This window comes from Rousettus aegyptiacus, unplaced genomic scaffold, assembly GCF_014176215.1.
Source record: "Rousettus aegyptiacus isolate mRouAeg1 unplaced genomic scaffold, mRouAeg1.p scaffold_m13_p_6, whole genome shotgun sequence".
In the NCBI taxonomy this organism is placed as follows: Eukaryota; Metazoa; Chordata; class Mammalia; order Chiroptera; family Pteropodidae; genus Rousettus; species Rousettus aegyptiacus.
The window spans coordinates 53,722,323-53,866,501 of NW_023416309.1; the positions used below are offsets into that span (position 1 = coordinate 53,722,323).

Below are 144,179 nucleotides of genomic sequence, written 5' to 3' on the forward strand. Positions count from 1 at the left end.
GCTCACATAAAAGGAGCAGGGCGGGCTTCGGGTTGGTTGATGTCATCAGGCTCGTGATACAATTGAGACCCAGGCTTTGTCCGTGACTTTGCTCTGCTGTCCAGGGTCGACTGCATTCCGAAGCTGGTGTTCCTCCTGGTTATAGGGTGGCTTCTAGCAGTAGGGTGGCTTCTAGCAGCAACCAGGACTATAGTCTCTCTTGTCCCCATATAACAGGAGAAAGGGAAAGTTACTCCTGGAGGTCTTACAGAAGGTTCCCAGAAATTTTCGGCAAAATACTTCTTATATTTCATGATCCAGAAGCATATCTCATACCACTTCCTGACCCAACCACTGGCAAAGAGGAAAGGTTCTCACCTGGACTAATCAGGCCCCTGCCTAGAGCCAAGAAGGGTGGTAAGGTCAGCTTTTCCTGAGGCATGAGGATTTTGGGGGAAGAGGTAGATAGCTGAATCAAGTCTGAGCTCTATTAGACGAGACGCAGGGAAACACGTCACTAGGCAGGCATGCGTTTAGCGCAGGTTAACTAGCTAAAAGTTTGAATAGCCCACTTTCTTTCTAGGTTGCAGTTTCAACACCAATACGCTTTCTAGTCCAGTCCCTCAATTCCCACGTCTGTATCTGCTACGGATGGAATGTTTGTGCCTCCCTCCCGAACTTCATAGGTGAAATCCTAACCCCCAATGTGATGGCCTGAGCAGGTGGGGCCTTTGGGAGGTAATAGGTCATGAGGGTGGAGCCCACGTGCAGGATTAGAAACCTTATAGGAAGAGACTTGAGAGAGCTTGCCCGGCCTCTGCTCCCTCCCAGGTGAGCTCACAGTGATGATCCAGGAAGGGGCCCCTTATCAGACACTAGGTCTGCCAGTGTCTTCGTCTTGGAGTTCCCAGCCTCGGACTGTGAGAAATAAATATTTGTTGTTTAAACCACTCAGTTTATGGAATTTTTGCCATATCGGCACAAACTCATTAAGACAGTATCTCTCACTCCATCATAAACGGGAGGAGCCCTCATCAGGAGAGGTGGGTGGTGAACTGTTCACACTGTCCTGGGAGCTGTCACCAGGCTTGTTCCTGTGGACCCTCGGTGTGGCATCGCGAAGTCCCATCTGGACAAGGCCACTGGCAGCAGCTCGGCACCGAGTATACTAACTGAAGCAACACTTCTCATGTTCTAGTGTGCAGAAAAATGTCGGGGTGCGGAAATAGCCCCACTCAAAATGCAGATCTCTGAGCCCAGCCGTGGCGATTCTGACCCATTACATCTGCGTGAGACTCAGCAATCTGTGCCAGACAAATACATCATGAGATCGGAGGCAAGTCTTCTCAGGATCCCACTGGCCATGGATGACAAATATTTGAACAACTTTATGTGTGTGCCCCTTGTAGGTTTTGGTTGAGGTTTCCGGGTAGAAATTATAAACATCCTCTTGGGAAGGAAGGCCATTTTCAAGGACGGGGGATCATGTACATAACACCCTCACTTAGGGCCCCACCGGAGACTGCGGCTCAGTACACTCTCCTGTGTGGCCCTCTAATCTGAGCCCCAGGATCTGCAGTTGGCTTTCATGTTTTGTTTTAGGGAATCTCTAAAGCCTGGGGACAGTCTAACTTTCATCTCTCTGGGAAGAAATCATCCCCTCTAGGAGTCAGGCTACTTCTTGAGCATCTACGTCCAGCTCTAGCAGGAATCTGGGATGTTGGGCCATCTGTGGACACAGAACTGAGGTCACTGCTGTGGCTGCAGCACAGTTTAACTCCACCCTCTGCCCAATCTGTCTCTGATGCCCCTTGATGCAGGTGTCGATCCCGATAAATACTTGGCAGATCAAGCCCCATCTCAGCATCTGCATTAAGAAAATGCTACCTGCCACAGACATCAAGGAAGGCTTTTTGGAGAAAACATTTCTTTCGCCGAGTGCTGAAGAATTCATAGGAGAATTAGGCAGACAAATGAGAAAAGGAGACGTGGCATAGATCATAGAAGTTCAATTCGAATTTCATCTGAGGCTCCTGTCCCGTGTTGAAGGCTTTCTTGCTAGTATATGGGACAAAATGTAGTTAATTTACTCCGTTAATGAACATTGAGACGGTCTCACAGGATTGGGGGAGATACATGGATAGACCTCGATGACTGGACCCAGGATATGCATATATTTGTGCCTCATGAGAATTCGCAACAAAAGTTACCCTCTACGACAGAAGCTCTTAATGGTGGAGGAAGGGAGGATGCCAGCCGACGCAGCAAGCCCAGAGCTTTCTCGTGACGGAGAGGCTATGCGTGGCTCAGCTACACGGACTTCCTCTCTCTAGAGACGATCTTGGCACTGCCACTGCTGACTATGCAATTCAATAGCAGCCTCAACTTAACGTAAAGCCCCAGGAGGGTGTAATAATCCGGCAGTCGGTTGACCACCCCAGACTCTTTCCATCATGGGAGGGCAGAGACTTCCCCACGCTAGAACGGGCCTCTTTCTGGGTTTCGATTTGCCCTCCCTGCACTCCCTGCTTCTGCCAGCAACATTCTCCATGACTTACCGGGTGTGTCACGGTAGCCCACACATCGTTACCTTTGCCCAAGAAACTTCCTTCCTGATAAGTGTCCTTGAGAGACATATGGGTCTGAGAAGCCCATCATCCCATCTGAAGCCCAGGGTTCTGCTAATATGGAGAAATTGGGGCTGAGTGGAGTGTCAGGTTGAACCACGTGAAACTTAGGATAGTCGACCATTTTTTGACCTACCAAAATAGCAATTTCATATGATTCGAGTCAATAACTGGTGGGATTTTTGTGAGCCTTTCCCTCGAGAGTACACTGCCATTCTGAGTTATGAGAGAATATAGAACTGTTAGGCAGGAGCTATTATTTATAAGTAAAAGCAGCGGAAGATGCATGGGTTCCTGGAAGAACAGATCATGCTAGATAGTCATCGTTTTTTATTGCCCAGCATCCAAACGTACTTTATATGTTCACAGTGCCAAGCTCATGACCAAGCATAGCCAACTAGATGCTTCTGTCTGGGACGTGGAACCTTGAAAGAGTTAGACATTCAGAGAATTTTTTTTAATGGTGGTGGTTGTGGACTAGAGTCCACTGGTGTGGAAGTGAGTCATGTCACAGGAGGGAGGTGTTCAGAGGTGGTGAGGCCAGCGGCAATGAGTGTCCAGCTGGGGAGCACTGCAGTCCTGAGCAGATTTCCGGGGGAAGTTTGGCTAAACTCTACCCCCTTTTGTTCCTGTTTAAATCCAGCTTTCCATTCTTCTATCAGTGTAGGTTTCCAAACACTCTTAGAATAAATCCCTTTCCTGGTTAAGTTAACCAGAGCAGGTTTCGTTGTTGGCAACTCAGAACAGTAATAAGTACACTGTCTTTGACCAAAGGTTTTACAATCGTTTCTAGATGATAGTATTTATCAGTTCTTTGACAGTAAAGGAATTTATCTGTAGCAAGGGCAATAAGGTGAAGGAGGGAAGGTGTATTTCTTTGATTTATTTCTCCTTGGTTATTTGTCTTTTCAGATTAAAAAAAATGTATTGTGGTATCAATTTGTATTTTTCAGAAACATCATCCATTTTATTTAGCCTTTCAAACTTTTAATATATAAGCATTATGGTACTTTAATTTTTAAAAATATTTCTATTGCCATAACTCCATGTTTATAATTTGTTTTTTTTCCCACTTAAAAAAAAATTTGCCAGAGAGTAATCCATTTACAGTTGTTTTGATTTATTAATCGCGCTCTCGTTTTCTACTCTATTTTTCTTTTGTCTTCATTATACCCTCTTATTTGGTGGGAGGAATTTATGTTTCTTTTCTAACACCCTAATAAAATGCTTAATTTGGTCACTTTTTCTTTTTTTGTATAAATAAAAGCATTTAAGTGAATTAATGTGGTTTAGTTCAAACATGTATGGAGGGCCTACTATGTGACAGGCAGAGAGAGGTCTGCAGAAGAGGGTACAAGGTGAATAAATATGAGTATGTATCCCCAAGAGGCCTGGAGAAGGAAATGGACATATTTAAAGATACTTTTTAAATGATATGAATGTAATAGTTATCTTTAGCTGAAACAAATACTGATTTTTCTCTTTTATATATTTTTGCATTTATCAATATTTCAGTAACACATTTTAATATTTACCCATATTTCATTTATGAATACATGCTCTATATAATCAGAATACAGAAAAAACATACTTTTTTAAAAAAGAAAAAAATATGACAGCATAAAATTGTGGTAGTCAGCCTTGAATCTGGAGTTTCTAGAAAGACCTCCAGAGAAGAAGACACCAGATCTGAGTTTTAAGGGAGAGGAGGAGGCATTCAAAGACAGACAAAGGGTTTTCTGGGTAGAGGAAGCAGCATAAATGAAGGCCCAGCAGTGGGAGAAAGGAGGCTTTCTTTATCCTGGCTGACGGAGCTCCAGGAAGCCTGCCTCTGTCTGCTTCCTTCACTGCTGTAGCCCCAGCAATCAGGGACGGGCAGATGGACTCCAGCTGAGCCCCTAGAGCTAGCCTGAGAGGTGCTCTATGAGCAAGTGTGATGCTGAATGAGGATGGATGAGGTAGGGGTGGGAGAAGGGCAGCACCATTGTCTAGGAAGATGGATTTGATCCGGGAAGCCATTGGGAGCCCCTGTGGTTTTGAAAGCATAAAGGAAATTTTTACTGCACCTGACATGTTCTATTTTAGAAGAATAGGTGCTGTTCAGGGATAATTTCCCCACAGTTTAAAAATTGATGCTGTGTTATTATCACTTCCTTAAATCACTAAAGTTCATATCAAGGTACCTACCATCTCCTGTTGTAGATTAATGAGCCCTAATGCAAATTCTCCAATGCCAATAAAATCCCTGACATGAACATACTACCAGGTAAAGACTGCCCTTATGGGCTAAATAAAGCAGAGAAACAATGGATTCCTCAATCACAGACACCATAAATGTCTTGGTTAATGGCTACTCTCCTGGCCCTCTCTGTTCTGGCTCTGAGCAGTAACACAACTTCCGCTTCCAGAGAGTGCTCAGCTAGGAAAGGCAGGACTCAACATAAGAACATTTTAATATCATCGACATTTTATTAGATGGCAAGTGACGATGGTAGGGACGAAAATACTTTTTACATATTTTTTTGTATTTGTGATTTTTATATATATCATATGTAAATGATATATGTGACATATATATAATCAGAAATACAAATTTCCATTCATCGTACCACTCAATAAATAGCAGTTATTCAGCTCAACAGGTTTATAGAATGCCCTTTCCTACAAGTATGCAAGAATCCTAGCAGTTTTGCTTTTTAAAATATTAAGTGAAATTTAAGCTTGATCCCTACAGAGAATTAACTTTTATAACTGCTACATTCTGCCATGAGGAAGATTAATGATTGTTTTCCTCCTCTGTGTTCTAGTGCAATCCTTCATGCAAATGAGACAGATGTGAGAAACTTGGCACATAACGAAGTGAGGTATTACTTTCTGAATTAATTTGGCTGTAAAGCCCTGGGCATTAACTCCGCCCTCAAAAAGAGCATCCTTCAAAGGTAGGAGCCAAATTCCCTGAAATGAGCTTGTTTGTTGACCACCAGCTGAGTCTGCCTTGAGGTAGATGCATGGGTCTGGGGGCAGCCTCTGGCCACCTGGATGAGCCTCGCAGATGTGGGACTAAATGACTTGCGATGGGCCAGGAAAGGCAAGGGGAGGCTGGGAAGCCCAGGTCTCTGCAGGGTCCATGTAGATTGTGAGAACTGATTCTGGGAGATGGCTTCTGCTACACCTGAGGCCAGTGAGAGTAACAGGAAGAGCGGGAAGGAGGGACGACACCTCCTAGGCCTAGTATCTGGCTCAGCTCCAGATGTGGAGTTACCTCGGGACTTCAGAAAGGGCTCCTTTTCTTCAGCTTCTGCAGCTGACACCTGGCCTAGAGCCAGATGTGCTACGAAATTCAGAACCTCATGTTGTGAAATGGTAGCCTCGCAGACAAGCAATGCAAGACGTGTTTTCATTGTATCACTGTAGGAAAGGGGCATTTTAGCCTGTTAAAAAATGTTAAATTTCTATTTCAAAGGTTAAATCAGGAAAAATATTGCTAATGATTATATCCGATCATTGAATAGGAAAGAGAATAAAAGTAATTCTTATATTATGACCCCGATTTAATGAAAAATAAACAAATATGTATTTTCATTATATTTTATTTATTTGTTTATTGATTGATTGGTTGATCATCTTCACACATCTATTTCAGCACTAACAATATTAGATGTTAAAAATCTGTTCGTATATCTGTTTCTCCCACTAGGCTCTGTGCTCTTGGCAAAATGCACATGGCACATAGCAGGTAGTTAATATATGTTTATAAACTAAATAGAAAGGAATGCACTTTATTCTTCTTTGACTCTAAGCTTATTTCCATTTTGTTTTCCCTAATTTTCTTTTGTAAAGTTTCTTCAAAGTTTCAGTTCGTTTTAGTGATTCTAAGTGAAACCAGATATGGGATCTCCTTCTATTTCTTATCACTCTTAGTCCAGTTCATAAAAAAGGAAGAGTACTTTTTTTTTGTCACTGATAGCCAACTCAATAAATATTTTTTATTTTTAAATTTTTATTTTTCAAATAGAGTTGCCATTCAGTATTACTTTATATTACTTTCAGGTGTACAGCGTAGTGATTCGACATTTATATAATTTACAAAGTGATCCCCCTGGTAAGTCCAGTCCCCCACCTGACACTTTTAAAAGGAAGTCATAATTAGTCACGTAAAAGAAACCAATCTTACCAGTGATCATAAAATTAAATTTTTGTATTTATGCTTTTCTGAAATTTCCATATTTTCTTTAATAAACATTTATTTATTTTGTTATTTAGAAAAATTTAAATAGTAAAACAAGAGAGTTATACTCACTCCTGTAAATCGTTGTGGGGAAATAACAGAATTAAAACTAACTATAAGCATCACGATATTTACTGCAGCTTTATCTTTGTTATTTTAAAAAAAAATTGGAATTAAATATCAGGCAAGAGTGGAATAGCTCTATAAGTGATTGTATATCCACATTACCGAATATTGTGAAATTATCCAAATGATAAAAATGATCATTATCATTATGATTGTGATAAAACGTTCAAAGAAAAACATTTAACAAGTTGCGTGTATTATGCAACTATGTAAAATATATCTTCATTTCAAGAACCGGAAGAAATGTATAAATATGGCAATAATTACATTAGTAAAAAAGATTATGGATATATTTTTAAATTTTTCATGTTGTTCTTCATATTTTAAAAGAGTAAAATGAGATGAAGCAAACGGTTTCAGTATAAGTCAGGGCACTGAGCCCCCTGCTTTGTCTTAACACTGGCATCTGGACCTCCTGATTCAGGCCTGATGATAGGGCAGATCTGAATTAAAGTCAGCAATCTTGAAATATGTCTTAAATTACAAGTCGGTCATCTACCCTGGGTAGAAACACAGGTATGACCCTCAGAGATTCAAAGTAACAGTGGCCAATTAGAATTTATTTTTAATTGCAACAACTGGAGGACTCTGTGAAAGACCAGACAAGGGGACCCTTCGACCCATTAGCCTGTCTCACAATCAACTTCCACTAAAGTCCCAGCTCGTTAAAAATGAAAAAATCAATAGAGTCACTTTTTTCCCCCAAGAAATCATGATCACTTTTCAGATAAAACCTTGTAAGATGAATCTAATTTAGGAAATGCTATTCCATGAGCATGACGTTAAGACACTGTATATTCTTCCTTTAAAAATCGCCCATAACTGGATAAAGACATTGACAGAGACAAAGTGGCCTCAGGAGTGAGATATGCTGGCAGGTGACATTTGTGGATCAGCTGGAAAGACAGGAAGGGCCAGAACGGGTGACTGGGAGGTGAAGAGGCTGATGTGGCTCATCATCCGTGATCCCCTGGACAACTGCTGCCCTGGATAATCTTACCTGAAATATTTGTATATCCTCGATTTTCCCAAAGTCACAGAGTTAGGGGGCGGCAGGACCAGAGCAGACCTCTCACCTGCCTGTCTAACTGCAAAACCCTTGCTGTTTCTAGTGACTGCCTCTCCTTGTGCCAAGGGTGTAAGGGAAACACATCCTCCACATGACCTACTCAGAAGAAATTAATTTCATCTTGACTGCTTTCCTCAGAAACATCTTTCAGGCTAATAAACCTCAATTACCATGTCGTAACGTACAGCAACCAATCCATCGTAATGTAATAATTACATACAATATGGAGACATAAAAAGAGATCAATAATGAGTAGCCAAATAATAAATCCAACTGATGATTACCCACAAAGAAGTAGGGGTGGGAGGAGGGTGTTTAAGGGACATGCTGAGGAAAAATAAGTAGATGCCAAGTCTAGGCTGTCAAACCAGGACTCCCTCCCAGTCAGCTTGTCAGCTCCTCTGCTGCCAGCTTTGCTCTCTACGTTGCTGGGTCCCTCTCCCTTAAAATGTTTTGGCTGCACCAAGTGTACACTCCTGGTCTGCATTTCATCCCCTATGAGAATTTCATAATCACTTTTAAATCTCACATGAAGAGGAGCCCTGTATCCTGGACAGAGTGAGAAAATCTGGTGCCGGTTTGCCTCTGTCACTGGTAAAGTATGATCTTGGATAAGTCACTTATCATTTCTGAAGCCGAATTCCTTCATCTGGAATGTGGATGTGACAATACCCACCACTGACTAAACGGGGTTGGTTTAAAATTCAAATGGTTTAGTTTAAATAATACAGTATTGACCAATTTAAAATACTAATATTATAGAGGAAATAATCTAACAAATACAGTGAATGTCCTAGCACATCCTGATGCTAGAGTTAGTGCGAGACTGAGGAACCAATATCAGGAGATGGATGTAAGTGAAGACACAGCCTGAGAAGAGGGGCTCAGGGGACCCAAGCCTCGAAGAGACAGGAGGCAACATCATTCTGAAAGGTACACAAGCAGCAGCCCCTTTCCTTTAAAAGCTGACCCCTGCAGCCACCGAAGGTAAGCCCCAATGGCATCTGCTGATGTAAGCAGGTTGTGATCCTTGCCCATGGCTCCTAGCAGAGCATGGTTTGGGGCTTGCCTAGCTGACAGCTCAAACTGCCCATACCTTTGACTGTGTGTGAGGAAAGCCTGATCTTTTTTGTTTTTTAATATTGTCATATTCACTGCATAATTAAAACAGATATTCAAGCATACAGATTAGTTGTTATAACTGTTATTTTATATTAACAAAATAGCCAATCTTGGGAATAAAATAATAAAACCACTTCTATTCAGATGACGGGTTTTTACTACCATATCAAACCAAACAATTTCAGTCTCAGCACATTTAATCTTTCATTCACACTGGAAGATTTCTATCTAGTAAGAGCATATCTACATGAGACACATAAAGTCCACGACGTTTCATATTTTCTGTTAGAATCATAACATAAGTGGATTAATAACACTGTCTCCTAATTGGAGGAACTTTATCTCACAGAAGAGATGGAGGATACTACACCACTTCTTTGGCTCGATAGGATTAGCTATTTCTAGAGCTACTGGTAGCTCTAAGTTGTCAGTAAAAATGCTGATAATTTCTCTAGGTCAAGCCTTTTATTTGGGAATAAATAACTTTCATGATTATTCTTTTGAAATTATACTTGACATACAACATTAATTTCAGGTGTACAACATAGTGATTCCACATTTATATTCTTTACAGTATGAGTGCCACAATAATTCTAATAACCGTCTGTCACCATACCAAGTTAGTATGATAATATTGACTATTTCCCCTATGTTGTACATTACATTCCTGGGGTGGGGGGGGCGGGGATACAAACCTCTAGTTGTTTAAAAAATAATAATAAAGTCAGCCTGACTTTTTAGAAAGAGCTGAGTTAGCCTCTGCAGGCCAAAGTCTGCACAGTCCCTCCAGAACTGCAGTTCCCAAACCCCGCGTGATGTGTACATGCTGTGGCTCCTTAAGCCTTTGTTTCAAAGCTGGCATCTGAAGTTTTGGTATCCTGGTGACTGGCACAGCAATTTCAACTCTACATCTTAAAAGAGGGGAGCTCTTTCTTCAAATTCAAGGTGGTACAGCTTAGGCCAGTTTTGTGAATTAAAATGGGAGGTCTAACTTTGTACGTTAACTTCGTCAGTAAATAACAGGGCACTTAAGAGTCAAGTGCTGTGTTGGGCTCTTTTCATAGATTGTCTAGTATAATGCATTTAATAGTCCAAGGACAGTTACTCGGCTCCTTCTAAATAACAGGAGAAAAGGAGTCCAACTGAGGTCACGTAATCTGCCCAAAGTCACAACAAATGCTCTTCTATTAGTGATGACGACTTTGGGCCTGAAGAAGAAAATCTAGTGCAAAGATTAATCAAAAAAGCTTAGGTCACATGGAAAGTCCCTGGCTCACTACACGGACACAGAGGCCTCTGCAGTCTCAATCTGAAGAAAACAGACATGACTGTAGGTAGCACTACAGCTCAGGCCTCCACAGCAGAGGGACCCTGCAGGAGGCGGAAATGGGAACGGAATGCAGGAACCGTGGAACCTTGGATCCGGCGGAACCAAAAGGCGGAGCCCACGGAGCCACCCGGACTATATTTGGAACGGAAGCGCAGCGGCCGCCACTTCCTGGTTGCCAGTCGGCGCTGAGGGCCGGGTTTAGCCGCGGGGATGTTGCCGTACACGGTGAATTTCAAGGTGTCGGTTCGCACCCTCACCGGGGCCCTGAACGCCCACAACAAGGCGGCGGTGGACTGGTGAGGGCGCCGGGCTTCAAGGCCGCCATGCTCGGCCAGGAGTTTGTGAGGGGAAGGGGAAAGAACAAGAGGTTTCATCCCCCTGGTTAGTTTGGCCTCGGCCAAGACGGGGTGCCGCCCTCACGTTACAGAGATTTTCTTTTCTATGCTGGATTTTTGTTGTTGCTATAAAGGTCGTAATACCCTTGCGGGAACTTGCCCTGTGTAAATATATTTGCCCTCTTCTTCCCATCTTTATTCCTCTTTGCCCTTTTCTCCGCAGCTTCCTTAAACATTCCACTTCCCTCTCTACCTCCTCCAACCTCCAGGCTTCTCTCCCTCTGCCGTCAAATTCCCCTGACCACCTCTTCCCCGGTCTGTCTTTTTCTTCTCCGATCCCAGTTCCTTACCTATATTCATTCTACAATGTGCCTCCCTGTGCTGGGCACCTTTCTCTCTCCTGTCCTTCGTTACACTTTTATCCTTAACACAGCAGCTCTGAAAATTAATAGACTAATATAAAGCAAAATTCTGTAGCTGTGCTTGCTGGGAGTGTTGGGACCAGGACTGATCACAGATTCTATGCAGCATGATCCCAGGCATCTGGAAACTCAAGATTCAAAGTTGAATAAGACAAGGAGTATGCCATCAAAGACAAATAGAAGACAGGAGTTGCTTTATACTTTCTCATAGCTTTTTATAGCTATTCCTTAGAGCGAAAAATGAATTTCAACAAGCATTTTTAAGTTTAGCTAAACCTTTAAATGGAATAATACAAAATACTGGCCTTTGGGCTTAAATAATAATTTTACTAATGATAATACATATTAGATGTTCTTAAATTTTAATATTACTGTTTTGTTAGGGGCTGGCAAGGTTTAATTGCTTATGGATGTCACTCGCTTGTGGTAGTGATTGATTCCAATACTGCCCAAACTCTTCAAGTTTTAGAAAAACATAAAGCTGATGTTGTCAAGGTAAGTCAAATTCCACTTTGATCCTATAACATATTGTCTATTTTAAAGTTTTAAATATCACTAGATTCTCATTAAGTCATGTATAAAGGTTGAGTAGCTTTTAAGTATAATAATCTATTGGGTAACCGAGTATTTCCATACATATGACTTAATATCAATCCAGGATGAGCTGCGAAATGCTAGTTCTTAGGTCAAAGCTGATGGAATACACCAAGTCCACTTTTTCCTGGACCACTTATTCATTCATTAGTTTTGAGCACGTAGCATGTGCTAAGGAGAGAGAGAAAAGTCCTCAAGTAATTCATTGTGTAGAGAGGAAGAATGAAAAGAAAACGCACAGAACAGTGTGATGAGTGAAACTTGCATAATATACTGTGGGAAGACAGAAGGAGCTACATATTTAGATTTAAGGATCTGGGGAGGGTCACAAAATTCTTCATTTTAGGGACTGGAAAACTGTAGTTAGCCAAATGAAAAATTGGGAGAGGAGCACTGCTAAAAAAAAAAAAAAAAGGAAGAATGTAAACAAAGGTAAGTAGTGTGATCAGAGTGGCTAAAAGATGGGATTCACATGTAGGGGGTGAAGGATGAGGCAGCCAGGGAAGTTCACCTGCCCTGAAAGTTTTGTAAGACTATGAAAAAATTTGGATTTTTAGGTAGGAGGTTGATGTAACCATATTTGTATTTTAGAAGAACTTTCCGGCATCAGTGGAGGATCTGTTGGAGACAGAATAGACGAGGTAGTGAGACCGTTTAGGAGACTTTTGCAGTAATTTTTGCAGGAAATTCTAATGGCCTAAAATTAAGTGGATGCCTGAAGGTGTATTATGTAGGAGCTTCTCAAGAGGTAAGCTTGATAGCTTTTAAAGGAATCAGTTTTAAGTGGAAGTCAGAATAGAATGAGTGAAGTTTCAGTTTAAGCAACTGAATGACAGTTGTATGATAAACTAGCCGAGTGTGTTGTGAAGTCAGAGTTTAAGTTTTCAACATGCAAAGTCTTAGCCTCCTGGGGCAATTGAATGATAGGCACCTGAAATTTTAGGAGAGAGGGGAGTTAGAGACTTAAGGTCTTTTGTTTTTGTTTTTTGTTTTCTTTTTTTTTGATAACAGCTTTAAGGTATACCACAAAATTCATCCATTTAAAACATAGAATTCTGTAGGTTTTAGTGTATTCACAGAGTTGTGAAACACAATCGCATAACTCCAAAAAGAAACCCTGAACCCATTAGCAGTCACTGCCCCCCCCCCCCCCACACACCCTCTCTCCTTCCCCTTCCTCCCTAGGCAACCACTAATCTACTTTATGTCTTGTAGGTTTGCCTATTCTGGACAATTCATATAAATGAATTCATATAGTATGTGACCTTTTGTGCGTGATACTTTCACCTACCATAATGTTTTCAAGGTTCATCTGTATTGTGTCATATGTCAGTACTTCTTTAGTTTTTATTGCTGAATGATATTCCACTGCATGAATAATCTACATTTATTTATTGATGAACATTTGGGTATTTCCCACTTTTTAGGTACTGTGAGTAATACTGTATTGAACATATCTGTATAATATTTTTTTGTGCGAACCTGTGTTTTCATTTCTCTTGGATATATGCTTAGTAATAGAGCTACTGACTCATACAGTAGCTCTGTATTTTGTTTTTTGAGGCCACACCATTTTATATTCCTGTTAGGCGTATGTGAAGATTCTAGTTTCTAACTAATACCTATTATGTGTCCTTTTGATTTTAGACATCCTGGTGGCTGTGGAGTGGTTCTCATTGTAGTTTTGGTTTGCATTTTCCTAATGGCTTTTCATGTGCTTATTGCCCATTTGTATATCTTCTTTAAGAAATGTCTTTTTATTCCTTTTCCCATTTTAAAATTGCATTGTCTTATTTTTGAGCTGTAAGAGTTCTAGATATGTTACTCATCAGATGGGTGGTTGGCAAATATTTTCTCTTCTGTGAGTTGTCTTTCACTTTTTGGATGGTATCCTATGAAATAGAAAAGTGTTTAATTTTGATGTACTGCAATTTATTTTTTCTTTTGTTGCTGTATTTAAGAAACCATTGCTTTTTCCAATGCCAAGAAGATTTACTCCTTTGTTTTCTTTTAAGAATTTTCTAATTTTAGCCCTTACATTTAGGTTCTTGATCCATTTTGGTGTAATTAGTATGTGAACCAGGAAAAAATACAACTGATTTTTGTATATCAGCTTATATCCTGTGATCTTGCCGAATTCATTAGATCTAGTGTTTTGGGGGGATCTTTTATATAAGCAATCATGTGATCTGCAGGTGATGGTTCAATTTTTTCATTGATAATCTGTATATGTTCTATTTTTTTTTTTTTTCGATATTTCATTGCTTAACACCTACTAGAATGAATAGGAGTGATGAAAGGATGTTCTTGTCTTGTTCCTGAGCCCGGAAGGAAGCATTCAGGCTCTCACTATTAAGTCTGATGTTAGGTATAGGTTTTTTTGAGAAAACGATCTTCTCTCTCTCCCTCTCCCTCTCTCCTTCCCCTGCTCCCTTCTGACTTTTTGGCATTTCTGGAGTTTTCATTTGTGTAGATCCAAGTTTTAATCTGGTGTTATGTCCCCTTTGCCTGAAAAATTTCTTTTAAGTTCCTAAGGTACATATCTAAAATTGATTGATCCTCTAAGCTTTTATTTGCCTGAGAATGTATTTTACCAGTTTCCTTTCCTTGTAATATTAAAGAGATTACTCTATTGTCTTTTTGTTTGCATAATTTCTGATGAGAAATTCTTGTCTTTGTTTCTCTGTATGCAGTATATCTTTAGTCATCTGGCTGCCTTCAGGATTTTCTCTTTGTCCTTGGTTTTCAGCAGTTTGATTATGACATGTCTAGGTGATTTTTTAAAATATACACTGCTTGAGGCTTACTTACATAAGTGGAATTGAAACACTACATATACATCTCTATAAATACACATACACATGTATATATATAAGTGTGGATTTACACACACGTACAATCAGTTCTTATTCATGGTAGTTTTATTCTGTAAAGTTGCTGCAAACACTGATTAGCAGATATTCAAACATCGATTGCTCCTAGAGGAAATGCAGGGGTAGGTTCCTGTGAGGCTCTAGTCACAATATTTTTGTCAGCTGATTGGTACATAACCTTGTACGTGTTTCTGTTAAAAGACATTTTATTTAACATATATTATTGATTCATTAACATTGAATTCATAGCCACTAGTACTATAACTCATGGTGAACAATGCTTATCTTACATGTAAGGCACGTCACAACTTCTTGCACCTGGTTACACTAGACAGCACTTCAGCATCATTTTAAATAGTGAAATCAACAAAAAGCACAAAAATGCAAAAAAACATGGCGCTAAATAGACCATGGAAAGGACCTTTTCATGTTTGCATTATGAGAGCTGAAACAAGAACGCCTTCTTGGGTCTCAGCTGGGAATGCACATGTTTGCTGGTGACTCCAATTTTTTGCCACTCTGCACATGTCCATGGATGACTGTGAAAGCAAGTATTGATTTTGCAAAAAAATCACAGATTTTAGTGAAGCAAATTCACAATACAGAATCTGCCAATAATGAGAATCTACTGCATATATATGCACATAAAATAAAATAAATATACACTTACACATATTCAAACGTATACATTTATGGATATGTACATACTCATATACACACATTTTCTTTAAAAGAAAAAGCTTTCCTGAGGAAAAGATGTATTACAGTAGAACCTTAAGGCTTATGAACATGGAAACAAGAAAACGTCGTTTCCATCTTTTTCATGAATACCATTGGATTTGGTCAGCATAGTTTCCTACCTTAGCATGATGTATATAGTGTGTTTATGTATATACACTCACTTCTGTATACATACGTTTATATGCACATATAGTTGAAGATTCTGTGATGTTTCAGTTCATTTATTGAACACATATTTGTTGAACACCAGCTTCGGGTACTGTGCTAATGTCTGGTTATTGAATGTGAACAAGGCCTGTACGATCCTGCCCTATGGAACTTGCGGTTTGTGGGCTGGTGATAGGTTGAAATAAATAAATAATTCATTATGATTATTGTGTGGTAAATGCTTTGAAGAAACCCAACAGGGTGCTGAGCTAGAGGAGAGGGGAGGTTATGGCCAAGGAAGTGGCTGGGAAAGAAAGCCGTGGCTCTGGGTGAGGACCGTGTGTTTTATTCCTAACCTTATCAGTATTTGATGCTCAGGCTTAACCTGATTTGCACTGAAATTCTTACAGTTTTTATTTGAAAAATTCTGTTCTTACGATGTTGCTAGAGGTATGAAGCACACATTTTTTTTTTTAGAGAAAAAACGATTAACATTTTCCAAGTTTGTGAAAGAGAGACAGTCAGAGTTTTTTGTTTGCTTTTGTTTTTTCCTATTTTTCCCTGCACATGGTTTCTGTAGCTCTAAGTTGTCTCTTTTTAATTAGGAGAATAGAGTAGAGAGGAACATTCTACATTGTAATTTAGGATTTTAGATCCTCTGTCGTAATTAGATTTTGTGAATGTAATATTTCATCATTAGTATGATCCAATGGTATACCAATGATCATTACCATTTTATGATATAGTGTTTTAGAGTTTTTACTTGAATTTCCCAGAATATTAAGCGGTGCATAATTTTTCTCATTTTAAAGGCAGGAACATAGTGATATTTTCAAAAATATTTTAACTACAACTTAAAAAAATATAAACAAAAACATCAGACTTTCAAGAGGAAATCAGTTTCCTGTTTATTCTTTCTAGATAGTTTTGTACTATAATTATAGAATATTATGTGAGTTCAGGTTAATGTTTGATGAAAATTATGTTTAGTTTTATCCAGTGCAAGTGTTTATTTGATTTTATTTCTTGATACTAGGTTAAATGGGCCAGAGAAAATTATCACCATAATATTGGTTCACCATATTCCCTGCGCCTGGCTTCTGCCGATGTCAATGGAAAGATCATCGTTTGGGATGTAGCAGCAGGAATAGCTCAGTGTGAGATCCAAGAACATACCAAACCCATTCAGGGTGAGGAAAGTGTGCTCTCCTAATGTTTATATTAATACACGTACTCTTAGAGTATTTTCTTTTTCCATTGATTTAATTTTATCACTTCCCAGTTAACTTTGAATTATGTTTAGCCTGTTTTACTGATCTGAATCTAGTTTTTGTTTTTGTTTTTGTTTTTATATCCTTTTTAGTACATTTCTGGGCATGTTTCCTTAAACCTCAGCTGATTTGAGCTTTGGTAAAATGCATTAATTTCAGCATTAGCCTCAAACAAGCATAATGAGAAAAATCAAGCTTTTTAAACAATCTTGCATTCTAACTTATAGTATGAGTAAACTTGGCCAAACTGCTATTTTGTATTAGGGTATGCTTTCTATTAATAGAGATGACCAAATTTTTATTCTTATTCTTATATAGATCATTTGTTTGCTTGTTCATGTTATTGACCTAAAACCAATACAGTATTCTTCAGACTCAAGGCTTTGACTGAGTGACTATTTGGACTGAGATTTTTTAAATGGCTTTTTAAAAAGTATTCATTGAGTACTTAATTATGTCCTAGGTACTGAGCTAGATCTTTATCCTGTTTTTTGTTGTGGGGAAAAAACCCACGGAATTCTGCAAAGTCCCACTAAGTAATTCCTCAAAAACATTAGGAGAGTGTGACATTAGTGATCATGGCTAGGCAGTCTTTGACATGAAGTTTTAAGTAACAATTACTGCTAATTTTCTTGTATTTTCTTTGAAGTAATAATTCAGATTACTTGAAAATTTTGACCTTGAGAATCTAAACTCATTTTTATTTAAAATTAACTTACCATCTGAAGTCTTGACACATATACCCATATATGCAACCTTGGGGCGAGAGAGGGAGTTAAGATTAGAATTATGTAAAAAAAACAAACTAAATATCAAAAACAAACTAAAGGACACATTAACCGAGTGTGTTGAAGTGGATGACTCTGAATTTTGCCTCTATGTGGTCTCTACAGATGTTCAGTGGTTGTGGAGTCAAGATGCTTCTCGAGATTTACTGCTTGCCATCCACCCACCAAATTACATTGTGCTCTGGAATGCAGACACTGGCACTAAACTGTGGAAGAAGAGCTATGCCGACAACATCCTTTCTTTTTCTTTCGACCCTTTTGATCCCTCGCATTTAACTTGTGAGTAATAGTTTCTAATGGAAACCGAGTTGAGATATTTATCGTATAGTTAGTGCTATATACATGAGATACTCACACACACATCATACATCTATAATGTTAAAACCATTGAGCAAAGTGGAGAAGCACATCCCTGAGCTCCTAATACAGCTCCTGCAGTTCCTAATACAGATGCTAAATCATAACTCGTAGCGTTTGTAAGGATTTTGATAGTTAGAAGTTTAAATCAGCAGACTGGACCTTCACTGTGTTGAATTTGTGAATAGAATCCGATTACCCAGAGAGTTGCTGTGCTATTCTAATTCATACTAATTAAATTTGTTTTTCTGGAACATTTAAAGAACCTGAGTTAATGGTTTCATTTAGTCTGTGGCCAAATTCACTTTTTTTAGTTGTTCTAATTCATGCCATGTGTTTTGAGTGCGTAAACAGATGCACGTAAGAAACAGAATAAGCCCAAGGGAATTTTTTCTTTCAGAGGTTGTTTTTGCCAATGTGCTCTCCATGTTTTACTGAGCTACGGATCTAAAAATTGGATTTGTTTTTAGACAGATATTTTTATGACTAAATTGTTTAGAAAATATTTTTCTAAGAAATAAATATCCAACAGATGTTTCTTGAGCTATTAACTATATGTCAGGTACATTGCGGAACTTACAACAAGGTTCTGTGAACCAGGACAAAGATTCCTGCCTTCATCAAGTGTGCATTCTAGTGAGAGGGTGTCATATCCTAAAGTCTGAACATAGTGAATTAATAAAGTCTAGGATATTAAGAGGTCCTAATGGTATACAAAGGCAAAACAGGATAAAGGGGATGGAGAAGAATGAGGGGATGAGGGTGGGCGGGTTGTATCGGGTAGCCGGCTGCTGGTGGCACTCTACTTTTACACTAGATATAATGAGAAAAAGGGTACTTTTTATACCCCCTATGTTTCAATTGATACTCAAGAAGAAAAAAGAAGTATATTTAGACTGAGTGGCTCATGATGATAAAAAATTTGTATCATCAAATCATATATTTGAACTTAATGAAGTATGATATGCAGAGCACCTTATATATGTTTTTTTTTTTTCCTTCTGTGAATTTCATATTTGGAAAAGTATTTGGATTTTTAAGTTAAGGAATATAATGAGGAAAGATTTTTAATGAAAGTCTGTGCACTGAATTACTTGGAAGAACAAACATTTGTGTTTTCTGCCAGTGACCTTCTGGTATCTTTTTAATATAAAATATTAATTTAGAATGCTGAGCTTAGAGGCCTGTGATGAATTGTAATGGGCCACCTGTTTCACTTCAACTTGGAGAATATTCCATTGCCAGCTCTATATTATTAAAGTTATCATTACCTTGCTCTCAAAACTGTATTGGAAAAAAACTGTGCTAAACTTGATTAAACTTTAATTAGCATTTTGCTTCTCTCCATATAGTACTCACCAGTGAGGGTATCGTGTTCATCTCAGACTTCTCTCCAGCCAAGCCTCCCTCTGGCCCAGGGAAAAAAGTTTACATATCTAGCCCACACTCTAGCCCAGCTCATAACAAGTTGGCTGCAGCCACAGGGGCTAAGAAGGCTCTTAATAAAGTAAAAATCTTAATCACTCAAGAGAAACCTAGGTAAGTTCAAGCGTAAAATTGTAAAACTAACAACGTTCACCTGTTTGTCATCAGTTCTCAAAAAAATCATTTTTGAAGATGCGCTAAGATTGATATTCTTCATCTCACTTTTTCTCGTTTTCACTTTTGAATTTTCTTGTCTCCTCCTCAAGAGGAGATTCAGCATTTAACATGTCTCTTTTGTTTCCACTAATTGGGTTAAACTCCCTCCACTGTTTTTTATAGATTAAAAGTTTTAATTTCCTATTTTTACTTTCAGAAATATGGGATGAACATTCTAACATGTGGATCTTGAATACATTAAAAATTGGGAGACAAAAATCAGAATTTTCATTTCAAATACATTTTCCTGAGTTAAATGCTCTGCAATCTCTTTAGCCATAAAATATGGGCGTTTTTCTTATACGTGTAAAGATGATCTTCACCGGTTAAGGGCCAGGGGAAATTGTTGCCATGTGACTCAGAAAATTCTTTCATCTTGCTCACATTTCACTCTCCCAATCTCTAAAGTAATGTTTTAAAGGATTTCATGGGTTGTTGTAAGAATTAATAGCTACAGTAACTTAAGTACTTAACATGGTACCTGATACTTAGTAAGCATTCATCGGGTAAATGCTAGCTATTGTTGTTCATATCATAAAATGCACTTGAATAACATTTTACTTTAACTGAGTTTGTGTATTAGACATAGATTTATTTTTCCTACAGCAATAATTTCCATATTTTTATTGCTTTGGCAGAATTTTTGGCATTCATTTTAAAAGAGCCTCTATTTTTAATATGCTAAAATTATTCTATCTAGACCCTGTGGGTAATTACCTGAAAAATATATGGTAAAATACAAATTGCTCTACAAATGCATTTCTGAATTTATATGTAAATTTTTTTTATATATTAAACCATAGGTTGATTAAGTTCACTAATTTATGTCCCACTCTAGGCTGAAATAATTTAAGATTGCGCCTTACATGTCTTCACAGAACTTTCTATTCATTTTTTATTCTGGCTCATAAATAAATGTTTTGTAGTCTGTATAGTTTTATAAATTATGATTTATGTATGTTACATTTCTCTCATGAGTCATGTTCATCTTGCGTTTTGGGGAAATGAATTATTAATTCCTTCAACTGGAACTATTCAGGGTGCTTTCACATACATTATGATCTTACTACAATCTTGGATAGTAGTACTGGTCCCATTTCATTTTAGAAATGAGGAAACTGAGTCCCACATTATTTTAAATATGTTTCTCAATTCATTGAGCCAGGAAATGGCAGAGCCAGGATTTTAATTCAATCCATATCCTTCTCTCTAGTCCTCTAATCTAACTTAATTTTAAATTTCAAAACCTTTTAATAAAATTATTGTGTTAAAAAAGTACATAATTGTATGTCTATTCCTATTGCAATATATTTAACATAAAAAGGTTGTGATTAAGTATATGCAATAATCACAAACTGATTTTTGAGACTCCTCATATAGTTTTATATATTTTGTTTGCACACAAGAAAATGCTGATAAATGAATAAAATACCCTACTTTTTTAAAAAAAGATTTAAGTCAGATTAAAAGTAACTGAAGGTATAGTAGAGGAGGTGACTTGCCCAAGGTGATACAGGTAGTCCATCGACTCCTCATCCAGTGGCCCCAATCACCCTAAATGTTTTTGTTTTAATCCCGAGTCTTGATTTCAGCAATCTGTTTCGTACTTCTAGTTGCAAAATAAAAATAAGGTTTCCTTTAAATATCAGTGTAGTATTGTCACTTGCTGTTTCATATCATAGACTTTTACTACTTTAAAAATTCAAAAATTTAGAAATACATCTCTGTTCACCCTATGCGATATTCTTGTCATTGGTCGTATAGTTTGGATTTTGGCACATAGCAGAGGTCCAAGTTTTAGATATTAGCTCCTGTTGGTCATTTTAAGAAATGACGGAACGTTCTCATTGACAGTTATGTGGAAGGTACAAAATTTAGTCCATTAATAAGCTTTTCTGTAGGAAGAAAGTCTTTGTCTTATTTCTCAATATTTAAAGTAAATGTTTACTTTCTTCAGTGCTGAATTCATGACCCTCAATGACTGCCTTCAGTTGGCATATCTGCCTTCCAAAAGGAATCACATGTTGTTACTCTATCCTCGGGAGATCTTAATCCTTGACCTTGAGGTGAATCAGACAGTGGGCGTGATTGCAATAGAACGAACAGGAGTTCCATTTCTGCAGGTATCTATAATTTATGAATTACGTACTCAAAAGTTGATTGTGAATGTTATATAGAGAAAAATTATTATCTCACAAAAGTCCTTAGTTTGACTTTCTCCTTTCTATTGATTTAAAGATTAACAGCCTTATTTTACATTCTTTATTTTTCTGCACTTTCGATTGGTTTGATTTACCCTAGAAATTCTTCTGACCGATATGGAGATATTTACTGAATTATCAAAGTTACACAGATAAAGACAAATCATATAATCATAAAGAAATACATCTTTTGAATTGTTTAGTTTTAAAGCTTGGGGTTTATTGTATATTTTTGTTTTTTGTTTTTTGCTTATATTCTCTAAAGATGAGTTCATGAGTTTCACAGTATATACTATAATCAATTGTGTTTTTAAAAATAAGTAAATTATCTATTTAAAGGTAATACCCTGCTTTCAACGTGATGGTTTATTTTGCCTGCATGAAAATGGTTGTATAACTTTACGTGTTCGAAGATCTTACAGTAGTGTTTTCACTACAAGTGAGGACCCAGGTAAGTTTATATCTCACAATAATGTTAATTATATTTTTCTTCAGAATTATTTTATAAAACTTCATGTGGTAAATATCAGCCAAATCATAGAGGTAATGCTAATCTTTGCCTTGAGAAAGTAGATTATGGTTGTAATAGGTGTCATAAAGCACAAGCCTAAGACTAATCTTTTGGTGTTATAATAGTATACTTCTTATATACAGCAAAGAAAGGGATATTTTTAATTCCTTGATTGTTTCCATGAGCCAATAGATGTTATCTTTTGCGAATTTTTCTTCAGCACAAGTCCAACCTTACGTGTACATTTATTATTATATCCACTTAGCTTTTCCTCTGCTTTAGGAATTTCCATTATTAAGTGACACAGGTTAATAAGTCTTCAGGTCATTCATTTGTCAGTTTGAGTCTTATTCTGGAGAATAAAATAATGTTTTGTGAAATAATGAACTACGAAAAAGGAAAAGTGACTTTTACATCTTTTGTAAAGTATAGTTATTTTCAGGCTTATTTAGATTTACTATAAATTATGATGGTCTATAGTGCACTATTATTTAATCATTCTGTTGATCACTTTTCAGAGCATTTTCTTTATTTTAAAAATATTTAAAAATAAGCTATTTAGATTGTAGTTGTTATCTTGGAAATTAAACTTGGTGTAGACTGTAATCAAGGTAATTATATTCTGAAGAAATTAGTAATAATTATAAAAAAGAAAGCCATTCTTGACAAACTTTGCATTAGCAAAGGAATGATTTTCTTTTTAATTGAGATTTATTTAAATTAAAGCAAATATTAGTGATAATGATATAGTTGCTTTCTGATAATTAAAGGAAACCAATACTGTTGTTAAGATCCAGATCCCGTCCAGGAGCTTACCTATGACTTACGAAGCCAGTGTGATGCAATCAGGGTGACAAAAACTGTCCGCCCCTTCAGTATGGTGTGTTGTCCCGTCAACGAGAACGCGGCTGCCCTCGTGGTGAGCGACGGAAGGGTCATGATATGGGAGCTGAAGTCTGCAGTTTGCAATCGCAATTCACGGAACAGGTGGGTAGATCAGTGGCATCATGTTTTCTGTTTCCTGTTTGTTTTAAAACTTACCAGCATCATAAAAACAGCAGGGACTTCTTCTAAAATTGTTTTTAAAGTGATAATTAAGACTTCAGATTTTTCGGCAGCTATGTAAACCTACTAGATATTTCACCTGTGGGTAAGAAAAATAGATGGAATGCAGTGATCTGAAATTTGTTATTTGTTAGTTACTAACATGTAATGCAGTTTTAAATATGCAAAAAACATCTAATTATTATGTCTTGCAGTAGTTCCGGTGTGTCACCTTTATATTCACCAGTGTCTTTCTGTGGAATTCCTGTAGGAGTGCTACAGAATAAACTCCCAGACCTCTCCTTAGATAACATGATTGGTAAGCTTTTGTTCTTTCTCTGTCTTTCATGTTAGATATCCTTTTTGATAGGCAAAATCAATAGTCACTGATTTGCAATTATTATAAAGTCACTTAATACTCGAGAAAACTAAAATGAGCCTTGTACCTTCTAGATGTGCAATAAATATTTATTGAAGGAATAATAAAGTGAGCAGTATTCGAAAAAATTATTTTAACATTTTGACCTACATTTTCTTGCTTACATATTGGGGAGTCTTTGAACAAATGTTTATTTGCAGATAAAGTATTGCTTCCAAATTATTTAATTATTATAGAGCCAGTATATATTAAAGGAAAAAAGTCGATTCATGATTTCAAATATTATACAACTAGAAATTGTAAATATTCAAGCAATTTTGATGTCTAATTATCTTAAAATCATGGCTGTGGTTTATAAAGGATTTTCTGTATCATTATTTGTTCTTCCACAATGTAATTGAAAAATCAATATTATTTAGTAGGTTGTTTTTTTAAATGCTAGATAGGTGGTACACTAGAAACATCATTACCTCATTAATCTTAATCATAGATGACATTTATTGGATGCATAATATTGTTAAGTGCTATGCTAAATGCTCTGTGTATTACCTCAAACAGTCCTACAGAGGAGGTAATATTTCCATTTTTATGTATGTGGGAACTGAGACCCAGAGAGATTTAAAAACTTGCTCAAAGCTACACAGTCAGTAAACAGAAGAACCAGAATGTGAACTCATCCCCGTCTGGAGCTGGTTCCTTGGCCATTGCCGCCAGGCCCGGCTGTTCCAGTGTGGTTTTAGGCAAGAGCTTTCTAGACCTTGATCTTCTCATGATTCCTGTAATTTGTAAAATCCTTTTGCTCACTGACACTAACTTTTGTATTTAAAATTCTTTTTCTTTACCTTCCAGACATAACTCCATATGAGGAAGTGTAGACATACGGTTATTTTGCAAAATGAATTTCATCAGTAACACAATTTTCTGGTTAATTGACCTTGTTTGCACTTAGTATAAAATATTAAATTGAAAAGAATTATAAACACACCTAACAGAACTAATCAGTAATATAAAAGAGGTTGAAATTTTATGCTATTTAGGTATCTGAGTGATATAAATTAAATTTTTTAGGAAACTAAAGGATATAGATTATTAAACAGTTCTTGACAATGTAGTTGATTTATAAGTATTAAATAAAGATTGGTTGCTTGAAAACATTTTAATTAAAACTTTTAATTAAACTTTTAATTTGAAATTCACTATATAGTTAGTGATAATTGAAAGCAGTTAAATTCAGAGGCCTGATTTATATTCCTTGGGTAAAGGCTGCTGCTTATTAAGGCCTAATCTGCCAACCTTGTGAATTGCCTCTGGAAGATGCCTGAAGATGGCAATTCTCAGGAGTCAACACCAGGCTACTGAAGGTGGGTACACACGGTACCTACCTGTTGAATTTCCCATTCCTTTAGATCCCATTTTTTGTTACCAAAGGTTAATATTGATTGTGTGGCTAATTCTAAAAAATCTTTTTTTTTTTTTTTGCATTAAATTGATGGCCATTTTTTCCTGTATATCTTATGGATTTTAAAATAACATTATTATTAAAACACCTTTTAGCCTCAAAAGATTATATTCAAAGCTCCATCACCCACTCCTAGTAATTATTTACATTTTTCCCTTTCACAGTATGTGTGTGTGTGTGTGTATACATATATCTGCTCACATATTCTTTATTATGTATTTTTGACAATTTAATCCCAGTAGTCAATAGTGGTTTACAGTAAGAAAATATTTATACCCTTTTTATTAAACGGTCTTGGTTTTGTTGTACTCTTCATATTAATATTTTGTTAGAGTGATTTTTATTGGAGTCATCTTTTTAGTATGAGACTTGATAACCTAAGTACAAATGCTGTATCTGAAAATAATGTCATTAAATACTTAACTCTCAAAAGTTGCAGTTTATATGTAATAATATTAATTAATTTTTATATTTATTTTACATATTTTTATATGAAGTAATTGTGAAGCTCTAATTTTGTAATTTCACAGACATGTTAAGTTTCTTGTTAGAAATCTAAATGAGTTCTTTGAACCTGTTGTTTGCAATTACAAAGGGCATCCATCAAAAGTGACTCTTTAAAAAGGCAGTAGGATGGGACCGCGCTGCAGCCTTCCACTCCACAGAGACTGCCCTCCAAACCGAGGCGCCTTGATTTGCCTTTGGTGCCCTCATACCAGCAACTTTGGCTGACGCATTGTTTCTTAGGAGACAAAGGTCCCCGAATTCTGGATGGCAGAACTCCTGAGTAATCTGTTTTTTGAGATGTCAGTGCAGTTTAGGTCCTATAGTCAAGTGCAGAGCCCTTGCATAGCCAAAGCCCCTGGAGTGCCACGTGACACCTTCTGGACCGGAGGATGCTCTTCTTGGTCTGAAGAATGTTTCCACTGGAATGTTGTTTGAGATTTTTAAGATCAGTACACGTTATAATTAACATGTTGGTATTTTTAATTGCCAATCAGGGCAAAGTGCAATTGCTGGGGAAGAACATCCCAAAGGCGCCGTTCTACAGGAAGTGCACCTCAAATTCCTGCTAACGGGTCTGCTTTCAGGACTGCCTTCACCACAATTTACGGTCCGTATGTGTCCGCCGCTGACCACCAAAAACATCAAGATGTATCGGCCACTGCTTGCTGTTGGTGAGTAGTGGACCTGCTCTTTTAATTCTTCATGCATGTTTTACTTTATAAGACATTTAAGTTTGCTGGTTACTAGAAAATCTTTCTTTCTCTTTGAAGCTAAGTGAAATCTTGTAAATACTCAAAATGTTTTTCTTCTTCTTTTTTCTCTCTCTTGTAAATCCACCCATCTTTTTATTTATAATTTGTCCACCTGACACGGACTAATAGAGACCCTGACACTATGGATGCCTTTTTGGTCAGGAGGGTAGTCCTTGTGTGATGCTGAATTGGACTCCTTGACTTTTCTTGGACCACCCGAAGCTCTTTCTATGCATGTCATTTTGTTAACTGATAAATAGTCATAGTTGGCATTTGAATAACAGCAGTGTTCTTCCTTTACTAGGAATTGCTTATTAAAATTTGTTAAAGATATTTATGGTCTCTGTAAACTAATATTTGCCTCTTGGAATTGCATAATTTTATATTGTAGATTGAAAAATTGGTGTGGGTTTCCACCTGCTATCACATTAATTTCACAGTAATGTGACTAACCTAATTTCTTTTATAGAAGAAAGCAAATTTTAATTTGCTATTAAGTATATAAGGTTAAAATGCATTTGTCTAGAATTTCAAAAAATAGTATCTGTTTGAAATTGCCAGCATTTTTTTAAAGATGCTATTTGTTGGCCTCTGGTTCTCTCCTCAGGAATATAGACATGTGATTTGTGACTTTTTTTCTTTCTAAAATGAAAACCTGACCACATTTGTTTGTTGCTAGTATGTCTCAATTTAGCCTAATGGTTGATTTGTGAATACCAAAGGTTCATTTGAATATTACTATTTCCCATTTTATTCATTACTGTCTTCTGAAAGTGATTTGAATTTTAAGGTTCAATAATCTGTGTGTACATATGTCCAGATTTATATAAATGCAGATTAATGTTTAATTTTAGCTTTAGCAACTACTGATTCATATTAAGCCTCTTATAGAGACTTTAATTAGGGATATGTCGATGTATAGTGTACGTACAATGTCAATAAGCCTAATTTGTTAGTTAGGATTTTATCAATTTCTTAGAGAAAATTACTTCTTGGGATAGCTAGATAATAGCAGATTCAGGGTCTGAGATTTCTATTGTAGAATAAGCTGTATTGTACTGGTACATAGTGAATATCAAGTCACTTATTAAATTTAATATAATAAAGTAAAAGCAAAAATATAAGCGCTTAAGGTTTTGCTGAGTCACTAGGGAAGATAAGCAGAATTCAGTTGTCGATCAGTCTCTTATGGTGCCCCTAGAGTATCAGATCATAGGTTTGTATCATCAAAATTGCAGAATGTAGAAGTCATGTGATTATTATGAAGATCTGTTAACTGAAAGTTTTCATAAATCTTCAGATATTACCGTGGAATTGATAAATATAAACAAGTGTAATACTGTTTTTTTCTAGAATAGGTTTACAAAATATTTCTGAAGCTGTATTTAGCAAGTAAGCTAAAAATTGAAATTTGCCTATCATTTTTACTTCATTATTACTATCACTAAATTTATTAGCATGTCTACATTCTCATGCTTTTTGTGAATTAATTTTTTTAAGTCAGGTACAGTGAGAAAGTGTGATTGACCAATTATACTGTGTACTTTTCTTAATAAAAACATTTTAAGGACTGAAGCATTACTTTCTTAAGTATGGCCATGTCTCTTCTGAGATCATAAAAAGCTTTAGACAAAATAACAACAACAAACCATAATTATAGTAATAACAGATATAGTAATAATCATATACTGCATGTCAGATACTACACTAAGTGTTTTACATATGTCTTCTCCAGCACACTTAATCTCCAGTGGATGAGTTTTCTCTTATACCCATGTTAAAGGGATAAAAGCACAGCTTTCGTGTGGGAAAGTGAGTTGTAAGAGTCGGGCAGAGCCAGGGCTTGAACTTGGGCTTCTTTGTGCAAATCCACAGTTAACCATCATACTTCACCACCTCTTTGTAATTTACTTAATATAAAAACTAAAACCAAAACAAAATCTTTGTAAAGAAAAATAGAAAAATCTGGTTAGTGAGTTCTGCTAGGTTGCATTTTTTTTTTGAAAACTAGCTATAATGAACATTCCAAATTTCAAAAACTATAAACTTCCATGTGTAAAAAAGCTGAGGAAAGTGCTTCTTCAAGTTTTATGTGTATTGAATTAGGTTTTGAAGTCTTTCCATTAAAGTCCTTGATTTAAGCAAGATTTCAGAGCCCAGGAGATTAGGCCCATTTTGACCAGAGGAGAGGTAATAGAAATTGAGTCTTTTTTAACACATAGCTTTGGTCCCTTTTTATAAAAGATGCACTTTGTAAAATTATTAAAATCTTGAGAAATGACTAATTGGAAAGATCTGGAACTCCTCCTAGGTAATACTCTTCCATTATGTCAATTTGATAGGTACAGGTAACGGTTCTGTCCTGGTGTACCATCTCACCAATGGGCTGCTGTACAAGGAGTTGAGCGTCCACTCATGTGAGGTCAGGTGAGTATGCCATTGTGTCAGTGACGTCGCAGACATGCCGAGCACCAGAACAAGTGCTCATAGACCCCCACTGACGACTTCTGCAGTGGTGATTGTTTGACTAAAAACTTCGGGTAATAAATATTCATGTCCAGCTAATGGCTATGCTAATCAAGGTGGGTACTAATCCTTTGCTTTTTATAAAGGACATTATGCAGTGGAGAATTTTTTCTTACTTACGTTGCTGCATCTTAATTATTTCTCCTAAGGTCCAGGCTGTTTTCTTCCTGGAAATCAACTGTGTTTTCTTCCTGGTAATCACTGTGTTTTCTTGTTCAGTTTTATTTAGTTTTTCATGTCTATAAGGATTTCTCAGTCGGACTGCTCCTGAAATATTTGAATAAAGTCAATTTAATTATTAATCTCATTTATGTCTTGTTTAGGCACCATCAGAATAGGACCAACACTATATAGCATTTATTGTCTCATTTTTCAGAGGTGATCTACTTAATGAATGCTCTGTAGGCAGAGATTTGTGGGACAGGGCCAAAATGACAGAAGAATCCCTCTTGCTTTCTGGTTTAAAGTGCATACCTATCTGCTCTATGGCGTTATTTTGTTAAGCATATGGCTATTTTCCTGTTTTGCCCTATCAAGGATGGATTGTGAAGTTATACATGTGTCATATAATGTAATTAAGTTGCCAGTATTTTTTGATGATCTTTTAACAAAAGTATAAGTCAGACCATTTTCTGTTCTCTGTGCATTATAAGTATAGGCCTCAGATATACATTAAAATTCTTAGTGAACCCTTATGCAACACATTATTCTGAGTAAATGCATTTTCTGAATGGGGAAGGGTCAACCCTTTGCACATCACAACTGCCGCTTGTGATGGAAGTTTCTGAAAATTTACATTGCCTTATTCTTGTAGGCCCATTGTTTTGGGGTCCAGCCTTGAGCGACTGTTTATCGCACCTTATGCTGTGCCCTTCAGTGTCTCCCTAAGTACATTTACATGGAGTAATAACGTCTTCGGAAGTGTTAGGCTTTGGGGGCGCAGTGACACAGTTATCTGTTTGGACCCTCAGGCCGCACACCTGCCTTTTCTTCCAGGCCAAGCACCCTGCTGCCACTGCTGGTGCCGTCTCCTTTGCTTCCTGTCTACATTTCTTCTCTTGACATTTCCTTTCACGCTGGCCTTTTGTGTGTAGTGTTTCCGTTTATAGCTAATATCAACCAGTCAAAACTCTCCATTTAATCTATACTTGTTCTAAGGATTCTGTTAAGTGTTAATACTTTGCATGCATCATTTCATCGAATCTCCACTACAATTCCATGCGGGAGGCACAGTTATTACTCCCTATTTATAGAAGAGAAACCGAGTATTATAATCTGTGGAAAGTTAGATGGAACTGAGCTCTTATGGTGTGTGCGCTAGATCTCCAGCTAAAAAACGCACATTTTGTCACTAAGATAAAAATTTGACTGAGCCAGGATCCGTGCTAAGAGTTTCGTACATACTTCTGGAAAATCAAGACATTTTCATTTTTTTCTAAACACCGAAATCTTTTAATAAAGACGCAGTAGCTAGTTTATCAGTGAGATTTGTTTGTTTCTTTTAGTAAGATTTTGCTCAGTTAGGTTGTGTCACTAAATGCATGACTTAACACATGATATAACATTTGTTATTGAGTAACACTGAAAGTATAAGTGTTACTTGGGATACCCAATAACTAACAGACGTGCTACTCAGACAGGCTGGTGGGGTAGATGATCACACAAATGTGTTTCATTTTTTCATATGAACTTTCCCTTTTAATTACCATTTTGAAGCTAACTCACCTTTTGTATCCAGAGCTGGTACCCAAGAATGTGATAAAATCCTGCTGTCTTTATATTTCAGTTAATGCAATTATAGTATTATAATTAAAAACCATTATGAAAATTTTTCAATATGTTAACTTATTAGCAATAAACCCAATACATTCCTATTCACATGCAAATCAAGGGCCAACTTTCAGAAAGTTGTTTTTCTGCCTTGAACTAAATGTGTTTTTTAAAACCACTTAATCTTAAGTGTTTGAATTTTATGCATATGCATGGCCAGGGGCTGCCTAACTGCAGATGGTTGTATCTCTGTGGTTTTTTTAAAACCGTAATGTTTTAACCAGTTATGTTTTAAGAGTAAGTATGGAGCATCTTCAGTATGCTTGCAAACAGACATCTTTGAAGCTTATAATCTATTGGAAGATACTTAAAAGTAAATGAAGTGGAGTGGTACATGTAGGTTTTCTTAGAGTATTAAATTGCTTAGATTATTAGTTTGTGTCTTTGACCAGTAGACTCAATTTATAACAATATAGCCCAATACCATTTTCAGTATCAAAAATTATTAGAACAGTAGTTTATATGGGTATCAGAATGTTGTTGACTCAGTATTGCTTTAAGTAAATTGAGTGATTTTGGAAAGTAAAATGATCTCTATTTTGTTTGTAAATTTGCGGAAGTTACTTTGATATACTCGTAGAACTTAAGGGCCTTTCCAGAAGTGTGTACTCCCCTAGCTCCCGAGTGGGGGTCAACAGGCCCAGCTTGGGGAAGCTGTAGGAGTCGGAGCCCAAATACCCACTGTTAAGGTCGCTCAGTAGTTAGGAATCCTGCAGGGCAAATCTAGATCAAGTCAGAAAATGCGCTAGTGTTCTTACCAATTTTTTATAGAGCTCAATGTGTAGTTTAAACCTAAACAGTAGTTTTCTAATCCTGAGAGCGCTGTGGTGTTCAATTTTGTTTGACAAATTTTCATTCTTTTGAGAAGTAATCCCCTCCTTAATCTACTTTGAAGTCCAACTAGATTATTATTTTCTTGTAATTTTCTTCAGTAGTTATTGGACATATAAGCTGCTGCTGGAATCTGCTCAAAGGCGGCATGCTCAGAATGTTGGGTGACAAATAAGCAGCCACCCCATGTTCTGTTATACCCTGAACACTGGGGCGTCTTCTAAACAGTGGGAGCAGCACTTCTTGAATATGTATGGCACTAATAAACATAAGGAGGCGTGCTGGGCTTTTCTCAAACGTCATTTACTTAATCTAATGGAATTTACTGAGCGCCTCCCATCTGCCCGGCAAGATGTGGCATGACACCTCCTTTCCCAGAGAGCACAGTCCGCTGCAGCCACACTGTTTCCTCGGCTGATCAGGCTGTCGGGCAAAACCCTATTTGCCCTTCGAGGCTCAGCTTTAATGGCTATCCGGGAACCACCCCTGCCTGGCTCTGAGACCAGATTCCGTGTGACTCTTAAAAGCTTCTGTTGAGTTCTGCTAGGTCGTAAGCTCCAGAAGGACAGTGATTATATCTGTCTCATTCACAGCTGGATTTCCAGCACCTAGTGTCCTCGTTGGCATATACTGGGTACTTACAGACATATTTTTAAAAATAAGAAGCAGAGACTGGGAGGACTGGGATTCTTGGTGTCCAGGGATGGGGGCATCACTAGACAGAAGCTTAAGTAGCTCACACTGCCAGCAATAAACTCGGAGAGTATGTCTTAAGGTTCCTGTGGTTTTCTGGTTCCGTAAGGTCTGATTGAAGCTATCAGAGTAACAGAGAGAACAGAATACGTCTAGAATGATTCCTCTCTCCTTTTGTTCACTCTTGAGTAGAAAACTTAATCAGTACTGTTACATGCTAGGGTAAGAGAAGAGAAACAAGAGACAAAGACACTTTTTCAGTGAATAATTAACCAAATTATACTGCATTCACTATAGGTGTGGTTTGAATTTAGTAAATGGGGAGGCCTCATGAACAAGATAGGGCTTGAATTAGATTTTAACATAGTAATACCGATAATGATGATAATTGCTAATACTTAGAGTATTTACTTTGTGCCAGGCCTTCTTTATGCACTCAATGTTCTTATTTTTCACAACAGATAAGATACAGAAACAAATGTGGAGAGACCAGCTAGAGCCAAGACTTGCATTCGAGTAGTATTGAAGAGGGAAAGAGGGAAGTCATGCCAGGCTTAGAAATTCTCAAGAGTACTCAAGTTTCAAGCAGCCTAATCTGCGTGCAATTATAGTATTGGGATTAATACTATATTAATTCAATATAAAATATACAATTTTATATTTAAAGAAATAACTTTAAATATAAAACTAAATGTCAGAACTGCTCAACTCCGCCATTGTGTCATGAAAGCGACCATCGACAGGATGGTAAAAATGCTTGTCCCTTAAGTGCTGGGGAGCAAGTACCTGTGGAACAGAGGTTTAGATTTCCTTCCCAGCCAGCCTCTCTTGCCTTTTAAGCAACACAGGGTAGTAGGACAGTGTTTCTCACTTCTTGTTATGGCTCTGACGGTCCACTTGTCCAGTGTCCGCCCCTCTTCCATCCTCTGCAAGCCATGATGGCGAGTACTCCAGTTATGTTAGTGGGGACAACACGTGGACTCACCTGCGATCAGTCCCACATAAAGGAGACTCCAAGGGCATTGGGACAGGTTACTGTCTTATCAGCATGTCTTTTCTTTGAGATTTTTTCCTTTGTGCTTTTTCTCTAATTGATTTATGATTTGGAACTTTCAGCCACTTCCAAATCTCACTGTTTAGTTTGTATTGTTTGTTTCAGGAATTTCTGCTTCCTAACCAGGAATTTTGATAAAATTCCTGAGTGTGCTCAACTTTAAGCAGTTGACTTAGGATATTTCTATACCATTTGTTTTTAAGCAACAGAATATTCAGAAACTACTGTTATGTGACTCTCCTTTGCCAGATTTTAATAGTTATTTTAATTCTGCTGTAAATACCAGTAACTAAACTACCTTGTCATTACATTTGGAGATAAAGTTTTAATTAGAAATAATTTCATATATGTTAGAAATGTATGGTAATATAGTCTGAAATAAGGTCATATTAATATTATTTCTTAATAAAATTTAAGTCTTAAGAAAACTTATTTTTTTAATTAATTTTTTACTTAAAAGGATATCAGAAAATCTTTGTTTCACTTCTCATTACAGGGGTATTGAATGGACAAGTTTGACTGGTTTTCTGTCTTTTGCTACCTCAACACCAAACAATATGGGATTAGTGAGAAATGAACTTCAGCTGGTTGATCTTCCAACAGGTTTGTGTGTTTATTAAAAGATTCAAAATGGTTTGTTATATCGATCAAAGATGTCATTTATTAACATGTTCCAAAGTATTTTTTTTCACCTGGGAGTTTTTTTCTTGTATTCTGTGTTTGTTTATTTATTTTTTGTTCTGTAATAATTGCCCTAGAAAAGACTCATTATTGTATGCAAATTGTGTTAACACATGTGTATGGTAAAATGGAATACCATTAGCCTGAACAGACAGATTCATAAATAACTACGATATCAGTTCTTCTTTTAAGTTCATTATTATAGTTAACCGAAAGTACAGTTTTAAAACAAATCTTTTTAGTTCAACTTCATTAGAATCTAGTTCAAAATTCTGAACTTTTAGGAAACCCTTAAAAAACTTATAATATGGATTGTTTTAAATGCTAAAATTTAAAACTTTTGATAGTCTCTGGGTGACTGCATAGGGAAATTTAATTTGGAAGTTTAAAGACTGCAATAAAACATTCCAGTAAAGTACCTTGTTCAGAATTGTTAAACCTACAGCCCAATGAGTTTTAAAATGAAAAACTTGAAAATAGAATAGGTGAGCATTTCAAATTATTTTATGGCACGTGCAGTGACTTCAAATAAGTTTTTTTTTACGAAACTGTGGTTTCTTTAAAATGGCAAAGCAGTATAAATACATGTAGATGGTTTTAACCATGAAGATGTGTTTGAGTGTGTAACGTGCAATAAATCACATGTACGGTTGCTTCCTTTTATTCTCCATATATATTTCCAAGATGTAGTTGAGAACAACTGACATACTTTTCAGAGTTTGTTACTAAACCTCAAGGAATTAGTCCCACCTTAGACCAGTGCTGCTCTAGTTTCATTGGAATTGACCTGCCCAGCAACCTCTATCCCAGATTTCTGATTTGCCAACAAATGCACTGGTGCTTCTAGTTGTGTGGGAGCCCAGAGACGATAGGGTGTTTGCTCTTGTCATTCACTAAAAAATCCCTGTTCACTTTTTTCAGTCAGCTCAAGTTCAGGAATTTTAGGTAACTTAAAATCTGTCTTTTACAAATTTATTTTTGAGGAACAAATTTCTAAGTGATAGTTACTGACCTTTTTAAGTGGGACATTTGCGTTCATAGATGATACTTCTATAGCCTTGTCTTCTAAGGAGGTTGGCAGACTCACAGAGTTAGGAAAGGATGTGCAGTATCTGGCGAACCCAAACAGTGAGATTCCATTTGATGCCGGTGAAGAGCAGGGAGGATGCAGGCCTCTTTCAGTTGTCTTTAAATTGAATGTGTTCTCTCTTTTGTTTAATGTAAATAAAAATCTAGGGAAAGATACTAAAATATTTGTTCAGACATAAGGTACAATTCGTATTTTTTTTTTTAATTAGATAATCATTTAACTTCTTGGGCAGCTAACTAATTCTTATCAGTCCCCAATTTTAGTTTATAGAGACCTTTTGATAGAAACATGTCAGAATATTTTAGTTGAGTATTTTGCACATGGGACAAGAAACCTTAAATATGTTAGCATTTGTCCCTCTAGTTAGCGTTCATAAGTATGGGAATGTTTATATTTAAACAGACTAGTATTTACAGTAGACAGTTGCTCTCCTATAAATGCATTTAAACTTTAGAAATTGATAGTTCTAAATTTTTTAAATTAAATTATTTGAAAGACACCATAGAAGGAATTCAGGAACTCTATAACAAGTGAGAATATCTTTTTATAAAATAGACATTTAAATATAAGTAATATATTATTGGTCTTTAACTTGTAATACTTTGGAGAATACTTTCTGAGTTTAGATTATTAGAAACAGCTGAGAAGCAAACGGGCGCATGAATGGGAGGATAGACGGTAGCACTGATGGTTTAGCTTCTTGCATGTTTTATGTGCCGTTTTCACATTCTCTTGAATGTTTGCAATTAAAGGTAGGAGCATTGCTTTCCGGGGTGAACGAGGCAATGATGAATCGCCCATCGAAATGATTAAAGTATCACATTTGAAGTAAGTGTCAACCTAAAAAATTCTATTATATTATCACAATGGGATCTCAAGGATTTTTTTTTAAGAAACTGAGAATATGCTAGAATGCATATAGAATTTCTTAGTGATTGCAAATGGTGATGTGCAGCCATATCTAAGAAAATGCTTTGATGACAGAATTAAGTTACTATTGCTTTCGATGCTACACTTCTGAAAAATGTAACCTTCGTATGGGTCTTAACATTTCATTAGATTGGTAAAACCATCAACCCTGTTTTGTTCTGCTGTTGTTACATTGATATAAATGTCTGTTGCCCACTAAGAAAATGTTATCTGGTGAAATTCTGAAGCACTTCCACCTCGACATGGGTTCATTGACTTAAACAATTTATTTTCTTTATAATTCATACCCATTTTAGTTCCAGTAAGTTTTTTAGTTTTTTGTTCCAAAGCAAAATGCATGTACAGGTGGATTATTAAAAATAGAAACTGAATAAAAACCAATCAAAAGATCAAAGAAAGGAGCAAGTTCTCTAAAATAGTTCTCAAATTTTCTTTAGCATTTCTATAGGTTCTTTGCATTTTCCATATAAATTTTAGAATCAATTATTAGTTTTACCGAAAGAGGTTTCCTAGGATTTTGATTGGGATTGCACTGACTCCATAGATTAAGGTGGGGAAGAAGTCACATCGTAAGTTTTGTGATCCGTGAAATGGTGTATCTCTTCACCTATTTAGGTCTTCTTTAATTTCAGTAATCTTTTGTGGTTTTCAGTGTATAGGTCTTACAAATCATTTGTTAATTATCTTCTGTTTTTCTTTGATGTTATTTTAAGTTTTTTTTTTTATTTTGACTTGCAATTATTTATTGTACACTGAAATAATTAATTTTTTTTATATTGACCTTGCGACCATGCTAAACTTAATTATTTTAGTAATATTTTTGTTGGTATTCTATATAGACACATTGTGTTGTTTGCTATAAAGATGCTTCTATGCCTTTCTGGTCTGGTCTGTAGGCCTTTTTTTTTAGGACCTCCAGTACCAGCTTGAATGGAAGTGATGAGAACTGACATCTTTGCTCTGTGTCTGGACCTTATGAGAAAGTGTTCAGTCTTTAACATTAAATATAACATTAGCTGTAGATTTTTTTGTAGATGCCCTTTGTTGGGTTGAGGGAGTTTTCTAGTCCTAGTTTGCTGAAACTTTGTATCATTAAATGGGCATTGAATTTGTCAGATGTTTTTCTGCATTCGTGGACATCATCATATGATATATTTTTGTTTTGTTCTTTATATTGGCTAATATGATGAATTACACTTGATTTTTCAAACATTAAACCAACTTTACATTCTTGGGATAAATTCCACTTGGCCATCATGTAATACTGGATTTGATTTACTAATATTTTGGTACATTGCTGGGCTTGATATGCTAATATTTTACTAAGGACTTTTACATCTATGTCCTTGAAGGATATTGGGCTAATTTTTGTGTAATATCTTTATCTGGTTTCAGAATCAGGGTAATGTTGACCTCAGTACAATGAGTCGTGACTTATTGCCTTCTTTTTTTTTTCTGGATGAGTTTATATAGAATTGATATTTCTTCCTTCAATAGGATAAATTCACCAGGGAGCCCATCTGGACCTAGAATTTTCCTTGTGGAAAAATTTTTCAGGACAACTTTAATTTCTTTCATAGCTATAGAGCTATTTAGGCTTTTCGTTTTGTTTATCAGGGAACGTTGGTAGTTGGTGTCTTTCAGGTAATCTGTTTATTTCATTAAAGTTGTTGAATATATTGATATAAACTTGTTCATAATATTCTCATTCTTTGATATCTGTTTGATTTGAGTGATGTCTCTTTCATTCCTGATGTCAATAAATTGTGTCAATCAATTTTATTGATCTTTTCAAAGAACTTCTTTGGTTTCTTTGATTTTTTTTCTATGGTTTCTTATTTTCTGTTACATTAACTACCATGCTTATCTTTTTTTGTTTTTCTTCTGCTTGCTTTGGTTTTAATGTGTTCTTTTTCTAGTTTCTTAAGGTAGAACTTTAGATGTTTGAATTATGGTCTTTAAAATTTAAGATAAAGCAATTAATGCTATATAAGTACTACTTTTTCTGTACCCTACAATTTGTTGATATGATAAACTTCTTTTTTAATTTATTTTAAATGTTTTTTAAGTTACTATGCAATATTTATAAATACATTGTTTCATTTCAAAATACTTAGGTTTTTTTCAGATATCTTTCTATTAGTTTCTGTTAGGGTCAAAGCATATTTTATATATATTTGTTTTTTTAAATTTAATTTGATTGTTAAATGGCCTAGAATATGATCTGTCTTAGTGAATGTTCTGTGTGCACTTGCAAATATTGTGTATTCTTCTGTTGTTAGTTAGACTATTTCATAAATGTCAGTTCAAGTTGGTTTATATTCTTTTGTATTTTTACTGATTTTCTTCCTGTTTTTTTCTCTATTACTGAGAGATATGTTAATATCTTGAACTTTATTTATGGATTTATTTATTTATTTGGAAGAACTCAAGTTCTTGCTTTGGGTATTTTAAAGCTCTGTTACTAGGTATATACTTACCTGTTATCGTTCCGTCCTTTTGATTAACTGACTTTATCATTCTAAAATATTCTATTTGTTTTGGTAATATTCTTTGAACAGAAGTCAGTCTGATTTGTCCGATTAGTATAATTACTCCATCTTTCTTTTGATTAGTGTTTGCATGATGTATCTTTTCTCAGCATTTTACATATAACTTATCTGTGTTTTTATATTTAAAGTCGATTTCTCGTAGACAGCATATAATTGGGGCTTGTTTTTTATTTGCTCTGACAATCCCTGTTTTTCACTACAGTGTTTAAATTATTTATGTTTCATGTAATTATCAATATGGCTTACGTTTAAATCAACCATGTTGCTATTTTCTACTTTTTTATTTTAAATGAATTAATAAAGATAGTTTTTAGTTTATTAGGCTTGATTTCTTAGATGCAAAATACCAATTAAAAAACCCATATAAACTAAAGTTCTTTGGGAGAGTTCATCAGTCATGTTTGAAAATGCGAAGTAGTCTGAGATTAGAGTTAGAGAGTTGCTCAGTTAAACTGTGTGGGGTCTGGTCTCTTCTGTTTCAGTCAGTCCTGACCCCACATGTGCCTGTGAATCAGTAAATCTAAAACGATTGATCACGTTACCCCCTACTTCCAGTCCTTCAGCAATCCACTGTTCCCTTCACAGTAAATTTCGACCTCCCCTGGCATGGCACGTTAGGATGTTCGGGGCCTTTTATAATGTGATCCGGCTCTCGCATTCTAATCTTCCTCCTCACGCCGACTGCTCTTGCATACTCTGCCTTGTAGGGAGCCTGTTTTCCCAGACGTGCGGTGCCCTTTCCTGCCTTCTGCCACTTGTCGCATGTGTAATTCCGCCTAGAATGCCGTTTCCCTGCTGTCAAACTTAATCTCCTCTTTCATGATGAATCTTTAAAGCATTTACCAGATTCTATGCTATATAATTTACATATATACCTTTATGTTAGATACAATTAAAAATGTAATATGTTGCATTTGTATAAGCCATCATGGTTTATAAAAATTTTAAATTCTTTTATATGCACTATCTTTTTTTTTTATCCTATATTATTTAGTGAGGTAGGCAAGACAGGTGTTATTAACACCGTCTTAAAGGTCAGTAAAATAAAACTCAAAAAAGTTATATGGTTTGCCCGAGGCCACGTAATTAATTATAAAGTGGCAGACTTGGCCCTGAGGGGGGGAACCTGAGTCCTCTGATGCACCAAATACAGGGATCTGCTTTGTCACATTTCCTCAGTGTTACCCTACAGAAACGTTATAGACTTTTTCACATAATTTTTACCATAACCTGCTTAACAGTCCATCAGGGAAGGCGAGAGAGGCAGGTAGTAGTGTTCTCACGTGACGTATGAGAAAATCGAGCCTCGGGACGGTCGCCGTAAGTCGTAGCACCAGGATGTGCATCCTTGCCGTTCCACACGCCTCCTTCCGAGCTGGGCTCCTTGTCCAAGGGTGGCTGTTTGGCTGTTTGGTCATCGATAAGCGTTTCCTTAAGATTGCTAATCACAGGGCTAGATGTTAGTTTAAGTTGTCTGTGTTTAGAATGTGTCATCTGAATTTTCTGATTTACTGAACTTTCTATTTGTACTAGGGATGGTAAAAATCTTGCAAAAAGGGGTAATTTAGTAATTTTGTTCATTTTAGGCAGTATTTGGCAGTTGTATTCAAAGACAAACCCCTGGAGTTATGGGATGTTAGGACGTGTACCCTTCTTAGAGAAATGTCCAAAAACTTCCCTGCAATAACTGCTTTGGTAAGTTACAGTCAAAGAACTAAGTAGTTAATTAGATATGTACATATGTGGTGAACATTTTTCTTTAGCTCGAATTGAAATTATTACTGTCTTGTATTTTCTTGTTAAAATGTGTGTTCGGTGAAGATCTTAATAAATGGCGATAGCTCTTATTTTCTTAGATGGGTTAAGGTAATATCGTATTAGTGCAATTCCAATTAAAATGCTATTTAGCTATTTTGAGGAACATTATAAACATATTATCAAATGTTTATGAAAGAGTAAAGGTTGTAATAGTTAAGTCAGCCCTGAAAAAAGAGGAGTAATGTGAGAGGTGGGAGAGGGGCCCACCCTACCTGGTAAGAGTTTAGATTACAAAACCAGAGAAATGAAAGCAATGTCATTGGACCAAGAACAGGAAATGAGCTAAAACCGTAAAGAGCTCATTAGCAGACCCACGAATGTTTGGGAACCTAACGTACAGTGAAGGAGCTCACAAATCCATGGGGCAGGACGGGCCATTTAGTAAGAAGTCTTGAGAAAACTCTCACTTTATGGAGGGGAAATACTGAATCTACCTAATATATTCAGAGATGGGCTCCACAAGATTAAAGACCTAAATGTAAAAAAAGTAAAATTATAAAAAATTATATAATCAGGTATAGAAGAATGTTTATGTATTCTAGTGGCACAAGAGGACATCAGAAGCTCAAACCAAAAGGCAAAAAATTAATACATTTAATTACATAAAGATCGATATTTTCTGTTCAATGAAAGATACCAATGTCAATGTTAAATATGGAAGACAAATTTGAAAAAGAAATTTTCCAGTGTCTTACTGACAAAGGACTAACTAATCCCTAGGGTAATGGTGCCAACCTTTTTGGCACCAGGGACCAGTGTTCCTATGAGAATCAAATGTTTGATGATCTGAGGTGGAGCCGAGGCGGTGATGCTCGTGCTGGGGAGCGGCTGCAGATACAAATGAAGCTTCGCTCACCCGCTGCTCACCTCCTGCTGTGTGGCCTGGTTCCTAACAGGCCACGAACTGGTACTGCTATGCAGCCTGGGGATTGGGGACCCCTGCTTAGGGGATTAGTATTGTGGGAACTCTGCATATAAACAATAAGTCAGGAACCCAATGGAAAGGTGGACAAAGCATGTGAGCAATTAATGAATACCAGAGAAACCTAAAAGGCCCACCAGTATATGAAGAAATATTCAAACTTATCAGTTTTTAGAGATGTGTAGTATAAAATGACCATGATACATCTTTTAAACTAACAAGAATTGGAAGACCAGATAGCATCAGATGTGGGCGTAATGTGGGCCACAGGAATTCTTCTGTGCTGCTGATAGGAATATAGACCAACGAAGCCATTCTAACAGCACTTAGGCAAACACTCACATCCTCTGTGCTCCAGCTGTTCAGCTTCCAGTCATGAAGGAACTCCTGTGAGGATGTTGACTGCAGTGCTGTTTGTCATGAGAGTTTGGAGGCGATCTGGGTGTCCTTTGCTGAGAAAACAGACTGAAAATTGGTGGATGCGCCCGTGGAGAATTCTAGAGCATGCAGAAACAACAGAGATGGAATTTAGATGCTCTGTGCTGAGTGAAAAGAGGTAGAAATAGAATGAGATCAGTAGCGCAGTATTATTTATGTAAGTTACAAACACATGCATGTAAAATAACTACATGTTAATTTATATATATGAGAGGATATAGTAAATGAGTGGGAATATAAAAGAAAAAGTAAATGAAATGAGAGGTTTGAGGTGGACCGTGGATGACAATGGGCTGTGATTGGAGGAGCATGATCATCTCACCCTGTGCACCTAGCAGGAGGGGGAGAGGGAGGAGATAGAAGATACCATAATTGAATTGATTATTTCTGTTTTGTAAAAAAAGAAAGCATCGAAAGGTTAGACTTTTTAGAAGTTCGCCATTAAACTCTTTCACCTTAAGGCCTAATTAAAGATTAGAGGTAGCAGGAGGTAGGGGTAGGTTATTAAATTCTTCTGCCTTAAGCTCTAATTAAAATGCATTCATTCAGCCTCTCTATAAATAAAACCTAAGAACAAATTGTGCATTCGTGTGTGGCCATAGTAAGTGATGCTGGGCAGTGGTGAGTGTAACCAGCTGTTCTGGAAGGATTCTTGACAGAAGAAAACTAAGCACTTCAAGGTGTGTCTGTCTTTGCTTCACAGGAGTGGTCACCATCTCACAACTTGAAGAGCCTGAGAAAGAAGCAGCTGGCCACCCGAGAGGCCATGGCCCGCCAGACCGTGGTCTCAGATACTGAGCTGAGCATCGCCGAGTCATCTGTGATCAGGTGCCATGCGCGGTTTCCTGCCACTGGCTTGTGGGAACTCGACAAGTGTTAACCCAAAGGCAGCCCTAGAAGCGATTGCAGTCTGCTTTTGAACATACGTTGTTTGGTGTTTTAGTGCATACCTAGAGTCCTGAAGAGTGAATTTGACTGTCGCATTGCTTAGTGCAGCCAGTAACTCACACAGTGACATCCATGATCATTCTCAGTGCCCTACCATTCCGTAAACTTCCACTTCTGAAATTCAAATGAACGTAGCCTGAACATACCAAGAAATCACATTGTCATTTATGGACACCAAAGAAAATACGTGGAGAATTCTAAATTTGTGTATTGTCCCCCTCCCCCACCTTTTTATCTCTATCCCAAAGCTTGTTGCAGGAAGCAGAAAGCAAATCTGAACTCAGTCAGAACATATCTGCCCGGGAGCATTTTGTGTTTACCGACAATGACGGCCAAGTTTATCATCTCACTGTGGAAGGAAACTCGGTGAAGGACAGCGCTCGGATTCCACCAGACGTGAGTTCAACCCTCGGTTAAGTCTTTATTAAGAGTTCTTGTTAAAGATTTTTTTGGTTGCATATCCAGTGAAGCCATAGGTAAGTTAGAAAGCTATTTCAGAAAGATTAAATGTAAATAAACTTTGCTATTTAAAGCAAATGTTATCATTGATTAAACGTGTCCCATGCTGCTAGAGAATAGCATTGTAACTACTTTGATTAAATACTTATGGTGTGATGCTCATTTTTATCCCCATAATAATCCATGAGGAATTATTTCCATTTTATCTATGACGAAAGAGAATAATTCACTTTCCAAGGTTCCCCAGCATAGTGACAGGGCAGTTTTAAACTCAGGTTTGTCTCCCTGGCCCCAGTATCTCCCCACTTTCCATTTCAGGCATTATTTGACTTAGACTCTGGTGTTTTGGGGTAGTTGTAATCATGTCGTGAGTGTAATAGTATCATTAGTATTTACTAAGTTACGCATATCCTCCTTATGGCCTTTAGAACACCTGGAGGTTTTAGCGTTAATTTGTGTCAGTGTGTGTCTCGCACTTTTTTTTAATGGATAGATTAAGAAAATGTTTTTGTTAACTAACGTTGCTCTATTTCTTAAAATATATTTTATCTAAAATTTTCATCTAAAAATAGAACATTTTAGTCAGCTGTCACTCCCGTTTATTTTACAGGTGGCTCAGGGTCTCAGGAGGTTGCAGTCAGGATGCTGGTGGCAGTGGACGGGTCCACTTCCAAGATGGCTTATTTAATGGCCATTGCACAGTAATGCTGGCCATTGATGAGAGGCCTCAGTTCTGCATGTGGACCTCTCCACGGGGCTGTCTGAGTGGCCTCACGACATAGCTCTGGCTTCCTGCAGAGTGACGTCACGCTTTGTCATTTCTGCAGTATACTAGTGGCTCACAGGTCCGCTGTCTTCATGGTGGGAGGTGACTACCAAGGGACATGAATACCAAAAGGCAGAATCACTGGAGGCCTCTTAGAGGCCGACTGCCACTTCTTCCTTATCAACAACTACGGAAGATTCGAGGGCATTCAGACAACCTTCACTTCTAAAATAGAAGCTAACCTGCAAAAGTGCTCTTCAAACTCTAATTTCATTTTTGCTATTATATAGAACAAGTCATATCTCAGATGTCTATTTTAACTATATCTAGTGTTGCCAAAAATTTTTACTAGTTTGAAAGGATGAAAATAATGATGCAAATTGGAAAGACTGATATTCAGCAATTAAATAAATAGAAAAAGTAACCTAACTTTAAGTGCGTAGAAAGAAAAGTCGTCAGAAGTGCAGACAGACGTACGAGTCACAGCGTAACGTGGCTGTCCGGTGGAGAAACCGCTTTGCTCTCCTAGCGCTGTATCAAGCCCCTGCTTCAGAACCCAGAGAAGGCCCCATCTGAGCTCTTCGAGTGCCACGCAGCTGCTCAGCGACTTTTCTAATCTCTTCACATTTGAGAGTAGAATGTAGAAACAATCCAGTAATTTTTGAGATGCCAGTTTCCCCCACTCCCACTCTCCCCAAAATAGTTTAAAATTTTTGGGCATGCATTTTCCATTTTATAGGTGCTTCTTGCACAATGACAAATGAGCCCTACATTTTTTAAAATTCTAACGCTTTTTGTGAGGGTCTGAAGTCAGGATGAGCAAGTCTCTACTCTGCCTGCCACAGCTAGAAGCAGCTTCCTCAAAGAATGACCAGCCTATCGAGTAATAAGGATCTGGGGTCCAGTGAAATTAGTGTACATTTTAGAGCAGAATATTTTTAGGGAAAGAGAATTGAGCTTCTGTTGTATAATACAAGAGGAATGGCTTTGCTTTTGTTTTATTTTCTATAATTAAAATGGTCTAGGGATTATAATGTAGAATTTAGGCAAAGGTTTTGTTTGCTTATTTTAATCCATTATTTATGTTATCTCCTCTCAAATGTAAATTATGAAACATTTGTTTTGAGTTGAAACTTTCCCTCTGGATTTGGCCCCATAACTATAAAGTATATAAAAATGATAAAAGAGGAAGGGTTGGCATATTTCAATTTATGGTCGTGTGGAGAGTCTATAGTTGACTGCTTTAATTCAGAAAGCTGGAACAGTGGCCAAAAAAGAATCTCTCTGCTTTGCTTCTGATCTTTTGAACATCATAGCTTACATCTAGGCAACATGTTATTACCAACTACTAATACACAATTGAGTTTTCATCTTACATCGATTCTCTTGGGATTATCTGGAGCCACAAAACAAGGTTGTGGCGCATCTTGATATCTCCATGTGGCTTGTATCCCATCATAACCTTTGGGTAGAAAGATCTAGAATGTTTAATTGTACAGTTGTATTAATACATCCCTTGTCATTCTCAGCTGCTAACACTGATTTCTGGGCTAATTTAAACTTCAATATTCTAATTTTTAGAAGTTAGAAAGTATGGTTATAAAATGTGAAAGTTTTCAAGACTAAAAAGTAAATTTAAAGGCAAATTCTTAATTAAACATTGTGGTAATATGGTCAAGAGAATAGAAATAAGATCTTGGTGTGTGCTTTGTATTGTAATTCTATTTATTTAACATTCTAACCTTTTTATTTTATTGACTGCATTAGAATACTCACTTTTAATGTAGTTTTTCTTTTGTTTCTTGACTGCCACTAGGATTCATGTCGTATTTGGTTTGTGTGCTAGTCCGATAGTCAATTTGGCAATACCTGGAGCTTTCCTCCCCTTTACCATGGGTGCCTTGCCAACTAAATGTGAATTTTTATTTTGTTCTATAACTGCAGAAACAAGATTTCTTTTAATAAGTAGAGAAGTAATTGAGCAGTAATGTCATTTAGTAGCTAACGGTGTAATGACTGTTTACTGTGTGGCAGGCATTGTTTAAGGCCTGTACCTGTTTACATTTATTAACGCTAATGGGAACTCCTCAAGTTTCATGAGCTTGCCCTGCTTCATGGATGATAGAAATCCAAGACGCAGAGAGATTAAGTGAGCGTGCCCTGAATCACACAGCAAATGAAGCGATCAAGCGTGGATTCAAGTCCAGGCAGCAGACTCCAGAGCGCAGAGCCCCGGACTGCCACAGCCGCAGTCTCCGGCTCCCCCAGCTCAGTCATTACGATAGTGCAGTCCTTACACTGTGTTTCTGCGTGGAACTTCTTTGTGAAGCTTTCTGTGGATTCAGACTGTGCAGGTGCCTTTAATGTACAGTATCGCTTCACCTGAATTATTCCAGAAGGTCCCAGTGAAACTCTAGATCCTCTTTTTCAGTAGAAAAACTGGTACACAATTGCTATGAAATGGCTCCGAGTCTCCCCTGGAGTAGACTTATTTATCCCGTCACAGGGAGAGATAAGTTGGAGACAAGAGCTCTCTGGAAAGGGTTTCTTTTCCTTCTCTCTCTCTCTTTTTTTTTTTTTTGTCTTTTAATTTTCTTTTCTTTAAGGTATTTCTTTCTCAAAAGACAGCCCTTCTCTATAAATCTAGTCCCGATAACTAATGTCTGTCTAATTAAATCTGTGTTTTCATAGTTGAAATCGATGTGCCAGAGAGCTCTTAGTATCCACAGTCCTGTCAGCGTTTGGTGGCATTTGTAAATAAAGCGCAGCCATTTATAACTCAGCTTTATTAAAACATCTTTATTATTTTCATCACCATTACTAAGTAAAAAACATTGCTCTGATATGACAGCTTGTAAATAGCAAAATTTATGTGTATTTGTTGCTGTTCTTTTCTAGGGAAGTATGGGTGGCATTACCTGCATCGCTTGGAAAGGTGATATGTTAGTTCTTGGAGATATGGATGGAAATTTACATTTTTGGGATTTGAAAGGCAGAGTATCCAGGTACGAGCTAGGAATGCAGTCTTGTTATTTGCTTAAAAAACACAAATGTAACCTTGATATAGTTCCACTGGAGGCTTGCAACTTGCTAAGCAGGATCACTAACCGTGGCCTATCGTTTGGACGCTAGGGTCTCTTGTCACTGAACTTGAGAAGAAGGGCCTTAAGCCAAGCTCTGAATCATTCACATCTGCAAGTGGCCCCACAGAGGGGTTGGGACGTTATTCTAGCTGTCGTTAAAGGACAGATGCAGCCCTTGTCCCGGAAAGTGAGGTGGTTCTCCTGTCTCCAGACCTTATCAAAAACGGAAGTAGAAAGAAATGTTGGACATAGTTTCTGCTGATGAGAAAACAACCTCTGTTTCATATTGGCGTGTTGGTTTTTGTTGGTCCACAGAGGAATACCTACACACCGAAGCTGGGTGAGGAAGATTCGTTTTGCCCCTGGTAAAGGAAACCAGAAATTAATAGCCATGTACAATGATGGAGCCGAAGTGTGGGATACTAAGGAGGTAGGCTCAGCCCCCGAGTGTGCACCGCAGGCGATGCTGCTGCTCTTCCTTCAGATTTGGAAATGAATGCTGTAGTGGGTTTGCCAAACTTGAAACAGTTTTCTTCTGAAAATTATTATTTTACAGTGTTTCTGTTCCAAAGGTGGCAGCTCAACAGATTTGTTGTTGTTGTTGTTTCAATGTCGTCACTGTTGGGACCCTTAAGATGTGGCCCGCCTGTGGGAGATAGCTCACCCAAGACTGTTCAGTTTTAAACCTCCACTGGGCCGTTGCCATGGGCACCGTCTTTCTTTGATTATGTAATTCAGAATGATCAACATCTTCCTTTTCTTTCTGAAAGTGACAACCAAATTCACTCTTGAAGGTTCAGATGGTGAGCAGTTTAAGAAGCGGAAGAAATGTGACCTTTCGGATATTGGACGTGGACTGGAGTACATCCGACAAAGTGATCTTGGCATCAGACGATGGGTGTATCAGAATTCTCGAGATGTCCATGAAGTCTTCGTGTTTCAGAATGGATGAGCAAGAGTTGACTGGTATGGAACTCCAATGAAAGGAGGCTTTGCAGCCTGTCTTTGCTTTGCACAGAGTGCTCGCTCTCTTCTGGGGGCAGAGCTGCTTCTGTTCATGTCAGTCTTGTTTTCTAAGAATCTGAGTTTTAAGAAAATATGTTAACAGGCTTGAGTGTTTTTACCATGGAGATGCTGGACTTTGTAATGGTAGGTGTCAATCACTCTCCAGTTCTGGTTTGTAAGTTCCCTTTTTTGGCCCTTTTCTGAGTGCTTTTTCAAAAGGTCCAGGATTTTACATCCATAAAAATGGCTCATTCGGAATTTAGGAGGACTTATCGGAGGACATGAATCTAGTGATATGGTGCTGCTGGCTTTTTAATGATGAGCCTTGCATCTTTTGCAAACATATATCATTGATAAGTTACTTTAGAAAGTGTTCTGAGTCTTACGAATTTTGATGCCTGTCTTATGACTTGTTAAGTGGCCAGTCAAAACAAAATTATATGATTGCCAATACCTTTTCTTTCATTGTATAGTTTTTTAAAGTTTTTTTTTTTTTTACCAGAATGAAAACATTTTAGCACAAATAACCTCTTATGTGACTTTAAGAAAAGAATGAGAAGATTGACTACATCCATCAGTCGCTTTGAAAGGCAGCTTTTATCTGATTTAATGCACTGTCAATTCTTGCAAGATACTTTCAGATAGAGACATATTCTGACCCCAAGTGGAACAAAGCAGGAAACCTCCTAGATTAAATATTCTCCAAACGTACCTTTAGTGTACACTTTAGGCTGTCTGGTCTGTAAAAAAAAATTCACAAGAGACTCGTTTAGTCATTTACTGAGTTTCGGCACAGAACTGTCAGGTCTGGGAGTTGTCAGTACCTTGGTAAAATCAATCTTTGGCACATTCAGACGGTAAGGATTTGAAAACCTCCTTACTGTTAGGCTCATGCTTGAAGCATCACCAAGTTGCTGCTGATAGTGGCCAGGCCGCAGCAACTTATGTTAGGTGGGTTTCGCATTTGTCTCTGCCCTACCCCTGCCCCTGCATTTGGGTACCACCACTTCTTACTGTGCACCTGTCACTGCCAGACGGTGAGCACTGCAGCCCTGTATCTGTCCTTAAGACACTGCCAGCTCTGCCGAAATAGCAGGACCTCCTCCCAGGGAAGAGCTTTGACAGTCATCGTAAACCTAAAAGTACTAAGGAAACCAAGGGAGCTTCCAGGATGATTTTTCTTTTCATTTCGTTACTAGTGCTAGGTGAAGAAGTGTGCAAATATGAATGTTTGAGAAGCTTTTCTTTGACCTTTAATTTAAAATTTGAATCCAAAAATCTCCTTTAACTGATGACAGAGTTAGAGCCTATCATTTACCTGTGCTAGCTCCACGCTTGGACATCTGACCCGCAACCGGATTTTAGATCGCATGTTCCTTTTAGCGTTTTTGTGATATTAAAAAAATATATATTTCTATTTAACCTCTGGTGGTTCAGCATTAGCTAGAAACAGAAACATTTTTAAATAGTAGTGGAGAAAGGTCAATAAAATTGTGCCTACATTCCACAAATTGAACTTTAAACTCAGAACAACACTCGATACATGTTAAGAATAAAAACTGATGATAGTGTAAAGATGGAGTTAGGAAAAAGATGTCTGTGTTTACCACCAGATATCTGGCTGATTTGGTTTTGGAAAAATATGAAAATATAATATATTTCTATTCTGGGGAATTAGAAATGTATTTTTGACTTATGTGGTATAAAAGTAAAGTCAATTTAGGTCATATGCATTAATATATCTTATTTAATATATTTTCTTCAGTTCTCCTTGATAAGTAGAGAATATCATAAAGTATTGATTCATAAAACAGCACAAAAAATCTTAATATTCTTTTAGCAGCATCCGAAAGAAATCCAAGAGTATGAGCTTCTTAGTAACATTCTAGTATGATGCAGTTTCCACACTTGAACTAGTATCGTCGTGGTGTCAGACTCTTTGGTCTAACTTCCTCCCCAAGTGTTTGAGCAACTGCTGAACACAATTTTCCCAAGTGAGCTCATGTAGAAAGAAGGTTTTTAAAATCAGGCTTGTGTACGAACCTTTCCTCTTCTCTGCCTCAGGTTTCCACGGTCATTTCTAGTAGTTTCTGTTTGGGGCATTTGGAAATGCATCATGACTTACTCGTGAGTATGGAGAGGTCCAGGGATACTAAAATAACATGCCATGAATGGAGCAGTCTGGACGAAGAAGTGTTCTGCCCAGAATGGCAGTAGTGTCCTTTGTCTACCCTCTCATTGAGTCCGGGGAACAAAGTCCCCAAAGCTGGGTCCGCTCACTGCCAGCGTGCCTGCTTACCTCGGTGTTTGTCACCTCCAAGTGGAGGAGTAATTTTTCTTCCACTTTTCTTACTGGCTCTTTAGTTCCCGATTCTCGCACTGCTGTCATATAGGCACCCAAAAGCCTGCACGTGTGTCTGGCTCTCACCTCAGATAGCTACGAGGCAGGATGATCAGTGATGCCCGCTGCCTTTTCACTCTTACCTGTGTAATTCCCAGAAGTGAGTGAGCTCTGGCAGGTGAGCTTCTCCAGCTGTGAGATGATCGCCTATTTTTCATGGCTGATCTTTGCCCTTGAGAAGAAAGATTTAAATGCATTTGAGGGTGAGAGATAATAGAGTTCACTTTTAGTTTGTGTGTGTTCATGGGTATGCTATCAACAATAGTTTATCTGAGAGAAATAACACATATTTGCTTTTTAAAATAAGACTTCTTTCGGTTTTCTCAGATTTTGTAAATGCCTGAGCTCTCTCGTGCCTTTTCGCTTATCCGTCGATTAAGGAACTTTCACGTAGTTTCCACGTTGCCTGGGAACTTTCCTTAAACCACTCGAGTTTATGTTATTGTGTTCTGTAACATTTACTATTTCCAGACATTTTGGGACTTAATCCCAGCAGCTACTCCTGTCTGATAGTGAAAGGGGCTGACTTGAAAATTTGAGAATCATAAGATTGCCGTCTATTAGGGGTGAATAGAAAGAGTGAACATTCAGTAAACTACCCGCCTTCCTCCGTTTCAGTGGTTCTGCAGATAGGTAGGTAAGCCTCGTTCCTACCAGGTGCATTCCTTCCTTTATAACCTGGGTGTGAAAGAAAAATAAATTTGACTAAGTGGGAAAAAAAATTTCTGTAGCAAAAGAAACTATAAGCAAAACAAAATACAAATGTTAACTTGGTGAAAGTATATGCAGGTCATTAGCAGATTGTCCACAGGGAGAAATAAAAGATATTCAGATAGCCCTTCACCATGTGGAAAGATATACAACTTCATTCATAATAAGAAAAATGCAAATTAAAACTACTAAGGAATCATCTCTCACCTATCAGATTAACAAAGATTCAGAAGCTTGGAAATCTCAGTGCCAGGCCATGAGGAAGCGCACGGTCACACCGTGCTGGTGGGGCAGGCCCGTGGGAGATGCCCTTTCCTGACTAAAAAGAACCATGGCGATAGAAAAAAAATCTAACTGTGGGAGTTGAGCACACAGTGTAAATGTAAATATATGCCGTACTGTCGAAGTATACAGCTGGAACTTACTGGATTTTGTTAACCAGTGTCACCATAAAAAAATAAATAAATTTAAAAAATAAAAAAATAATAAAAATAAAAAGAATCAGGGCTTCTCGGACAGACACTTTATTCCAGGATAGAAGCAGAGAAGACGCAATATGAGTCTGGACATCGTGTGGTTCCAGAAATTAAGGAAGGAGTTGAAAAACCAATGGGAACCTGTTGTAAGGATACAGAAACCAGCTTTGAGGGGCTTCAGTCAAATCCAGGGGACTCTGAACATTGCAAAGATAATTGTAGTATTGAAGTCAGTGTTGAATAAAAAAAGTCCATCATTTCATAGTAATGCTCAAAGGGAAGGGGAGTGGGCAAGAAGGGACGGCTTGTGCTTATAGAAGAAAGCCAGTTGATAAACGCAGGCAGAACGGTAGAATCATAAAGTCACCAGCTTGTAACTCCTAATGTGATATTGATTCAAGCAAGGATCATAAAGCGGCTGTCAGATCACTGGGTAAGTGGACGTTTGGGGACAGGAAGTTCCGCCTCACAGTCTCTCCCCCGCATGCTACCTGCCAAAGGGGGAATGATGCCCTGGCGAATTCCTTAGTACGTAGACGGGCGCGTGCAGTGTCACCAGAAGGGAACCAGCCCACGTGCTTCCCATGCGGACGCAGCGGGCTGTACTCAGCCTCCCGTGTGTGGTGCTCTCGCCCAGAATAGTTAGCCTGAGTCCGATGCCCAGAAACACACGAATCAGAAAGTAGGCCGTTTTCTGAGACAGCTGACGCTTCAAAACGAAAACGTCGTGTAAGAGCAGAAGCGAAGTGCGAGGTCTGTCTCAGGTAACGGGAGGGTGGAGGTGTGACGGCCAGTGCGGGCCAGAGCCTCGACCTTCGAGTTTTGAAAAGAACACTGCCATCAGGATATCTGGGGCCAACAGAGGACTTTTGGAAATGGGCAGATTTTTCAGTGATGTTATTGAATCAGCTCTTGGTTGCGAAAAATAGAGCAGTAGTAGAAATATTCTTGACCACTTTCCAACTTAGAATTGAAAAGTCCATATGAAATATTTATCTATGATCTAATTCGTACTTAATTACATAGAATGAAGTTCTCCAAAGCAGTGCTGTCCAATAAAAATATAATTTGAGCCACACATATACGTTTAAATTTTCTAGTACCCACATCAAAAAGATAAAAAGAAACAGATGAGATTGATTTTAACAAAAATTTCGTTCAAGCCAGTATACCCAAAATTTTGTCATTTCAACATATAATCAGTATTAAAAATTACTAATGAGATATTTTACATTTTTTAGTACTTAGTCTCCAAAATCCAGTGTGTATTTTACATTTAGAGCATATCTTAATTCAGAGGACAAATTTTCATCAGAAATACTTGATTTGATTTTATGTAATGTACTGAGAAAATTGTCTTGTATCCAAGTTTTTCTAAATATTCTTAAAAGTTATCCAATGACTGAATCAAATATTAGTTTTTAAATTTAACTTAAATAAAATTAAGCATTCATTTCCTTCATTTTATTAGCCATAGTTACAGTGCTCCGTAGCCATGGAGGGCTAGCGACTCGTGCCATGCAGCAGAATGTGAAGTCTGGTCACCTACGCAGGCAACGCCGCCATTTGTGGGTTCATGTCATTTTGTGTAGTTGCGTCTCTCCAGGGGCTCCGTGGAGGAAGGCTCTGCAGGAGGCGGGAGGACAACGAGGCTGAGTTCGTAAAAGCCGGCAGATCCCAGGGAACTGAGTGTAAGGTCTACAGTCTGACAAGTGGGGCGTTTAGGGCGTCAGATCTCAGCTTCCTGGGTTTAGAGCCTCTGGGTCTCCTTCCTATGCACTGGAACTTGCTGAAAAACAGCTAAATCTTGTTTGTTGCACCCTAAGTAAGCCAACTGCTGCCTGTGGCGGGTGCTGGGGTCCAGAGCCTTCTAGGAAGGTAGTCATTTTGTTCAGAGGCTACCTTTATAGGTGAGACCTGAGAATGCAGTTGATCAGAGGTGGCCTGATCCCCTTAGTGAGAAACTCAGGGTTAATGGGCCATGTTAGTTTAATAGTCTCAGAAAAGCACATACATCGAATGGTATAAGATGATACTGGTAAATATGATTATTAGTAGTATTTCAAAATAATGAGCTATGTTCATGCTGTACTGAATCTTTTATCCAAGGAAGGTGGTGGTCGTGTACCATATAGACAACCTAAATCTTCGAAAGGGGAGAAACATATGTTGGTCGTGAAGAGAATCTCTCCACTCCTAGCCCGCGCGTCTCAAGTGGTGATTACGTCGAATGTCCTCTCTCTCGTGCCACCGGATGTGCACGCTGGTCTCTGCTGACTTCTCTGTAACCTGTTATAGCTGAAGCCTCACAGTGGTATAAAATTTAATTTGATTTTTTTTCGTTCGGTCTAGAACCTGTGTGGTGCCCTTACCTCCTTGTCCCCAGGGCCTCCCTGGCCTTGAAAGCTTTCTTACTACACCAGCCTTGGAATGGGCAGTATACTTTGGATATTTCTCACGTGTAAGTTTTTTCCATTTTTATTTTCCCTAATTTCCTTGAGGTTGAAGGACACCCATGAAAATCAGCAGTGACCTGTACCCTAGCATTTAAAAGGATTGAAACCTTAAACCAGCAGACACACTGAGACTCGCTGGTCTACCTTTATTTTCTGCGTCTCCGGGGCCTTGGCGGGGGTGTGCTGCTCCCCGGTGGCCATGTGGCTGTCGCACATGGGACGTGGCAAAGTGAGTGTGAAGGGGGCCGGTGGAGGCCAAGAGGAATTTGAGGCCAGGCCTAATTCTTTTTAAAAGCAGCAAGAATGAGCCTACTTCGGAGGTCTTTTGTGTTTTATAAATCTCAATGCCTGCCTCGTTGCAAAACTGTCTACCGCAACTATTTTTAGTAGTTATCAATCTGGTAAGTCTTGCTGAACTTAAACCATGTGGAATGCACACGGGTAGGCATGGGGTAGGGGAATAAAAAAACAGCGTGAGGATGTGTCCGTGCTCCAGGAAGTATCTGCTTAGAGAAGCGAGTGTCCATTTTGCAGAGCCAAAGAGTGAGCAGACTCCTTCAGTCATCGCTCAGTTCCTTATTAACGTGAATCTACACCTGATAGTTTTTAGAGCCCATTGGTAAATTTTTTGGTTTCTTGAAAGCCAAAGAGACTTTCTTTACTCATTTCTTTGTTTTGACTAAATCAGGTAAAAGCAGACATTAAAGATGTTTGGTGGGTTCCTGAGTAGAATGTTGCTTTTTAACCAAGGACTACAAAGAGGTTGTTTCTCTAGTAACAGTTATTTTTTCTGGTGAAGAAATAAATGGTTCTAAGTGAAGAGATAATGAATGCATTCAAAATCTTTTCTATACAGCAATTATCCAGAAAATGAAGAAATAAAGAATCTTCTTCAAGAACAGTTGAATTCGTTATCTAAGTAAGCACTCTAACTATGTTTTCTTAGAAGATAAGACTATGAGAAAGAAAAATGCAATAATTTAGGCTTTTAAAAATTAAAGTAAGTTGCATTTTAGGAAACAGCGGCTCAGGGAGAGACCAGTTTCTGTCATAGAGGTTCGTGTCCCTTTAGAGTCTTCGTCTTGTAGAAGTGGTCATTTCAGGCGCACTGATGGAGCACCTGCCTTCAGCAAGTTCTGGCCTCCTGTCTGGGCAGCAGGAGGAGCTGTGGTGTGAGGTCCTCACAGCTCAGGCCGCCTCCGCCACACACGCCTGTAGAGCCTCACGTGAGGGGACGAACAAGGGGCTTGCGTGTCGGCTTCCCGCTTCCAGAGCGGGTTCTCGGTGTCAGGTGCCGCGCGCACAGTTCAAAGAAATCAGTGTGTTCCCTAAGCCAAGAACATTCAAAAGTACGTATTAGGAAGCATATTGCAAAGGAAGTAGGAAAATATAGGTCCACAAGAAGTTCTTTGTAAAACGTAACACATTTTTACAATCTAGTATCTGTCACATGTAATCATAAATATTTAATAAATTAGCTGTAATAGATTTTTTTATCGATGTCAAATTCGAAATAATTACTTTGTTTTCTCAATTCAAAGATTAACATTTGTGTTTAAATGGAAAAGAATAGATTCAAAGAATATCTTTTCCTCCCTCCCTGATTTATGAATATTCTTCTATATTTGGCTATTTTAGAAATATTCAATTTCTAAAAACACTAGCCTTTTTTTTCCTAAATATTTTATTTTTGAGATATTCTCAAAAATAAGTTCTGAATGCATCTTCTCTAAAGTATGTACTGTTCCAGATGATTAGCAAAATCATTTTATCAGCAAGGACACTCTCATTATTATGCTCAGGAAACTGTTGCAGGAAGGTCAGCAAGAATCAGAGCGTCAGAGCCCCTGAGGTGGTTGACGGGTGGTTTCTCCGGGCCCCGGTGCGCACTCCGTACCCTGTAAGCTTTTGTAATGTCAGGGTCATAGCAAAGGAACTTCCTTTGTAAATTCTAAACAGACTCTTTGAGTGGAATTTGGAATTTTCCATTTTTAGAGTATATCGATTTATCTCCTTGCTTTATTGTTTACTTAAAAATTTTTGTCTTGCCTTTATCTGGATTCCTGTTTGCAGTGACATAAAGAGACTCTTGCTTGATCCAGAATTCACTCTCTTGCAGAGATGTCTGCTTGTTTCAAGGTAACACTGTTTGAAGTATGCTGTGCAAAGGACAGAATTTCAGTTTAACTCATGTCTCTTATCACAGAGTTTTAGTTAAAACCAGACTCTTAAATTTTAGAAAAATATTTTAGTTCATCCTTTACATATGACTTAATTAATTAATTTTGAAAGGAGTAATACAAATATGAAAAAAAATACATTTTATATGTAAGATCTAGGTCTCTATTGAAAAGATTCCCTCATACATCTTTTTAAAATATGAGTTAAAATATCAGCTATAAAGGGCATGTCCTTAAATATACCGATAAGTTATATTTAGAAGCAATGACCTGTACTTCTTCACTGTACAGTAGAGTTGTCACTTATAAAGAAGACATTTCCCTCCACTTCTTGGAGAATAAATTGCAGGTCATCTCCACACGTCACGCAGCCAGTTATCCCAGAGGAACTTCTTCAGTGAGATGCCGTGGTCCAGGCTAAAGGTTTTCTGACAGTAAACCGGAGAAATAACACAGAACGGAGAGGCTTGGGGCGGAATGGCCCCCGTGCCATCAGCCTCCTGTTTGTCTGGGCCCCGGGAACCAGGCGGGAGAACTTGCTGCTTAGCACTTTGACCCCGCTGGGGACGTGGCAGCACTGTGCTCCTAGCACATCGGGCCACTCCGGGGAGCCCCTGCGCAGGCCCTGGTCTGCCGGGTGAGTTCAGTGGAAACTTCGCTTCCCCTCCTCAGGCTTTACGGCGATGAGTCGGAGCTGCACTTCTGGACCGTTGCTGCCCACTACCTGCACAGCTTGTCCCCAGAAAAGGCAGCGAGCACCCCCACTGAGGAAACTGGTCCTCGGGGCAGAGTGAACAACCCGCTAGATATATGTTACGATATACTCTGTGAAAATGCCTATTTCCAGGTATTATGTTTCATACATTAGCGCTGTAAAGTTGTCATCTTGATTACTTACGTCTTTGTAAGTATCTCACACTTGGGGAATGTTTGGAACCAAGGTCCACATAATAGAGATGAGCCCCTGACAGATTTGCATAAAAAATGCCTGACTCAGGGCTCAAAAAGGGCATAAACAGTTACTGAGGTTTTTAATACACATTGAAATTGTATTGTCTTTTTTTTTTTTGCCTAAAAATTTTAACTTACAAGGTTTATTTTCATTCTCTTATTTTATTAATTTCTATAAATAACGTATTTCTTTCACTTGGTTTGAATTTGCTGTTTTATGTATAAAAATATAGTTTCATAATTTTATAATCTATAGCATATTACTTTAGTGCACACAGAGATTTTTCATCCAGCTCTACTCAAGTGCCAGTTTCTATAGGGAGGCAAACTTGCACGCACATGATAGTACATCTCAACATTTTTTTCTTTTCAAATTCTTACTAAACTGTTGGATTTCTGTAAAGTTGATTAAGAACCATGCAAGTCAAAGTAATGTTTATTAAAATGATTTTATGAAGTACAGTAAAAGTTAAATAACTTGTAAGGCTTATAATCCAGGCTTAGTTTTCCTTTTTTTTTTTTTTTTTCCTACTCTAGAAATTTCAGCTGGAAAGAGTTAATCTGCAGGAAGCAAAACGGTCCACTTATGACCACACGCGGAAGTGCACTGATCAGCTGCTTCTCCTGGGCCAGGTACGTCGGTTCTAATAACTCTTCTCAGGTTTCACGGAGTCGCTCGTGGATTAGTATTTCAGAGCATCACACCTCTCTCTCTCTCTCTCTCTCTCTCTCACACACACACACACACATACACACTTAGTGTTTCTCTGAATGTTTAAGTGTAAATCTAGGCTTTCTCTCAAAATAAGACCAGCAGATATTGTAAGAAAGTGAAATATGGTTAACCAGCTTGTAAGTTTGGCTTCCGCAATGCCAAATGAGGCCTGTTTGTTTTGTTTTTGTGTCTCCGAATTGACTGGTACAGAGCTCACATAAGCAGTCGCTGGAGCACCTATATAAACCAGACTGTGGTATTTGTTTATCCACAAGAAGCAGTGAAGCACTTTTGTTCAGGTTCTGTGTGTGTAAACAAAGCGTTCATGAGCAATTTTTGAAAATGAGTCTGCTTTTAGCTATAAACTACAGGGTTGCAAATTACGAAGTAAAAAGATTAAGTTGGAGGGAAATGATGTCATAATTAGAAGAACTGTTTCTTTATTAGACAGACAGAGCTGTGCAGTTGCTATTGGAAACAAGCGCAGATAACCAGCATTATTATTGTGATTCACTGAAAGCCTGTTTGGTCACAACTGTCACCTCGTCAGGCCCCTCCCAGAGCACCATTAAGCTGGTGGCAACTAACATGATTGCCAATGGCAAGTTGGCAGGTAAGGCATGTTTATGGGTATATTTGTCAATACTCCGGAAAATCAGGCGCATTCCAGCAAAGGATTTGATTATTAAGGATATTTCTTCCTTTTTTATGTATACTGGAGAAAGATAAAAGATAATTGCTAGTTCTTTAGAAGATAACCGTGTAATTTAATCATCTAAACCAGGACACTTTTTAGAGCGAAAGGGGGCGCTGTCACTGTTTGGCAAGACAGTAGGCATAACTTGGACAAACCTGGGCAAACTAAAACGAAGAAAACCAGCGAGTGAGACATGCTCTCCCTGTGTATTTTCTGGACTGTATCGTGCTTCCCATCTGGTTGCTTCGTAGAATTCTATCTTAATGTGTTATTTTAAAATGTTAGTGAGGAGTGTCTCCAGCAGGTACAAAACGCACAGGCTAGATGAAGTCAGATGGTGATTTCACCTTTAGTGGCTCATCCCGGAGCTGCAGTGTCGCTTGAGGGGGCTGCCGTTTTGTCTTCCAGAGGGTGTTCAGTTGCTCTGCCTGATAGACAAAGCCGCAGATGCCTGCCGCTACCTGCAGACGTATGGCGAGTGGAACCGGGCAGCGTGGCTTGCAAAGGTAGGTGACTCGGTAGGTGCCTAGAGCATTGCAGATGGATTTTTCCATCTGGAATTTTTCGCTTACAATTTAGAAGCATTTTTTTGGCTGCAAACCGCTTTGCAAATATTTTCTTATAACTGTCATCCTATTCTTTATGAGTAAAAATTACATTTCTTCTTACTGAAAGAGGAAGTTTGCGTTGGTAGCAGTTAAGTGAAAGCAGCTGCCTCCTCTCCCTGCTGGGGTGGGAGCCCAGACGACGGCCCAGAAGTGTCGCCAGGCCCCCAGGCCCCGCCGGCTCAGGGCAGTATCGGGGCAGTGTGCTCATTAAGCAAAGCCCGGCATTTGTTCCACGCACACAGACGCCACTTTGATTGAATTCCTCCTCCTCTTTTTCACACATGGTGCAGCGTACCTTTGTCTTTAACGTGGCGCCTTTCTCAGGTCCGGCTCAGTTCTGAAGAGTGCGCCGACGTTTTGAAGCGCTGGGTGGACCACCTTTGCTCCCCTCACGTCAACCAGAAGTCGAAGGCCCTCCTGGTGCTCCTGAGCCTGGGCTGCTTCTCCGGCGTGGCCGAGACACTCCACAGGTGCGCCCGGGGCACGCAGCTGGTTGGCGCGGCCGTGGTCAGCCTCGCCGCGCTCGCCGAGGCGCCACCCCGGTGTCGGCGTCCAGTGCCTGGGCCGAGGAGACGCGCGCACCCCGGGTTTACCTAGAAACCCGAAGGGAACGGAATAATCCGTCTTTATTACCTCCTCCTTCGCTCTAGGGGCTTCGATATTCCCCTGCCCATGTACTGGCCAAACCCACGGGCACCTATTTAAAAAGAATGCGACAGAAGTCTTTAGAGAACCGGAAACAAGTCAGCTTTGAATAGAGTGGCTGAGATGAGGGCCAGCGAGCGATGGGAAGGGCGCCAAGTGTGGCAGGTTGGAGAAGTCGTTCCTGAACACCTTGGCGAGCGCTTCCCGTAACCTACCGTGAGACATCTTGGTTATTTAAAACTAATGGAGCGGGGTTGAGGCAAATATAGCAGAATATTACTTGTTAAATCCAGACAGTGGGTACATGGATACTTGTCCTGTCCGTAGATTTCTCTTCTCAACTCTTTCACATTTTTCAGTATTAATGAAACAGAGATTGGGATTAGGGACCAGAGAGCACACCCCTCCCTTCTCGGCCAGGACTGAGAAGGTGCCCGTGTAACTTACAGCACAGTCTCTACTAGAAATAAGCCCGTGGCTGGTTCTGTAAACCACGAAGCCTAACTCTTACTTTGTCCTGTTGAACAGCATGAGATACTTCGATCGAGCTGCCTTGTTTGTGGAAGCTTGTCTCAAGTATGGTGCGTTCGAAGTCAATGAGGACACAGATATCCTTTGCCAGACGTTTATGCTGAGGGGGAAGCAAATGACCTGAGTGGGTTTTAGGATTCCTCTTAGTCATGCGACCTGGGTGGGAACTATGTTATATCTAGAAGGAGCCAAAGGCTGATTCTCCAAAGCCAAGAAGGAGGGCTAAATGTGAGGGAAAGAATGGGAAGGAAGGTTGTTGCATCGCTGGCCTCAGCTCTGCGATGGACGCGGAGACAGGCAGGGCTGTGGAAGGAGGGACGTCACGTTTCGTAACATTTCGTTTGAACTTAAAAAGATAAAGGAAATAATTTGGGAAAGATATAGGAGCCTGCTCCTTTAAAATGGTACTATTTCAGAACAATGCACTCCATGGAATAAAAGTTTATGTATTTATCTGGAAAATATATACAGGAATAATACAAGAAAGGCTCACTGTTATCCATAGTGACAGTCTGATGTGGAACCAGAGACAGCACTTCAAAGAGATGTGGCCTGTAGGCAAGTCACTGTGGTCCACCTGTAACCGGAGCACCTTGTTTCTTCTGGACATCAGTCGAGTTGCATTTTTTTTTCTTAGAAAGGATGGGCTTACGAACAGGACTCCCGTGCCTTGTGTTTGAGAGCCCCGCTTGTCCTCACTGCACTTTTTCGTGACTTGTTACGTTGTGGTTTCATTTCTACATGTCAGATACTTAACTTTCCTGTATATTTTTTTATAGAAAATTAAACTCAAGCTCGTATCTAGGCACTAGGAGAGTTGGCTCTAGTTCGAAGGAGCCATTTTGAGTATCAGGACACAGTGGAACAGGGGCCCGTAAAACCCCGCACCCAGATGTCCAGAGCCCCCGCCTGGGCCAGGCTGGGAAGTAGAACCTCCCACTGAAGCTACGTCTGCCCCTGCCCACCAAAGTGCCAGCCACTTGGACTTTGACATGGCACGAGGGCGTGTGCTAGGGTTCCTCTCCTGTCATCTTTCTTGTTCTAAGTCTTTAGTTGTGTTTAGGTCGTGGGAGAATCTGGGAGGGTGTTAGTTGGGTCTCCTGGGAGAAGGAGGAGCTTTGAGCTCAGCTGGCACCGCTAATTTGAGTGACGTTACACATTGGGACATGGCCTTCCCCAGCTGGGCACGGCCCTCCCCAGGAAGTGGTGCCCCCCCTCGCCCCGTGCTGCCCCGGGGGATACACTCAGTGCCTCCTGGGCCTCCGGCAGGGCTGGGCCTCGCCCGCCACCGGGGCCTGGGTGATATGTCCCCGTGCCCCCGCGGCCCCCACTGGCCCCCGCTGCCCCCGCTGCCTCGCTGCCCTTCCTTAACCGTGGTTCACCGAAGCTCATCTCCGCAATATATGCGGATTATGCCCGAAGCTTGAAGAACCTCGGCTTTAAACAGGGAGCACTTCTTTTCGCTTCGAAAGCCGGAGCGGCCGGCAGAGACTTGCTGAATGAGCTGGAACCCCCGAAGCAGGAACCAGGAGAAGAGTGACAGGTTTATACGTCGTGTCGGGGAACCGGACCCCGCAGGCGGGTGGGGTGGGGTATTGGTCTGGCTGTGGTCAGGGTCACAGCCAGCCTAATGGGGGCACTGTCCCTTCCAGGGTCCTCGTGAGCTATTTCGCCGTGTTGCTGAGGCCCCATGCACACAGCAGACACTTCAGATTTTGACAGTGTGTGTGACATTTTATACTTTTGGAGAGAGAGCTTTAAGAGTCCCTGGAAATACCTTTAATTTTTTTAAAGTTAAAATTCAAGTGACTGAATCGCTTTTTTCATTGACTAGTGAAAGAAGTTTTAGACTGATTGTCAGGTAGATGCTGTGGCTGTGTATGTACGCGTTCAAGATGCAGACAGCAGAAACATTTCAGCAGTGAAGACGACTGACCAAAGCATCCTTTGAAAACACAGGACTATTCATTCCCTCGTTGAAGCAGTTGTTAAACTTCGTAATTTCAGGCTCATTGGGAATTTTAAGCTTTGTTTTGTTTCAGTATGTGGGGTCTTTGATATTTTGAATTTTAACTCCTCTGTGAAGCATTACAGAAACCTCCTTTTTGAAATCTTCGTGCTTTAATTTTCTGTCTTTGTGTTCTTAATGTGAGCTGCGACTATTATAGACGAATGCTGAGAACGTAAATGTTCATAATTTACAGAAACGGTAAATAAAGAGGAGATCCCAGCCGGGCCGCGTGTGCTCTGTCGCCGTGTGTGAGGCCAGGCGCCGTGCCGGGCTCAGTTCTGCCGCCCGCCTTCCCAGGTCCAGGCTGCTCGCTGAAAGCAGAGGAACTGGGCTGTGGGGCTCCCCGGGGTGCGGCACGGAGCAGGACCGCACACCTGCACGCCGGGCAGGCCGGCCTCCGCGTCCCACGGGAGCAGGGTTCTGTGTGGCTGAAGATGAGGCGCAGAAGTGACATTCCCGTCTTTTGCCTCCTGGGTGTCCAGGGAGGCGCATGTTCTCACCTCCCTCCGCCCTTCATGAGTAGAATCACAGCCTCTGGCTCCTTGGATGAACGGAGGTCTGTGGAGAGGAAGGGCTGTCCTGGGAATGCTGGTTCCCAGGCTGGTGCTTTGGCTGAGTGTCTTAGAAGACACCCCAGGTCCTGTAACTGGCTCAGTTCACCTGCCCTTTCTTTGCCTGGGCAGCTTACAGCAGAATGTCTAAAGCCCACGGGCAAACACAGCTCTCCTTGTGTATTATTTAAATGATTGTCCAGATACATTTTACTTATTCAACCACCAACTAGCTAAAGGAAAAAAAGCATGCTGGCCTTAGTAAGCAGAGAGAAAAAAGGAAAATTTTTGTTGCAAGACATTTTGAAAATTAAGTATGGACTGAGGCCAACAGCTAGGTAGTGAGGCGTCTGACTGGGAGAGGGAGAGGACCGGGCACAGCCGCTCGGCGGGGGCCGCCGAGCAGACGGGGAAGAGCCTGGCCTTGTCCCAGTCCAGCTGGTTAGAAGGGCAGCCATTCCTCTTCAGGACAAGACGGAGGCTGAATCAGTGTCAGGATACTGGTGGAAGTCCTGTCCCCAACAACTCGCACCTCCCTCTCCCCGTTGACCTTGTGGGCTCAAAGCTGAAACTGCCGTCTCCCGCCTCCCCCTCGGGTGAGCAGGGGCGGGCAGGAGCGACGAGTACGGTCACTCCCACAGTCAGCCCTGTGAACTCGGCTCGTCTTTCTGTGGAGCATCTATAAGAGCATCGTGTCATGGACCTGTTGGCAAAGGGGGCTCCCCAGGATGAGACGAGCAGCCGGAATTGGGAAGGAGAGTGACAGTGACCTCAGGGCCGCGGGCGCTCTCCGTGTGGGCCCCGACCGACCGCCTGGACGGAGGGCGGAGGGTGGAGGCCTGGGCCGGGGCTTCTGCAGGGGGAAGGCCCAGCATCCCCTCCCGGCTGGTCTCAGCAGAACCGCTTCCGGCTCGCTGTTCCCGGCCGCCGTTCCGCCCGCTGCGGCTGCTTCCGCTCTTACCATGGCTTCAGAGGTGGTGGCGGGACTTGTGTTCTTTGAAAACAGATCAGAGCAGCAGCCTCAGCCTCACGTCTCCCGCGAGTGCGCCTGATCTGGAATTCTCACCAGAACAGACTGAAACAAATCCTCTCCCGGCTACGTGTCGCCTGGACGTTTCATCTTTGCACAGGTCCGTACACTGCGGAAGGGAGGAGGGAAGGATGAGGGCCTAAGAAACAAAAGATTTTTTTAAGGCTGATTTTGGGGGAGAAATGACTTCTCTGAAAAACTACCTGTCCAACAACAGACTTTAGTTCTGCAGATTAAGTTCATTCCTCAGTGGTTTTCTAGGATGCATATCAATTGGGAATTTAAGTGAGTAACAGGTCTTTGCCTAAGTTGCTAATCTTTGCCAAGAGTAGCCCAAGGAAAATATACCTTGTCCCTTTAAGTAGCCAGAATGCTGTCCTAGAGGTCAGCATTCTAGCAAGACCAGCGCCAGTTAATTCAAGGGGTGTTAAAGATCTGACCTGGGCTCTGCTTTCTAAGGGAAGAAGACTCAGCCGGCCAGTCCGCAACCTCTGACGTCTTTTCTCTGGGCTCGACCCGCAGCCCACCCGGAAGGTGGAGTCCCAGGCGCCTTTCCCTCTCCCGGAGCCCCGGGACCACCCCCTTCATGGGATGCGTCGTCACACTGCTTTGTAAATCTCCCTCCACCCTCGCCGTGGCGTCCTGTTTGTCAGAGCGGCCAGAATGTCTTCTTCGAAGCCCTCATCACAGTTGTGACTAATTAATTTCAGCTGATTCGCTTTATGTGCAGTTTCTGGTGAATGCGTGAATGAATGAATGAACTCAAGGCAGCACTCTTAGAAAATCCGAGTCCCGGCCAGGACGATGCCTGCCCTGAGATGTCTCCCGCGGGAATGCAGAAGTCCAGCGAGGCTCTGTCGTTTCCTGGCGTGGCACACGCAGCTCCCAGGTCCACCAGACTCCCCATCTGTCCCCGAGGGGGCTGTTCTCTGCAAAAGCTCCAACCGAGCCCATCTGTGCGCTGTGCAGTCAACGTTCTCACAGGACAGACCGTCCCAAATAGAAACAAAGACAAAGTAGTCGCACTTCTGCATTTTTTCCCGTTTTAATTTCAAAGATGCACGATATGATAAGAGAGTCCGTTCCTCCTCTAGACTTCTGTTTCCAAAGTCATAGCAAAGGCTCCCGCCTGGAGCGAGCGGCGGGCCTACCTGAGGGGTTAGCCCCGCCCACAGGGTTGTGATTCGGCCAGTCTGGGCGGCCCCGGGGACCCGGGGAGCCGCCTTTCCAACCAGTGCCCAGGTGATGCCGCCGGTGCCGCTGCTCCCGGCACCGCCCTTGGAGGGTCCGTGAGGCAGAGGCCTCTGCCCGGCCGATGCGGAGGCGGCAGCCCTGCTGATGTGCTGTGCGGCCTGGAGGAAATCACTGCGCATTCTGCGCCCCAGGTTTCCTGAGCCCCAGGATTCCTGCAGGTGCAGAGAGAACCCCTTCGGAGGCCTGTGATGCCCGCCGCCAACTCGGCGTCAGCGCGTCCAGCCCGCGCCGGGCAGCAGAGGGCAGCAGAGATCGGGAGATGGAGTCTCGTCCGGCCGCTCAGCCTCCACCCAACTCTCTGAATCGTCTTCTGCCTGAACATCTATCTGTTCGGCAGCTCATAAGCCATGAGCCGAAGGAATAAGAAATTTCCTAATCCATTTGCGCTCTCTTTCGTTACTAGAAGCGAATCGATGTCTTACGTGGAAGTTTATTCATTAGAGCCACTTCTCAATGGCCTTTAGCCCTTGACACACAGGGAGACAGGCCTGGGGAGGGAGGACACGGCCCAGGTCACACCCAGGTCACATGTTGGTGGCAGGCTTAGGTTGAGTCACTCCCTTCCACCGGAAGCTTTGCGTTCCTCCTAGAAGAGAGCCAGGCTCTCCCCCACCCTGGCCCCGCGGGCAGCGGCCGGAAGGGCACGCGGGGTCTCCGAGGTGGGTGCCCTGCGCTCCATGTAACCGCGCCCCCTCGCCGCCCCTGCAGCTGGAAAGGGCGTTCCCTACAAGCACTGTGTCCCCGGGTCCCCAAACATCTACTCAGAGACAGCAGGTAATTCCCAGACCACGCCTCTCCAGCCCATCTTCAGACAGAGAGCCCCCTGCCCGCTTCCCGCCTGTGGTCTGTCGCTACGAAGCCCCCGAACGTGGTCCTCACACTTCCAAGGGACTCGGAATCAACTGATGGGGCAAAGGGGCAAAAGACAGCTTTTGCCAGCCCCACGCCCCGTCCCTGTTCACCGTCCGTTCTGGGGGGTCCTGGAATCTACATATTGCACGAGCCCCCTCGGACTCAGCCTGGTCTTCCCGGCCACACCCGGAGAATCACCGCGGGGAGGTTGACGCAGGGCCAAGGAAAAGACGCTGGGAATCCCCAGTCTCTGGGCTGCGGGTCACTCCCCAGCCCCGCCATGAGGAGGCGCCCTCAGCACTTCCTCCACCGCCTCCTAGCCCCCTAATGTTTTGGAGGCCCAGGACAAGGGCCCCCACACCGCGTGTCTTCCTAAAACGTGGGTTATCTTTCTGCCTTGTAAATACATGTGGCTCGCCATCCGAAAAGGCCGGGCTTGGATTTGGAAATCTCCCGAGTCCTTGTGAGAGGCGGCGATGCGCAGAGCCAGGCCCGCCCCCTGCGGCGCACGCCACCAGCTCCGCACTGGGCCGTGCAGGGCCTCGTACACAGGTGCGAGTGCACGTGTGTGTGTGCCCACGGCCCATGCGTCCAGGTCTCAGCACCACTGAACCTACCATCCACACCTCCAATGTGCTGTCACCCATGAAACAGACCCAGGGAGGGAGGCCCGCGCACACCTGTGCGGCTCATGGCTCCAGAAAGGGCAGGATGTAGGACCCAGGTAGACACATCCCAGCCCCCGGGACTCTGCCCCTATAGGCCTTATAGACAAGGCTGGGCCCGAGGGGGCAGAGCAAGTCCCGCCCCTTCCTGCCTGGGTCTCCTACAGGACTGCCTCAGGGGCAGCAAAGCGACTCCTCCTGTCCTTGGAAGACCTAGTGCTCAGCGATGACCACCAGGCTCCTGTCCTCCTACACAGTGCCAGCCAAGGCCGCATGCCGTCTGGGGACCCTGCTCCGAGCCGGTGCTGGCACACCCTTACCAGGCCGGCTCCCACCGGCTGTGGAAGCAGAATGTGGGACCACAGCTGACTCTTGCAGGACTCTCGGTTCTTTTCAAAAGAAAACAGAGCGAGGGTCTAGGAGGCTATCGGGGGCTCGTGGGGCCTTAGGGAGTCTCTAGGATGGACTGTAGCTGGCAGGGCAATTGAGTGGCCATCCACCCCTAGCCCAGCCCTGGGAGGCTGGTAAAGGCCGAATCTGCCCATGCACGGTGACAGCTGTGCCTGGGGGCCTCCGTGTGCTCAGGTGCCTTGGCTATGCTGAGCCTAGGAGATGGGCCTCCGTCCGGACCAGTCCTGTCCCCACGGCTGGCAAGCAGGGCAGGCCTGGCTCAACGGCGTGCCTTTTGGGGGTGCGGAGGGGTGTGTGGGGGGAAGGGCTGTTACAATGCAGCCGTCTCGGCCCCTCGCCACCCTTTCTGAATCAGCGGAGCTGGGAATCTACTTTTTAGCAAGTCCCCCTTCCCTCCCCCTGAGCCCCCAACCCCCGCCCCGCCCGAGGATTCTAACTCACACTAAAGTATAAGAAGCACAACTTGGAAACATTTTTCTATTTATCCAGTCACCAGAGCCGCTCTCCCTCACCCCCACCCCTGCCACCTTGGCACCATGGACTCCTGTCTCCTGGCTGAAGAAGGGAGCCACGTCCCCGCAGACAGGCGTGGAGCCACGCCTGGTCTCGGGCGGCCTTTCCACCTGGCCCGCCCCTGCATCCCCTCGCTTAGCTCCTCCTTGGCCGTGACCACAGCCACGGACTCACTCCCCTTCGAGACTAGAAGCTCCCCACCCAAGGCAGGACCCAGATGTACGGGGACCACCCCATGATTCCCCAGTGTCACTGGCCTATAGTAGGCGTAATGAATATTTGATGAATGGCGAACGAGGCCACTTCTCACCCGTGAGGGACAGCAGGGCAGACGCCTGGGGGGGACTGAGGGAAGGTATAAGTGGCGGCCCTGAAGACCCGGCCCAGCTGGCTGCCAGCCCCTCTCTGGGGGTCACTTTTCCGTGAAGAGCAGAGAGGACCCAGCCACAGACGGGGCGTCCTCCCTCACGAGGAAGGAGTCAGGGCTCGGCACGCTTCCTGGGCCGGGTCTGTACAGGTAGGAGGAAGAGGCCCGCTCGGTTCTCGGGCTGCGGCAGCCTGAGGCATGGCGGGCTGCGGGGACACTCCCTCCAGAACCTGCTTGTGCGTGCTTGCCCTCCGGCACGCCATGAATTGTTTTTTGGCTGCCTTGTTAGGAGATTAAGCTTTCCTTTTTAAAAGACGGAAAAAAAAAAAAGAAAAAAGAAAACCTCTAGCAAAGGCTTGACTAGAGCTGACCCCCGAGGACCCAAGGAGGCGGTGGCAATAACTGATGGGCCCTACATTTGTCTAATTAATCTTCTTGTCAACAAAGTTGTTCTTTGCTGGTGCCAGCCCTGACATCACCCTGCAAGCTTGCCACACTGGTTCATTCCCAGCTAGCTACAAAGGCCACCTCTGACCCAGCGTTAAGCTCACCAGCCGCCCCTAAAAACGTTGCCTGTGCTGCTGCTGCCGGACTGGGAACCCATGGGTGGCAACAGAGGACCCCATAACTGCTAGCTCAGTGGCGGGGGGGGGGGGGGACCGTGGGAGAGTCACAGTATGAATGGAAGGTGGGCAGGGACCTGGGAGGCTCACCTCTAAGCCATAAGGAGCCCGGTTCCCAGACAGGATTCAGAGATGCTGAGATTTTTCTGCAGTTTACACTCCCGGGGTGCAGTTCCTCCGCAGGGCGGCTGGCCGTGGGCATGGCTGGGCTGCCCCAAGGGGTGACGTTGCAAAACCAAGTGCCTTTGAGGCTGAGGCTGGCATGCAAATGAGTCTGACTGGGTTTAGGAAACAGTGATCAGATGGCGAATTCAGGTCCCCAGCAGGAGAGTCACATTTTCAGGCTGTGCAGGTTTATGGGCTAAACAGGGCCCTCTCGTGGCCATTTTATACTGCCGTATGAGCCTTCTTAACACCGAGTGCCCTATCACCCAGGCTTTCCAACACTGTCCCATTCGACACAGACCTTCTCTCTGATTTAATTGTCGGCACCTCACCCTGTCAATTTCCTGCAAAGCATTCGGCACCGTTCACGCTCGCTCTGTTTACTTATTATTTGTTGTTCGTAAGCTACTGGCTTCTTAACCAACAGGTCCGTGGATAAAATCCAGGAGCCCATGGACTTCGATGGGGAGGTGTTTACATCATTATTTTCACCAATCTCTAGCTGAAATGTAACAAACATTTCCTTCCATTACGAATACAGGCAACATGTCACAGTGTGTTAGCAGTGCCTGCGACTTTGTTGCCAGCAGAAATGGCAGCCAGTTTCCATATCATGTTACAGTCGGTGCAGTTCTGTCTAAATATCATCTGTGCTCGTCACTCTTTGAAAGGACTTGTCTGTAGCTCTTGTTACATCATATATTAGCGAGAACATGACTATCACATTTTAGAAATATTTTGATGACTGTATTTCGGTATAACTGGTTGCTTTGTAAACCTCGTGTATCTTATTTTAGGTGTTTTCAAACATTCTGAGAAGGGGCCCAGGGCCTTCACCTAACTTCACCAGCCCCGTCTGTGGCTGGGTCCTCTCTGCTCTTCACGGAAAAGTGACCCCAGAGAGGGGCTGGCAGGCAACCGGGCCGGGTCTTCAGGGCCGCCACTTATACCTTCCCTCAGCCCCCCCCGCCAGGCGTCTGCCCTGCTGTCCCTCACGGGTGAGAAGTGGCCTCATTCGCCATTCATCAAATATTCATTACGCCTACTATAGGCCAGTGACACTGGCCGCCACAGTCTAAGCCATCTCTTTTATCCTTTTTTTCTATCATCATCACTGGCCTTGGTCCTGGCACATAGTAGGTACTTTTTTAGATTATACTTTTACTGAATGAATGAGCCATAAAACAAATGAATGAATAGTGGCATGAGCCTTAACATGACCTTGCCCATATGTAAATGTCTAATTACTATCTATATACCTAAAACTAATATAACTATTGTATGCTAACTATAATTGAAAAAAAATTTTTTTTCTTTTAATTCCAGGCAAAACAATGACTTTGCCCGAGGTCAGGGACCCATGTACCCTTGAAGGAACGGAATTTCCTTTGCTACATGAGCTCCTTTCTCAGAAACAAACCCGCTGCCCCATCAGGAGAGGCTAGGGGCCTCGCTTCCTGCTTCCTCTGAGTTCAGGGCTGACCAAGGAGTCCCCGCCAAGAAGGACCCCGCCGGGTCATTTCCTTTGCTGTTGCAGCTACACGGCCACCCGTGCACTGAGTGGGAGACCCAAAGGACGAGAGGTCCTTCTCCATCTGTAATCTGGCTCGCCCAGGTCCTGGACAAGGTCTGAGCTCACAGCCCAGGCAGCGCTGCCCACTTTGGCCACACGATGGCGCTGTGTCCAAGGCCGTGGGGCCTCCGCGCGTCTAGCCGCGGTTAATCAGCAGCAGGTCAGTTACCCATCACTTACCCGTCTGTTGCGCATCAATTCCATGGGCCTGGAAATCATTCCCAGGTCGAGAGGCGTGGGAACGAGGGGCGCCCGGGCCCAGGCCGCACAGGAGGAGACAGAGGGGCCGCGTTCTCGCGGCCTCGCGGGGGGGCGGGGGAACCCTAGGATCTGGGCATCGAGCGCCTCTAACTCGCTGTGAAGCACACCGTGTCCTCAGAGTTGGCCGTAACGTAGAGGCCAAGCGCCCCGTCCTGAGAGCCAGATGGACGGCTTGAATGCTAATCTCGTCCCGGCCTTTCTGCCTCCATTTTCTCTTTTGCAAAACGGGAACGCCAGTGGTGCCGGCCAGTTGGTGGGAGTGAAGCAGATGACGCGGGGAGAGGCTCGCTTGGCACGGCCCTGGGCGCTTGGGCGCACCGCGGGACTGAGCATCGTCGTCCCCGGGACTCAGGCCAGGCGAGGCTCCCGTCGTCATCCGCAAAGGAGGGACGGTATCCGCCCCGGGTGGTTGTGGGATTGAACGAAAGGCATCCGGGGATCCTACGGGGCACTTGCAAAACATAGCCAAGGACCGTTAACCCTTTCGTTTCTCTTGAGGGCCTGCTGCGTGCAGGTAGGCAGACACCGAGACATCCTGCTGCCTTTCTGATAATAGTTTCCCCGGAGCCTAGAGGTTTATGCCGGGGGGATGGGGCCCACACTGCACTGGGGTCCCCTGTTTTCTAGAGCACTTGGGCAGTGGTGGATACCACTTTTAGAAGGAAACTGGAGAAGGTGTTGAACATTCATCCCGAGTCCTTAATGAATGGGGCGATTCGCTCTTGGAAAACTGGTTTCTGGTCAGAAGGAAGTGGCTTAGGAGAGCCAAGAGGCTGTGCTGGACCCCAGCGAGGAGCTTCTGGAAAGCAGTGACTCTCAGCCTTGGCCCTGTGCTGTCCTGGATGGGCCCCAGGCGCCCCGTCCCCGGGCAGTGTCCCTGGGGCACAGCCCCCCTTGGCCTGTCCCAGTGAGTGAGGTCACTGGGGCGTGCAGGCCCTAACCGGCCCTCTCTGAGTCAGCCAGCGACCAGGGTGTCCGTAATTAAGAGATACACGTCAAGAATGTAAATTCCTGTGGTTCCCAGCCCTAGGAAGGGTTCGTGTGGTGCCTCCAGACAATCGAAGAGGCCGAGGGAGTCTGTGAGTCTGAAAGAGCCAGTGTTGCTGTTCAAAGTGTTATCAGTTTAATGAACTGCTTATGAAGTGCTAAATGCACGCAAGTGTGAACGCGGCATCTGGGCTTGCGTTTTATTCTAGACTTCGAACTGGGCGCTCGGGTGTTTTGAAAATGCCAATTAATGGTGTAGAGTCAGAATTTCTTTCTTTCTTTCTTTAAAAAAAAAAATCAATTTCGGATGGGGAAGGGGGGTTTTGTGACAGCTCTTCAAATGATCTCGAAATGTATCCAGAACACACACACAAATCCATGCACAAATTCACACACAAATAATGCAACCACAGAGACCTAATATATATATATTTTTTAAGGAAGCAGGATTTTGCTACTGTGCTCTGCATTGTTGCAGAATTTGGTGTGTGTGTGTGTGTGTGTGCATGCGTGTGTGTGTGTGTGCGCGCGTGCGCGTGTGTGTGTTTCTGTAGGAAAGAAGGAAGAGTTTAGAAAATCAGAAGGTATCATCAATACAAATTTCCCAGAAGTTGTTCTAGGAAATTTGTCATTTCTACCTATATTTCCCAGGCCAGAAAATAGACAGTCTACAGGAATATTTACTGCACTTTCATGAGAAAAGTTTCCAGGCTACCCCTTGAAGCAGTGCAGTTGGATCGGGAGCAAGTGGAAACATTGTGAAATTGCTTATTTTCTTCCAAAACGTGTATTTTTCTTCCTTATTTCCTGTTAAATCAGTGCCACTCATTAGCAACCATATTTTTGTGTTCTAGACTCAGCAGAATTGCTGCTCCATGACTGTATTCCAAATTAAACTGTTACGTTTCCAGGAAAAGTGTAACCAATGTTTAAATCAGTCAGAAGTTAAACTAGTGAGAGGAACAGAGGGGAAAAACCCCACAACTTTCGTCTTCTCTTGTACAGCTACGGCTTTTTTTATCTGCTTTACACTTTGGGGTGCTTTTATCCCTGGGATCTTGAAAAGACTGTTCGGAAAGCAAGAAGGCGCGAGAAATGCCGAGATGTCTGAACGCAGAGCTATTGAAAAGTCCTGACAAACGCTAGTTTCAGAGAAACAAAGGCAGTTGGAGGGTTTCATTGCGAGATTTGGATGGAGCTGCCTAGCGCCAGTTGCACTGAGCTGGAAGGGCGTCCAGGCTGGAAGCCTCGTTTTGCAGATGGTGTGGCAGAATTCCAGAACGTGACAGCGGCACACCCAAGATAATTTAGCGATCAAGTTACAAATGGAGCCCATACCCTTTGCCGAGAGTTCTTTAATGAGCAGCTACTAGTCTTATCTAGGGTGCCTTTCTTTCAGGGTGCAATGAAGACATAGCTAAACGCAAGTTGTTGCTTCCTAGCCAGTACCAAATTAAGGATGCTTTCGTAATTAGAAGAGGGTGACCACATAAACTAATTTTCCGTCAAGGTGACCCAGCAAGGCCCAAGCTCTCTCTTCATTCTGCCCTTGTTTTCTTCCCCATTTCAAAGCAAAAGGCCAGGGGGAGAAGAGTGTTTTCCTGGGGGAAAGTTGTAAACTGGACTATTATCATGAGGAGACAAGAGAAGCTATCCAGGTTGACGAGAGTTACATTCAGACAATAGCCTGGAATGCTGCTTCTAAGGAAATTCTGGTAGCTTGATCCAGCCCAGAATATTTTGAGAAAGAAGTATATTAAAAGAAGAAAAGGATATTATAAAATTTTAATAGCCCAATGAAACTATAGACAGGTGGATTGATATAACAGAATGTCTCAAACACAGGCCCCTACTAAGACAATATAGATGAAAAATTAGTACGTGGTAAAGATTGGCGAGGGAAAGAGATTAGTCAGTAAATGATGTTAGGATAAACCATGTGGACAAAATTAAAAATAATCCCCAACTCTCCCCATACATGAAAATAAATTCCACATGCATTTAACAGTTATATGCAAACATAATATAAAAATCGAGGACATAGGTAAATTTGAGATCTCAAGAGAAGGATTTAGTAGATAGAAATGCTTAGAAATAGGTTAATAAGTAAAAGATTATTGGGGCTGACCACAGAAGCATGAAAATGTCTAGATATGCTCCACAGTCAGAAAAAGCCACAAAAACTTTATCTACAGGGTTTTCCGTTTTCGGAGTTTCTTCAGCATGTGGGGAGAGAGCCTACCTGTCCAGGAACTAGAATTATCATCCATGTGAAGAATGTCATGCAGCATTTTTGTTATTTTTTAAGATAATGGGAAACCGTGATCTAATGCCAAGAGGAAGACTTCGGATGTAAAATCTGTATATATTGCATAGTTTAAAAGACTGAAAAAAAAAAAATACCCAAAAGCTTTTAGTGGGAATTGTTAGGATTGGGTGTCATTTTTATTTTCTCCTTTTCTGTATGTTTTCCTATAATATACATGAATTTATGATGGAAAATAAGTCGTTGAAAATAACATGGTGACGTCCATCTGTCCTTCTCATGCAGCCCCTGTCAGTGACTTGTGGGGACACGAATTTTGTCAGGTGCTGGTGGGGTGCGCCTGCCCTCTCACTGGGAACGTGGAGGTGTCCTCCCAGAGCAGGCCTGGCGCCCCCACAGTTTCTCTTACATAAGTGTGTTCTGCACTTGTCAGATCCCTCAGGGCAGGTTTTACCAAACTAATGGGGGATCCGAGGTCCTTGAAGCCCTGAAACGCTCTGGGCTAACTCGCCCGGAGCCCTCTGCATCTCTGCCCCACAGAAGATGAGGGGCTCGTGCCACTGCAGCCTTCTGCGTCTGGGGAAGAGATCGTCAGATTGGGAACCTCCAAGGGTTGCTTAGAGGCTTCTCTTCTCCGTTTGTCCCTCATGAAGCCAAGAAGGGGTCATTCTCCACACACCCCGGTGCCACCTGGCTCTGGGCTCCGCCACACGTACTGGGGAAGGAGCTTTGTGACATATTCTGGAGCTCCAGTGGGCCCCGCAGCGCCGGCCTCTTTCGGGGTTTGCTCCAGTGCTGTGTGCCAGGGCCCCCTGGGCTCATCCCTTCCCAGCTCTATGTTCATCACTTTGGTGGCTTAAGCTTGGCCATTGTGGGAACAGTCACACCACAGAAATAGGCAGACACTCCAGACCTGGGCTTTTTTTTTCTTTTTTTTTTCTTGGAGAACCCCAAATTATTTCGTATTAAATAAAATTCTGCCGGCACACCACTAGCTGTGCTTAAAACAACAACCGTTTCATGATCTCTCACGGTTTCTGTAGGACATGAAATGGAGAAGGGCTTGATTGGATGTTTCTGGGTTCCTCATGCAACTGAGCTAGCACATTCCCACGAAAGGAAGCCGGCCGTGCATTCCTATCCGCTCGGGGCACCCTGCGGGTGGCCCAGGTGTGAGAAGCTATTCTGCTGGTGGGAAGACATGCCACCTAACTTCTGATTTAGGGAAAATAAAAATGGGACAGCCTATGGCCAACAAAGGGCGTGTGCTCTGGATAGAGTAGAAGCACAATACATATTTGATATTTGACACAATTATTTATTATAGGATATATTTGTAGATTTAGGATCACGATCAGTATGTAGAGAGCCTAAAAGGCAATGTCTGGTGAACTCGGTGGATACCTGGCGTTTCACCCTGAGATGCATATGTAACCATCAGTGTGTGCGCGTGTGTGTGTGCATGTGTGTGTATGTGTGTGTGTACACCTAAAAGTTCACAGGAGTCACAAATATAATAAATATGGGTCCTATTGCTCCATTTAGTAGTTGGCCACCCAATGGCTCTACTCCAGAAGCCAATATCAACTAGTAACAGATTTTTATAAAAAGCAAATGAAGGAAGCCAGGAAATTAACCCCAAAAGGAAGAAGGCTGATCATCTATTGAAATGTTGGGCAGCAAAGCATACTCATTAAAAGGACGAGATTGAATTGTGACTGCCTGGGCCGGGAAGCTGGTTTTATCCCTCCTCAGGTGTTTGGCCATGGGTTAGTTATATAAACTCTAAGCGCCCCAGTTTCCCCATTTGGAGAATGTTGATGTCATATTGTTGTTATAAGGATTAAAAGTAATAACTCTTATGGTCCGTATTAGGATTTTGTTTAGTTGCTTATAACAAAAAGCAGAGGCTACAAACAAAAGAGAGTTATTTCTTTCAAAAGAACAGACTTAGGCAGTCCAGGCTGGTGTATTATTGCCCAGTGTCAGGGAGCCAAGCACCTTCTAAAGACTTGTTTTGCACCCCCATTTTCAACAAGTGGCTTCCGCTGCATGACTCAAGATAGTGTCTGGTGCTGTAGGCATCAGGCACTCACTGTGGCTGGCAGGAAGGAAGGAGAGAGAAACTAGAAGCGAAAGGCTCGTTCTGTACATCTCCCTGGCCAAAACCTAGTCCCGCGGCCACACCTGGGTGCCAAGGAGGCTGTGTGGTCTTTGTACGAGCTACACAACTCGATCAAAGCATCACAAAACCGCCCACAGAAGGTCGGTAACAAATGGGAGTGGCTACGTTCCGATAAAATTACATGTGGGCACTGAAATCTGAACTCTGTATAATCGTCTACAAATGTTTTTTTTCTTTTTTCACATAAACAGATTTATAAATCAGATAACGTCCTTGTTTCCTACTTTTTAGTTGGGGACATGTGATTATGCTGCGTCGCCATTCTTCTCCGTGCTCTCGGTGGTCTTCAAATCGCGTGGATGGCGGAAGACAAAGGGCATCACCTGGAGTCTCCTTTTCCGCGAGGAGACATGTCAGCCTGGTGCTCATGTCTCCGAGAAACGCCTGTGCAGAATCAGCCAAAGCCAGGGCAGGACAGAAGCTGGTTCGAAAGATAGAAAAATGGGAAAGTTCATTACGCCGGGCGGGCTCCAGATCGCATAACGACCTCCGACGTGCTTCCCACTCATTCGGCACACGCTGTGTTTACTGAGTGTCTACTATGTTCCAGAAGCATTAAAAGATTATAACAATGTAAATCGCGTTTTACAGAGAGGCTTTCTAGCATGCGTTTTGTGAAGTCGCAATTACGAAAATGAATACTAACTCCCTAAAGGCTTTAACTCTGAGAGCTCATCTTCTGAGAATTATCCAGAGCAAAATTGTCAGGCAAGTGAATGAATATTTATGTGCAGGGATGCTCAGGGAAGAGCTGTTTATAATACGATGGACTACTACGCAGCTGTGAAAAACAATGAGTTAGATAAATGCTTGTTAGTATGAAAAGGGGTTCAGGAAATGCTCTAAAGTGAAAATACAGTCACACAATACATATATCATGGTCCCAATTTTGTGAATTCCATTTCTGACGTATGAATAGACACATCCAGCTTATGCTATAGATATATAGAGCTTAGGAATAGAAAAAAATTTACAAATCTATCTACCCAGAAGGTGCTATGTCTGGGATTTCAATTGTAGATGAATTTATTTGTGTGTTTGTATTTCTCAATGTTTTCTACATTTGTTTACAACAAGACAGCTACCTGTAGAGCTAGAAATGAATTATTCTTAGAATGATTGTTTCGGGGTGCTTACTCTATGCCAGGCTCGGAGCTAAGTCCCTTACCTCTTGACTTTTTATTAAAATTCTATCAGACGATACTCATTTATATTTTATAATTTGTAATAAAGGTAGAAACAGTCTCGAGGCCTCCTCGCTTCGTTCTAGGGATTTGGAAGGCTCTCAAGGGCCAGCGCCCTGCGCCACGCCTCGCTGCCACTCTGGGAAGGAGACTCATGGGTGGAGACTCTGGCCCAAGTCCCCATTGCTCAGAAAAAGTGCTGAGGCCTGAAACTTCTTGGCCAGGGCAGAATTCCTGAGGCTCAACCACAGGGACGGGGTGAACGAATTCGGGCAGGAATTCTGTCTGTCTCCTTTGTTTTCAAAAGAAAGAGACACGACCTAAACCAGGCTGAGCTTAGTTCTATCTGGTTTTCTTCAAAGGCTGAGAGCAAAGACGAGCCGCTGCCGTTTAGTTATGTGGGACCGTCGGGGGTGGGGGTGGGACAGGGTTTCCAGGGGAGTGTGTGCTCCGCCCAGACCGAAGTCAATCGTCAGCGGGGCCTATGACTACACGGGGACGAGCTTAACAGATGTAAGCTCATCCGCGCGAGAGTTTCTGCTTGCAATTTACCCTTTGGAGCATGGCTAGAGCCCTGACTTGGGTCTTTCTAGCAGTCAGCAAATCACAGAATGACCAAAGGTGATAATAGGAACCAAATTCAGGCTCCAACCCTTCCTGCATGGCACCCTTTACCCCGGGACCAGCCTCTGCAGTGTGTGATGGTTGACGAAATCCTCAGCTTTCCAGCACTTTTTAAAAATTCTTTTTACCCCACTTCTTATAAACTGTAGCATCTGCTAGATTGGCAGCCAGAGAGCTTGGATGCGAGCCCTGCCCTGCCACATTCTGCCTTTGTGACCTTGAATTAAGTCACTAATTCTTCCCGGCCCTCAGTTTACCCATTTCAAAAATGAGGATTACACATTAGGTCGTGTTTTGATCTGTTGGCTGTTTATAGAAAATACAGGTCGGGGATGTAGGGCCCATCCTAGGGTTTCAGTCATCCTCCTTCCCACCAAGGTGTTGTGTCTGTTAAGGCCAACACACCGTTCGGATTTTTGCGATGCCAAAGCATCAGGATTAAAGCGAGACTCGGTTTTCAGCATTAGCGAGCTTGGCCAGGGTGTTTCTGTGGGCAGGAGCAAGGGGGGGCCTTCCCAAATCACACCACACAAGGGTCCCCTGACCTACATAAAGCAAGTCGGTACCCCTGGGGCCAGCCGATCGGAGCGCCTTGATCACGTGGCAGAATTAGGCATGGTTTATGGTGCTTTTCAGGGAGCCTGGTTCTCCAAAACCGGTGTGAATGTCCATTTCGTGAAAATCTATTCTAAAAGTTCCGAGCAGCTTCTGCTCCCCCAGCTCTCCCAGAGCGCCAGAGGCAGCTTCTGAGATCAGATGGCATAATTACCGATGAACTGAGGCTCTGGGGATGGCTTACAGCTTAATTAGCTCCCGTCCCTGCACAGGCTCCGGTTCTCGGCCTCGCGCGGTGCATGAGGCCCGCCTGCCAAGGAATTCCGAGCCGGAGCCTCCTGGCTTGTTAACACGCTGTCCTGGGTCCCACCTGGCACATCCAGGCTGCAGTCAGGCCCAGCCGAGGAGAGGGAGAGGCCTCCGTTGGGGCATCCGGCGCTGGCGGGGGGAGCTGCTTGTCTGAGCCAGCCCGGAGGTGAGGCGCACCCTGGAATGTGGAGTGGCGGCGGTGGCAGGGGCGTGCACCTGCCTGGCCCAGCCCAGGTCAGGCGACTTCGGGCTGCAGGTGTGTTTCCAGGGGCGTCTGGCAGGGCCAGGCACTGAAGACACCTGGCTTGTACACTAGGGGTAGGGAGAGGACGGGGGCGGAGAGATGGCTAGAGATAAGGGCTGTGATGGCCCCTGAGCGTGAGCCACCCTGGGCACAAGCCGGGGGCCCTAGAAAAGGCTTCGGGCTTGTGCAATGTCAGAAAGAACAACTGTTTAATTACAGCGGAGCGGCTCTCTCCACGAGGAGCACAAACCTCTGAGTCGATTTCTCGTCCTCATGACTCCCTCCTGGCTTCAGGGCTGGGCTGTCACTGAGTTCCTGGCTCCATGCTAAAGGGAACTCACTCCCCTCTCTCCTGGAGAGGCGGGAGCTAGGAGGACGGCTCTGGCTTGGAGGCAGAAAAAGACACGATTAGCTGAGCACTGATCCCTGCCCGGGAAGATAATGGAAGGAGAGGAAAGGGCTGCCTCCCTGCTCCGGATCGCCCCTCCGCCTCCAGCCAGGAGGGTCTGCATGGGGAGGGTCTGCACGGGCCCTCGACGGCCTGGGCTCACCCAGGACCCGGATCCCCTCCCTCAGAGACAGGGAGGGAAAAAAGCAAAACCGAAATGAATGCATGTCGAATGTAATGTCTACGAAGCATAACGTCACATCTAAAAGTCAGCCGATCCTCTAATGCTTACGTAAAAATGTGTTCAGCTATTAGCTAGGGACGAGTTTTAATCTGTTTGCCAGAGCAGGGAATGTCTTCCTCAAAAGCAAGTACCAGGGCTCACCAGGCCCGTGTGTGGACCTGCTCCACGCCCCAGAGAAACCAGGAGATGGAAGAAGCAGAAACCTATCCCATCACAGGAGGCTCACGTGCACCGCAGGCCCAGTGGCCTTAGAGGGACGCCCTGGGCCAGGGGCTGACGCCGACCTCCGGGGACACCTTGGTCAGAGGTAGCAACACACCTGCGAGGTTGGCGGGAAGGCCCAGGAGGCCCGTGCTGCAGGCCTGGGGTTTTTTCCTTAAGGAAAGCAGACAAAGCGGGAGGGGCGGAGAGGTGACTGCCTCAATGTCCTCTTGTCTCAGAGCGGTAATTCTCTGCCCTGCCTGCCAGCCCCGCACTGAGAAGCCCCTCGCGCCTCCTCTGACCCAGGCTGCGGCTTTGTTTCGTCGTTATGGGAGAAGCCGCTGTGCGCGGGGCGAGGCCAGAGTGACTCCGGACTCTCGCTGTGTTTCGATTTTAAACGGGCATTGGCTGGATGGCAACCACGTGCCCGGCAGGGGCGTTTTTCTGAGGTGCTCGGAAGCCGGCAGGGGAGACCATTAAAGCAGCACAGAGCGGGAAATGCGCAGGGTCACGCGAGGCCAGGAGAACGTGACAATCGTCCTAGCTGAAGGCGCGGAGACCTCACAGGGAAGACGGCTGCTGGGCTGGGCCTCTGATGATGAGGGGTGCCCCTGGGGTCAGGCTGAGAGGGGGTGGGAAGTGGAGGTCTGGCCCTGGGGCGTGGGGCAGGGACTCGGGCTGGAGAGAAGGCACCCCGCATGCTGCCCCAGGCGACGGGAGGGGACCACCCTGCCGAGTTGCTCCAGAAAAAATCCAGCAAGGCAACATTTTTTTGGTCTCTGTGGGGCAGGGGAGGAGCTGGGAGGGGGAGAAGGGAAGCGGGGGGCCTCTTCCACGGACTATTTTTCAGCGACAGCATCACTACCGGGCAGCCTCAGCCATGAACACCTCTGCCCTTCCGCTGTGCCCAGGCTCCCTTTGTAGCATTTTGCCTATAAACCGGAGATGTTTCCATTAAAACTCTAGCTGGATGTGGACGGAGATGCTGAGGCAGCCGGAATTCCCCCGGGCACTGCTACTACTCAAGGTGCAGCCCAGTGAGGGTGGCCTCAGCCTCCCCTGGGAGCCTGTTAGAAACGCAGAACCTCAAGGCCTGCCCCAGACCCACCCGATCAGATTTCCTAGCTCCCCAGAGCCTTGGGCCTGTCTGAGGGTTTCCGGACCAAGACTGGCCACTGCTCGGGTGGGCAATGTGACCTCAAGGATGGACCCTTCCACTCCCAGGCTCAGGCAGGATTCTCTCTGGGTGCCCAGCAAGGCTTCGGCTTTGGGTTTCAATATTCCAGGCGGCAGGCCAGCCAGAAGGGGCTCGGTCACCCCCAGGCACACGGTGTAAGGCACACAGTCAAGAATCAAAAACCACCCAAGAGTGCAGGTGAGCTCACGGCGACTCCAGAGCAGCCGTAACTCCTGCTGCGACAAGTTCATGTGTTTCGCTGAGGAGGCAGCCCGCTCAGGTGGAGTCCTGCGCCCGTACCTGTCGGCACCTACATTATCCGTGATTATGTGGATTTTCTTTCCGTTTGGCCCCAGAGCGGGAGCCGCCACACAGAGTGTCGGGGAGCGAAGCCGCCGGCCTCGCACTGGGAGGGCGCAGCACCCACAGATGTGGAGACTCGCCGGCGCAAGGGGTGTGCGCGCGTGTGTGCACGTGCGTGTGCACGCGGGGGCCGGGCGGCTGAACCGTGAGCACCTTGTTGAACCAGGGGCTCAACTCCCAGAGAAGCTCTCTGCAGGTCACGGCGTGAGCAAGGCTTCTCGTCACGTTCGGGGCCTTGAGCATTCGAAAATAATAAAAAGGAAAAGTTGCGAATTAAAATTTATGGTCGAGCCTGCCTGTCTGGGAGGAGCTGGCTTCGCGGGCACCGCTGACGCCAGCCGGGCTGCAGGGGCTGGGGGAAATTGGACACCGGGGTCCCTGGGGGGGGGGTGCGGGGGGCCGGCGACTCTCCCACAACACAGCAGTGTGGTGGCCGCTGCTGGCCGGCGGCTCCCAGCTCCGGCTGCACACCGGACGCTGCTGGCGGAGCATTTGAAAATGCCGATGCCCGGGCCACACCACGGACCCAGCCGATCCGAATCTCCCAAGGTGCAGCCCAGTCACTGGCGTGCCTTGGAGGCTCTGCAGGTGACTTTAATGTGACGCCAGGGCCGAGAACCAGCAGAGACTCCAGAGCTGGAGGAGAGGGGAGGGGCTGACCCTGCCCCCAGGTCGTCCCCTCTGCTGGGAGGGGCAGGAATTGCCTCAGTGGGTGCAGAAGGGCCAATGTGAGCATCCAGCCCTCTGGGAGTTTTATCCACCTACAGAGCGCCCCAAACAGACAGGCAGGTGAGTCTGACAGACTCGTCTTCAGGGACGCGGCACAGTCCAGCAGCCATCCCGCCCCTTCTTGCCTCTAAGCGGCAAGAACGATTCCGATTTCCAGCGCCTTCAAAGAACTTATTTTAACCTGTGTGTAAGTTCCCTATCGATGATGTAACCAATTACCGCGAAGGGCGTGGCTCGAAACCACAGCAAGTCACCTTACAGTTCTGTGGGTTAGAGACCCAGCATGGGCGTCCAGGCTAGAATCGGGTGTCCCAGGGCCACGTGCCACCTGGAAGCTGCAGGGGACCATCCGCTTCCCTGGCTTTTCCAGCTTCGGGAGGCCCCTGCACTTGTTGATCCGTGGTCCCTTCTTTAAATCACTCTGCTCCCCGCTTGTCTCACATCTCCTCTGACTCTGGCCCTCTGGCGTCCCGTGTCTAACACCCCTCGTGATTCCACTGGCCCCTCACCCTGTGATTCCACTAACCTTCCCCCCCGAAGGTCCCTAGCTTAATCATAGCTGCAAAACCCCCTTTTGCCACGGAAGATTGCAGTTGTAGGTTCTGGGGATGAGGATGTGGACATCTCTGTTGGTGGCGGGGGGAGGGGCGTTATTCCATCTCCCACACCCCGGCACCAGCCGCGTGAGTCGGATGTGCACGGTTACACCTGTTCGGCGGATGAGAAAACTGACGCCTAGCCGGAGAGAGGCGGCTCCAAGATGGTAACGGCGAGACCACATTCTCCTCACTCCCCACCTTACCGACACCGCGCCCAGGAGCCGCCTCTCAGGATCGCTCCCCACCCCGTTCCTCCAGCCACGGGTCTCCCTCCCCTCCCCACGAAGCCCGAGGTGACCCCTGCCCTTCCGCGGGGTCGGTTATCCCCACACTCTCGTGTCGGACAGCGTCATGGGCACCCAGGGGTGTCACGGTGTAATCCACGGCTGTCACCACGTCAGGCGTGTGTCCCAGGGTGGCCCAGGGAGCCAGCTCTTTCTCTGGATTGGCGCCCATGGGCTTCTTGGACCCCCTTGACTGGGTCATTCCACCACAGATAACGCCACACGCCTCTCCTTGTGGCGCTGGTCAGAATTCCATCATCGTTTATGTACTTCCCTGACTGATACTGATCTTACTCTCAGCTGTAAACGCTATGAGGTCGGAAAACAAACTCGTTTTTTGCTCACCAGCACCTTGTGGAATACATAGCATTTAGGGGATATTTTATAAAAATCTGTCGAATGAAAAAATATTTTTTAGCAATCTAATACTTACAGCTTGGAAGCAACTACTACTTTGCCTTCTAGAAGCTCTAGGCGACTACGTTGATATTCCCATCTACTGCCTTCCCTTGTAGGAGGACTACACATCCCATTCATTGACGTGTGACCACAGGGGACAATTCCCTGCCCCAGTTCCATGCTTGGCCATGTGACTTGCTTTGGCCAATGAACAGGAATGGATATGAGAGAAGCCATGGCTGGGAAGCTTTAAGAGCCTCTCTCGCTCTTTTCCCTCCACTGTGAAAACACAATGTCTCACCTATAGGCTTCGCCTTCGGCACATGCCCCTGGGTGAGAAGATGCACAAGGTAGAGCCACAGAGGCCACCTTGCAGCTCCCGACACGAGAGCGAGATTGAAGCTGCCGTTGCTGTAAGACGATAAGATTTGGGGATTTTCGTTACTGCGGCATAACTTAACAAACTCTGACAGATGCGGAAGTCTTTCCTGGACATCCCAGGGCACTTCCGACTCTCCTTCCTCCCAAATGAAGACCACGGTTCTGCTACCTACAAGCTATGTATTCTTGAGAACATCACAGAAGAACTAGCTTATCATTTGACACTTGACCTCTGTTCTTAATAAGATACATTTGCACGTGGCAGTAAGATACCAGGGAAATCACTCCAATTTTGAGCCAAACAACTATGTATTCTTGGGCCAGTTTTAAAAATCTCTCTTCCGATTTATAAAAGTCTTCTTATCTGTAAAAGGAAGATGTATTGGGGTGTATCTTGGAGCTCACAGTAGGTGCTCGACAAGCACGTCCTTTCCTTTCCCATGCCTTCTTGATCAGATTGAGTCATTTGAGCTGCACTCCTTCTCACCTCACACGACCTGAGTTGGGGTGCTTCTGCAGGGGGTGGTGACAAAATCCTTGGATAAAATCCCATAGAGGTGTATGCAGATGTTCAGAGCAGCACTATTCACGACTGTCCAAAAGCAGAAACGACCAAGTTTCCATGAAATGATGAATAGATAAATACAATACGGCATGTCCATGCAAAGCGGTGTCATTTAGTCAAAAGAAGGAACAAAATACCGATTCATGCTACGACACGGACGAACCTTGAAAACATTATGATAAACAAGAGAAGAGAGTCACGAGTGGTCACATATTATATGCTTCTATTTATATTAAATGCCCTGAATAGCTAAGTCCTTAGAGACAGGAAGTTGATCATTGATTGTCTAATCTACTGAGAGGATGGAGGAGAAAGAGGGGTTCGGGGCGGGGGGCGGTGACAGCTAGCGGGTGCAGGGTTTTTGTAGGGTGACAAAGATGTTTTGAAGTTAGATAGAGGTAGTGGTCGTACCAACTTTGTAAACATACTGAAGAACTCCAAATTGTGTACTTTAAAGGGATGAATGATATGGTGAACGTGTCTTAATATTTGACAGGAAAAAAAAAGGAGCCCGTGGAGGGATACAGAAGGACAAGTCCTGGCTCAGGCAGAGGGCTATGGCCACGTTCCTCTTTTTCCTCAGCCCTCACGGTGTTATCTTGCTTTGGTCTCATAAATCCCCCTTCCCTTCTGCTGATGCCGCCTGCCAGGCAAGGGGAACATTCTCTTATTGCTTAGCTCGAAAGGAATGGTTGAGATTTTCAAAGAGCACTTTTTCAAAAACTTAAAAAGGGGTGGAGGGGGAATAAAAAACATTCGATGGTCAAAATACGATGGCATTAAAGATGGGGTTCCTTACTCTAAAAAGCCACAATACAGGCCAACTCATGGGTCTTGAGACCTTCCTACCCACTTAGCACCACCCAGGAAAACCGGCCAGGAGTCCCCTTCGAAAGGGTTAAACATCCCTCTATCCCTCCTTCCCTGCCACGCTGGGCCTGGCCCTGGATGGTCACAATATGGTGGGAGTGGCTGGCAATTAGGTTGTTGGTCCTCTCGGTAAAGAAGGCCACCTCCTGCTCCTCCAGAGCCAGGGACCAAGGCCCTGGTGGGTGGGTGGGAGAGGGCACACAGAGACCCTCAGCAATTCCTTCCACACCACCCCTTGCAGAAAGGGAGGCTGTTTCTTCACAGTGCTCCACAAACACTTGTCGATCGACCTATCACTCAGGGCCCAGAAAATTATAACGTATAACGTCCCCCTGTATAGGTCCCTCCTCCCATGTTCAATCCATAGATTCAGAGATGACCAGTCTGTCTAGTTGTTAGGGTGTCTTAGCAAAATGAAGACACATAATTATTCTTTCCTGCTTTTGCTTGTGGATTCTTAGATATTAAGATGGACTAATCGCTTGCCAAGCCAAATCCCTGTGTGTTATAGATCTGTCTGGCCGTGCTGGCCATGGCTACAAGCCAACTTGAGCCGACTGACTGGAAGAAACCCACATGCAGAAGGCAGTGGGCTCCACCAGGAGCAGTTACCACCACCGGGGGTGTGGGTGGGGTTTCTTTACTTTGCCAGTCTCCACTTACCTCTAAGGGGGTGCTGGCGTCATCCAGAGAGTTCAGAATATGGGAACATGACTTGTCTCTTTCTTCAGAGCTTTAGAAGCTTATTTACAAAGCCCTCCAGTATCTGGGTTGAAAGGCTCACCAGCAAATCTAAGATATACTCAAAACGATCCCGGCCCCAGTCAATATTTATAACCCGGGGCTTCAGCTCAGGTGGCATTATGAGACTATTTGAGCTCCACTTAACTCCTGTACATTGATCATCTGTAGGAGACCTTTTGCCTGCTGGCCCTCCTCTTTATTATACTGCACAATTGGGAATACACTTGACTTTCAAAGGCTCAACTTGTGCCATTCAAAGAAAAAATGTCCACCTCATTTTTAAGCCCTATCTTGTTCCCCTGCAGTCTGAATAAACATTACTCAATAGCTGAAGTTACTTAAGCATCAATCATTTCCACTTCAAGGAGAAGGTAAAGGGAACAAAGATGTAGCAGCACAAAAAGATTGAAATTTAACCTTCACCGCTGGGTGCTTTCCAGGCTTGTTCAGATTAGCCCTTCAGAAAGAAGCCCCAGAGAACTGACGTTACCTTGAGTTCACTGGGATTCTCTTTCTCTCAAGGATTACACTCGAGCATGAAGCCCCAGGCAGGTGGTAAACTGGGCTGGTGTGTGAGTGTTTGCTCTCTCTCTCTCTCCTCTTTGGAGCAATTTTCACAAATGTTGACATTCCTGTTCTCTTTGATGCACCTCCCTTGGATGGGTTTCTGACCTAGCGTTCTACCATCTCTTCCTCCGATACAGCTCGTAGTCCATGAGCTTCTGGGTCCCTCTCCTCCTTCTCCCTTCCTTTTCCTTTACCTACTCTCTAATAATAATAATAATAATAATAAAATCATCCTCTAAGAAAACCAGCCCCTGAGATCTCCACTTCCTCTAATCTCACTGAGTGATGCCCCTGTTTGGCTCTGAGATACTGAAGTCCCACTATGCGGGGCAGGGGACAGTGGTTTTCCAGATGTGGCCTCAGACCACCTGTACTCAACTCACCTGGATCTTGTTGGTCAGAGATTCCCCAAACCTCACACATCTCCTGAACTGGACTCTGGGGAGTGGGCCAGAAAATCTGTATGTTTAACAAGTTCCCCAGCAAGCCTTCCTCCCAGTGAAGTTGGGGTCCACTATTTTTCAGGGGGGGGGGGAGCATGGTTCTGAAGTAAGAAAAACCCTGGCCGGATCTCGTGCTTTGCTCTTTGCTAATGGCATGGCTTTGTGACAACTTTAGCGAGATATAACACACATGCATGCGATTCTCCCATCGCATCGTAGGTACAGTTCATTGGTTTCTAGCAAACTCACAGAGTTGTGCAGTCATCACTACAACCAATTTTGGAACTTTTTATTACCCCGAAAGAGAAACCTCATATCCATTAGCACTTACTCCCATTTGCCCTTCACCCCTCGGTCCTCAGCAAACCCTAATCTGCTTTCTCTCTCCATGGATTTGTCTATTTTAGGTATTTCGTATCGACGGACTCATACTATAGGTGGCCTTTTGTGACTGGCTTCTTTTACTTAGCAGGATGTCGCTGAGTTTCGCCCACGTTGTAGCATGAGCTTCATTCTTTTTTGTGACCGAGTGATACTCCACTGTGTGGACGTGCTCTCTCTTATTTAGCCATTCATCTGTCAGCGGGCATTTAAGTCGGTTCCATTTTGGAGCTCTATGAATAAGGCCATTGTGAACATCTGTGCATCAACTTTCGCATGAACACACACTTACATTTCTCTCGAACATATACCTGAGTGGAACTGCTGGGTCATATGGTAACTCCATGCGCGCCGTTCTGAGGACCTGCCAGACTGTTTTCCAAAGTAGCTGCACCATTTTACATTAATTGTGAAGGTTGCAATTTCTCCACATTCTTGCCAATACTTGCTTTGTCCATCTTTTATTATTATTATTATTATCATTATTATTATTATTAATTACCATTTCATTGGTACGAAGAGGGTCCATTGTGGTTTTGATTTGCATCTCTCTAATGGAAAATGCTTTTGCGCATCTTCCCATGCCCTTATTGGCCATGCGTGTATCTTTGGAGTAGCTGCATGATTGGGGAAGGTATGTAATCCCGAGCTTCACTTTCTTGCCTGTAAAGTGGAAGTAACTGGAAGGTAATTAAATGCGGTAATGAAGCTGGAGTCCCTGATGGGAATGCACCAAGCACTCAAAAAGGCTCACCTCTCCCCGCCTGCGACTGGCTGTCAACCTAGCTGGGCTGGATCCGGGATTCCCAGAATTCCCCGTCCCGTGTAGCTCTGGGTTCAGACGGGCCTCAGGAGATGCCGTGGGAAACTGGGAAGGCGCAGAGGCCCGGCAGCCCTTCTGTGCTCCGAGGGCTGGGGCGGCTCACGAATGTGGCCGCTGAGCTGCTGCCTCCCTCTGCTGGGGAGACGCAGCACCCCCCCCCCCCCCGCCCCCAGCAGCTCGGCAGCTCCCGCTGGGTCTCTTCCTTCACCTTCTCCGATGCCTGGGCCTGTGACTTCTGTGGCACAGGGCACATTTTCTCCAGCAGGTCACCCACGTCATCAGAGTTGCATGGAACACAGGCTTGGCTTCCAGTCCCTGTGGCAGACTCCGGCTGATCTGCGCTCTCCTCAACCTCGTATCCGGCTTTCTCTGCTCGCTGCCGGGCTGGCTGACCTAGTCGCTTCAGACCCAACACCAGAGAGGGCAGGCTTGCCGCGAATTTTCCACCGGCTTCCGGGATTGTGTAAGTCCCAATCCTTCTAATAAATCCCTGATTCCCTACCGCTCAGTGTGATCCTACTTCTCTAAGTGAATCCCGTGCAAGTCACGGTGGCTCGCCTTCTACAGAAACCAGGCCCTGGGACTCGTGAAGTGTGGCCTTCCCAGAGGACGCAAATGTGGTCGCCTGGAGTTCTTCCCAGACCAGTAACCCTAGGTCTCCCCGGGCAGAGGGGAGCAGAGGGAGCCGCCGCCTTCCTCTTCTGCGTTAGTTCCCTGTTGCTGCTGTAAGAAATCACCGTAGACCGCCTGGCTTAAACTCACGCAGATTTATCATCTTACGGTTCTAGAGGTCATAAGTCCGAACTGAGTCTCACTGGGTGAAAGTCGCGGAGTCCTCAGGGCTGCGCTCCTCTTGGAGGTTCTAGAGGAGGGTCTGTTTCTCTGCTTTTCCCGGCTTCTAGAGGCCACCAGCATCCTTGGCTTATGGTCTATTTCTCCATCTTCCACCATCTTCAATGGAGTAGCATCTTCGAGTCTCCTCTCTCTCTCTCTCTCTCTCTCTCCACCTCTCTCCATCTCCCTTCCTCTCTCTTTCTCTTTCTCTCTCCCTCTCTCTCAGTGACCCTCTTGTCCCCCTCTTCTAAGGACTTTGTAATTATTTTACACCAATCCAGACAGTCCAGGATAACCTCCCCATCTCGAGACCCTTAACCACATCTGCAAAGTCCCTTTTGCCATGTGAGGTAATATATTCACAGGTTCTGAGGGTGGGACTTGCATGTCTTCGGGGCTATCCCTCTGCCAACCACCCCTCCAGATCCACTCTCCTTGCCTCCCCCATGGTCCCTGCTCAGGGCCCTGGGAGACTGACCCGTACGAGCTGTGTCTAGTGGCTCCCTTGCACCCTTGCTTCTGGTAGACTTCAACCAAAGGGAAGCACCAGCCAAGATCAGCGAACAGAGAAGGGTGCCTGGCTCCCTCCCCAGCGTGGCGGGGTGCTATGATGGATGCATCTCTCTACCAAAGGACACAGCACTGACGGTCAGTCCTCCTGCACAGCCCCGACTCCCCTTGTTCCATTCCTTATGCTGTCCCCAGGCTTAGGGATGGCCACAGCGCCCCTGCCTGCCTGGCCCCAAGGTCCTGCATCATTTCCCGGTGGTTTCCTTTAACTCTGCACACACCTCTGGAATAGTTCCTGTCTGACATAAACATAACTGCTTCAACCATAACACTTTTAGGGCATAACATAGGGGTACGTCTTCGCGATCCTAGATTTATCAATGGATTCCCGGATATGACCAAAAAGAGGAAGCACAACCGACAAAAGAAAAAATAGATAAACTGGATTTCGTCGAAGTTAAAACCTTTTTTCCATCAAAGAACCCTAGCGAGAAAGTGAGAAGACAACCTACGGAGTGGAATAAAATATGTGCACGTCATATATCTAGGAGTCGAATATCCAGAATGCGCAAAAAAGTCTCACACCCCAATCATGAAAAGACAAACCACCCCGCTAACAAACGCGGCAAAAAGCAAATAGGCATTTCTCCGAAGAAGATAAACAAGTGACCAACAAGCCCATGAAAAGATGCTCGACGTCCGCAGTTGGTAGAAAGATGCGCATCGGAACACGGTGAGATGCCCCTTCGCACGGAACTGAGTCCCCCGACTCTGCCTATCCCACCAGGTGCCCTCACCTCCCCGCTGGACCCTGAACCTCAGCCCGTCCCACCCATTACACAAGCAACCGCTACGTACTTCCGGCAGCCTCCTTCCTGTCAAAGCGCATCTTCTGGAAATGCAAATGCGCTCTCTGCCAAGGCAGGTCGGTTCATTTCAGCAGAAACATGGCATGGAGACTAGAGCAGGTGGTTTGAGGCACAGGTTCCAGAAGTTTCCTAAGCAACACTGGAGACAGGCCTGAGGCCACCCTGGGCTGATCTGATACCTCTGCTGGGAAGCTGAGGGCAGTCTGTTCTGCGTTCTTTTTCAGGGCTGGGAGCAAGTAACCAAGTGATCTCACACTGTCCCAGGCAACCTGACCAAACAAAAGATTATTTTGCTAGAGATGAGGCCTGGGCAGAAGGTCAGGAGGCAGCGTCGGTCTCGTCTGAGTCACATGGGACCCTTCGCCAGGCCAGCTTCTTCTACTCTCTCTCCCCGCCTCGAGGACACCAGGCCCTTCCTGGCAGGTGACCCAGGTAGAGGCCCTGGCTGCAGCCTGTCATGGCTCCCCAGGCAGTGCCTTCTCGGTCTCCCCTCCTTCCTGATCCGCACCCTCGGGGCGGCCAGTAACAGCCTCTCTCTTTCCCCAGGCTGCAGGCGAGGCCAGCCTCCCCCGGTTTATAACGCGCACGTCCTTCCCGCCACTCCAGTCCGGCCCCCACGTTTCTCCCTCCGTGTCGTTTCTGACCTCGGGCGGTCGCATTTCTGTTCCCTTGCTCCCTGGCTACGAGGGGCAACCCCTCTGTTCATTACCCGTGGATCCGCCCCACCGACTTCGCTATGCGAGCAGAGAACACCTGCTTGTGGGCGCTCCTGCGGCCGCTCATTCACGCCTGCTGCAGAGAGCAGGCCACACGGAGGAGCCGGCGGTTCGTTGTCCAGAACCATTCGTCACGGTGGGACCCGAAGTTCAATGTTTCCACCAGCCGGGCCGTTTCTCAATGTGCCGGATCGGGGGGAGGTGCGGTGGGGGGAGTTCACTGCGCATGCCTAGAGAGGCCTCCAATTTATGGAGCTTGAAGATCAAAACAAGGTCAGAAGGAATACGGGCTGACCCACTGTGAGTCCAAATGGATTTTAACTGAAATGGGTGGGGAACGTGGAGATCATAGAAAGTGGAATTTCAGATTTAGCGTCTATGTTCCATCTCCTAAAAATAGGCAGCCTCCTGGGTTTTGATCTTGGCTTTCTCTCTGCGCTGTCTTTTTTTTTTTTTTTGAACTCTGCGTGCAGATGCTTCCGTGCAAAATTTCTACCTGACTGCTACGAATTCTCCACTCGGAGTCGCAGCACCCTTCAAATGCGGCGTTTCTCTAACCGACTCCGTCCGTCCATGCTCTCATCACCGCCATCTCCAAACTTCCCTGCATCCTGACTTCCCCACGCCTTCCATGGCCCGGCTGAGCATAACCCCTAGTTGTCCACCAGCCCCCACGGATCTCTGCTTCTCGGTTCCCCCTGCTCCAGTCTACCCGCGTCCTGAAGTCCAAATTCTCTGAAGCCCAGCTCCGCGCCACCGGGCTACAAACCGCCCATTTATTATCTTGAAAACTCCGTTTCATTCGTTCTGCGTCCGCTATTTCTTGAATATCATGTGCTGGGCATCGCGTTAGGGGCCGGGACTCTTGGGCTCGTGATGTGACGTGGGGTGCTGTGCTACGGGGCGGGAAGTGCTGTGCTCTGGGCCACACGCAAGGAAGCCGACCCCAGCCTCCGTGGGTCAGGGGAGGCCCCTGGCCCGTACAGGTGCAAATCCAGATTCTGTGGCTAGGACCAAAGCTTGTTCTTACCTGGCCTAAATTTCCTTTCCTGACCTCTAGATGCCTCACCTGCTCCACGAAGCACCCGCAAAGGGTCCCTGTGTCTTCCACACAGCCTGGCACCCTCCTGGTTTTATATATTTTTCTGTCCATTTTCCTTCTCCCTGGGTTATCCTCGCTTCTCACTTTTACATGTCAAATTACTACTGAGTCTTTAAGAGCCATAGAAACGCCACCCCCTCCCGGAAGCCTTTCCTAGTTTCCAGACTCACACAAAACCTTGCTCTTTGCTGCCCTGTGTGTTTGCACATGGAATACTGGGGTGGCCTGTGTGCATCTTTGTGCCATTGAACTCAGGGGGCAGGCGCCATATTTTGTTCATTTTTGAGATTCCCCAAAGGACCTCCCTAATGTAATGCCCTACACTGAGGTGAAGGTAAAGATAATCGAGAAAGAGGCCCAAGAGGATGTTTTGTCCCCGCTACACAGAAACACGAATGGACCACACCTGGATGGTTCTGTGTGTACCGCTTCCGTGAACAGAAAGCTTCTGTCGACTCATCTGCTCCAGCACTGGTCCAGGAAAAGGTCAAGGGCAAAGCACATCCATCCATGTGTGCCGGGGGCCTCAGCCTGCACCTTGTAGGTCCACACTAAACCTTCCCCGGCCTTGACCAAGAGCAAATACTACTGACTCTTTTCCCTTTACCGTACACAATCTTCCAGTGTGCTCACCTTGAGACCGAATGGAAGCTTTCACAAATAGAATCGCATCTTTTCTCACACATTTGGTGAAGGAGGACTTGCTTTTTATTCTGGGCTCGTTGCTCTCTGCCATCTTTTTAAATCCATCCTTTGCTGCTTCTCAACCCATGGGCAAACCTTCCCTCCTGACCCAGGTCTGTTTGAACTGGCCGTCAGCCCAGTCCGTATGACCTTCCTTCCCATCTCTCCTCTTGCACTTGGGCCCCTCACCTTGGCTTTGCTTTGGAGAAAGTTGAAAAGGTTGATTTCCTCCACCCCCTTTAATCATATTCCGTTATCTGCATCAGCATTTTTATTTTGCATTGTTAAGACATCCTGCCTTGAATTCTGCCTTTGTTTGGGGGAGGGGAGAGAGTTGGCACAAAGATTGTTGATGATGGCTAGATTTTATTAAGTGTGATGGTCCTGGTTTAGACATGCAGTTTGTCAAGCTGGGGGCTGGGGGTGGGGGATGGGGAGAAGGACACAAAATACCATAAAGTCACAGTGCAAAATATTTTTCAAGGAGACATCAAAGCCTTTTTTCCATGATGTCTTGCCTTGACCCCATTTTACTCTGGCAAAACACAAACTCAAATTAAAATAAAAATACCAGGCTGGCTCCATTTAGCCAGTTGGGCTGCTGGGCTAAGTGACCGATTTTATTAAAGTCACCAAACGCAAACATTCCAAGATTTATTTTCCTTGCTTATAATTTCTCTGCCTTTCCACTGGTGGGCTGTTTATTCCTAATAATTTAGTAGGAAAAAACATTCGCTCATACCAGTGGAGGTCTTATATGCCAAGCTGCAAGCCAGAACGCACTTTATTGCAGAATAAAACCCCTGGAAAACAGGCTCCAGGAGGCCACGCTGACGGCAAGTTTACAAGCATAGCACAATTGACGCCATTATAATTAGTTCCCCCCAAAAGTCTTATTTTTGGGGGCAGAGATCTGCATCTTTCTCTTTGCGCATGAATATCTCCGGACTAGAGCAAAAACATTATGGAGGGTGAGTCATAGACCGGCTTTGTGCTTTAAAGAGTAACGCAGATCCTATAAATCTAGCCCACATTCTTTTACTGGGAATGACTGACTTTTATGAAAACCAAGGATTGTAAATCAGAAACCTAAATAGCTTGCTTTGCAGCAGATAAACACAGATTTATGTAGTGGCTGAGCCCTACCTTAACCCTTTCATGGAGCCAAACGGAACCCAGGGCGGGGGTTATGCGTGCAGTGAGGCCGCTTAGATCACCACTGGTATTTCTTTTTCAAAGGCGGAGGGTAGAGAGGAGACAAGCCCCATGTCCATCTCTAGCAGACGGAGGCAGGGGACCCAAGGAGCATGTCTTTCTGTGGCCACGCGTGCTCAATGCTAACCCCTCTCGCTGGATGCACATTGAGCGGCCAGGAGTCGGCCCCCCCGTTATGCCAGACAGTCTCCAGTTTGCTGTGCACACACACAGAGCTAACTTAGAAGGGGTGTTTGTGTGGGTGCTTGGCTGTGAGCCAGCTCCCGCCCAGGCTTCTCATCCTTACAGGTGCGACCTCTGGTGAGGCACCAAATCTCCCTGGACCTCACCCTTCTCGCCTGCAAAATGGTGCATCTGGCATGTTGTGAAGATGAAACAGAACAATTGCATAAGCCGGTTAGAACAAGGCTGGCTCTGGATAAGCGCTCAATGCGGTGCCCAGCCTTGCGGTTCCTACCAGCCCCCCTGCTTACCCAGACCAGGCTTCTCAACCTGTAGTGTGGGCACCCGTCACCAGGGAATCTAATGAAAGGGCAGGCTCCGGTCCAGTGTGCCTGAGAGTCTGCATTTCTAACCAGCGCGCAGGGGACGCTGATGCTGGATACGGCAGGTGCAGAACACGGAATGTGCCCACCGCGCCTACATCCGTTCTCATTCGACTCTCATCACAGCACCTGGCCATGGGGACAGGTCGAGCGTTATTCTTGTGGCTGATATTCTCGTCATCGACGTGATTTGGGCAAAGAGACGGGTTTCCCAATCCCCCTGCCCAGAGCGCAGGGCGGCGCCGTGTCCCCTCCCGGGCCACGTCCCTCGTGCTTATGTCGGGGAGCCGCCCCTGCCGCTGCTCAGTCCTCGCGCTTCTGTGTTTGAGCAGGGCGCACCCCGTGTTCCGACTCAAACTTTAAAGGGAAACAGGACCCGGCCGATCCCGGGAGGGAGGAAAGGGGCATCTATCATTTTTATGTGGCATTTCAAAGCAGGAGGCTCCTAGGCGACGGGGATACAAAGGCCGGGGTGGGTTAATGGAGAACCCCGGGTTTAATCATTAACGCTTAATACTAAAGCTGTCCGAGGGGCCCGGGGGCGCTCGGGCTCAGCCTTTGGGGCTGAGGAGGGGTCTTCTAGGGGTCAGATGGTGTCAGGGCTCCCATGGGTGGCCGTGGCGTTGGGGCCCTGGGCCCATCCTTGCAGACGGGGCTTTCTGCTGAAGCTGAGAGACGGCAGATGCGCCCTTTGTGTCCCAAGCATCTGAGACTCTAGAGAGGGTGGGGGCGGGGGTGGGGGCGGAGGGTGGGGGTGGGGCGGGAACCTAGGTGGCAGCGAACTGCAGAACGCGATGCTGTAGACCCCTTACGCTGCCCCAGTAACGTGGGGGGAATTATTAGCTCACTTTCCAGGCCAGACCTGAGATCCAGGTGAGTAAGCAGCCCAAAGCCACAGCTGGCAGGCTGGGCCAGGCGCCAGGGCGTGTCCCCCGAGGCAGCACCCCACCACGGAGCCGGCCCCACACCCGGCCCCTCCCAGCACTGAGGCTTCCGGCTCTGACCACGCTGGCCCCTCCCCCCTCCCGCCCCCTCCCCCATCCACCGGCCTCCCGTGGGCGGGCACTCAGCGTCCCTCCTGCCCCCTCCATCCTTATCTCGTTTTAATCATTTACCTGGAGCTGGGAATGAGTCGCCTCCTTCAGTGTTTTCCCAAGTGCTTGGACAAAGCTTTGAAATCGCACAGTGAGAAAGTCATTTCCTTTCAAATGCTCCTCCAAACCTTCTGAGGAGGAGGCGCTGGCCTTTGACCTCTCTCGAGCACCTGTTAGTCCCTCTCCTTAACGAGGCGGAGCAGACCTGAGCCCGCTGCGGGTTCTTCCCGGCATTCAATAAGCACCATCGTGTGCTCATTGGGTTTCTACTTATTCTCAACATTTTTCTTTTTTTTTTTAATATCGAAGTTCAGCACCATGAGCCGTGTTAACCTGGGTGAATTATCACAAACCGAACCACCTGTGAAGGCAGTGGTCAAAACAAGAAACAGAATTTGTTGATTCTGAATTCAGGAAGCAGAACTTTTGGGGCTCCCAGAAGCCCCGCTCCCCAACCCCTGTCCCTTTCCAGTCACTGTCCCCCCTCCCCAAAGGGTGATAGCTGTCCTCGCTTCCGACAGCATGCGTGGGATTTGCCTGTTTTCACACGTCGGTCGCACAAACGGAATCACCCAGGTCCAGCTGTTGTTCAGCATCCCCTGTGAGATTCACCTGCGTTATCCTGTGTAGTTGTAGACTGCCCATTCTCACTGCTGCAGAGGAGTCATCGGATGTGTTTTTATGGTGACTCTTCGTGTATGATATATGAATACTGGTTTCCGTTGACCTCTGTTGGTACTTTCGAGAATTATTAGATAAAATAAAAGGCTTAATTTAAAAATCAAATAACGCCACTAGTAGAACGCAGATGTGGGAAAAACGGTGAAGAGGGTGCATAAATTGTGCAGAAGTGGCATTTCACATCTCCTAATTCAGGGCGATGGAGTTTCTGGCCCTACACCCACGCCCAGGCCGGGAGCTTAGTAAATGCAGCTTGTACACTTGCCTTTGGGTTGTCTGGCAGGCCAGGCTCCAGGGTGGCGTCTCCCACTCAGAGCTCCCTAATATGTCTTGGAAAGACACAGGGGCCCATAGAACTCACACGTGTAGGCTCTAGCTGTCCCAAGACCCCTAGGACACACCCCTGACCTTTCCTGCCTCCCTGTGGGAAAATTCCCCAGGAAGAGATAAGATCGAAGTAGTTAGGGCCTTGTGCAGGGGGCCTCGTGCCTCAGCAGGATTAAGGGAAACAGTTCAGATCTGGTTTAAACCGAGTGCCCCCAGGGCTCTCTCTCCATCTGGAGTTTCTGCAAATTCTGCTCCAGTTTCCCTATCGAGGGGGAGCCCCTCCTGGAAATAGCACCCGGCCAGGATTCCCAGGGGTCCCGGAGAAACCTGAGCCCCTGCCTTGGGCTCGATTAGGTATAGATTTCCACCTTTCTCTCCCAAAGGAGGAAAAGTCATTCATAAACCCCAAGCAGGAGGTGATACTGACTTGTTTACCTTCAGATAGTGCTTTGGGGGCCCTGTGGACTCATTAATCTCGGAGATGTGATCCCCAGCAGTTGATGGCTCACACTTAGGGGGCTGAGAAGCAAGGCCTCTGTTCTCTCCTGACAGACCCACGCTGGAATTCCAGCTCCCCTGTCCCTTCTGCTTCATGACCTTTTGTGAGTCCCTTAACCCTCGCAACCTTAATTTCCTGGTCTGTAATGGGGTGGTAGTAATATTCTCCTCGCAGACCAGTGGTGAGAATTACATGGGCCAGAGCCGACCAAGCATTTGGCGCTGAAGCTCAATGGTGCTGGTCTCTGTCTGGAAGAAAAGAGGAATAGGGGGGAAATGTCTGACTTTGAAGCCTGTCGCTTGATTTGTTTTACTGTGTTCTAATTGACACACAACATTATATTAGCTTCAGGTGCGCGGCATAACGATTTGATATTTGTGTATGTTGCGAAATGATCACCACGCTACTACGTCCAGTTAACGTCTGTCCCCGCACATAGTCACAGAATTTTCTGGCCACAGTCCCTCCTGCAGGAGAACACGGATTGGAGGGTACCCCAGGCAGCAGCCCGTCCCCTCTGTTTTCCATGCGTCTCCCGAGGCCTTTCGGGGGGGGGGGGGGTGGTTCCTGTGTCTGGAGTGACGAGAGTCAGGTGGAGAGTGGCCGGGCTTGCAGTCGGGACCGCCCAGCTACCGGTCCTGAGGGTAGTCACTGCGTCTCTATTTTGTTTCCACGTCTATCTATAAAATGAGGCGGTTTTACTCAGTGCCCTGCCTTGCAGGGCTACGGAAGATCAAAAAGAGAATGCTCAGGAGAGGCCTTGGCAAACTGACAAGCACCGCGCAGAGCAAGGGGCTGGTATCGGCCTGACATTCCAGTGGCTCGTAACTGCCCTTGCAGGTTCTCTCTTGTTTCTTTAACTGCAGTCTCATTTTTAGTCACTTAAATAATTTTACGGATGGTTAAATGTACTCTTTTGGGTGTATATTTATTTCTAGGGGTACAACTGTGAAGCCACCGGCACGATCAAGATACAGAACAGTCGCCCCCCAGATATTTCCTCATACTTCTTTGTAGCCAACCCCTCTCCCCATCCTCACTCCCGGCAGCCACTGAGCTGTGTCTTTTTTCCTATAATTTTGCCTCTGCCTTACTGTTATATACATGAAGTCATGTAATATGATTATGTGTTCTACGAAAGGCGTGGATGCTGGGGATGGAATCACACCGCGTACGTAGCCTTCGAGGCTGGCTTCTTCACTTAGCATTGAGTGTTTCAGGTCCATCTGAGCTGCGTATCAACAGTCCTGTCCTTTTTACTATCCAGTGGCCGTCTATTGTGCAGACGTACCGATGTTTAGCACATGGGATGTTCACCGGGCAAAGGACATTTGGATTATTTCCAGTTTCGGGTGGTGACGAATCAACCTGCTATAATATATGTTTGGGATTTTGTGTGAACACAAAGTTCATTTAATTCGGGTAAACACCTAGGACTAGAGTTGGTACGTCACACGGGAACATTTGACTGTGTAAGAAACCGCCAGGCTGTTTTCCAAAGTGGCTGCACCGTCGTGCGAACTTCCGGTGACACACGAGACTTCCGGTGGCTTCGCATCCTTCCCAACACTTGGTATTGTCCACGTTTTTTTCTTCATTTTTCCTTCTTAGCTCTTTCAGGAGGTGTGCATGGTCTCGTTGCTTATGCTGGGGGTGGCCTGCTAGTTTGCTAGGCTGTCCTAACAAAATAGCGCAGATCCAGGGGCCTTGAACAAGAGATTTATTTTCTCACCCTTCCGGAGGCTGAAAGTCCCAGCTCAAGGCGTCAGGAGGTCTGGTTTCTCCTGAGGCCTCCGTCCTTGGCCCGTGGGTGGCCACCTCCGCCTTCTCCCTGTGCCTCCACGCGAGAGGTTCCCTCTCACTGCATATTTCTGGTGTTTCTGCATGTGTCCGAATTTCCTCTTCTTATAAGGACGTTGGCCATTGGATGAGGAACCACCTTAAACACCTCGTTCTAACAGAATCACCTCTTTTAAGACCCTATCTCGAAATATGCTTACATTCTGAAGTACTGAGGGTCACGGTACATGTGAATTTAACATATGAATTTGAGAGGGCCATAATGCAGTCTCTAACAGGCAGTGTAGCTCTCTCTCAGCCCAAGCACACAGAACGGGAACACAGCGAGCAAACGGCCTTTATGTGGGGACGGTAGAGAAAATTCCTTGGGGGCGGGATCCATCATCTCGGGGCAAAGTGCCAGATGCATCCTTCCCCCGGAAGTGTGGGGAAGCTTAGGCTGTAGACTCGCCCCAGCTCTGGGCCCAGCTCTGCTGTTTCCCTGCCATTTGACCTTGAGTGGGTGACCTCTTGCCTCAGCCACACTTGCGTTCAGTTGTACCAGAAGGGACATTATAACTGTCTCACAGCCCGGTGGTGAGGAGTGAAGAGGATAATTCATGTGTAGCAGTTCCGCCCGCTGAGATGTGTGAGAAGGACAACTTCCTTGGTTATTATTTTTTAATTCGTTTTTTGCTTCTCTTTAGCTGAGCTGTAGGGAAACTTTTGGCATTTTCCCTACCTCCTGGGGTTTGGATTAAGGTCCAAGTGCTTCATAGATGTCAGCAGTTGGATTTAAAGATTCTTGGTAACACTGGCTACTAGGGACTCGAATGTACTTGTAGATTTGTATGCGATTAGAAAACTGTCAAGTGACGTAGAAAGTTAGCCATTGGGATTATTTGCCAAGGTCTTAGATGTCTCCACCCTCCGCCTCTTCCCACGGGCTGCCCAAGTTCGCTCTGTCCACCCGCATTTCTTCAGGAGCTATGGATGCGCACAGTAATGATGAGCGAGACCCATCCTTGCCCCGAAGGAGTCAGCAGGGACCAGGGGACACAAGATAGCAGAGTGACAAGCAAATGGCAAGGTAGAACAGCACCTTTTCACCCATGAAAAAGCCAAGTCAGGGGGCGAGCAGCAGCCTTAGAGGAGAGTCATTCTAAGCCTGATTCCCAAGCAAGAGGTGCTACTTGAGCGTCTCTAGTCTGGGGAGAGAATTCAAGGCAATGGAGGCAAAGTTGGGAGTTGGAGAATGGCGGGGCACAGACAGAGAACCCTGGCTGGCACGTGGCTGCAGAGGAAGACCGAGAAGGAAGCCGTGGGTGGCCTTGCATGCCAGCCGAAGGAATCTGGACTTCCCGAGGCATTAGGAAGCCGTCTAAAACAAATTTTAGGTAGGAGTTTTCTTCACCTGAGGTGAGTCTTTGGCTGAGAACTCCAGCATCTGGGAGGATGGGCTAAAGCAGGAAGAGCTTTAGGCAGGTGGTCCAGGTGGAGCTGATTCCAGTCAATCAGAGAAGAGAGAGGAGGAGCTGGTCTGGAGGGAGGTGGGGATGGAGAGCAGGGAGGTGGGGAGAAGCACAGAGACCCTGGGCGGGCACAGCTATTGGCCAGGGCAGAAGCGGGGGGTGGAGAGAAGAGGAGAGAGACTAAGAGATTCCTTTGTCATTATGTTAGCTTTCTATTGCTGTTGTTATTAACGAAACCAAATGTGGTGGCTTAAAACATTAATTTGTTGTCTTATATTTCTGTAGGTGAGGAGTCCAACAGTCTTACTGGCTAAAATCCAGGTGTCACAGGCCTGCTCCAGGGAGGAATCCATTTCCTTGTTTTTTTTCCCCAGCTTCTAGAAGTCACCCACATTCAAAGGCTCATGGTGCCTTCCTCCATCTTATAGCCGACATCTCTCTGCCCTATCTGTAGTTGGGGTTCTCTGGTTTTAAGGACTCGTGTGATTAGACCAGGCCCGCCTGGATAATCCAGGCTAATCTCCCCATCTCAAAGTCTTTAGTTTAGTCACATCTGCGAATTCTAAGTTCCATATAAGGCGATGTATTCACAGGTTTCAGCTACAAGGAAGCTAATGCCCTTGGGGTCCATCATGTTGCCTGACACATTCACGGGGCCAGTGAGCTCTGAACCCAGGCAGGAGCCTCTGTCCTGCTGTGGCCGACAGCCCCATGCTGGGCCCTTTGTCCTTCCCACATTTTAGACTCGGGATTTCCTAATGGTCCCTTTTCCTCCAGCCTCAGCCCAAGACGTCCCCTCTGCACCCATCTCTCCAGCTCCTCCTCCTCCTAAGTAAATCCAGTCCCTTCTGCTGGGCTCCTGCTGTCTTCCAGAGCCCCCTGTCTCAGCCCATATTTCTTTCACCCCAGATTAGAAGCTGGCTCTAACCCTCACCCCCAGCCCACCCCAAGCCATTAGCCTTCAGATGGCTGGAACGTAGAATGGACTTCGCTCAGTGAGCAATGGGGACAGCCATAGGGAACCACTCAGGGACCTGCGTGGGGGTCCTTCCTCCACCCTGCATCCTGGCTGCCACCTCCCAGGCTTGGGGGACTCAGCGTCAGCTGCAGAATTCGCCAGCGCGCGAAGATCTCATAATGACGGAGACCATTCCCTCAGGATGAGACCAGAACTTCTGTCCGTTCTCCGAGAAAGCCAGATCGATCGGAGAGTGTTTTCTTTTTCAAAACCTCAGGAGCAAGAAATGCGGAATCAGAGCCAACGGCTCCGGCCACACCACGGACCGCACATGCACACTCCGTCGCCGAGCACCCCGGGGCCTGCCGGGCCTGCATTCCGAGCCCTGGCAGTCAGCGCCGCCCCAGGTGGCAAAGTAAACATGCACTGCGACTCTGCAGAAAAGAGAGGCCTGCGGCGTTTGGGCCCAGGTTCTATTTGAAGAAGTGTGGGAGCAGCCAGGGCGCTTTCCCCAAGGTTCCTGCAACCACAGCATTCGTGGCTGCGAGGACCAGGATGGGGACAGGCCTCCTCTCCGGGGCCACCTGCCATCTGGTTCCCGCAGGGATCTTTGGCTCCAAGCAAACCAGGCACTGTCACCACCCACAATGCTGACCTCCTCCCTGCTCCCTGGCTCTGCTCCGCCCTCCCCACTCCAGCCCAACAAACCTCCCCCAGGCTGGGCACCGGGTGGGGTTGGGTGGGATGGGGGGACCCAGAGCTAACTAAGATGCAGTGGGGCAGGACTCCGCACAGCCCCGGAGAGAAGGTGGGGCCTAATACAGACCCGTGAGAAGCCACATGGCTGGGACACAGGCCCTGTGAGAGCTGCGCTCAGCCCAGCCTGGAGAGGGAGTCAGTCAGGGAGGCTTCCTGAAGGAGGAGAGTTCAGAAAAGAATGCGAGGCCGGCCGAAAAGAGGGTGTTGAGGATGTTGTAGGTGGAGGCGATAGATGGAGAGGACGGTCTCCTCCACCTTGAGGAGACCACAATCTCCCGGATAGTCTTACCTCCCGGCCCAACGCCCAAATCACCCTCCCCACCTCCCTGCTTGGCAGTGTTCATCGGGCGCGGCCAGACTGTGTGTGTGAGAGAGAGAGAGGGAGAGAGAAGGAGACAGAGAGAAATAGATGTATAGTCTCAGCTCCCTTCCGCGCCGCCCGCAGCGCTGGCTGAGCGAACACAGACGCCCCCCCCCCCCCCCCCCGCAGATGCCCGCAGAGCCTCGTGCTTCGTCTCGGGCCTGGGCTCCTCGCAGGCTCCGCCCTCCACCCCGGGGCCCAGGACTGTGGGGGGACGGGAGCTGGCCGGGGCTTCCGAGGTCTCCCACCCAGAGCCCGGCCAGTTTGCTTCCACCGCACACACGATTCTAAGTGCGGTGAAGTGTTCGGGTGACAGAGGGGACAGAGGTGGAGCGCGGCGGGGTGGGGAGCCGTCAGGATGAGACGGGCCGCCTGCTCGGACTTGGGGTCGCCGCCAACACACCGCCTCCTCCAAGAAGCCCTCCTGACGGCCCTGTTCTCTACATCGCTGAGCACTGTCTGTTTCCTCTAAGGCTCGAATCACCATTTCTATTTATGCATGGATTTGATCATCTGTTCTCTAGAGCAGAAGCTCCGTGCAGGCAGGGGCCTGTTGTAACCTGAATAGACCACTAGAGGGCGCAGAGGACACCAGGCTTCAGGAAGGGTCTGAGTTGGCTGCTCACCCAACAGATTTGGCCTCAGGAAAGGGGAGAGATGCAGGGTGGGAGTCAGGTTCTGGGGAGGTGAACCTGGCGGCAGAGCAGGGGAGGGTTTGGGGCCAGGGAGACAAGAGTTAGGTTAGCTGTGCCTTTGAACTAGAGTGTTCTTGGAGAGCCGGGCAGGGCCCATCATTGAGACGAGACCAGAGAATCTTCTAGAGCACAGATTCTAACACAGGAGCATGGGTTCGTGTGTGTGTGTGTGTGGGGGGGGTCAGCTGGTGGGGAGGGGCTGCTGGGTCTGCTGGTTCCCATTCGTGGGCTGGGTAGCGCCATTCCCCAGGCCGGTGGGGGAGGTGGGCGGCCCCACAGGCTTCGGGAAAACCACGGTCACGATCGAGAACAGCACGTGCTTTAAGCTACTGCAATTCTAAAAAGAGCCAGAGTCGCGGATTTGCACCTGAGGCTCCGGGAGCGCAACTTATTTCCAAATTCTTGGGCTTTGTAGCTGCCGCACGCGCGCGCGCACACACACACGTCACCCTGCTCTTGTGATGACGCTGCAGCAAGTCTGCGCAAGATGCACCCCGAACTGAAAACTGTGCATTTTCAGTTTCTACTAGTACCTCAAAGAAACCTATCCCCCCTGTGCTGCTCCCTGCTTCTGCGGATGTCACGGTGGCCCAGCCCTACCCCCCAAAGTCCCCAAGAGTGATGGCACCAGGGAAGGGGGAGTGAGGACAGAGACGGCCCGGGGTGTACGTTGCCCACAGAGCCGCTGACTTCACTCAGGGACGAGCCACAGTCCTCGGACTTGCTGTGCGACCCCCCAAGGAGTGGCAGCCCGGCCTCCGAGCCCGGAATCGCATGGAGCACGGCTCAATTTACCAGGCACCTCGAGTCTTCAGGGCTTCGCGGCCCTTTTTATAGCTCAAAATGACGAGAACCTCTGCTTGTTGCAAGAGAAATGCCATGGACCTGGGCCTCACCTCTCCCTGCTCCTCCTTCCCATCCCCTTGCAAGGCGAACCTTCTGTGTTCAGCTCGGGCCCGTCGGAGTGTCACGGGCAGACAAAAAGCCATCTCTGTGGGTGGCTTCAGGACCGTGTGGCTGCCACAGCTGCCTGGGTCGACCCGGGCGCTGGACTTCGCTGGCTGAGAGGCACTCTGCTGCCTGGGCCCCTATTCGGAAACAGTGGGTGGGGAGCGAGGGACCTTTGTTGGGCACCTGCTCGGTGCCTGTCTGCATGCCAGGCTCATACCATGTCATCTCTTCCACCGATGCCACAGTGGGGTGGTGGGGGGGGGGACTTCACAGATGAGCAAACAGAGCCACATGACTTTCTCGACTCCACGCTCCTCACCAGGGCCAGAGCCAGAATCTGAATGGGCCCCTTCTCTTTCCCAAACGTTGGAGCGGCCCCACGGAAAGTTCTCCATCAACGGAGGCTGCCCTCAAGGTCATCGGGGTATATAATCTAATAAGGGGACAAAATCTTTGAAACCAGAACTAACCTGGAGAACGTCATTGTCGGGAAGCCACTCACAGGGCTTGGAGCTGGTCCTGACCCTCCCATGTGACCCCTGGAGCCTGCGGCCACCTCCAGGGTGGGGCAGATTTCCGGCCTCAGGCCCTGGGGGGAGGAGGGAGCTGTCCCCTTGTTGCTGCCTGGCAGGGGACCGCGCTATCTGTCGTCTCCTTCATGCCTGCCTCACCCTCACTCATTCATGCCGACCTCATTTCCCATCTCTGCTCCCTGCCCTGTAGGCTTCTGGCTAAGCACAGGCATTTCTGGACCCTCTGGTTTCTCTGCAAGCTGAGTCTAGATCTTTGGCACGAATCGCCGCCACCACCACGGGGCTTCTCAGAGACGGGGAGGATCAAGTGCAGGTGCTCCTGCCCCGGGACTGCGTTCGCAATGCCATCTGCTGAGCCGCCAGAGGTTCCGATGCTGCAAAATGACGTCAGAGCCCAGGAATTTGAATCTTCACAGGCTCCCCTGGTGACTGATGCTGGTGGTCTGGGCGCTGCGCTCCGAGAAGCCCTGAAGGACAGCAGTGCCAACTCTCCGAATGGTTTAATGCGGGAGAAGAGAAAATGCTTTGCTGAAGGACATGGCACAGACCGCTTAGAGGCGTCGTGGCGGTGGGCGGGCCTGTGGGGTGTGCTCAGAGCTAAGGCGTGTGGGGCTCTTAAGGGGAGCTGGCTGTCTGAGCTGGCCCATCGTTTTTGGACCTCGCGACAGCCCTGCAAGGCAAACCTGATTAGCCTTTCCATAAAGGAGAGACACTGAGACTCGACAAGGTTAAAAAACACACGGAAGTTTTCACAGGCTGTCAGTAAAGACTTAGAATTTGAAGCCACGTCTGGCCAGTTCCAGAAGACATCATCTTTACAAATATTGCTCTGCCGGCGACTGAGTCGGCCCCAAGTGCCTGACACCTTTATGCACAAAGTCAGTGTCAAAACCAAACACGTTAAATGAGCAAAGAATGAACGAATGAATGAAAATGAGTAAGTGAAATAAGAAAATTGCTTCAAGATTCAGGAACCCAAAATTACAAAAGGTTCCCTCTATGACCTCATGCCGAAACTCCCCCTCCCACAGTTGCTGATCTGAAAGGTGACCCAGCTTGCTCTGCGCAGGTGATAAGGCCAGGCAACTCACCTGGGCCTTTTATCTCTGCAACCTGAGTCCAAACAGGAAGCCGAGGCTGAGATAAGGCCTGGAACCACTCCCGGACTGGAATTAGCCATTTTGTTTGGTGTCTCAAATATCCAGTGAGCGCCTCCCGAGTGCCGAGCTCTGTGCCAGGCCCTGAGGACAAGGCCGGAGAGCAGGCAGCCCTGCCCTTGTAGGGCATGTAGTCTGCCGGGAACCCAGAGGTTGAAGGTATAGCCAATGGGATGAGTGATAGGGAAAGGGGGGAGCGTGGAGCCAGGCGGTCACAGCGAACCTCCCCGGGACCGTGGCCTTCAGGCCGTGGCCTGGGAAATGAGAAGGAAGGAGCCGGGAGCTAGTGGTGCAGAGGACGCGGTCCCCTCGTGCTGCATCCACGTCAGGGCGATGCACGAGGTGCTTGCTGTTTTCGGTTTTCCTGTTCCCGGTCAAAGCAGCTTTCCACGAGCCACTGCCCATCTCTGGAGCTTGGGTCTCTCTCCGTGCCTGCCACCCACAGCTGTACCTCGGCTTTGCCCCGGGAGCAGAGGCCCGGCCCCCACCTGTTCCCTCAGGACTCCTGCCTGCCGTCCCTCCGCCACTCCAGACAGTGGGTACCAAAGCTTCCTCACACTGTCTGTTGGTGGGTTCTAAACGTTCAAGGATTTTTGTGAGCTGGCTACAGAAAGGCATATTAAAAACTCTGAGAGATCCAAACAATGTAACATGTATTATACTAATGCCGGAGGTAATGAAGACCCAAACGCACGACTTCCTGGCTAGTTTACATGTCATCGGTGCTGCTGTTCCCGAGGATATTTACATCTGTCCCGTGGGCGAGGTGGGAATACCTCGTCACGGCAGCGCTGGCTCCTCCCGGCTCCGCATTCAGCGAGGTCACCTCGGTGGCCCGAAATGGCCCCGAGGGGAGTAGCTGCACCATAGGACTTGGTGTGAGCTGTCGTTTTGTTTTGTTCATTGTCTCGATTTAAGAAGGTGATAGAGAAATGTTAACGGTACGGGTGAATACGTGTTGTCCGTGGCGGCCGGGAATCATACCCACGCGCCGAGGAGCCACGGTGCAGTGTTAGAAACGAGCATCCGATTCGCCGCTTAGCTTCTGTCTTGTGAAGAGACCGACCGGCCCGTGTGCGTTGTCCGTTCCTTAGAAGTACGCTCGCTTGTCAGCGATGTGACTGACTTTGCTGATTCAAATCGTATTCAAGCATTTCTCCGTAGTCTGATTTTGTGACCGTATGGAGTTGCAACTTATAAAAACCAATAGCAGATTACGTAAGAAGTGCAGTCACTCTGAAGTTCCAGGTGCATCGCATTTACAATTAAGGCGATTTGAATGTTTTATTATTTGTGAATTGTGTGCTAAAATCCTTTATGTCAGCTCAGTGGGTAATAAACCGGTGTACATGCACACGTTGTGTACGTTGTGGGAGAGCCGGGTTGCCTTTAGCCCTTGTTTTCGTCCTGGTAGCCTGCAGTGTTTGGAGAATCCCACTCATCTCTCTCATTCGGGTGTCTACTTCTTTAACGGGCAGTTCTCAATGCCTTTGCCATCTTTTGCTTCACGAATTCACAAAAACACATGTTCATTTCAAAGGCGGGCTTTTCTTTTCTCTACTCGACAGCATTTAAAAAGAAAAGAAATATAAGTAACACCGTCTGGAGACGTGAGGTCTTCAGGGAAAGGCTGCTGGGAAACCTGACTCACCCCGGACGCAGCCCTCAGGCCCGTCCTTTGTCCCTGACCCTGAGGGATGCTGGTCCGGAAGTCTGAGGTGCTGAGACCGTGCCCCGGCCCCCGTGCCTGGGCCACCCTATCTCATCGCCGTCTAGTTACTGACGTCATGTCAGGAAAGGCAGAGGCGGCCATTCTTCCGCAGCATTTGCTTCAAAGCCCAGCTCGCGTCTTTTAGAAGTTTCTGGAGCCGTCTACAAAAGACCGAGAGGATTTCATATGTCCAGGCTCAAGGACGCCATGGTGGAGGCAAACCTGAGATAAGCTGCACGCTACCCACCATTTTTGTTACCGTGGTATCACAGGCTTTCCCCACCGTGGTGTTAGATTATATAACTGGGTCAGGAGTCCATAGTGGCCAAGGTGAGGCTTTTATTTAATTCAGTGACTCAGGGCAGCAGGGGACCGATTCGACCTATAGTAACTCCCAAGCACCCACGCTGTGCTCAGACATTGAGTACGCTCCCCCCTTGACCCTCGGTGGAACCCTGTGAGGTGGACCCTGCTCGCATCCTGGTAAACGGGCGAGGACACCGGGGCTCAGAGCGGTCACACGACTTGCTCGGTTCCCACGCTGATACGCGGAGACTCAGGACACAGACCTGCCTGCCCTCCCGGTCCTGGTGACTCGCTGCCCACCCGGGCATGGCCTCTGGCCTGCCACTCCTCTCGCCGTGGCCCGAAGGGCGCCTCTGTAGGTATCGGACCCAGATGGGGCAGACTGCTTGAAGAGAATCATTCTACCCAGGATTAGAAAACACGTTCGAGACACGAACATATGAAAACAGCTTAACCAATTTCTCTGACTTAAGTTTTTCTGTCTGTAAAATAGGTTATTTAAAAAGCCTTAAATGAGAAAATCTGTGAACGGCGCCTGGCACACAGTCCGAGCTAGGTAGGTCAACTCTAAGAACGCACGAGCTGACGCATACGAGCGCCCAGAAGAGAGCCTGGCACACGCAGTGTGTTCACTAACTTGTATTACGATCACTAGCATTCTCTGTCCTTTGTTAGAGCTGCAGTGAGGACTCCGCTTCTAGGATGCCCATTTGCCGTGGCAATTCTGTGACATGTGCTGGCTTTTCCAGGTCACGGCGGTAACAAAGCAGGCTTCTCCGGACCTGTGTAGGACCCTGACTACAGTCTGTAATAATATTATTTCTGGGGGGAGGGGAAATGTGTTCTGAGTTTCAAGTAATTGACTAACACATTATTTGAAAACAACCATTTATAGCTATAGATGGATGGGCTACTCGTGGTTTTCAAACACTTTTTTTTTCTTTCTAGCTATAGAAACCTTTGTTCGAATAACATCCTCAAGATATAAAACAGATTTTACCATCAGCATTGCAGGTGAGATTGAGGGGACAGAGGTGACCTAGAACCACCCCCCACCCCCATACCAAGCAGGGTATAAACCTCCGGCCCGACTTCTGAAGACCAGCTGGATTATTGGGTTTATTGAGCATGACTCTGTGTCCACCACATGGGACTGTTTAGGACGCATGTGATGCCTTTGGTTGAAGGCTTCTGTCTTATTTTAAATATGCCTCTGTTTAAGCAGAAGTAATCAGCTCGCGGTGATGGCAGGTTAATGGGGTACCCTGCTAAACCCTGAAATATTGCCGATATTACTTTCCACGGATCAAACAAGGCAGATCAAAGTCAAGATTTTCAAAATTCTCTTGTAGAAGGAAATTCCTCCAGGCAAACTTTGAGGTTTTCGCAGTCCTGAAAACCAGCCTTGACTTTCTTCTGGCCAAAGAAAAAGATCCTTTTATTTGTGCCAAGCAGGAATATATTTCTTCTCAGAAACTATTTTATAGATTACGTGCCATTTCCTACTTTCCTTTTCATTCTTGTAGTAATTATCTCCCTTTAAGAAAATGTCTGCACAGCATACAGTAGGCGTGTTCAGGCAGATAAGCACAGTGAGCCAAGCCAGCTGGGAGCAGCGTCCTGCATCCGTTCTGAATCCTGGGACCCACGTGGGCAGATTGCATTCAAAGAACCATAGTCTCACGGCCAAAAAAGTAATTAAATGGAATTCCAAACCTTACCTGGGCTTCTCAAAGCTGCGAAGGGGGTCCCAATTTAGAGTCTCCAGCAACGACTTCTCCACTCCTCCTGCTGGTGCGTCTCTCAGCAGCCCCCTGTGTCCTGTGTCCACCCTCCAAGGCTCCTGGACTGTCTTTCTGGTCTCCCGAGCCTTCCTCTGCACTGGCTCGGAACTGGGATAGCAATCACAGCATTATCTCGGCTGGGCAGAGGAGACGTGGTGGAGAAGGAAAACCTGAAAATTCCCTCATCCTCTTAATAACTTTGGAATTGAGGTTTTGCTGCGTGCTAATGACATCTTTGTCTGATTTTGTGCGTAGTGCAAATAGATCATTCAACCTGATGTGCTATGACACCTGAGCCAACTGGTTCAACAGAGTAATATTTTGTTCTGTTACTTTACAATTTTCCAATCGCCCACCTGACAAAGAAAATCTGACCCCTGTATCAATGACAGAATTATGATGGCCACTCTTTCTCATAGGATAAATGAGAGATTCTTTGTATACTTCTATTTGCACACGGTTAATCTATTGTAATTAAGGTTAAAGTAGAGGAAGTTATTACTCTGAAAATCCAATGAGAGGCAGATGCTAGACAGTAACATTATAAGTCCCTCCCTTTGCTCTGATGATGGGAAATTAGTGAAATTGTGGAAAACTGACAATGATTGGAGCAAGAAATATCTCCTGAATTTGTTACAGACAGAGCCCTAAAAATCAGAAAAATTTTCAGAAAGCAGCTCAACCGAAAATGAAACCCCTATGAACAGCTCCTAAGTGACACTGTTATTTTACGACAATCATACGCTCATTCACTTTGAAATGAGACTTTATATGTGGCAGCACTGGAGAGACAAAAGAATCCACGAAATAGCCCCTGGCTTCGAGAAGCACCCACTTTGGAGAGGGGTCATGGCCAAAGACAAGCGGATGCTGATCAAATGCAGCCTTATAAGTGGTCTAGAAAGCCACTAGTCTGGAAAGTCGCATCGTCAAAGAACAAAGGAGGAAAAGCCACATCAAGCCAAGAGCAGTGGGGAGGCTGTCCCAGCCTGAGCAACAGCACCCAAAGGCCTGAAGGTATGAGCGGGTTTGGGAAGCTGTGAGTACTTCCACGAGGCTGGAATGCAGAGTACTTCCTGTGGGCAGAGGTGAGAATTTACCAGGTGTCCTCGGAGGACAGAAGCAGAGGACCTGGCTGGAAGAAAAGGTTAAGTTTAAGTTTAAATTAACAAGGAGAATTAACACTGACACTGGATCCTGTGTGACAGAGACCCAGTCGGTAGACTGGGCTCCACCACAGCAAGCCTTACCCCTCGACCTGCAGGCAGGCCTCCGCCTGCACGAAGCCCTTACTCCTCTGCCATTGGTGAGAGAGCTCAGGCATCCGGACTGGACCATGACCAGAGGCCCTGGGTTTCTAGGAAACCAAAACCAATACCTTCAAAGACTGGGAAGCTTGGGGAAAGACAGCGTGGAAATGCGACAACTACAATTTAATGGAAGAAGCTTACAGCTGCGTGTGCAGCTCGGACCAGTGCAGGAACAGAGGGGCATGGCAGCAAGAGGGGTGAGGAAGGGCCTCGAGAAACCCGGCCTCTTTAGACAGACGAATACCTAGGGAATGGAGAGTGGATAGAGGCCCGAGAGACCCGTGCAATTTGTATCATCGACTCGCCTCAGAACCTGACTCAAGAGCCTCTCATGTTTCATTTCTATTGTGCAGTTAAAAACAGCGCGTGCCCCTCCCGGCGGAGGCTTTCTTCTCTCGATCCTTCCGAAGTGGTGCTGGATCCCATTCGGACTCCGAGGAGCATCGACGATTCAGAGCAGAGCGGCTTTCATTCTGGGAATAACGAATGGGCCACCCTCAACCCCGCACGCCCCCACCAACGCTTGGCCTGAAAATACAGGAAGGCGATGACTAGGAATTCTCTCCGCGATTCCATGTGACCACACCTCCAAGCCAGGGATCCCTGGCCCGCAAGGGGCATCCCGGGAATAGTCCACACTCCTCTCTCATACCGAATTCTTTGATGTTTGTAAAGTTCCGCTTAGTCTCAAAAAAGGGGAGGATTTGAAAAAGTAAATATTCAGGTTTCTATGTACATAGAATATCCTTTGCAGTAGAACAATAATCTCCACCTTTACAAGGAGCTGAGGTCATATACAAAGTGCTATTTTTTAAAAAGTTGCCCCCTACCTTTTTACTAACTGGACTGTTTTTCTTTTTAACATCAGGTTACCTTGGATTCCACTGCACTTTTTAAACACAAGATTAGAATAAGTGCGACGAAATAAACCACATATAACAATGCTTGAGTATATGAAGAGACCTGGATTTGTTTCTGGCTTCGCCGCCCACTGGCGTGTGACCTGGGACAAGGCTTTTGACATCACTGAACTTTTCTTTCTCTATCTGGAAATTGACGACGGTGATTGCTAAGGTCCTTCTTGCCCTAATATCCTGCGGTCTTGCCCACCTGTTCTCTCCTTTGACTAGCGTTGTGCTGGACACGGAGCAGGTGCTTAACCCGGACTACGAGTGGATCGTGTGGAGAGCTTCTCTGCCGTTCCCAACAGAGGTTTGCTCCCACTTACGCTGGTGTGTGGCGGTGTGGGCGGGGCGAGCACCTGCCCTGCCGATGGGGACGGTCCCCTCTGCTGCCTTGCAGGCTCTCATGCCTGATAGTTCAGCAACCAATTACAACCTTAAAAAAAAAAAAATACCACGTGGGCCAAACGAAATCTTGCTCTGAGCTGTATTCGGTCTAGAGAACAAATTCGTCCTGCGAGATACGTGACTGACCTCCACGTGAGCTGTTGCACGTGTGGTTTGCATCTGGAAACAGGAGTGTGGAGGCAGCCGCCGCGCGCCGCTTTACCCAGCTTCGCGTGTGCACGTGACTCCCGCCTGACACGGACCAAGATCAGCAACAAGGGGGGGAGTGATAGTTCCCTGCAAAACACATCGAAGTCTGGTAGAAAAGATCCACGTGATGGTTATTCGGAGAGGCCAGCCCAACATTCCAGGGCAAAGGCGCACCGTTAGAGAGAGCGTCCTTCTGGACACAGAGGTCCCCTCGAACTCGCACGGGCCTGCCTGAAACGGGCTGAAGCCCTAAGAGATGGCGCTGTGGCCGTTTCAGTCTGCAGCGGTAACTAGATTGGCAAAAGGCACAGCGGCAAATTGTAGCAATTCAGAGACTTGACACAGGAACTCAGGACGCAAGACGAGGGATGATGATTGGACGACTGGTGACAGAAAATGTGCCAGGGGACTCATAAAAGGCGTCCGGACTTATATCTTAGACACACGAAAGTACACAATGCGCGAGAGCCAATTCCTCAGGAGACTGAAGGATTTTTAAGTCTTGCAAACCTTAAGAGAAGTCAGAGAGTAAGTATGATTCCACGGGTCTTTTCCAGCTGAAGTCTCATGTCTTTCTCAAGCTCTGGGAAATTTAAAATGTTATCTCTTTGATAATTTTTCTCCCTTGTCTTCTCCTTGATGAAACTCTTATTAAAAAGAGGTTGGGATCTTAGAATCTGTCCTCTGAGACTTCTCCCTTTCTCAGATCTTCCATACCTTTGCCCTTCTGAACTGTGTTCTGGAAAAAAAAAAAAAGAAACTCTTTGGTTTCATTCTCCAGCTCAGTGCTTCAGTCTTGGGGTGCACCTGTCAGGGGGGCCTTTGCCTCATGATCATCACAGTTTCACTTCCAAGATCCCTCATTGTTTAAGATCCCAGCACGCTCCTGTTTTAGACCTGTGATGGGAAATCCTCTCTTAAGCCTCCGAAGATTAGACATTTTTAAAAAGTCTCGTTGCATTCTATTAACTCAATTTACTCAGGTTTTAGCTTTTTCTGTTGTTGCAAGACGTTGCGTGGCATTGGTTTTCTCTAAGCGTTACGGGTCCCTTGGTTGCACGTGAACTTGCGCATTTGTGATCTGCTGGCTCCTGTCCCTGGACACCCCTCCGGCTAACTACAGCCCACCTCCGGGCTCGGAGGCGAGGCGCCCGAAGCAGGGTGGGCTGTGCCGATGGGCCCGCACAGCCGGCAGCTCTGCGTCTCAGTTTGGAAGTTCTCTGTCATCTCTGATTTCATTTTCTGCTGTCTGAATTTCATCTAGAGTAGTATGAAGACTTAAACAAGGCTAGAGAGCTTGCCATAAAAATAGCAGGGCCTAATCCCCGTCTTCCATTCTCTTGCTCAAGAAGCAGCAATGACTTTGACTCCGTTTAGGATGACTCTTTGGGTGTTTATCACTCTGAGAGGCTGAGTGACTTGCCTCAGGTCTCGTGGCACGGAAGGGCAATGCTGGGGTGTGGACCCAGGCGCGTGCACCCCACCACCACGCCACACTGCCCGCCTGGGTGCCGCCTGCTGCAGGCTCTCCCAGAGGCTTTGGCAGCTTCTCAGCTGGGCAGGGTTTACAAAGACGCTCAGCAGCTAAGTGGGAGGTGCTGAGAACTCCCCACGAGCAGGGCCACCCACCTGTGAGGGGAGAAGCCAGGTGGGAGATGCAGGTGAAATGCTACAGTGTCTCTTACCACGCCAGAGGTGGGCGTGTGAAGGAGGTAGGGAGGCTCCTGGCCAGTGAGGACGTGGCTTCCAGGGCCGGCAGGCCGGCCTCGCTGGGCCCCGCATCCCTGCCTCCAAAGCAGGGAGCCGAAGAGGGTTCTGGGAACTGTGCTGAGTGCGGGAGGAAGGGCAGCTGTGAGATACAACACTATTTTAGAAGTAGAAAAGATATGTCGATTGGAAGTTCTGAGCCTGAGATTTGAATACTATGGGCTTCTTGCAAGATAAATGGTTCTTTCCCCATGGGCCATCACATTCTTAGAGAAGAGTCTTCCATCTCCTGCCTGCAGGATACAGTCCTGCCTGCCTCAGTTCTGGACGCTGATTGATCATAGTGCAGCAGTTAGGTGAAAGTTCACTTGCCTCCCTGCATGGCACCTCATCCCTCAACTGTCCTGCTGTTCCTCAACTTTCTATCCCTCTGCCGGGGACTCTACATTTCTGCCTGGAGGGTAGTGGTGGTGGGGACAGGACTAGGGGACCAACTTCTTCTTAAATACCTGTATTTATCCCTCTCCCCCCGCCCATCATCCATCTATCATCCATCTATCCATCTATCCATCTATCCATCTATCCATCTATCTATCCATCCATCCATCCATCCATCCATCCATCCATCCATCCATCATCTATCTATCCACCTGGCACTATCTTTATTCCTACTCCTGATGCTGCCAAGCTCAGTGCCTTTTGAGAGTCTTGCAGAATACAGCAGGCAGCTTTCTCAAGTCAGTTACCACCGGTCTGTCTGCTTTCCAGCATTCCAAATTTTGTTACAGTTTTTTTTTTTTCCCCCAGTCTGTTTGTCCTTGTGGGTTTATATGGTAAGAAAATAAATCTCTTTATAATTATGTTAGAGGACTTTGGAAGGGAGAATAAGAAAACAGGAGCTCTTAACATCATCGTCGTCACCACCACCTTCTCCACTGAGATGCTGCTTCTCCTCCTCTTTGGGGTCAGTGGCTCCCTGGACATCAGTCTGTTCTCTGGGCCCAGTGTCCACTCACTGCGTCTGTCTGGATGTCAGTACCTGAAAGCGGGGCCTCAGTTGACCACACATGGCCCAGGAGTGCCCGATTCCCTTCTCACATCCGTTCCTCTGGGCTCCCAGCTTCCTCCAGACTCCTTCTCCTCCACAGAAGTTTCTCCTACAACTATCTGAGGCGTGAGTCTACTGTAGGCTTTTTAATTTTTAAATCTTTTTCCCTATGGCGATCTGATCCATTTGGCTTTTTAAAGAAGTTTTTTCGAACTTCCTTTTCTGCTGATGGCCTTCTTTCTTCTTACTTAAACCAGTTATGATTTTATTATTACATTTTTTCTACATTTTGTGAAGTTCGGGGTGGAGCTGGGAGTAGGTACAAGTACTCAATTAGGTGCCTTATCCAATCCTGAGGTTTAAATATTCAGACCTTCCTGTTTTCTCTTTTTGGTGATTAAGGGACAAGCTGGAAGTTTTGCCAAACTTAGAACCATCTGTACTACACCGAGATTGTTCACCCATATTTGTAGAGATTTTGCGTCATTTTTTTTCATATTTAAATCTTCGGTTCATTGGAAAATTTATTTGGTATTAGATGTAGAGAGAGAGCTAATTTAAAAGAAAATGTTTAGTCATTTGTTTAAACATTAGTTATTGACTAGCTTTTTGATTTGAAATATATATTCTGTTAATTCACGCAGCTTTATAATATGTATTATTATCTATGGTTAAGTTCTTCGTAATTCTTTTTTAGCTTTCTTTGCAATCTGTAAAAGTTTGTTCTATTAACCACATTTTTTGGGAAAGTTAAAAAATCCCATAAGAATTTGGGGTGTGCTTGAATTTATTTTTATAGATTCATTTAGGGAGCACTGGCATTTTAATAATTATAAGCCATATTTTAGCCTCTTGGATGCATCTAAGTTATGCAGCCAGCTGAAGTAATCGTTTATTTTAAGCTGTAATAAAATTGTCTCAACATCTATCTCACACCTGATAGAAGTCTCAACACGCTGCTCAGTCTTTCTGGGGTTTCCTGGCCGCGGACGGGTTTGGTGTTTATTTTTCTCTAGGCCAGCTCCATTTTCCTGCTTCCATGGAATTCTTGATCTTCACTCTGGCTCTGTCCCCTGCACATCTGTCCCTTCTCCAGTCCACACACCCCACCAGACCATCTGATCTTTTCACTGGCACGGACTCAAAGCCATGAGCACACTAGATAGGCGGCTTCAGGGCGGCGTTACAGTCTGAGCCCTGGAGTCAGAATGTCTGGATCAACAGCTACGACTCCACTTGCAAGCCGTGCACTTGGTCAAGTTACTGAACATCTCTCTGCCTTAATTCCTCATCTGGAACGGGAAATGGGATTTTTTTGTGATAATTAAATGACATAAACAGGCAGAGTGCTTAGTGCATTGCTTAGAAAGTAGGTGCTCAATAAAAACAAGCTGTTACCATCATCCCCAACACCAGCACCACCACCAGCACCTCCATCACCACCGCCATCATCATCATCATCATCATCATTGTTATCATCGAAGGTTTGGAGGCTATACAAACAGGTTACATTATAATGAAACACAGCAAATGACTTTAAACTGAATATCGAATATGTTTACTCTTAAAAGTCTCTATACTTGTCCTCATAAAGGAAGAAGGTCCTCGCTCTCTCGTTAAGCTCCAACTGGGCCCTTCACTTTGATCTCTTCTTTTTCCTAGTTGACTCATCTTCAGCCTAATCTCGTTATCTTAATTCCAGTCTATTACAGCAAGGCACAGAAATTAACTTTCTAAAATTAAACAGCCCACCAAGGTGTTTGGCTTAACAAAAAACACTTTTCTCCCGCAAGAGGAATTCTGTAGTCAAGTCTTACAGCTCAAAAACTAACAATTATTTTTTTCCCTACTTCATAAAGTTAAGATAGCGTATCTAAAAGATACATCTCTCCATTTTATTGGCTCTCCTTTATTGTCCATGTAGAGTTTTGTTATTTTTTCCTTAGAGCATAGGTCTTTTTAATTTTTATATATAAATTATATTATGAATGGAACTTATTCATTATACTTTCTAACTGGTTATAATTAGTAAGAAAGTTATTACTTTTTTGTATATTTGTTTTGGAACCGAGTTATATTATTGTTTCAACTAGTTTTCTCAGTTTATTCTCTTGAGTTTTTTCCAGTATATAATCATTTTAGCTTCAAATAATGACAATTTTGCTTGCTTCTTGCCAATACTTATGCTTTTTATTTTGGTGTATCGTGCTGGCTTAGGCAGATGCTATGAATCAGTGATGATAATGACCCACTGATACTAATAGATTCTACTTGTTAATATTTTGTTTAGAATTTATAAGCGAAACAAGGTCTTCAGTTTTCTTTTTGGTCTATCTTTGATAGGTTTCATTATAGTGTTTTTCTGGCTCTATAAAAACATTGAAAAGCCCTCTTTGTTTTTCTGAGTTCTGGAACAACTTAAATAATCTCTGTGTTATCTATTCTTTGGTGGTTTGAGCCATGTAGGCTGCCTAGGCCTGGGTCTTTCTAGGAGAAGTTCCTTTGTAATCATCTCAAACCTTAATTTAGATTTTCTATTTCATCTTGATATAGAAAATTTATTATTTCTAGAATAATTGTTCATCTCATTGAAGTTTTTAAATTTATTTCCGCAGTTTTACAAAGTATTCTTTTATACTTCGAAAACTTTCCCCTGCATTTGTGCTTCTCTGGCCTTTTGTCCAATTTAGATATTTGTATTTTCCTAGTTGTTTTTCTTCTTTAAGGTAGATTGTGACTTGTGCTTTATTAGCTTCTTTTTGCATCTCTTGAATTAATTAATGAATTCTACTGCTTCTAGGTTTTCTAGTTTAAATTCAGTTTTATACTTTTTATGTTTATTTCCTGCTTTAGGTCTGATCTTTATTTCCTAGATTTTTGAGTTTTGTAATTATTTAATTTCACTTTTTAATTCACAATTAGGAATTTAGAGCTATAAATTTTCCCCAAGAACAACTTCGGCTTCGATACCTGCATTTTTGCGTGCGGCAATCTCATAACTGTTGTAGAAAATAGGTATGCAGAGAGAGTGGTATATTTCCCATGTCGTTGGAAAGTTACTGTTTGTTTCAACTTATTTATTTCTAGCTTTATTGCATTTGGGTTAGAAAATGTGATCTATCCTCTTCCTTCTATTAAAAATATATTGAGGTTGCCTTTATGACATAATATAGATTTTATGCTTAGTATACAATTAAAACTTATAATTATTTCATAAATGCTTGAAAATAACATTCTCTAATATAATGTAAGATATATGTGATATGTGCATATCATGTATACTATATATTTCTATATACATATAATATACACATATATTATTAATTATACTATTAAGATCATCTCTATCCATACTTTTTATGTTCCTGATCGGTCAGAGATGTAGATTTGATTTTTTAATTTTATTTCATTCACTCCTCTCGTTTTTCTGGAGTTTATCATATAAGGAAATGTTTCTCAAAGTGTGGTCCCTGGACTAGCATCAGCATCACCTGATTCTCTGATAGAAAAGCCAAATCTTGAGTCCTCCCCTAGACCTACTGGATCAGAAACTAGGGCTGGACCAGAAATCTGTAGTTTAAGAGGCTCTCCAGGATGCTGGGATATGTACTCACTTTCGAGGACCACTGCAGAAGGCATGGAGTGTGGATTTCTCTGTACCTTGCCTTGTCATGAGGAACTATTCTTTATTCCTCCTGGTTTGTGATTCACCGTTTTCAGCAACTTACTTCTGTTTCAGAAGTATTTATTCTGTACCATTAACCTGTATCACACTGTTGTAATTTTTATAATTAGCAAAGACAGGCAAATTACAATTAGGCATTACTTATTTATTTATTTCTTTTAGGAAATTTACAGAGATTTAAAAACTCAATAACTTTCAGTGTTGACAAGAATCTAATGAACTAGACACTCTCATATATTGGTGATGGGTATAAAGTGGTACATTTTTTCCTGAAGAGAAATGATGGAGGCATGTCTAAAATGTCTTAAGCTTTGTTTCAATAATTCTACCCCTAGGAATTGATTATAATGATCAGAACTGGTGAGAAATTTATATTTACATTACTTTTAGTTTACTTGTTCATTTATACTGTTAGTTAATTCACGGATTATTTCTAATGAAAAGAATATTTTTTGAAAAAGTTGTAGGTTTACAGAAAAATTGAGCAGAAAGCGCAGAGTATTTCCATATGCCCCTCCTTTCTAGTTTCCTTTTTATGAAACATCTTGCATTGGAGTGGCGTATTTGTTATAACTCATAACACAATATTGAGACACCACTATTAATTAAAGTCCATAATTTACATTAGGGGTCAATCTTTGGTATATTCTATGAGTTTTGACAAATATGACTTGTACTCACCATTACAGCATCACACAGCATAGTTTCATTTCCCTAAAAATCTCCTTATTCCACTTATTTGCTTTTTTAAGTAGAGAAGAATATAGATCACCTAAGGGTTCAATGATACAAGAATATTTAAATAAATTATGATCTTCCAACTTTGCGAAAGAATCATTATGTATGCTCATGAGAAAAAAATACTCCTAAGGCAGGGAAAGACGGAAGGCTCTATATCGAAGTGCCTAGAAGGTCTGTGAGAGGCTAAAGTAGATTGCAGGATTAGGAAGGTGGCCTCTGGCATGAGCCAGCCAGCCTGGGTCAGAATCATGGCTCAGTCACCTGAGAGCTGTGTGGTCTCGGGCAAGTTACTTTTCTTTTTTGTGTTTATAAAACCATCTAAAATGAGTGTGTATTGCTTTTAAAATGAGAAACAAAGTTAAACGGAGGAAATGATAGAGAAGTAAGAGTAGAGATAACGGGGCACTAAAGGGGTAAGTGGAAAATTCCCTACCCAAAGCGACTGAAGCAGAAAAAGGAAGTCGTTGACTCACAGAATTGAAAAGTTTATAGGAGGACCGGCTTGAGGCAGGGCTCAAACGATGGCCTTCAGAGCTCATTTCCGCTGTCTCTTAGTTCAATACTTGACTCTGTTTGGGCCATGGGCATCTTTCTGCAGGAGCCCCAGACCTCCCCTGGTTCTCACATCCCTTTAACTTCCCAGCCAGTGAAAGTTTCCCAGAATTCCCAAAGAAAATCTCGTCTCATCTCATTGGCTCTGTTGGAGTCACACGCCCTTCTCTCAACCTACCAGAGTGGCCACGGAAAATACAATGTGCTCATGGGCTTAAACCTGGATCACTCGATCTCCTGAATCAAGCATGGAGTCCACTTCCCCAGAACCGCAGGGACTGACGGCAAGTGAAGGGGTGATTCTCTAAAGGAAAAACTGGGTAGCAATAAACAAAAGATGCTCTTCGCCTCTGAAAGGAGGTGGCTGCACAACTCCTGCACATCTGTCTTGAGTGCATCTCTGTAACATCCTTGAAGCACAGTATAAGGCTCTTTGCTTTTATATCCACAGTAGAAATGGCTGTATTGATTTTTTTTCTGAACCAAGACCGAGCCAGGTGGTGAGCAACTGGTTCTCAGTACACTGAACCTCAGGCTTATTGTTAATAGCCCTCGGTGTGTGCTTTTGGCATTTCATGTAAAAAGGATTTCATTAAATGCCCTTTCTAAACTGTCCAGGACTATTAACTGAGCGTCATCGGGAGGCACAGAGAAAGTACCCTGAGGCAGCGATCAAGAGATAGGGGATCTTCATTTTGTGATAATTCAAGCACAGTCTGGGATGCCTCTTATGACTTCTCCAAGAAGACAAAAGGCTGGTATAACAATACTCTTGCCAATTTGCTAAAAAATTTATCTTTCTTAGTTTCGCAGCTGGAGCGCCTCACCCCAATTCAATATCCTTGAGCTAAACAGAGTTCTCATTTTATGGCTGTTATGAAACTGTATTCTTGGAACCATGACAAGCTCTGACTCCTCTAGAACCGTGGCCAGTTGAACCCACTGTGTCATTGGGGTTGGCAATAAAAATGGGTTGGATGTTAAGCAGATACACCTGCTTCTCAGGCATCTCTCAGGTGCCAAAAGATAGGCTGATTGTGTGGACCAAGCTCCATGCACTGGGAGGAAAGGAATGGAATTCTTTGGGGAAGATGCGGCCTCAGGGAGTATGGATGGAGTAAACCTCCCTTCTGAGCAGGTCGCCCGTCCGCCTGACAGTGAAATGATCCAGTTTTCTGGGACTATGAATGTGGGGAGAACTTTAGCCCCACCTTAGTCAACACATGAAAAAGTATATGATTCTGGCAGAAACCCATAAAGAAGAAGGCACTGCTAGACCAGGCCATATGCACCTCGTCATTTCCTTACTAAAACGGGGTTTTATTACCTTGGCCCTCTCATCATTTGTATCTTGCCTGCTGCCTCTTTCTCTATTTCCTGGACTTGCAGTGGGTTGGCCAGTTATTTGAAAAGGCAGTTTTTTCAAAGAAAAATACCGTGTTACTATTACTAATGACGCTATTTATACCGTATCTTTGCTGTGCGAGGTACTGTGCCGAGTGAGTTCGGTACATCATCTCGAATCCCTATAACTCTCCACAGTAGTTTTCATAAATATCATTGTACAAAAGAGGAAACTAAGGATAACTTGCCCAAAGTCATACCACTCTACTGATGAAACTGGAGTTTTGAAACTAAACCTGCCAATGCTAAATATGGTGTTTCTTCCCTGACTATCAATAGCTGACAAAAAAAATGTATTTCCTTCTAATTAATTCATTTTGGCAAAATTTAGCTCGATTCCATTTTTATCTCTGCTTTCTAAATCTAGCAGCCTCTGTGACATTACATGCCTAATCCCCGGGGTGACTTGTTGCCTGAGCGCAAACTGTCTTCCCAATGTGTAACCATTCCACGGCAGCCTTCCAGAACCTTCCACGGGTCTCCTTACCATGAGGTCTTGGCAAGACCATTTAAGAACAAAATGTCTCCCTTCTTCCATCAGAGCCTCTCCGCCCCACCTTTGTTTGAGCCTCTCTCTTGGCTCAGCAGTGCTGATGACCGGAACAAGAGAGGCCTGTGGCTTGACCCCAGTGTGTGTACTTGTCCTATGTGAAACGCGAAATATTGCTTTGCAATTTTACGTTTTGATGCAAGCACAAGGTCGAAACCAGCTGTGCAAAAAACAAATACCCTTAAAACCCATTGCGAAGTGACGGCCTCACGCAGGAAACTGGCTGGCCGGCTGGCTGCCCTTGGAGGGGATGGCGGGGGTGGGGGGTCCCCGTTAGACAAGCTGGTCCTCGTGGGCCGCACAGAGGCTGGCTCTGGGACAGCTGCTGTGGATGTGCCGTGAGAGCCGCATCTGTTTGTGAACCTTAAAGAGGAATGGGGTTGGGTTTTCCATTCTTTACAGAGAAAAAGAAAAGAAAAGAAACCACTTCCTGTCAGTGAAGTCCTGTGTTTCTAGCTTCATTAACTTCTCTCTTCCTGAAAAAACAAAAAAAAAAAAATGCTTTTCAAGAAACAGTCTAAAAAGACTATACCTAGGATTTGGAGTTGGCCCTTGAAAAATGTCGCCTCCAGGGAAAAACTCGTAAAGCCACCAATTACTCTGCGGACAGTCTTTGGCTCTGTCCCTTCTTTATATTTGGGCGCATTTTCACACCCTGTGCCCTCTTTGCTCCCTCATTTACACCTGCAAGAGGTGGGGCGTGTTCCGAGGTCTGTCACCCCAATGAAACACCGTAACCTCCTTGAAGAGGAACCTGATTACAAATGACAATTTCCCCACAGCGATTGTTCTCCAAATCCATTCAGTGACTGGTTCATTCATTCAACCAATGACTTTTTTTTTTGCATCCCTACTATGTGCCAAATACTACCACAGTTTCTGAGGGACTTGAAGACACAAGACCAATGACCCGTATTCAAGTCCACAGTTCATCAGCGGAGGCAGAGAAGTAAAAACCTGTGATAGGGCCTATGATTCTCAGCACGCTGATGGACCGGCCTGGGGGTGGCGAGCCTGGGAAGATGAGGGAAAGGGTGGCCAAAGAGGGCTTCCTGGAGGAGGTAACCCCGATCTGAACTTTGAAGAACACAAAGAAGATAGCGGAAGTGTTTACGACAGAAGCAGCAGCCTGTGCAAAGCCACAGGAGCGAGAAGGAGGGTGCGCGTGGGGCCACAGCACTGCAGGTACAGGACAGGGGAGCAGGTGAGATTGGGGAGCAAGGCGTGGCGGGTCGCAGCATTTACAGGGAAGCAGAGACAAGAGCGGATTTGTGCGGAAAGAGCCACGTGGTTCGAAGCCCCTGCGACTCTTACATCGTGTCTGCCGTGGCTCCACTCTCCAGCCCAGTCCTCTGACCCCCACACATGGTCCCAGGCACTGTATCAGAAGGTCCTCAAGGGCATGGATAACAGACCCAGTGTATCGGGGTTCGAATCCCAGCTCTGTCACTGAAGAATACGTGACGAGTTGCTTCGTTTCCTTGTGCCTCGGTTTCTTCATCTCTAGACCGAGGACAAGGACGGTCTTACCGCACAGAGTTGTTGTAAAGACTGAATATGTGAATGTGTGAAGGAACTTAGAACAGCGCCTGGCACACGAGCACGTGGTAGTTATTTTCGCTGCGGTTAGTCTGCTTTGCGTTTTTGTCATTTGAGGTAGAAAGACTCCTGGCCAACGGACTGGGTCTTGTGGGTGGTATCTCATTTGGCTCTGCTGGAAAGACAAAGCTACCTCACATGGTAACAGAGCCTCTGACTTCAACCGAAGTCACGGCCCTGCCTCCCAATTGCCAAATCTACCAACCAAGAAAAACAAGCTGAATGCCGTTAGCTCGGATTAGCCTAACCAAGGACTGGCCCGGAGTCACCATAATTAAGGACTTCTTCCACGAAGGCCGTGTTCAAGGGCATCGAGTAACCCTACCCCCGCCCACCCCTTCCCAGATGTGGGCAAGGTCTCCCTGGGCCCAGGACGGGCGGGGCCAGATTGCTGCCTGAGTGTGGATAATTGGCTTCTAGATCCTTTTTGTGCAGCTTCCAACGAGCCTCACCCAGCCCACGCTGGGCCTTGAAAAGGAAACACAAGGCTGCCGATGGGCTGGACTTGCAGAGTCCCCGCCACCACGAGGGCCCGGCTGGAGCCCCGTCTCCCTGCAGGTCCGCCATCCGGCCGCGTCTGCTCAGAGAACCACGCTTTGCAGTGTGGCTGGCTCCAGCCTGCCTCCACATGGGGAATAAAGCTGAGCATTGTGCTGGGCTTGCAACATCCTTCCCTTCCCAGAGCTCCCGATGTGTGTGTTACCGTGGATTTGGTCTGAATGTTCCCTTTGTCGCGAGCCTTCGCGTGCTGAGGTGGGTTTGCCTTCTCTGTGGCAGTCCCGGGTTAAATAAATACATTAAGGCAACATGCGCGGCTTGACACTGGAGCCAGCCTCAATAACTCAAATAACTCATGTGGCTGAAGTCGGAGCCGCTGCAGTCTTGAATTTGTTTAAAGACGGATCTCTTTGTTCAGCTCCTTTGCAGGAGGACAATATAAACCAGGAAGGGGCAGCCACGCTCCGGTCCGCCCGGCCATTTTTCTCCAGCAAGGCCATTTGCGAGTTTCCAAATCCTGTGCAGATGAACACGGAACATGACCTCCAGCCAGTTGCAGGATATCGTGCTGACATCACCGCATAAATATACTCTCCGAAGAAAGCCGCGATTAAGCTCGGCGCTGATTTTTATCACTTTTCCAGTGAGCCAGCAGTCTACTTGTTCGTCATGCACCTTTACAAAACCCATAATATTTAGAAATGTGCTGTGTTAGCCCCAGAGGCTTAAATAAACTAAAGCCTGCGAATGTTTTAATGTAACGAATTACCTTCGTGGTGAAATTATGACTCTGTGTGATACTCAATACTGCCAACATTGCTACACTCTGTTCTCTGGGGGCCGGGCGATGTTCCTTCTGAAATATCTGTCTCATGCAGCCTTTCAAGAGTACAAAATAGTTCTACTTCGATACCACTGCATATGTTCAAGGCATTAAAACTGGGCGAAATTGCACATTTAAAAAAAAAAAAATCCAGAATCTCTATTCAAGGACTTTATGCTTTAAGGCCAACGGAAGGAAGGGTGGGAGGTGCTGTCCTTGTAATCTATAAAATCAGTAAATGTCATTTTCTTTTAAAAACAGAGACAAACGATTTGTTTTCTAAGTAGAGCAGAGATTCCCAACCAGGGGCAATCTGGCTTTCTCCGGGGACAATTAACAATGACAAGAGATAGTTTGGGATGTCACAACTGCAAGTGTGTGTGTGTGTGTGTGTGCACGTGCTACTGGCATCTAGTGGGTAAAAACCATGAAGCCACTAAACACCCTGCCATTCATGGGACAGCCCCCTTCAGCAAAGAGCTGTCCCTTCCCTGATGCCAGTGCTGCCACAGATGAGAAACCCTGCAATAGAGATCACGTGTGGGCAGACCACATCACCAGTGTGTTCTCATGGGCTGGCCGATCGTCAGCTTCTTAAGATGCGTTCGTAAGCACTCACCTCACCTTCCAGCAAATCTACTGGCTGCTAGAGAGTGTTTCAAAATTCTCGTTCCCTGCTTCTCTTGAGCACATCGCTATGAAATGCTTTTTGGTGAAGTTTGCTGGGCTCAAAAGCCAGAGAGCAAAAAGGGCTGCTTGGGTTTTTCTTTTTAACTTTTTATTTTGAAATAATTTTAAACTCACATAGACGTCTCTAAAAAAGTAGAGAATGGCTCTCACCCGGCTTCCCCCTCATTGCATCTTGCATAACTGCGGTACAACAGCCAAACCAGAAAATTGACAAAGGTACAACGCTATTAAATGGCAAACTTATTTGGATTTTACTGGTTTGCTCAAGTTTTCAATAATAAAGCATTTAGAAACGTGTCTCTCCTACTCCCCCCAAATAAGTGGCTTTATTCCTCTGGAAGTGCTTTTTATGGAAAGCAAAATCAGGGTGATCTTTCTGCTCCTCAATGATGCCCACTGCCAAGGATGTCAGGGAAGGAAGTTACAGGCACAAGTAATTGGCTTCTAGTGTTCTTGACCAACCTCCCACCTTTAACACTGACTCAAATGACATGTACTTGCTTTCTGTCCCTTGTTATTTTTCAATTTGTCACTTTGCGAGTCACCCGGAATTCAAGTATTAAACCTCATGACAAAACGTAACTACTTTCTCAACCTTCGCCCCCTGGCAAGGTATGAGCGCTGTAGCTACCTACACGTACCCTCCAGGCTGTTCCTGCTCAGGGGCCCGCCCGCACGTGCACGCACACACACACGCTTGCACACTCACACATGCACTCGCACACTCTCACACACACATACACACACTCTCACACACAACACATACACTCGCACACATACACACACACGTACTCATACACACACATACAGAACTCACGCATGTACTCACACACGCTCACACATATTCACACACACACACTCACACACACATATTTATACACACATACACATACACAAACTCACACACAACACACACACTCGCACACATACACACACACGTACTCATACACACACATACACACACTCACACACGTACTCATACACACTTACACACATTCACACACACACATTCTCATATACACATACACATGCACACACTCGCACACACACATACGCAGGTATGCACACACCAACATACACATACACACACACTCACACACGTACTCATACACACTTACACACATTCACACACACACATTCTCATATACACATACACATACACACACTCACACACATTTTTAAGAGTCACAGATAACAACAAAAGGGGCGCGCGCCCCAGGCCTCGGAGGGAGGCAGTGTCTCTCTGATGGCCTTCAGATGTGCTCAGTGGTGGACGTGAGAGACTAGCTGCTGCCTTCACACTCAGCTCCAAGAGCTTCAGAGAAGAGGCTGGGTTGGGGGGCGGGCAGGCCCCAAATGCAGTTTGTTGAGTTGTTCCAGCCACAAAATAAAAAACAGAAGCCTAGGAGGTGGCCAGAGAAGGCCCTCGCGGATGGCGCTTCCACACTGACTGAGAGGCTGCCTGCGAAGGCCAGCGTCTGGCGGAAGAGGACGCCCTGCACCGGGAGTCAGCAGAACTGGGTTCGGATGGTGGCTCTGCCACTCCCTGGCTGTGCATCTCCAACGAACGAAGGGAATGTTCACGCCCCCACCCCCGAATTCGCATGTGCAAATCCACTCGACCATGTCACAGTGTTAGGAGGCGGGGCCTCTGGGAGGCGATTGGGTCATGAGGGTGCAGCCCTCGCGATGGGATTCGCGCCGTTATTAGAGGGGTCCCAGCGAGCTCTCTTCCTCCGCCCTGTGAGGAGACCAGTCACCTGCCTGAAACCCGGCACGGGCTCGCACCAGAACCGGATAGGGCTGGCGCCCTGATCTCACACGTTCGGCCTCTGGAAATGTGAGAAGTCAAGTCTGCTGTTCATCAAGCACCCAGTGCATGTAGCTGTTCTGTTCCAGCGGCCCCAGTGAAGGCGGCGGCCTCGGGAAGGCACTAACTGAGCTTCAGCGTCTTTATCAGTAAAATGATCTTACCGGTACCAACCCTGCTGCGCACAGAAGGTGAAGGTCGCTGACGTGGTTGACGTGAAGATGCCCTTTATAGGAAGGGGGATAAATACGGTGAAAGCGAATAGATCTACAACCGCTCACATCAACGTGAACGGATCCTACAGATACAACACGGAGTGAAAAAAAAGCTGCAAAAGAACACGTAAGGCATGATATGCCATTCGTGCAAACGTGCCAAACCACACTATACACGAAGCGTAGGGGCACGTGTGGACATAGGGAATGTCTAAAGCAAGTGCGGGGAGCTGAGAGGCGACCAGTTCAGTAGGAGTTGCCCCAGGGGCGGGAGGCGGCGGGGGAGGCAATCGGCTCTGACCCTGCAGGCAGTGCTACCCCTCGAGGTTGGAGGGAAGCTGCGCGGGTACCCCTTCCATTATCCCTGATATATTTTCGTATGTCTTTAATATTTTGACATGCTCGAGATTTAAAAAAAAAAAAAGTTTCTTTCATCATTGTCAAAAGCCTTCAGTGTGGAGTACCGTGTGCCGGTCATGGTCAGGACTCTGGCTCTGGTCTGAGCAGGACTCCGCCTCTTTGTGACCTTGGGCAATTCGCTTAACTGCTCAAGGGTCTCTGTGCTTCGGGTTCTCATCTGTCAAGAGCACCTCCTTCATAATTCCCGGGACGCTTAAACAAGATAATGGACTTGACACATAATCACCTCTCAATAAATGTTAGATTTTAGCTACCGCACAGAATGCACGAGGTTGTATGATCATCATGATGACTCATGGATTGACAAGGGAGCAGCATTGTGCATATATAATACAGATTCTTTCATCTTCTAGCCACTGTAATGTAATTTTGAGAACGCAGAATAATGTTATTATTCCAACCCCAGATTTATGAGCCAGGATCTTCCTTGAATAACTTGGGTCGCTCCTCTGAAATATCTTGTGGAGAGACAGTTGCATCTCTCTTTGGCTCCTTGCCAGTAGCCATAAAAATTCTTTACTACTCAGTAAGGTTATGTATTATAGCCATGTAGGCATCTGGCTCTCAGAACTTTCACTTTTTAGGCTGTGCCAGATAAACTCGAACATAAGACACCATCAACAGTTTCACGATTTATGGCAACAAATTCCAACCTCCTGGCCCCGGGCCCATGCAAGTCATGTTACTTACCACCATGTAACGTTACCTTGTAGAGTCAACTCTCAAAGCAAGGTGCCTAGAACGATGCTAGGCTTCATTGCCAAAACACCAATGAGGTGGAGTCTACTTTAATAACCGTAAGCCACATGTATGTCTCTACGTGCTCCAGAGTTTGAGTCAACGTGGAGAAATTTTACTTTGCCATGTTGCCCTCAAGTTGTTGTTAAAATTTAAGAGAGACTTGATATCTTAAAGCAGCTCAGTCCTCTGGAGTTGGCCAGCCGATTGCTGGCATTTCTACTTTACAGAGAGGGCTGAGGGGAGTAGAGTATCACATGAAGCCTCGGAGTAGCCTAATAAAGGTAAAAGTCACCTAGACGTGCCATCTGCAAGGATGGACATCCTGTGTTCAATCTGTTTTAAGAATGAAAGTGGCTTTCTATCCTGAGACAGCACAATCCTTCCAGCCCTTTCTTGGGCCTATAAATTTACTTTTCACATGTAGGTCTGTGAAGTACGCCTTGTTGATTCAACATCTGGAACTACTCAGGTGGTTTGTCTCTGCCGACTTTATGAACAATAAAAGCAAACCACTGGATGATTCCTGGATATTTAAACTTGGGGCATAGGCATCCTGGCCTCGCTGCTGACAAACACAAGATTTTCATTTTCCCTGCTGGGTCCAAATGCAACAAATGTGGTTGTGAATAGAAGGCTAAGTGTTCTCCTCAAAAATGAGCTACTTGTCTAAGATATAATTTTATAACTGTGGTCACATGTATCAAAATTTCCAAAGTTCTTACAAATCTTTGGTCTGTTCCCAAACCCAAACATAGCCCCATTTTAAAGAAGTAGATCCAAGTTGATGACTTCCTGACTATAATTTCTGCCAAAACTTAGAAGAAAACTATCAAACTACTGTAGAGACCCCAGAGTCAACCTCACTCCTGGAACTTTTTAATCAGCACCATTATTTTTTATTACATGTGGGATGACTTCTTTGAAGTGATCTCTGAGCTGTTTGCAGCCAATAGGCACATTTATAAATATCCTTAGAAATGTCATCAGAACCAAAGAGAATGAGTCCTTGAGGCCAAGTATGAAAAAGAAGAAAAGCAACTGTGCAGATTAAATTGGGAAATATAGAAAAATACGTGACTTTCCTATGAAAATATCACCCGACAGTCGCAATGGATTGTAAACTGATGTAAAGAATGCAACGTCATAGTATCACCAAGTTTTAAAACACATGGTTGGTTAAGACTCTCGAAGTGATGTGCCACCAAGGGCAATGCTAGCCCACTACACTCTAAGGAATCGCTTTTATTTATTATTGCATCCTCAGGACCAAGTACCATGCCTGATATAGAGTAGGTATGTAATACGTGTTTAATTTTGGAATGCAAGTGTTAGTAAAAATTTGTGACTTCACTGAGCGGAACATAACCAAAACGACACAGTAAGTCCAACGAAGTGCCTCGACACTTTGCCCACTCCACGTAGACTCCAAAATGCAGACCCCAAGACGATATCGTGGTCCTCTCTTACAACTTATTGGGATCTAAATGATCCCTCATCTACACACGGATGTGTTCAGAGAGAGGTGACTTTGGAAAACCATCGTTTGGGGCCCTCTCCATTTCACTCTACCCAGCAACTGGGGCGATCTTTTCAACAGGTAGATAACGCAGACGCCTTCGGGGGCTCACTACTGCCCTTTTCCCACGGTGGAAAAGCTCCTGCAGGACCCGCCTCCTGCCTGATCTGCAGCTCCGTTTCCTGCCTCTCTCTCACCCCGCCGTGCAACAGCACGCGGTCCCCGTCACGCCCTTTTCAAAGATCCGCTCTGTCTGGTCACGCGGCCTTTGTATTTGAGCCTCCGTCTGCCAGTTTATGTTCTTCCTCGCGTCTTTATATGCTCAACTCCCAAACGACCCCACACAAAGATCACCTCCTCAGAGAGGCCTTCCCTGACCACTCGGTCTGGAGAAGTCCTGGCCATCTCATCGCACGGTCCCTGCTTTATAACATCATCCAGTTTGTTTGCGTCACAGAGCTGCACAGAGTGAGGGTCAGAGAAAGAGCAGAGATGGTGGGAAAACATGGCCGAGAAAGTGTTTGGTTTCGGCCAAGTTTCACAAAGCCACGGAAGTCAGCTAAGGAGTTCGAACGGGGCACCGCCTGGTGTTAGATGCGGGAGTTCAAGGACGAGATCACATCGCATCGTGGAGAGGAGGTGATGCTGAGGAGACTGGGGGCGGGGGGCACATCCAGCAGCCGGGGTTAGAGTCTGCTGAGAGAAGGTGATGACCACGAGGCAGCTGAGACACGATAAAGACTAGGAGACAAAATTAGTAGACTGCCGATCTCAGGGAGCCCGCGCCACGGGGGGCGAAGGCCAATACCAAAATAACCAAACTGCGAAGACCTGCAAGGGAAGAACTCGCTCAGAGGGACACATCTAAAGGAGGTGGTGCTCCAGGAATGGCCCTACTTACCGCCACTTCCTCCCTCCTGCCGTTACAGCGATGGACTCACTAATTCCTCCGTTGAGCCTCATGCCTCGTCTTTTTAATTTTGGTAAAGTTGGATTTGATTTTTTTTTTTTCTATTTTCCTAGTGAAAGGAAATAAGTCTTCCAGATTGTTCCTACGAAGTTTCACAGTGAAACTTATCGGGGGTGGGGGGGGGGAGGGTGTTAGCCTTCAATGCTCTTAAAGATCTAACACAAACTCGAGAGAGCCTAAATTTTTTTGGAGAATTATGCTATTCCTCAGTTGCCGAATCTTGTATAAAAGTGAAAAAGGAAAACAAATAGTTATCGTGAGCGCATTTTCTTTTCCTGGATAAATATGTGAACATAACTTGCTCTACAGATTAAGTCAACAGATACGCAGATGGCAAAGGGAAAACGGAAAAGGCAACAGAATAAATACCGTTGTAGATAATGATTATATGTGCACAAGAGGCGAATGGCCAGTTGGTGCCATTACAGCATATGGTTGAAATAGTTGGCAAAAAAAAATTTTTTTTGATCTAGCTTTTAACTCTTGTTATCGACGATGTAGCTTCAGAGCTCTTAAGTAACCAATCCCTGGAGAATTTTATTAACTGAAGTGCGATTAGATTCGACTGCTAATTGCTTCCCATTCAAGGACAATTTTGTCCCTAACAGCACTCTTGCACTGAGGTCAGCGTGAATAAATTTCGGGCTAACAAAGGAGGAGATGAGACGAGCAGTGGGAGTCAGGCAGGTCCAGTTCCCATCTCTGACCCACGACCACTCATTAGCCACGTGACTCTGGACACGTGACTCCCCCTCTCCGAGCCCCGGTCTCCTACCTGTAAGATGGCATTAATAATAACATTTACATTCTAGGAATTTTGTGAGAGTTACGTAGAATTTGTGCAATATGCCTCACACATAAAATTGCTCAATAAATGAGAGGGTTTTTTTTTTTTTTCTCTCTTTGGGACCTGGACGAGATGATGATGCCTGGTGCCTCAGTTTCCCACTGCGCAAGATGGCTGCAAGCACTGAGTTACTGTGGTTACTATGGAAGAAATGCTGTGATATCAGGTAAAATGGGAACCAGGTTATAGTTTCTTTCCAATCCCTCCATTAGTGACTGATTTAATTGCCAAAAAGTTTTCTGGCTGTCATTCTAAAGGCCATGTCATTTCTATCTTTTCCAAAAACTAGGGGTAAGTCAAATGAGCTCGCGAGGCTTTAAACATATTACTTCTGTAGAGAAGGAGAAAACAAAAGAGACGATATAGTAATTAATTCAAAATTATGGTTTAAGATCACCTGACACCTGCAGAAAATATTGTGAAGCTAGAGAAATTTTTCGTGTGTCTAATAAGCCAAAGAGATTTTTTTGGCTACACAAATCATTTCTACTTAACGCCAGTTTAATAGGTTGGCAACTGCCTTTTAATAAGTATAAAGTATAAAATGTAATGGGAAAGTTTTTAAAAATGTGTGAGTTCATATACCTACCAAGGAATACCTCGCTTTTTATAAAGTCCTTTGTAGGCTCTAAAGCACTTTCATTTGCATGATCTCATTGAATCGCCATTATGTTCCCTCGATCCCGTCTAACTGATGAGAAACCTGAGATTCTGAAGTTAAGCCACTTGTCCAGCTGGTAAGTAGCAGAACCTGGGCCCCAAATCAGGCCTTCCCAAACCAATCTGATGATCCTCTCACTACCACAGAGTTACTGCTACACGATATCTAATAGCAAGATTAGAAAATGAAAACTAGTATGTCCTGAGCTGAACTGTGTCCCTCTCCACCAAAATTTATGTACTGAAGGTATTCCCCAATACCTCAGAATGAGACTGCATTTGAGGACAGGGCCTTTAAAGATGTGCGTAAGTGGAAACGGGACTGTACGGGCAGCCCTGGTCCAATCCGACAGATGTTCTTATAAGAAAAAGAAACTTGGACACAGAGAGTCACCAAGAATGTGTTCACACAGAGGACAGGCCGTGTGAGGACACAGAGAGAAGGCAGCCGTCTGAGAGCCACGGAGAGAGACCTAGGAAAAACTACCAAGTACCCTGCTGGACCCCCAGTCCCCCCATCCTCCCACCCCCTATATATACAGGAAAGTCAGAGAGAAACCATTTCCCCATTCTCCCCGTGGCCAGTGATCATATGCAAAGTCCTTGAAATGCCTGAATTCTAAAAGGAAACATCTGAAGGTATAATCTTGATTCATTATGATGTAAGAGGCAAAACTTTGGACCATTTTTTTTTTTACTTGTTTGATTTTCTTATTGTTTCTTTTTGTATTTGGTTGCTCTGCTTTGTTTTGGACATTTCAAAAGTTGGGACTATTTGGGCAAGGTAGTCACTCACACCCAAGGAAAGGACATACTAATGGTAGGAATTATAAACTAGCAATCAAAATATAATTTTCTCATCTCTCGAAGTTATCCAAGAATTTCGATACAACCGGGATGCTCACTGGCTATTCCTATTTTAAACCATTGTTAATATTGTTTTTTTTTTTTTCCTGAAATCATGAGTTTTGATTTAGTTCTCTAAAAGGCTATTAAAATGTACAATTCATCAACACAGATGAGCTGGAACATTTTATTTAGAGTATTTAATATTAGGATATTTAATGAAATGAGCCTTAATCATCTAAGGGGAAAAAAAAAAAGAATTTTTATCATCTCTTCAACTTGGGAGAGAAGGGGGTGAGATTTTTTCGATTATCTGCCCTCGTTCAATCCCTTTAATTAACGAGGACATGAGCCCTAGTTCCGGTCCCCTGACTTTTCTGCGGCCATTTAGAGGAAGGACAGCCGTCCAGCCGAAAGGCGCGTGTTGGGTTGCATGCTCTCCCAGTCATCACCACTGTCTCCCTGATCACAGACGCCTCACTTGAGAAATTTCAGGGGGAAAAGAGAGTGGTAGCTCATTACCATAAAGTCTGAGGGCTCCATGTTCTCCTGAGAACTGGCAAGGTCTGTTTGCTTTGGGTTCTTTTAAAGAAATACTGTTTGGGCACAGTCATCTTAAGAAAAAAAAAAAAAAACTTATTTGGGTCACAAATGCCCTGATTATAAAGTAGGGATGAGAATATCCCACCTTTTATGCACCGAGTATAACGATCAGTCATAACTAACGATGCTGATGGGCACAGGAGGGAGATGGAAAGAAAATCCACACAGGGATTCCTTTGAGATATCATTCTTCTGACACGCTTTCTACTTGGAGATCTCGCGAGAGGCCATAGTGACAGCCTAATAGTTCATAAAAGCGTTAAGCTTTATCATTAGGTCAAGGAGGGAAATCGGCGAGCTCCCCCCTTCGCCCCCAGCCCTCTGCCTCACGTATTTTATTATTTTTAAATATTTTATTATTTTTTTCCATTTCTTAAGGGTCGGGGAATCTTTTGGAGTCTCCCTTTCCCAACACCCCTTCTCTCCTCCCCGTCTCCCGTCCGGGATTTGAGATAATCACACAGGGCTACGGTCGCGCCTGTGGAGAAAGGGCCTTCTCTCCCGGCACCTGGCGACACCGAATCTTTGAACGCCGCTCGTTGCATCAGGCTGTCTAAACAGGCCGGGGCGCTGACGGACTGCTGACTCTTTCTCTCTCCTCCTGGAGAACTGGGCACAGAACCCAGCAGGAAAATGGACCCGAGAAGCTCGTCCATCCAGCTGCAGTGCCAGAAGCGCCAACTAAATCTAAAAACCACAGATTCAATTAACTAATCCCACTCTTAGAAGTGCCAGGAAGAAATAATCTTGTCACTACCCGCTTCACCATGAGCTCTGATCCAAAGCTCAATATGTTTTTGATTATCCTAGAGCCTTCAGAGAAAAAAAAAAATGCTATTTCAAGGGCCACTCCCTGTTTTCTACATTCTTGACAGAGGTATGTTTTTCATACTCTCCACAACACTTTGCTGATGGGACAGTATTTGTTTTTAATTTCTGTAGTATTTTAGTTGGTCTCATCTATGTTTTCATAATTAATTGAACATACATAGCCTGATTGATAGGAGAGGGTATTGTGGGTAATCACGTCCCAGGAATTATTTTCCTGCTGAAAAAATATGTCAGATTCATCTTCCCGTTCTTTTCTGGTCACCTGAGAGCCTCAGCGGCAGAGATATTAAATTCCATCTTGTGAAATAACACCAAAACTATTTAGCGACATTCCCTCTTGACCAATGCTATACAGCAGTGTGTCTCCTCACAATAATTATTCCCCAATCACGGCTCACGATGCACATTCTCAAACAGATGGGCTCGGCCAAGTGTTTTTCTACAGTTTTCACTTTTCTGTTTTCTTTTCATTTTCCTGTCACATAAAAATTGGATCATAGGTTGATGTATCCCAGGGCACACTTGTGTCATGTCTAGGATAGTTTCGCGTGACTTTTATCAACAATAACGAAGGACGTCAGAAAGTTTCTTATTCTGAAATTACCTTGATAGTGATGAGGCGTTTTAACGGTTAAAAAAGTTGTAGTATGAAAATTGCAGCACAATGTTACTATGAACACATATTCTCTTTAGAAGTTTCAGAGTCTTAGATGGATGTGGTGCCAACCAAACAGAAAAGAAAATTCATGTCGGGTAGTTATTTTCTTAGTGAAAGTGCTACTTATTTGGAGAGGTTCAGCCTGATTTTCAGGTCTTATATGAAGAAAAAGGCTGTAGGGATAGGGAGAATTTATCCGCCTGTCTAACTCAGCTCAAATCAAGAGCTGACCCACTGGCTTATTGACTCCCGATCTCTGGGCCAAGACTTCCAGAATGTTCCCCAGTATGGTGGTCATAATGCCTGCTTTAGTTGACCTTCAAATAGGATGTTTTGAGACCCTATGGAGAAGTCATTCTAATTTGTGTGGAAAACATTCAGGTTGAAATTGTGTGTAGGGTTTTAGCTGCTGCCAGAAATCTGAGCTAGAAGCAAGGCCTCTGCTCTCTGTCACTTGGGCTTAATAACAAAAAAGCAAAGCAACCATATGAACAGACCCCTTTTTTATGGACTATAGGCCCCGGCTTCTCCCTTCTTGAAACGTGAGTCAGCGGGACATAGACCTTATACCATAAGCAGAAACCGGATACCCTTAGAATCAAAAGTATCTCCAACGCTAATTGGATTAAAGATCATGAAGCGTACTCCCAGACTGGAGCATTCAAATCAAATTAGCCACCATCTTATTTTTAAAAAATAAAGAATTAGTGCCTTGTGTGTACATTATCATCGTAAGTTAATGACTAGGGCAGCAGGACGGGAGCCTCTCACGTTACCGGAACTCAGATACCACAAATGGCCTCTTCATTTTTTTTTTTTTTTGGTGCAAAAGCTCAGCTAAAATCTTAAAGTGCTACCGCTCAATTCTCCACTAAGAAAGTAAAGCAGAAACGCCTCACTTTGCAAATGAGGAGGTGCTAAGAAGCCCAAGACCTCACAGTGGTTGGGCGGCAGCACCTACAGGTAAGGCGCAGGTGTTCTCACCTGCAGTGCTGCACGTGCTCTGGTGATACCCCCAGGGTTTCCCCTTAGGTGGAGGGACATGCAGAGGTCACTCCACGGAGATGTGGAGCCATCGACCATCCCTGGCACAGGCCGGGGTAAACCGGGGCTCTGGGGCCATCCTGGCCTCATTACACTGTGATCCACCGGAGCTCCTCACAACCACTCCTGACAAAGGAGAAGAGAGACCAGAAGCAAAGCAAACGAGCGGGACTTCCGCTTCCAGTTAGAATGCAGGAGGATGTGAAAGACCTTTGTTCTTGGGGTCACCACGGGAGAAGCCTGGGTTGAGGAGGGTGAGCCTTTGTCTCAGGCTACGTTAGAGCGGTGGGAAGCAAGAAACCCTTGATGAACGGAAGTCCAGAGGGAGGCCAGCCCTTTGTGGTGAGCAGTTTCCTTACCAGGGGAGGGACCTGCGTCCTGGTCTGAGAAGATGGAGCAGGAGGGTCCTGCCAGAATCGGGGAACTTTACAGAGACAAGGAAAACTCAGTCAGGCCTGATGGGACCATGTGGGCCGGCAGGATGGATGGATGGAATCTGGAGGCACCACAGACAAATCACTCATTCAAGATGCTCCCCACCTGTACGCGCTGGCCCCACGAGGGGGTGGCAGCAGAGAAGGAGCTGGAAAACAGGCCGGGGTGCTTGGGTTCAGAGGCCAAGACAGAGTTCAGCCCAGAGGGAACCACTGGCCTCCAGAATCACAGCTTATTAACCTCTTCTTAGCTCAAATACTGACAAGATCAGAAAGGTAGATCTGTAGAAAGAAACGAAAATCCCCTGAAAGGGTAAATAAGTCAATCTGAAAGACTATTTTTTATGTATGCTTAATTAATTGAAAACTTGATCGACTGTCTAAAGCAACCCAGTACTGAGATTCCTGGCAAATTAACTTCTCTGAGTCTCAATTTCTTAATCTGAGAAATGGATGCACTACTAACTTTCTTCCCAAGTTGCTCGCATAAGGAGACAATAAATGGTGGACCCTTAGCATAATGCTGGGCACTCTAGCCATGGTTGTCTTTGTGACATCATCACTGTGAAGAGGGCCCGGAAGGGCCGCCTGACAGTGCGATCTCAAAGGGCCTTACAAGTGTGCCAGTTTGGGTGGTGGTTGCAGAGGCCAGTGCTGTAGCAGAGTCTCTGCGGAGGGACCTTTGCAAACAACAGGAGACAGAGCTCAGTAGGAGACACATCTAAAAATGGCACATGGACCTCTGAGAAGTGTCATCTCAGGCCACAAAAAATGTCGAAACAGCAAAAAAAAGTCTGCTTTAGTTCTGCTCAGAGCAAAGAACTCAAGGAAGTTGGGATTGAATTCTACGGAACCCTTCCAGTTTTTTTCTTACATTTACTTTGCTTGCTCAGAATGATCTCGATCATGAAGAAGAAGTAATAAAGCAGGAGACTCCTGACCTCGGGAGTCAGAATAGGTTGAAAACGCAGCAGACCTCGGGGAATCCGGTAAGCATCGCGGGCGATTGATTCTGGAATGCTTCAGTTATTCAGGACCCAGAAGTCTAGCAATCTCTTGTATCTCAAATATTTCAGAGTAGTTAGAAGGAAGTTCACAAAACAGCTCAGGACTTACAAGAGATATCAAAGTAGACTCGCAGATACAGGAGGGAATAGAGGCGTCCCTTTCTCTGACCCCTTGGCTGAGACTTACCTGTTCCTACTTTACCCAAAGCTGTGTGATTTCCTTCCCCACCCCCACGCATGGGGACCTTACAGAGGCAGGCGCAGCGGTTTCATTGAGAGGTGTGGGCAGCAGAGAGCAAAGGAGGCAAGAGAAAATCAGCAAAGAGTAGACGTCAGAGATCAAAGGGCAGCAGCCTGGAACCTTCCATGGGGAGGCATCAATCCCTTTCTAGGACTGGAGCCTTGAAGTATTCACCTTACAGCTCACGACACGGCCTTGCTCATGGGAAACAACTGGAAATGAATTCTGGCCGTCTACCGCTGGTTCCGAATAGGTCCCAGCAAGGTCTGAGCGCACCTGCCTCACAGAGACACACCCCACACAATTGCAACAAACAGGAATAACGCGTGCAAAGTTCCTGTGAGACAATGTTGCCCAAAAGCCATGTCCGCTATTTGATCGACATTGCAGCCTACGTCAGAGAGCAGCTCCCCCGCTCCCTGACTTACAATCAGATGTCATCACGACTGTCGTGGCCCAAATAACGGCCCCCGAAGATATCCAGGCCCTAATCCTGGGGGCCTGTGGTTGTCGCTTTTTATGGCAGAAGGGGCTTTGCAGATGGGATTGAGTTAAGGCTCCTGAGATGCGGAGGTTGTCCTGGGTCGTCTGTGCGGACCCGAAATGTAATTACGAGGGGCCTTCTGGCATCCATACTTCTAAGGGACACGTACGAACCTCAGAGGGAGCTTCAGCTACAGAAGAAGAAAAGTCGATGAGCCGACAGGAGCAGCGGGAGAGACGGAGGGAGAGCTGGCGAGGCCGTGCTGTTGGCTTTACGAGGGAGAAGGGGCCAGGAGCCAAGGGGCGCAGGTGGCCGCTAGAACCTCTGACGCCCAGCTTTCGAGTGTTCCTCAGCGGTTTTCTTTAGACGTCACGCCCAGCCTAGAGCCGTGTGGAATCGATTGTGTCAAACATCCTGTACACTCCAGAAGGTATTATCATACCTGATGCTTACAACGATAGCTCCAAGCCAAAAATTTAAATCATCTTGTTATATCCCATATTTCAGGAGGCACAGCCCTATAGAAAACATATTGAAATATTTCTTTCCAAAATGAGTTACGTAAAGTGAGAAGTATTACTTCTCAAAAGGCTAATTCCTCTGCCTGCCCCATTCCCCACCAGAGCCCTGAAATGACATTTTCTGTTTATTTCCAGTTGTCGGTTAAAAGCAACATATTCATCTTATAACCTTTCTAAGGAAAACGTAAATCTCAGGCCTATGCCTGGTTTTCTTCTAAACTCTAGTGCGTCTTCCTTTCCTCCATACCTCCAGGTCTCCCTTCGTCATCTCATAGCTCCACTCCGGTGGAAAAAACACCTGGATTTGGGGGAAGAACAAGAAAAGGAATAAAACAAAAGCTCGTAGTGTTTCAGGGGGGTCGTTTGAAGCTGCAGTGATCATCCCCCTTCACGGCCCTGCTGCAGTAACGGAGTCCCCGGGGTGGGGGGGGAGGGTGGCTGGGATCCCACTGGACTACACAGAAGTAGGACATTGTCCTCAGGCCACTCCCGAGGGTGTTCCCAGGGTGGCACCTGAAGGGGCTGCCTCTTTGATGAGCCTCGAGCCCCTGGGGCAGGCCACCCTCTCCTTCCTTAGCATCCTCCGGGCTCCGAGCGCGGCTGCCTCGGCCACGGCCATTGGCAGCAACCCCAGTTCCCTCTCAGCCCACCCAGACATCAGGCCAGAGACTCCGAATTACACGTTTCCCCAGGCTTCCTGTGTCCCGACGCTGGGTGACTAATTGTGTCCAGTCATCTCACACCCCCCGGCTTGGATTTGTGTGCCAGGCAACCAGCTTCTCCTCAAAAAGTTCTGACTGAGGTAGGTGTGGCCCTCCTAAGTCCCCCTTCCAGACCTCCCGGGCACAATAAGTTGAGGGAAGAGTCTTTGCTCAACTTAATCTCTTTATAGTGACTTTCACTCCTGAACAGGCTCCTGCAAGTAGGAGCAGCAAAGCCCTTATTGTGTGCGGAGGCCGTGTTCCGGTAACAGAACCCCATCTCTCCTTTGAATAATAACTACTCTCCTTTCCACTGGACACGTGACTCGAGCGGGACCATTAGCATAATTCTCGCCTCTGGAGACAGTGATTGCTTTAGGGGTTAGCTCGCAGCCCAGGTTTATCCCGGTGCTCACTCAGAGGCTAACAGGATGAGATGTGCTCTTTCTCCACGGCCCCTAACCTGAAAGGCTTTGGGCCTTGGAGCCGCTGGCCACCACAGGGCCCACCAAACGTAGTGGGAGAAAAAAAGTCCATAAGAAAAACTGAGGGATAAAGATATTGTTTGACATTTTATGAGCTCCTGAGTCAAGCCATGCCCAAACTCAATGTACAACCCTGAACTTTTTAATCACGTGGATAAATAAAATTTCTTGTTGCCTAAGCTGATTTGGGTTAAATTTTCTCCCATTTGCATCCAAAAGATTCCTAAAGGACACCACCACTATGCTCAGAGACATACGGAAGCCCCAGGCCCTTCAGCCTGGCTCCCCCGACCCTTACCGGGGAAGTCTTCCTTCTCCGTGACCTAAATCTTTCCAGGCTTCAGAGTATTGCTCAACTGTTATCTGCACAGTGTTCTGAAGCCCCTTGACTCACGCCTCCTGGAGCTCCCCTTGCCTTCTGTTCTCACTAAGTTTCCCTCTTGTGACATAATTAGAAGTACACGGTCTCCGTCCCCAGGTCCTGACACAGAGCTCCCCAAACCCTGGCGATTTCCTGAGTGGCAGGGATGCTAAGAGCTCCTTCAGTTCTAATATTCGGCCTGTGATCCCAGGTCCTGATGCGGGGTTCCCTCATCCCTGGGAATTCCCTGGGTGAGAGGAGCATCTTTCATTCTAATAAAGCAATTCCTGGAGGCGTCTAGGTAACGGCAGGGTGGGGGCTGATGATGACAAAGGCCAAGCCAGTCTTAGAGCCCTGGAACTTTCAGGCCTCTCTGCTGTCCAGGGAGAGGAGAGGGGCTGAAGATCGCATCAATAATTGATCATGCCTACATGGTGACGCCACCACGAAAATCTCCACACTATGGGGCTGAGAGTTCCTAACACATCCATGTGCTAGGAAGGCGGTGTACCCCAACTCCATGGGGACAGGAGCTTCTGTGCTTGGGACCTTCCAGATCTTGCCCTATGTACCTCTTAATCTAGCTGCTCGTCCTTTTCCTTTATAACCAGTAAACATGAGTAAGTATGTCCCAGAGTTCTGAGAGACATTCTAGCAAATTACTGAACCTGAGGAGGAGGTCATGGGAGCCTCTGATTTATAGCCAGTCAGAAGCACAGGTGACAACCTGGGACTTTTGATAGGTATGTGAATGGGGGCAGTCTTGTGGGACTGAGCCCTTAACCTGTAAGGTCTGCACTACATCTGGGTAGTCAGTGTCAGAATTGAATTGTAGGACACACATTGGTGTCCGCAGAGTTGGAGAATTGGTTGGTACGGGAAAAGCCCACACACATTTGGTATCAGAAGTGTTGTGAGTGGAGGAAACAGAGGTTTCCCTTTACTTATCTGAATAGATATGATTATTACCCATAACTCTGAATCTAGCCCATCATTTACAGCTGTCCTTAGAGGCTCCTTAGAGCTCTTCCTCATCAGCTTCTTAAGGGTAGGAACCAGGGCTTGTCTGTCTTGTACCTGCACCCCAGACCCCCAGCAGGTCCTTGAATTACTCTCGAGGAGCTGTGGGCTCTCTGAGCCAAATCATACACGGTGGTTATCAGTGCGAAGGGACAGGGGATGGACAATGAGCAAGACTTCTGCTTTTCACTTCTGTATTATTAGTGAGTCTTTCATAATCTATTTTAAAGTGTTCATTTTGCAAAGAAAACCCTCAGTGTGAATAATTGAGGAGGGATGGTGAATTGGCCCACACTTCTGCACAGCTTTCTGAAGCCCCTTGAACCCATGTCTCCAGTGGGAATTCCACACTTGCTGCCTTAAGCAGTGACCCAAGCACCCATCCAGGGCCTTGACCTTGCACAGGAAGAACTCATCGCCAAGACGCAGGCAAGGACACGCTGCTCCACAGAGCGCCTCGTTTCCCAGAAAATCCCAGCCCTCGCATCCTGGGGGCTGCCCAGACTCTTCAAACGCAAGGATAAATAAAATAAATTAAAGAAAACGTTGCACTCCTGAGCAATAGAATGCCTAGCAACCATGAACAAAAGAGAAATGAAGGAAGTGAGGGGCTTCTGCGGACCTTTGTGTGCAAACTGCAGCGAAAATCGTTTCCGCGTAAATAATACGCTTCTGAGTGTGGAGTTACAGAAGGTGCAGTGGACGCCGTCAGGGAGCTGACATGCCCAGGGGAGGTCAGGGCCACTTCAGCCTTCGTTCTGCTGACCAGCATCCAGGTCCAGGGACAGTAGGTCTCCCCGGAGCTTTGGTGCTGGGACGCTGGGATCCAGGCTCAACTGAGCCCTTCGGAGGCCCCGAGCCCTAAAAAGTTGGTGGTACAAACCCGCGCATAATTTAAAAAAAAACATTAAGTCATGGAATAAATGTAAACGATCAGAAATTATTTCGTCATGACCATTTTGGTGCTTTGTCAGACATAATGAGTCTAAAGCACATTACGTTCTTCTTAAATTTTTTTGATGTGAAACTTTTAAACATAGTCAAAATAGAAAAAAAAATAGTACTAATGTTCAAGCTATCATGAAAGTTCCATATTATTAAAATTTGGCTGCTTTTCCCTCTTCGATCGTCTCTCTCTTGCTTTTTCTTCACTAAACAACAACTTGAAAGCAAATTCGAGACATCAAGTGATTTCATCTGCACGTCCTTCGGTATGAACATCTACAGCCCACGGTCACATTCTTACGTAACCACAAGGCCACTATCATGCCTGCATGAGTTAATGTGCGCGCGCGTGTGTGTGCGCGCGCGTGTGTGTGCATGTGTGTGTGCGTGTGTGTGTGTGTCCATGTGCGTGCGTGTATGTGCGTGTGTGTGTGTGCATGTGTGTGCGTCTCAGCATTTAGGCCGTAATCAAATTTTCCCGTCTCAAAGAGTCTTCGGCACTTGGCCTGTGTGCTCGTGTTTTTAATGCCCCTTCTTTGTCAGTGGTCTAGGCGCGTTTAGAGTCACTTTTGGAAGTAGAGTATTAGTTGAGATCGATTGAAAGCAGGGGGAAGCAAGAAAAAAAAAAAAGAAAAAAGAAAAAAGCAGAAAAAATGAAAACAGAGGAGTGATGGTTTTCTAAGACCCAAGCACGATCTTGCTTGTCATTAGCTTTGCCCACGGGGGACGCCCATTTGGGTAGAACAGGATTAAACCGCCCGGCTGATGAAGCAGATATTTCCCCCCCGTGTCTTCTGAGTCGTGAGAGCTTCTGAAGATTTGGTGTGGAAGGTGGATAAGGGTTTGTTGTCATTGTCTGTCACCATGGCAACTCGAGCGGAGA

General features: G+C 44.9%; 1 protein-coding gene and 3 long non-coding RNA genes across 7 annotated transcripts; 2 read left to right on the forward strand and 2 right to left on the reverse strand.

Annotated features, from left to right (window-relative positions):
• The first annotated feature begins 10,646 nt into the window (after positions 1-10,646).
• Positions 10,647-62,735, forward strand: WDR11 (WD repeat domain 11). Of its 3 annotated transcripts, XM_016149110.2 has the most exons (30): positions 10,647-10,777; positions 11,622-11,733; positions 16,630-16,783; positions 17,758-17,931; positions 19,362-19,548; positions 21,608-21,773; positions 22,191-22,302; positions 23,154-23,349; positions 23,622-23,725; positions 26,246-26,422; positions 28,846-28,930; positions 33,934-34,040; positions 35,961-36,036; positions 40,277-40,385; positions 42,572-42,696; positions 43,065-43,212; positions 46,940-47,046; positions 47,440-47,554; positions 47,919-48,090; positions 54,070-54,178; positions 55,030-55,092; positions 56,247-56,312; positions 57,026-57,200; positions 57,842-57,937; positions 58,467-58,632; positions 59,125-59,222; positions 59,649-59,794; positions 60,498-60,577; positions 61,883-62,043; positions 62,153-62,735. In XM_016149110.2, the coding sequence occupies exons 1-29, from the start codon at positions 10,692-10,694 to the stop codon at positions 62,038-62,040; spliced, it is 3,669 nt and encodes a 1,222-aa protein (XP_016004596.2). In that variant the 5' UTR covers positions 10,647-10,691; the 3' UTR covers positions 62,041-62,043; positions 62,153-62,735. The 3 variants fall into 3 exon arrangements, with proteins under 3 accessions (XP_016004596.2, XP_016004595.2, XP_016004597.2); XM_016149109.2 differs by having other exon boundaries at positions 61,883-62,735; XM_016149111.2 differs by having other exon boundaries at positions 23,625-23,725; positions 61,883-62,735.
• Positions 54,172-71,107, reverse strand: LOC118603835. Its single transcript, XR_004951323.1, has 3 exons — positions 70,696-71,107; positions 64,024-64,201; positions 54,172-55,501 (listed from the first exon to the last, which is right to left on the reverse strand). It is a non-coding gene; the product is annotated as an uncharacterized LOC118603835 (long non-coding RNA).
• Positions 71,108-74,354: 3,247 nt separating this feature from the next.
• Positions 74,355-93,478, reverse strand: LOC118604006. Of its 2 annotated transcripts, none has more exons than XR_004951600.1 (3): positions 92,953-93,478; positions 90,491-90,770; positions 74,355-76,635 (listed from the first exon to the last, which is right to left on the reverse strand). It is a non-coding gene; the product is annotated as an uncharacterized LOC118604006 (long non-coding RNA). The 2 variants fall into 2 exon arrangements; XR_004951601.1 differs by lacking the exon at positions 92,953-93,478 and adding an exon at positions 91,211-91,329.
• Positions 93,479-98,014: 4,536 nt separating this feature from the next.
• Positions 98,015-98,427, forward strand: LOC118604025. Its single transcript, XR_004951634.1, has 2 exons — positions 98,015-98,204; positions 98,303-98,427. It is a non-coding gene; the product is annotated as an uncharacterized LOC118604025 (long non-coding RNA).
• Positions 98,428-144,179: the final 45,752 nt, after the last annotated feature.

What these genes read in the sequence shown, in the direction of transcription:
- WDR11 (XM_016149109.2), top strand. Translation starts at nt 10,692, where the DNA reads ATGTTGCCGTACACGGTGAATTTCAAGGTGTCGGTTCGCACCCTCACC. An exon ending in AAGTGTGGGATACTAAGGAG is followed by an intron (nt 47,555 to 47,918) that starts GTAGGCTCAGCC and finishes TCACTCTTGAAG; the next exon opens with GTTCAGATGGTGAGCAGTTT. An exon ending in AGATGTCTGCTTGTTTCAAG is followed by an intron (nt 56,313 to 57,025) that starts GTAACACTGTTT and finishes TCCCCTCCTCAG; the next exon opens with GCTTTACGGCGATGAGTCGG.